This window comes from Salvia splendens, chromosome 20 (genome assembly GCF_004379255.2).
Source record: "Salvia splendens isolate huo1 chromosome 20, SspV2, whole genome shotgun sequence".
Classification (NCBI taxonomy): Eukaryota; Viridiplantae; Streptophyta; class Magnoliopsida; order Lamiales; family Lamiaceae; genus Salvia; species Salvia splendens.
The window spans coordinates 1,712,497-1,856,675 of NC_056051.1; the positions used below are offsets into that span (position 1 = coordinate 1,712,497).

At 37.7% G+C, this 144,179-nt stretch overlaps 11 protein-coding genes and 1 pseudogene across 18 annotated transcripts; 2 read left to right on the forward strand and 10 right to left on the reverse strand.

Annotated features, from left to right (window-relative positions):
- Nucleotides 1-2,930: 2,930 nt before the first annotated feature.
- LOC121782173 lies at nt 2,931-5,640 on the reverse strand. The gene is made up of 5 exons (XM_042179907.1): nt 4,994-5,640; nt 4,306-4,761; nt 3,699-4,076; nt 3,556-3,623; nt 2,931-3,346 (listed from the first exon to the last, which is right to left on the reverse strand). The coding sequence occupies exons 1-5, from the start codon at nt 5,393-5,395 to the stop codon at nt 3,133-3,135; spliced, it is 1,518 nt and encodes a 505-aa protein (XP_042035841.1). The 5' UTR covers nt 5,396-5,640; the 3' UTR covers nt 2,931-3,132.
- A 526-nt stretch (nt 5,641-6,166) lies between these two features.
- On the reverse strand, nt 6,167-14,054 carry LOC121782177 (probable 1-acylglycerol-3-phosphate O-acyltransferase). 2 transcript variants are annotated; one of them, XR_006046260.1, is made up of 9 exons: nt 13,658-14,054; nt 13,348-13,584; nt 13,092-13,138; nt 12,845-12,963; nt 12,575-12,735; nt 11,385-11,494; nt 11,208-11,307; nt 8,259-8,365; nt 6,167-8,152 (listed from the first exon to the last, which is right to left on the reverse strand). XR_006046260.1 is itself a non-coding variant. In XM_042179912.1 (9 exons), the coding sequence occupies exons 1-9, from the start codon at nt 13,849-13,851 to the stop codon at nt 8,696-8,698; spliced, it is 1,218 nt and encodes a 405-aa protein (XP_042035846.1). In that variant the 5' UTR covers nt 13,852-14,052; the 3' UTR covers nt 8,560-8,695. The 2 variants fall into 2 exon arrangements, 1 of the variants encoding a protein (XP_042035846.1); XM_042179912.1 differs by lacking the exons at nt 6,167-8,152; nt 8,259-8,365 and adding exons at nt 8,560-8,821; nt 8,954-9,077 and having other exon boundaries at nt 13,658-14,052.
- A 3,002-nt stretch (nt 14,055-17,056) lies between these two features.
- On the reverse strand, nt 17,057-27,004 carry LOC121782762 (lysine-specific histone demethylase 1 homolog 3-like). Of its 3 annotated transcripts, none has more exons than XM_042180710.1 (10): nt 26,743-27,004; nt 24,563-26,550; nt 23,827-23,968; nt 20,862-23,144; nt 20,645-20,738; nt 19,722-20,149; nt 19,219-19,437; nt 18,422-19,132; nt 18,268-18,342; nt 17,057-17,646 (listed from the first exon to the last, which is right to left on the reverse strand). In XM_042180710.1, the coding sequence occupies exons 2-10, from the start codon at nt 26,479-26,481 to the stop codon at nt 17,581-17,583; spliced, it is 5,937 nt and encodes a 1,978-aa protein (XP_042036644.1). In that variant the 5' UTR covers nt 26,482-26,550; nt 26,743-27,004; the 3' UTR covers nt 17,057-17,580. The 3 variants fall into 3 exon arrangements, with proteins under 3 accessions (XP_042036644.1, XP_042036643.1, XP_042036645.1); XM_042180709.1 differs by having other exon boundaries at nt 24,563-26,559; XM_042180711.1 differs by lacking the exon at nt 19,219-19,437 and having other exon boundaries at nt 24,563-26,559.
- A 3,358-nt stretch (nt 27,005-30,362) lies between these two features.
- LOC121782041 (aldehyde oxidase GLOX1-like) lies at nt 30,363-31,937 on the reverse strand. The gene has a single exon (XM_042179747.1). The coding sequence runs from the start codon at nt 31,884-31,886 to the stop codon at nt 30,363-30,365; it is 1,524 nt and encodes a 507-aa protein (XP_042035681.1). The 5' UTR covers nt 31,887-31,937.
- Nucleotides 31,938-37,153: 5,216 nt separating this feature from the next.
- Nucleotides 37,154-38,744, reverse strand: LOC121782011 (aldehyde oxidase GLOX1-like). The gene has a single exon (XM_042179716.1). It carries the CDS (start codon nt 38,727-38,729, stop codon nt 37,221-37,223), a length of 1,509 nt encoding a protein of 502 aa, XP_042035650.1. The 5' UTR covers nt 38,730-38,744; the 3' UTR covers nt 37,154-37,220.
- Nucleotides 38,745-51,006: 12,262 nt separating this feature from the next.
- On the forward strand, nt 51,007-56,421 carry LOC121782464 (zinc finger CCCH domain-containing protein 6-like). Of its 3 annotated transcripts, XM_042180322.1 has the most exons (6): nt 51,007-51,446; nt 53,920-54,129; nt 54,373-54,497; nt 54,632-55,653; nt 55,983-56,057; nt 56,308-56,421. In XM_042180322.1, exons 1-5 carry the CDS (start codon nt 51,387-51,389, stop codon nt 56,021-56,023), a joined length of 1,458 nt encoding a protein of 485 aa, XP_042036256.1. In that variant the 5' UTR covers nt 51,007-51,386; the 3' UTR covers nt 56,024-56,057; nt 56,308-56,421. The 3 variants fall into 3 exon arrangements, with proteins under 3 accessions (XP_042036256.1, XP_042036255.1, XP_042036254.1); XM_042180321.1 differs by lacking the exon at nt 56,308-56,421 and having other exon boundaries at nt 55,983-56,120; XM_042180320.1 differs by lacking the exons at nt 55,983-56,057; nt 56,308-56,421 and having other exon boundaries at nt 54,632-55,874.
- Nucleotides 56,262-58,241, reverse strand: LOC121782465. Its single transcript, XM_042180324.1, has one exon. It carries the CDS (start codon nt 56,904-56,906, stop codon nt 56,262-56,264), a length of 645 nt encoding a protein of 214 aa, XP_042036258.1. The 5' UTR covers nt 56,907-58,241.
- A 172-nt stretch (nt 58,242-58,413) lies between these two features.
- Nucleotides 58,414-58,728, reverse strand: LOC121782723. The gene has a single exon (XM_042180672.1). It carries the CDS (start codon nt 58,726-58,728, stop codon nt 58,414-58,416), a length of 315 nt encoding a protein of 104 aa, XP_042036606.1.
- A 15,958-nt stretch (nt 58,729-74,686) lies between these two features.
- On the reverse strand, nt 74,687-76,594 carry LOC121782399 (thaumatin-like protein 1b). The gene is made up of 3 exons (XM_042180218.1): nt 76,448-76,594; nt 75,663-76,356; nt 74,687-75,208 (listed from the first exon to the last, which is right to left on the reverse strand). The coding sequence occupies exons 1-3, from the start codon at nt 76,503-76,505 to the stop codon at nt 75,013-75,015; spliced, it is 948 nt and encodes a 315-aa protein (XP_042036152.1). The 5' UTR covers nt 76,506-76,594; the 3' UTR covers nt 74,687-75,012.
- A 2,588-nt stretch (nt 76,595-79,182) lies between these two features.
- LOC121782398 (kinesin-like protein KIN-6) lies at nt 79,183-88,299 on the reverse strand. Of its 3 annotated transcripts, XM_042180214.1 has the most exons (21): nt 87,769-88,297; nt 87,482-87,681; nt 87,268-87,391; nt 87,048-87,142; nt 86,394-86,529; nt 85,216-85,281; nt 85,009-85,071; nt 84,622-84,672; nt 84,451-84,533; nt 84,259-84,370; nt 84,064-84,112; nt 83,704-83,936; nt 83,257-83,493; nt 82,622-82,696; nt 82,480-82,542; nt 81,715-82,348; nt 81,232-81,494; nt 79,860-79,969; nt 79,700-79,778; nt 79,486-79,537; nt 79,183-79,402 (listed from the first exon to the last, which is right to left on the reverse strand). In XM_042180214.1, exons 1-21 carry the CDS (start codon nt 88,252-88,254, stop codon nt 79,323-79,325), a joined length of 3,291 nt encoding a protein of 1,096 aa, XP_042036148.1. In that variant the 5' UTR covers nt 88,255-88,297; the 3' UTR covers nt 79,183-79,322. The 3 variants fall into 3 exon arrangements, with proteins under 3 accessions (XP_042036148.1, XP_042036149.1, XP_042036151.1); XM_042180215.1 differs by having other exon boundaries at nt 79,183-79,537; XM_042180217.1 differs by lacking the exons at nt 79,183-79,402; nt 79,486-79,537; nt 79,700-79,778 and adding an exon at nt 81,006-81,078 and having other exon boundaries at nt 79,925-79,969; nt 87,769-88,299.
- Nucleotides 88,300-92,568: 4,269 nt separating this feature from the next.
- Nucleotides 92,569-96,050, reverse strand: LOC121782558 (receptor protein kinase CLAVATA1-like). The gene is made up of 3 exons (XM_042180442.1): nt 95,099-96,050; nt 93,249-95,004; nt 92,569-93,150 (listed from the first exon to the last, which is right to left on the reverse strand). Exons 1-3 carry the CDS (start codon nt 95,906-95,908, stop codon nt 92,798-92,800), a joined length of 2,919 nt encoding a protein of 972 aa, XP_042036376.1. The 5' UTR covers nt 95,909-96,050; the 3' UTR covers nt 92,569-92,797.
- Nucleotides 96,051-141,965: 45,915 nt separating this feature from the next.
- The window catches only part of LOC121781870, a 3,227-nt pseudogene continuing 1,013 nt past the window's right edge, over nt 141,966-144,179 (forward strand).

Consider the following 144,179-nt stretch of genomic DNA (forward strand, 5'->3'; position numbering starts at 1 on the left):
CGACCCTTATCCATATAAAAACATTTATTTATATTTAAGAATTTACTTCCTTAGGAAAGCTGAGTGTATTTATATGGATGGATTGATTTAAGTACACAATCTCCAATCTCCAATCTCTCAACCTAAATCGGCTGCATCATTGACTTTAATATTAATACTATTTTGTTTAGGAAGTGTACATAAATTTCAAAATTTTAAATACTCCAATGATGCTAAAATTTTTAATTTTTCATTCTAACTTCAATCACGATTTTAAAAAAAATTAATCTAATATAATGAATTTAAACTTTATTTAAATAATATATTATACAATTAAATTTTTAAATTCTAAACTTATAGGTACTTAATAGATTTAATACTCAATCTTAATTTTATTATTATAAAACATTATTGAATCTAGAATTCATATTTATAAAATTAATAAATCAATTTAATTGGTTGTGTTCTTAGAGCATCAAAATGAAGATTTGAAATTTATTTATTTTATTAATGGACAAAATGTTAGGGAACAACAATTTAAATTTGTATACTAGAATTAAATTGTTACATGGTGTCAAAATAATGTGTTTTAGCTATAGAAATTTAATAGTCATGTTTCACAATTAAGAAATTTCATTTTTTATATACAACCCTTCCTTTCATTAGATTATAACAAGTACAATGAAGTATATATATATACATCTATATACTACTAGTGTTTTAAAATTTTAAACATTATTAATAAAAAAAATTGGATGTGAATGACTATTACTATTTCATTGGATGATAACACTAAGAAATTAAGTATATATGTGCATTATGCATGTAGTCATTTTTATGACTTCGAATTTTAATAATTATTAAATACTACTAATAAAATAATTTGATGCGAATACTATTACTGTTTCGTTGGATAGTAACACTTATATATATATATATATATACACGCGGTGTCACAGTGTCACTTTAAAAGGTGTTGTCATTTTAACACAAACCCCTCTCTCTATATGAATACATCCATATTATATATATATATATATATATATATATATATATATATATATATATATATATAGGGATGTATATATGCATGTATATATACTAGTCTTTTACAATTTAGAACTTCAACGATGATTTAATAAAAAAATACTTGGATGCAAATGAATATTACTATTTCGCTGGGTGATAACACTAACAAATTAAGTATATATACACATGTAGTCGTTTTTATGACTTCAAAATTTAATAATTACTAATAAAACAATTTGATGCGAATGACTATTATCCTTTCATTAGATGATAACAAGTAGTAGAAATTAAGTATATAACATATGTATACCACTACTATTTTACAATTTAGGATTTTAAACATTATTTATAGAAAAAACTAATTGATGTGAATGACTATTACTATTTCGTTGAACGATAACACTAAGAAATTAAGTAGGAGTACATATATGCATGTAATCATTTTTATGATTCGGAATTTTAATAATTATTTAATATTAATAAAATAATTTGATGAGAATGACTATTACTATTTCGTTGGATGATAACAATTAGAAATTAAGTGCATATACACATGTAGTCATTTTCATGACTTGCAATTTTAATAATTATTTAATACTAATAAAATAATTTGATGCGAATGACTATTACTATTTCGTTGGACGATAACACTAAGAAATTGAGTATGTATATGCATGTAGTCATTTTTATAACTTCAAATTTTAATAATTATTAAATACTACTAATAAAATAATTTGATGTGAATACTATTACTATTTCGTTGGATGATAACAATTAGAAATGAAGTGCATATATACATGTAGTCATTTTTATGACTTATAATTTTATAATTTTTTTAATACCACTAATAAAATTATATGATGCTAACAATTTAAAATTAAATACTATATATACGTTACAATGTAGAACTTTAATAATTATTTAATAATAAAATAATTAGGTGCGAATGAATATTTCATTGTATTAAGAAATTAAGTACTCCTACATGACTATTAGATGATTGAATTTAAATGTTTTTATGTAATGCAAATCTGTAGAAAGTCAATTTATAATATGGAGTATCTTACTAAATTATTGGCAAGAGCTTAGAATCAGAAAATATTTACAATTGCAAAATTAGTGCATTGATTTGAAAAGTTCATATCTTTACAATACTAGTGAATTAATTTGACAACAAAAATTAGTCCATTGATTTGAAAAGTTCACGTGTTTAGAATAATAGTGAACTAATTTGACAAGATGAGTGAATTAATTTAAAATAAGGGTATATTAGTCAATATTATAATTTAGCTTATGGCAAAGTGACGTAGGGGTATTATGGTTTGGAGACATTATGTCTCTAAATCACTACTCTTTTTTGTATTGTATTGATACGACGGTATGATCTTGTGCCTATTTAATGATCCAAAACCTATCATTTAGTTGTAATTAGTAATTTAAGAGTGAGTTAGCAATATAATAGTCATATCGTCAAATAAAAAAGGTTCAACCGCATGTAAGCTATTGAGACTGTTTTAAAATATGTGAAGCATACACAAATATACTGATGGAAGTCGATAAATTGCTCTAACTTCTAGAAGCTTGATTTGGGCCTTAAACCCGGCCCAGAAGCTTGTTTGTAAACATCTAATTTAACATAAGCAAATACAAAAATGTTCTAAAGATTTTGGTTTGCATACTATACAAGTCTTTGGAATTTGAACTTTACATATTCGAAATCCTATTCAACATTTTTAGTAAATTTGTGTTTGCTAAATTCGGCTGTGGGTCTTTTAATAAATAAAATGTAAAAAGATCTCAAACGTGCAAAGTCCAAACTCCCAAGAATTCTCTTGATTCCGAATTTGCAATCCTTGATGTCAAGAAACCATTTATTTTATGTTATGTTATGCTATGCTATGCTATGCGCAATTAAGTACATATTTTATAAAGAAGAAGATTGCTGCATTCAGATTCTGCTGACCAACTTGAAAAATGACAGCAAAAATGTTTTTTCCAGAGCAGAAATAACAATTAACACTATCTACCAAATCTACAACCCTACAGAGGTAGAACAAGTGAGCTCTGCCTCTTTACAAGACAAAGAAACCAACAATTTTCAAAAGAGAGAAATTACTTACACTACTACTGAGGCATAATCGACATGGACCGTGTAAGACCAAGCGACTTGAGTGCAGATTCCGGGAAGGGCTGTGTACCCGGCATCCACAAATTTCCGTTATGGGGCATCAATAACTCATGTTGGCTGCCCTTTGCTGCATCTTCCCCGTCGTTAGAAGCAGAAACTTCTTTCTTCGTCTTCACATATTCGAAGAACTCAGCAACTTGACTAGCATACCTTCACCAGTAACAATTTTACGCAACAAAATGAGATGGTATAGATTTTCGCCATTAAAAACGAATATAACATTATAACAATGCAGCCAGTGAATGTCAACGGAAAATTTATTCAGAGTCGGGCACTTAATCTAATTGCAACATTCAACCAGAAGCAATGACCAGTAACAAATCCAGAGCAGAGAAGAGGGAAAGGGAAAGATAACATACTCTCGCTTTGCCTCAATGTCTTTGCTGAAATCAATATCTGGCTCACAGTCGAGAACCAAAGCAGGGATCTGTTATTTGCAAAAGTAATGTAAGTAGAAAGATTAGGGATGTTAAAACTAACAGATGAGGATGAAGCGCGATACCTTTTGGATGCTCGGGTGCATATGACCACCGTCCAAATAGAACACCTGATCCTTTATCTTTGGATGCAAGGACCAATCAATGTCATCAGGTACATCGCTTACCGACAGTACTCCATGATTTCCAGTTTGGAGAGGGAAAAGCCAGCTTTCGTGCTTTTCGTGCAGGTCTTGCAGATATTTAAGAGAGACTCCACCTTCCTCTGCTCTCTTGCGCATCATCATACGCTTATGGCAAGTACCGGGACTTGCTCTAAGGTAGATAAAGCCATCAGGAATAAGACCGGGCAAACTTGAAACAACAGGATCAAACCACGAGTCGTAGATACTGATCTCCATCTCATTCATCCACTTGGCCTCATGAACAGCTCTCACAAAGACCTTTGCATGACGAGAGTTGAGAAATGTACGTCAGCAAAGAAGAAACTACTCATCGTATTAGTAATAAATAAGCATGACCCTTCTCCCATTCTTTTTTATGATAAGCTTGTGATGCTAAACCACTGTGGTAGGAATGCTTCAACCTAAAAAGCTAGTAAAAAAAGACCATCCACGGTCGTCTCATACTTTATAATCTGCATATAACGAATAAAACAGAGTGAAATCTTACCATTCTATCAGTGAAAACACTCCTTTCCATGAGCCTGAGGGGCTTAACACTGCCTGATGACTCCCTCTCCTGCATAACTCGCGTGACAAACACGTAGTTCTGGAACGTATACGCATATCTCTCCGGCTCAGCATAAAAGGCATCCAATATGTTGAAGCGGTCCGCCCCAATATTCTGCCACTTGTCAATTGGCTCAGGAACAACCTCCACAATGTCCCTAAGCTCGAGTGTTTCATTAGCTATTCTCTGCAAGAAAGTAGTTTTCCCGACACTAATATTTCCTTCGACACAGAGAGTGATCCGCTTCTTTTGAGAAGGCCTCACGCCACCATCCTTCAGCTCTTCATCCACACATTCCTTGATAAACGTTGTTATACTTTCGGCATGGTTCTTGTGTATGATACCCACCGAACTTCGCAGAAACTCCACCATTTTCTCACTCGATTTCCCAGAAAACTGCACCACACGTTCAAGCACGAATCCAACCAATTTTGTTAGCTTAATTCATTTCTCCACAAAATTATTTTTAAACCAGTAACATACTAATTTCAGGAAACGCTAAACAGAAACAAAATTTGAAACATTTATACTAACCCTAAGCAAATTACAGAACTGAAAAGTGAAAACAAATCAATCTCAGGAAAAAAATAGAAATTCGACGGTAATAATCGGTGAGAAATTTGGATACCTTATCTTTATAGAGCTGTTTAAGCTGTGCGACGCCATCAAAGCCCTTGTCCACGAGTTTCCTCAGATTCCTCGGCCCAACTCCAGGTATTGTGAGCAAATCCGGATTCCCAGCCACGGAGGTTCTCTGCAAATTCGAGTTGGCGGCGCAAGTACTTAGCAATGCCTTGTACGGCGCGGCATAATAATTCTCTTTAGAAACCACCCAAGCCCTATGCGGCGCTGTTTTCCAGCAACTGGAGGGGTCTGTTCGAAAGGAGGAGGCGGCGGCGGAAGAGAAGTTGTGAGGGCAGCGGAGAGCGGCGGTGAAAGGAGACATGAGGTTGAGTTGTTTGGCGGCGGAGGAGAGAGGAGGAGCGTTAGCGGATAAAAAGGAGGGGCTTCGGCGCAGCAGCTTCTGCATAACTGTGGTGCATCTCACGTGCAATATCTGTATGTATTTCTGAGAGAATTCAGGAATTGTACGGAAATTGGCGGGAGATAGTTGTTGTGGAGAAGGGTTTTGTGAGAGAGGGTTTTTGGGAGAGAAAATGATGTCTCGACCCCCAATTACTATTAGGCCATCCACTCCACGGATATTATACGCATTTAATGGTCCAATTAATTTTTGATATATTGGTTAAATTTTCTGTGTTATCCGTTCAATGGATAAGGACTATTGAATTAAGATTAAAAAATGTTATTTTATTATCATGGAAAATTGAGTGATAATAATATGTGCAACATTATATCAATTTTAAATTACGTGAAATTTATTAATATAGCCTCCGGCCTTGGAAATATAGAAAAAAATGATAGTTTTAGAATTTTCTAATATAGTGTGACTTTATATAACAAACCAAACATGTGATATTAATGACTATAAATAACATACCATCAATTTAAACAGCACAAATAGAAATAGAAAACAAAGAAAAGCATTTCTACAAAATGATTTTGTTCTTATTTAAATGAAAGATAAACTTCGATTCAAACACACCCTTAAGATGTCCACAATAAGAAGACCCTGCCCAAACCCAAGCCACAAAAACTTGTCCAGTGGAAAACTTGTCCAGGGCCACAAAAAAACTTGTCCACCCTAATAGTGGACAAGTCCAAGCCACAAACCTAATTATTTTTTCAATTCTTGGAGTATTTTAGTTTAATTAGAATAAAAATTATCGGACTATAATAATTAAGGAAAAAAGCATAATTTAATTAAAAAAAATATTAAATTTTCGTTGTATTATACAACGAAAATTATCGACACACAAACACATCGCAAACGCATATCACGATGTACCCCCTACCCTATGTGCCTAGAGCTCTTCAACCAAATCAGCATGCAGTGTCGTATATATTATTTCCCTTCGCATATCGGTGAACCGTTGGATCAAGTATTGATTAGTACGTAGTACACCCATCTACAGGGGGGCGGTGACAATACTATGACTTGTACTAGCACCCTCTTCCGGTGCTCAGCGCTCTGCAGCAAATCCTTCATCATATGTTATCATATTGTGCAATATGATACATGCATACATGATGTCGGCGACATCAATTTCGTGCCAAATTTGTGTCAAGCACCGTAGAATGGCCCATAGCGATTGGAGGACACCAAAAGCTTGCTCAACATCCTTCCTAGCACCCTCTTATTTTCGCGCGAAATAGGATTGCCTCGGCCCAACCGGTTGCCGGATCGTCTTGACAAACACGGGCCAACGAGGGTATATCTCATCGGCCAAAGAGTATGCCTTGTTGTACTGCGTGCCGTTGGCCACGAATCTGACCTCCGGACCCTCACCCCGACACTCGTCATTGAAGAGATGAGACGACTGTATAACGTTGATGTCGTTGTTCGACCCTGCGACACCAAAATACGCATGCTAGATTTGCAACTGGTAGTCAGCAACGGCTTCTAGGATCATCGAGGGGTGTTTCCCTTTGAATCCAGAAGTGAACTGTCCCTTCCAAGCCACCGGGCAGTTCCTCCACTCCCAGTGCATGCAATCGATGCTGCCCAACATCCCTAGAAAATTATGCACCCTCCCGTTCATATCTATCAATCTCTAGCATTCATCGGCAGTTGGCTTCCGTAGATACTCCGAACCAAAGATGTCCTAAATGCCCCTACAAAACTGCCTCAGCACCTGTAGGGAAGTCGTTTCACCCATCTGTAGGTATTCGTCGAACATATCAGCGGGCCCGGCATAAGCAAGATGTCTAATTGCAGCGGTACACTTCTGATACGTCGACAATCCGAGCCGGCCGCTGGCATCACGTCAGAGGGTGAAGCACATGTACCGCCCCGCCAGTGACGTCGCTATATGGATGAATAGCTGTTGCGACATTCTGAATCACCGACGGAAAATCTCTGGCGGATAACGGGGGTTATTTAACAAGTGTGGACTTGCCAATGCCTCCCATTCCGACAATAGGGAGGATTTGTAGGCAAGATGAATAGTTAGTTATTCGGTCCATCATCTGTACTATATCTTCATCAAAACAAACCACATCATCTCTGCTCGTTGGTGGATATATTGATGGTGAATTCCTCGGATCTTCAGCAAAGTCGGCCACAAAATATTTGCTTGTAGATGTGGGTCTAGATGATGATGTAGCAACAGTAGATTCACTTAGACCGTCATCAAAACCAACCGCAACATCTTTGCTCTTGGGTGATGGTGAATCACTCGGATCTTCATCTGCTAATTCTCTCTGCCACTTGACTTTATTTTCTCCGCTAATCTCCTAAACATGTTTGTATTTATTGCAACCGCGAGATCTTCAACTTGATTGTTCAGAGCAGATCTTGATGATGGACTAACAGCTGGAGAATCACTCACGCCGTTGATCTTGCAGTAGTCAACCACATTTCCAACAGTTGAATCAAGGTCCTCAGCCAATTCCCCCAACTGATCTGAAAGTCTGGTCCGCTGATCCAAGATCTGATATATTTTGTGGAGAGAAGAGATACTCAATAATCTCTTCAGTTGCATTTGATACCTCCCTTATTGTTTCTTTATGAGGAAATCGTTTGAGATTGAACTGCAGGACAACAGCTTTGTCGTGGGTGGATATAACTGGTTGTTTAACAGGAGTGATGAGACCATCGTCGCGGAGATGGATTATGTGTAAGGTCTGTTGCAGGGATTCCACAGCTTCATAAGCCATACCAGTCCTGCAATTTATCAAACAAAATGCTTATCGTTGTGTATTTAAAAAGGGCAAAATGAAAAAGTCGAGTCTAAGCTGCAAAAAATACTATAGTAGTCAAGAAATATCACCAGTGGCTCTCTGGATAAGAGTGGTTTGGGAGTCGAGACGGGTCCGGGTGGGGGTGGTTAAGTGTTCATTGTCGAACCCTTTCCATAAGTTGGAATTCTACCAAGTGCTACAAACATGAAAAGTGCATTGTTGAGTGGCTAAAATTTAAAAATTATCATCCACCAATCATCCATAACCAGTGACTATAACACAACCAAAGGGACATATCACAATTGTGAACTTCGATGCAAACTAATACTCCACAACTTCCCTACAATCTTTTAGCACTAATCGTTCCATGAGTATTTAACCAACACCAGATATTCAAATCATATTTTTATAAATTACGTTAGTACATGATAGTTACAACTGAATGATTCATGAATGTGATGGAACGGTCACTTATTTCGTATTACAACAAAAATTACAAGTGAAAAGAAACCCTACGCTCCTTCCTCTAAACAGATTCCAGGCCTTCTGGGAGACTGTTACTACCCGGTGCGTATGGGAAAAACATGCGGCATCCATAAAACACAGCTGAAAGAAATGCATTGGGGTTGTCGATAAATACAAAGTGTCCGGCCTGCAAGGAAGTCCGAATCGTTTATGCAATCAGATGAAAAGTCACCCCATATTAAATCTGGGAGCAGCAGAAAAGAGGACGAGTATAAACGAAGAAATTCTACTCGTCTGAGTAACAAGGATAGAAAGCAACCTGAGGAACCCTTATGATCTCACACGGAACCTTCATTTGCTTCCGTGCTTCATGTGCTCCTTGGTAGTTCATCCAATCTTGATGGCCATATATAAATGTTGTCGGGACCTTCCATTCAGAAGCACTGTAGCCAAAAGTGGGGTTCTTGAACACGAGATTGGAAAGAGGATAACAAAATACTGAACAAGCGTTGTAGCATGTAAATGCTGTAATAATTGCAAATTAGTCAGTATTTGATACGGTCAGCGGCTGGAAGGTATACAGCCGCCGAGGAAGTGGGAAGGCAGTTGGTGGAAACGAGAAAATCAAGGAAGCAGGCGCGGTGAAGGAGTAGATCGAGGAGCAAGTCATGCAGTTCCTATTTTTATGCATTCTAGTTATTTACTTTACAGTATAAATAAGTGTAAGCTAGGGAGTTCAGAATATCTTGGAGAGATCAATTGTTTTGGACGACTTGGTCGTAGGCCCCTGCGGAGGATTGTTATTTCATTATATTCTCTTCAATAAAAGTGATCGCTTCTCTCTTTCTCTGCATTTACAATTTGTTGGTTCGATTAGTGAGAGCATAACTCGTGCTCCCTGACTTCCATCAGCCTTTCACTCCTAACAATTGGTGCGGTGAACATTCACCCAGTGTTCCACGTTTCGCTCCTCAAACGTGCCATTGGAGAGGCACCGGTGGAGGCCACGCTTCCTGACGGCCTCATCAACGCGGACCCGCTTTTCCTCCCCGACAGGGTGCTGGCAAGGCGAACTGAGCTGCGGGAGGGCGAGGCCGTCGAGCAGGTCCTCATTAGATGGGTCGGGCTGGAGGATGATGAAGCCGCTAGGATGGATGAGGCGGATGTAAGAGGACAGTTTCCATTTTTCAGCCTTGCGGACAATGCTGTTTCGACGACCGGGGCAGTTGATACGGTCAGCGGCTGGAAGATATACAGCCGCCGAGGAAGTGGGAAGGCAGTTGGTGGAAGTGAGAAAATCAAGGAAGCAGGCGCGGTGAAGGAGTAGATCGAGGAGCAAGTCATGCAGTTCCTATTTTTATGCATTCTAGTTATTTACTTTACAGTATAAATAAGTGTAAGCTAGGGAGTTCAGAATATCTTAAAGAGATCAATTGTTTTGGACGACTTGGTCGTAGGCCTCTGCGGAGGATTGTTATTTCATTATATTCTCTTCAATAAAAGTGATCGTTTCTCTCTTTCTCTGCATTTACAATTTGTTGGTTCGATTAGTGAGAGCATAACTCGTGCTCCCTGACTTCCATCAGCCTTTCACTCCTAACAGTATTGTTTTTCTCTAGACCCAAATATTCTGACCAATTTCAATCTCTCATTTCCTTCCTCCCTCCCTAATGTTGTTTCTCATCTGCTGGGACAATATTTCTCCTATTCTCTCCCTCCTGTTTATCCTTCAATTTTGGGCCACACAGAGCACAGCCACAGCTCATTGCATAGAAGCTAGTGGATCGGCAGGATTGAGGTTATGAATCAACAGCTAAGGGAAGATACTGTGCAGAGATCATAGACACTTGAAGATTACATGTATGTGGTACGCTACCTTCGACTCAGAGGAGAGACTGTGCAGTGTGCTCTTACCCCCTGCCATCGACCCAGCATTATGTACAACTATTTATACCCCAAGGATCTATTTAGGTATTACCTAAGTTCCCCAGAACCAAAATATAACGGTGCTGCTATGGTGAAGGTGATGTTCTCAACATGAAGTTATCCTATCAGTAGCGATGGGTGGGGGGTATTAACTAGCAAGGACTTATCCTATCCGAGTACAAATATTAGCGAACTTCAGATATATGCAAATTGAATTACATTTTTCTTTAGAAAGTTCTATTATTCTATAACTAGGATAGTAGTGGGGAAGTTTTTGGAATTGACTGCATCTACGGCTGTGTGTGTGTGTGTGTGTGAGAGAGAGAGAGAGAGAGAGAGAGAGAGAGAGAGAGAGAGAGAGAGAGAGAGTTTTTCCTTACGGGAGGAGAGGTGAAAGTAGACTAAGAGGAGGGTAGGCAGTTCAGATGTATAGGTGGCAGGTGGATAAATTTAAATGTGAACAATAAAACAACCATGATCTGAAGGTAGTGCAACTTAGCAAGTAAATTGCAATCTGTATATGCAAGACCACATGCTACATTAGATGGTAACCATTTTTATGAATGGCAACAAGATTCAAACATGAATACATGAGTGGCTGCTCCAAAATTTTTTCCAATTTAAGAAATAAGAAATAATCAACTCACCACTGCAATAGAGGTTTTCGGGCAAAGGCTCCAAAGGAGAATATATACTTTAAGCACAACTCTCCACTAGCTTTAGCTGCCAACGTGTGATATATATAATCTTCCAATAGAAGAAACATCTTGAGATTAGATTATAATCCATAATTTTTTATATTACTCGAGACACATAAAAAATACCTGTAAGTAGTCTTGATTCATCCTCAGTCAATACACTTCCATCTGAATATGACCCAAATCTAGCACTGGTATACTTGCGAACCAGGTCCGGACCCCAAGGACCTAAACCTCTTCATTAGGACAGAATGCTAGTTAGCAGTCATTTAAGATCAAAATTCTAATCGAAATAGGAAGTAAGCATAATAGCATTAGGCAGCCAAAACATCCTTTTAAAGCATCCTTCACATGACTGGGGTTATACTCGAACACTTAAAATAAACCTTGGAAAGATTAGCAAGGATGCCAAGAAACAAGCGTTTAGGCAAGCAAAAGAATCTACTCTTCACAGCCAGCCAGATGAATATTCTTATATTATTTGGATCATGACACCCCAAATAAAGCCAGAAAATTAATTAAACCCTAACCAATACATGACCTACATTGCTATGATACCCCATGTTCCTGCTTTCATTCTCTCCAAAAAAATGGTAGCCATAATTCAGAGCTAGTATCTAAAAACATCACGGCTGATCCCTTCCCCTTCCTTGTGTATCCAGATTGGCACCACCAAGCCAAGTTGAATTGTACATTAAGGTCTAAGCATGACAAAAGAAAGAGTAAGACTTGGAGGCTTCTCTCTGGTGTCGACAGTTCCAACTGTTCAACATATATGTATTTTAAGGTGATTTGTAATAAGAAAACCTTGCCAGTCCAAATAAATTAATTTACTCGGACAGAAGTTCTCATGCTCTTCAATAGTCCTGGATAAAAAAATTATCAATTTCACCAGTCAGAAGTGGACTTGGTGTTTCTGGTAATCATGTGATACTGAACCACATTGAACCTGGCATGCTACACATTTCACCTATCAATATTTAAGCCTTTGTGTTTGTGGTTTCCAAGTGTACAAATAATCAAAGTGAGACATGACATGTGCTGTAATCTCAGTTTGCAAAGTATAACCACTAACTAAGCACACATTCACACACATATGGAGTAGCTAGGTTCCATTACATTTTATTGCAGTCCACAACACTAGATATAAGGTGGCTTCTAGGGGTAGATGTTGTGATTGTTAATCATGGTTCAAAAGAAGTTTAAGGAGCTCAACAAAGGCGTAACAAACAAAACAAGCCAATAGGTAGAGAAGTATAGTGCTTATCATAGTTCTAGCATCAGTTTTACATGTTTATGACAAAAATATCAAATACCTTACAATCTTCTGAGGTGTAAAATTAGACTCCCAGAGATGATTTAAAATGGCACCTTTCCATGTTGCTCTAAATCGAGTAAGCCACTCAGACCTATGTTCTGTTTCAGATGAGAAGCCAGCAGGCCCTACTAAAATTAAATGCTGAACGTGCTCAGGATGCTGCATTTAACATGTAAATGGTATCAATGACGAAAGCAAATGACTAGGGTTGTAGTTGGATAGTTGTTAAAGATGTATATACTAGAAAAAAAAATTGACACTGATCTACCTTAAGCGCATATTTAGCAGCAACATACCCTCCAAAGGAATGCCCAAGCAAAACAAAGTTGCTAAGATTTTTTGATTTACGCCATTCCTCAAACGAGTCAATGAACCATGCCTCAGTTTCTACAACATACATAATATCCATGTAAAAGATCTTGTAAAGTAATAAAACTCCTTCGATAAATTATCCTCGGCAATAATAACAGAACTGGAAATCATTTCGACACCACTTCAGAAACCAGAAAACAGACCTTCAGTGCTTTTACATGTGAAATCAGGCCGACTGGATCCTCCCCAACTGCACGAAAATGAAGATAAAAGCATGAGTACATTGCTAACATGTATGTATCTTCCTGAAGCTATATACTCCAAATATAGTACTCCATTTGAGCAATCGCATGCCAAAATTGAGAAATTAACTGAGAAAACAAGTTGATTTCAAGGACTGTTAAACCAGCAATGAAACGACCACCAATAAATGTCATAAAATGGCGACTATTTACTAACCCAAGCTGATCGATTGCAACTACTCTGAAACGCGCTGCAAGCGCATCAAAATTACGGAAAAAGAAGCCTTGAGAAGCTCCATATCCATGAACCATGACTAGAGTCGGCGCCCCCTCTTTGGCATCAAACGTCACCGTATTGATAAACCTAGGCTCGTCGCTAGCCGAGCGGAACCAGCGGATTCTAGAACCGGGCGGACCGGAGCCAATATTGACCTGCTCTTGAACATAAGGCGTTCTGGAGAAGCGAAATGATCCAATGATTGAGACATGAATTAGCATAAATTGATCCGAATTGCAGTTATGCTTACTTGAGGAGAGAAAGAAGGCGTTTCTCGGCGGCGATGATGTGGTCGGTGGAGGTCGGTATCCAGCGCAGAACGGAGGGCCAGAGCGAGCGGCTCTTGGCGGTGGCGGTGACGGCGGCGGATGAGTTGATTTCGTCGGCCATTTGAGTAGCTAAATCTCGCGGCAATTTGTACCACCGGCGAAGGGCAGTTCTCATACGATTGAAAAAATTGTAAATGAAAAAAACTGAAAAGAATAAATGAATTGAAGATATTCTACAATTATTGGAGCGCAGAATGAAGATTTTATAGTACTGTTGCTATGTGTGAAATTCAGAGGTTGACTGTGAAGAAAGAAGGATGGAATTGCAATTGCTCTGGGAATCGAAGGTCAGTGGTTCCTTCTGTTGGCATACATACTTGTCGCCCAAGTTTTTTTAATAGTATAAAAACATATTTAGAAAGAGGTTAATGTGAAATAAAATATATTCCTACTTTCTTCTTCTCACAAAAGAGATTAAAAGAGATTAAAAAATTCACTAATTAAAGTAACAAAAAATGGAATAATTTTTTTTGGAATATTCTAAAATAGTACTCCATCCGTCCCTTGTAATTTGTCATATGTTGACCTGACACTCATTTTTTTTAAATGTAATAGAAAATAAGTTGAAAAAGTTAATGAAATATTTATTGATCCTACTTTTATTCTTTTATAGTATATTATAATACTCCCTCCTATTAGTTTTATAATATAATAAAATGTGAGTAAGAATGAATTAGTGAAATATAAAGTCTACTACTAAAATGGTTAAAGTGAAATGTAACAAATTATATAAGAAATATAAAAATAAAAATAAATGACAAGTTTTCAAAATCGGAGGGAGAAGTACTGGACTATTTTATGGGAGAGGGAAATATTGTGTAGGTCTGTTGGAGGTGTATGTCCGACAAATTTATTTAAGCAAAAATACAAATTTATTTAAGCAAAAATACAAATTTATTTAAGCAAAAATATAAGACAACCCCTTAAATCTAGAAAATTTAACATGATAAAGGATATGTACCAGAGTTAAATCTAGGATACATATCTGATCAAGTTTAAAGTAGTATTTAATTTGTTATAAAATTGTAATATTTGAATATAAGACTTGGGTGGCGTTCGGTTGCCATGACTAATATCATGAGACTATTTATTTAGGATTAAGTTGTGAGATTATTTTAGTTGGAGGAGGAGACTATGACTAATTATCATGAGACTATCCATCTGAGATTAAATTGAAGGATTCAATCTTATAAACTAAACATGATACATATTTAATCATGAGATTTAATCTTGTCAACCAATCACCCAGTATTGATATTGTACCAGATAACCGGAATGCTGACTGGATTTCCATATTGCAAAATCACTTTTAAAAATAAAAAATTAAGACAGCTTTTAGTCGAAATCAACAATGAGCACTATAATGATGAATTGAGATTCTACAAAAAATAAACCAAAAAAACCCATTAAATATGAGACAATCTTGCAAAGCCAAAGTAAAATCAAACACTGCAAGAGCAGATTAAATTCTTTAGTCCTCGAAAGCCAAAGTAATACTACAACACATGCTTAACCAAGCTGCAAGAATTGCGCCATACAACCTTCCAATATAATCAATCTTTCCCTGCACCAACTAAAACCACAGGGAGATGGAGATGAGCTATTTCTCCCAAGCATGGGACATGAAACAAATTTACATCATTATTATCCTTACCCAATCAAAGTTAAAAATAAATGGAAAATTATGAGAGAAAGCTTCAACTGCTGCATCCTGACTGTATAGTATGATCTACCTGCAAATGAAAGCATGGATCCTCTTCTAGCAGATAACAGTGTCTCACAAGCCTTCAAATGACAATAAGAAATACGAGGCATCCTCAAATATGCTCTACAAGTAAGAGCAATTTACCAACCTCTTCAGCTCATTATATCTCCTGCACGAACATACAAGAGAACCACGAACAAGAATACTCCCTCCGTTCCATAGTAATAGAGTCATTTTGCTATTTTGGTACGTTCCATAGTAATAGAGTCATTTCTCTTTTTAGTAAAAGTCCACACATTTCTCCACACCTACTTTACTCTCTCTTACTTTATTCTCTCTTCATTTCTCTACCTTTTTCATTTTCCACTTTATTCTCCCTTTACTTAACTCACCTAACACAATTTTCTTAATCTCTGTGCCGAAAAGAAACGCCTCCATTACTATGGAGCGTAGGGAGTACAACTTTACTCCATAACAGAATTGAGCAGATTATGCAAATTGTCAGTTACCATTGGGAGGTGATCCAGCAAAGCAACCATGGCTTCAGTGAAACATCTTGCGAATAAAATAAGGTAGATGTATAACAGCTTTCTACAATAGGATATGAAAGTATGCTGGCGAGCTAGATGTCAGAGGGAAAGTATGCATTATAGTTAGTTACCTGATTGAAGGAGTCACGAGATGTTTCAAACAATCCCAGCTCTTAAAAATTTAAATGCCATAAAAGAGTCCAATGACTACCACTTATGATCACCATACCTGCAAGTAAAATGTCTAAACTGCATCAGATTACGTTCAGAAAAACATCAAGCATGACCACTGAAATTCATGCACTTAGAATTTTTCTTTATCCTATCCTTTCTTTTACCTGGGTGGGTGCTTGCTTGGAGAACTTGGAGAAAAGAATAGGTTCTTGTGCTAATACTAATACAACAAACAGAATTTTATAAAAATGTCAGCAATAGCCACCTAATATGTTCTCTGATTCAGAAAATATACATTCAGAGACGAGGATTATTTATTGAAAAATACAAGGTAGCAATAAACACAAATACATTAATAAATATTTAACAGGATCCACACATATTTGCTCTATATACTTATAAAATGCATGTGAAAGGAATTACACAAGGCATGATGGCATCATCATCCAGGAAACAGAGGGTGAAGATAATAAACTTATAAAAGCACAAGAGATCAACATAAAGAAACTTAGTGCAAGGGAGCAGGATATATTTAATGAAAGTACAGGGAGCCAACACTGTAAAAATTGAAGTACAGGGAGGAAATGACATAAAAGTAAAGTATAGGGGATAAAATATGCCTTTTCCAGTTAACTATCATGGAAGTAACAACTGAAGTTACATAGACAAACATGCAATCTTACCCTTTACAAGTAACATAATTAATAATTAAATCAACAAAAACATTACCTTTTACACATTTGACCTTTTGAAAAGAAGGGGAGAAAGCTATATTTCCAAGCACTGAGTCTTGAACTCCAAAATATAAAGACAAAAGAGCAACATAAACAGTATCATTATTAGAGATGGTTTATCTTTTGTATGAGCAATGAAAAGAGCATAATTTAACCTTGAAAGCGTACACATTTGAATATATAATTGGTAACAAATTAAACTAAGAATAGCCAAGAGATAAGCAGGTTATGTGACAGAATTCTGTATATTTGTTTCCATAAAAATTTTCTAAGCTGTACACATCTTACAAGTCACAAAACAATTCATTTCTCTTCTAAGCCGGAAGAAAAAGGTTAGGGGTCTCCAGCTTCTACCTTTAAAATACAAGTTAACATAATGAGTTCCAAAAAAGTATTCCACATCAATCGACCAACTTTTATATTGGAAGATGAAAAATTGTGTATAAGATCTGATTACACCCATCCAATGTTTGAGGGCTTTGCTATGTCATCATGATTTGGCCGTATTTGGACAAACAATAATAGCTATTTCCCAATCTTTGTATGCATTCAGTACAGATGCAAGCACAAGTACCATCTACCAGTAGAGCTTCAGTTTGGGGATAGCCACAAGCTGTAAGAAACTGCTTGAACTATGACTAAATAGCCACACAGCTTCTCAATCCTGTGTTCGGGTGCACCAATTAATCTTTGTCAAAAGATCACAACTTTGCACCTGGCTTCATTCTCATGTGCCTTTCAATCAGCATGTCCACAAATGCACGAATCTGCCCACAATATAAAGTGAGATTGTGAAAAATCAACACAAAAATAAACAACCAACGAAATAGATAAGAGAGCATAAAACAACTGAAGAAAATGGTAAACATTTCAGTAAAACATAACAAAGATCACCTAAGTAGCCTTTACCAAAAATTGACCACAGAAGTAACCTTTACATAGAAAATTGTGGTTAAAAATGTCAGCATCTAAGTTAAGTTTGTCAATGTACATACTCTAGAATCCACATAAAAGGACTAATGTAAAACAAAATCAGCAGAGCCAGCAGACCACAAAAATCTTCCTGTAGAACAAAACATTTCTTATGTATACATGTGCTAATCATAGCCAAAAAGCCTATAAGGTAGCTTAAACATAATGAAGATTTTGTTTTTTGCATTCTTTTGAGAGGACATAATTTGAAGAGTTGATTACATGTTATCGTGCAATCATGGCACAAGGTTGCCAAAACAGTTTATGGAAAAGTAACCCTTTGGGAAGGATCCCAGGCTGCTAGAGTGTGAAAGAGGACTTTCTGCAGTCCCCTATCAGAGTGGTTATACTACATAAAGCATACTATACCGTTTAAGGGTTATATGGCCTTATAAGTGAGAATATATGATACCCACCTTATTTTTACGTTTGAAATCAAGAAATTCAAAAACAGCCATTGCTTTTTCAGAATCAGTAGTCTGTTCCATGACCTGAAACATAGTAAAAAGTAAGAAACATAAAACATGTTTCACAGGGAGGGAGACCAGTAAAAATGGTATAAGAAATAACCTTGGTTGCCGTTTTCTTCATTATTGACTTGTAACCTTCCCTATCAATTTTCCTTGCTTTATAAAGGGGCATGAGCAAGGAAGCCACATAATCCACAACTGACTGCTTTATACGCTCTGATCCTCTAGGTTGGTTCCCTTTGGATTCTTTGCTAATTGTAACTTGAGAGGCAGAGCTCTCATTTGCTGGTCCATCATGTTTCCAGTTATGCAACTTTGAACTCATGTTTGAATCCTCCTCATCTGTTATGTGCATCGTCCCATGAGAGGAACTAGCTGCTGCTGCCTGGCATTGCCATCTTTCAATAGCACTGTAATCTTTAATCCCGATGCTACCAGCATTATCCACCCATGCTTTTGTCAATATGCTGCTATCTACAGCTACACTTTCCCCAGAGAGCTCTCCAATGATCAGCTGATTAGGAATTTCATTAGAGTGGCTCCGATGTGAACGATTGTCAACCGACATTTTTGAACTCTCGAGGTTGACACCAGTAGCGGAGAAATCAACTGACCAATCTCTAACCCTGCAGTTCCTAGAATCTATGTCAGATAAGCAATCTTGTCTTCCTATGGCAGCCCCAGACCAATTCTTTCTACTGTCACACTCATCCATATTACCATGCTGCTCACGCATGGCAAATTTGTGAAACGAGAGAATCTTGGGGGCCTGTTTCAATGCATTATGCTTTGCACCAGAAGCAGCAAATGCCTGCAGAACGCATCCCAAAAAACATTAAATTGGTCAGAGGCATAACAGAAGAAAATCTACAAAAAAAAACCCAGCGGAAGCAGTACATAGGGTTTCCTTGTGCAAAAGGAGCAGTTGGAAACTGGAGTACATGCAGTGCAGCAGCTAAAGGAATGAGAGCTTAAAAAGATGTTGTCTTCATCTGAACACCCATGAGAATACGAAAGAGGCAACAGAGGACAGCATGTACGAACGGGCATATTTAATGTCAAGAACAGAACAACGTCCAGTGATGTCAAAGTCAAAATATTGTGAATCCAGAGGAACTGCAAAATGTCTCTTTTTACATAATCAAAATGACCTTAAAGCATGTATAGAATCTTGGAGAAATGACTCTACGCAGTGAAAACCAAAACAAGTGAAGCAAGCTTCAATATTTCAATTTGACGCCTTTGGATTGATAGGAAGTCCGCTTTTACCTCATAATATGGACAGCAGGAGTTATAAGGAGCGATCAGTTTACCAAATCCAGCATATATAAAAAATTCATATTACAAAATAAAGCTGCGATTAGAAAATATGAATGATGAAAAAAGAACAAGAAGCAAACCTTGGCAGCAGCAATTGCTGCAGCACGAGCAGCTTCTGCTGCAGCAAAGGCAACCTTTTCTTCTTCAGACATTATAGCATCACCATTTCTGCTTGAACCATTAGAGTTGGAGAGCTGAGTTTCTGACTTTGGGTTAATTCTTGTTCCTGGTTGAACAGATTCATCAATCAGTGTCTTAGTGTTTATGGTGGATGGGAACTGGAATCCGGCACTCTTGCTCTCCATATGATGTATGCGGAGTGGTGGCTTCCCAAAAACAGGAGATTTGCTTTTTGAATCCAGTGTCGACTGCCTGAGTAATTTCAGCCTATTAGAAGCCTTTTCCTTACGAAAAAGTTCAACCCACACGCTCACAAGCTGGCTAGCTATTGCGCGTATATCACGGCTGGTATGAACACACACTTTCTCTTTCACGGTTTTTCCAATACCTAAGGGAAGTAGTAAGAAATAAACAATTACTATGATGCTTGATGTATTGAGTTGTATAGAAAATAAATTAAAGGGACAATCATGCAAACAAGATTTTTCACCTGTCCTAAAGTACTAGGGCAATAAACTTCAGAAGAGAAACAAAATTCAAAAAGATTATATGAAAAAACATTTAGTCAACCTTAATAACATTCACAATAGGAACACACAAGAAATTTAATGCCAAATGATTCTGCATACTCCCTCCGTCCCACAAGAGTATGCACTTTCTAATTTTGGGAAGTCTTTTCTCTCTAATTAGGTGAGACCCATTCTCCACTAACAATACTTCAATTACTTTTTCTTTTTATCTCTCTTACTTTACCAATTGTGCATTAAAACTTGTGCCCAACCAAGAGTGCATACTCTTGTGGGACGGAGGGAGTATGAGTTTATACAGTACTATGATGAGAACAGGAAGGCTGGTTAGCAATCAGAGAAAATAGTGCACTCACCTGAGAAACGAACAGCAAGCAAATCATTTGAAACAAGTACAAGTAGACGGACACAATGGCGCAAGAGCTGGGTTCCATCCTTTCCCATTGAATCCTGAAACCACAAATCAAATTTGAATACTGACAGTTTTTGTATCAAGAAAAGTTTAGTGGAAAGCGGAAACTATGGAATAACCTAGCTTGGAAGGCAAAACAGAATATCAAGTGGAGCACTTACCAGAATCCATGAGTTAAGGGTACTGAGCCCTTCTTTAGTGCTAGCGAAGGTCTTTAAAAACCCAACAGGAAGTTTTAACAACTCTTTGGCTAGATGTAATCTCCCAGCTGTAGTTCTTGCAGTGAAAAACATATCCTTCAATATTGAGCCCCAAGTTGATAACTGGGACTCATCCAAAGAATTCTTATACAATGAGCTAGACAAATCTAAAGTCTCTAGCCGCCTGACAATGTCCTTTATTTCACTCCTTCCAACATCCGAGTGTCTTCTCGCAGCCTCCATGGCCTCCACTTCTGCAGTGTAATCAATTCCTGTATTCAATATATCTATTATTCGTACAGCCTCTCGAAGCCCACTCATCATTGCACCACCAACAGTGTCAGGATGCTCCTTGCATGTTGCTTCACCAGCAAAAAACAAACAATTATCCACTGGCCTTCCCAAAATATCATAGTCTTCTCCAGATGAACCCACAGCAACATAGGAATAAGCCCCATAGCTGTAAGGGTCTCTTCCCCAGTCAGTTACTACGGATGCAACTGGGTCGGGAACTTTATCTTCCCCAAATAATTTCCGGAGAACACTCAAGGCATGACAAACATGATCAGAAGAATTTATATTTTGGCCGTCAACAGCAGCCTTACCAGCAAGCAAGGCTATAAGAACAGGTGCTCCAACTGTTTTCTTGACATTCCAGAACATAAAGCATCTGCCACGTTGGTCTGTAAATTCAGCAGTGGCACCAAAGTAGTCAATACTTTCATCCCAAAATACTTCAGGAAATTCCATGACCACCTTATTGAGGACACCGAATCCAAGTCTCTTTATAGAAATATATTTCCAATGAGGCAGAGGTGGTGAGAATTTAACTGTTTCTGCTTTAAGACATCCAAGTGGTACAGTGACCAGAACTGCATCTCCTGAAAATTCATTCCCATTTGATGTAGTAACTTTAACTATTCTGCATAGTTCATTATTTGTCTGACAGTCCTTTGGGATATATGATATATCTGTAACAACATGGTCCAAGTGAATGCAAATTCCTTCTGCGAGAGATTCAACAACAGTGCTGTAACCTCCTTTTATCATACAATGAGCTCCACCAAACCCTCCATACACATCATCTTGGTTCCAGTTTGGAAGTGAGACTTCTTTGAGCAAAGCAGCACAACCATACTCTAAGTGAGCGAAATGCCAGTCCATGACTCTTCTTTCAAGAGGATTGACACCATCTAGTTTAGAAATCTGAGAATTGGGATTTCCATCATCTGTGGAAAACCGTTCAGCAGCCACAGAGTTATCTTGAGATCTAATGGGCATAGGTTCTGTGTGATCTAGTCCATGATGAGAGACATGACGACTCTTGAGTCCATATTCTAAGCCATCCTCGAGAGACATCTTCATGGCACATTCCCCCTTTTCAGCAGCGAGCAGCTCCATGTCATCCAGTAGGCTATTATACTCAGCTTCTAAAGCTTCATCCAGATCTGCGGGAACTTTCTCACCAGTCACAGTATCATATAGGGGACAATCACTGTTCAATACCGTCAATTCAAGTCCTAACTGAGCACAAATCAAGGAAGAAGGATCGGGTCTTCTTTCTGAGGTCACATCTGCTTCTACACCTGTAATAATGCTAGCTCCAAGATCTACGGGAACACTTAAAGATGCATGATCAGTAAAAACACGACCCCCTAACCTGCTCCTAGCCTCAAGGACTGTAACAATGAAACCTTGGCGCTGCAAGTGGCGTGCTGCAGTTAAGCCAGCAGGGCCAGCTCCTACAACTATTACATTTTTTTTCCCTCCGTTTATGGGGGGCATAGGTATAGCAGATCCTGTCTCACTAGCCAAAAGTAAATCAGGATGGACAGCAGGAACTTTTCCCCCATTCTCCTGTTTGCATGGTAGAGCCATATATTCTGAAGTAGCAGCTTCATTGGAAGGTTTAGGATCAAACGCATTAGTTCCTCGACTATCATCTTGCGGACTTTGTTCAAGAATACATGGGGAAGATGTTTCAAAGGCCTCAATATGTGCTGGCCCATATTCTGATACGACTCTGCCTGTCAGGTTTCCATTCGCAGATGCATCATCATCATTTCCCTCAATGCAGGTCTCCTGATTTTTTCCTTTCCCAAGAATAAAAGAAACTCCTCCATCTGAATCAGGCAGATGGAGCTTGGCATTTTCTCCAAACTCCTCGGCCAAAACTTTCAAGTCATGCTTGATGCAGTTTGCTGATTTCTCCTTTTCAGAAGTCACTCCAAAATTTATATAACCCTGTAACATCAAATTGTCCAATGAACAAAGGAAGCTGAAGATGTGAAAGTACATATACACATCTAGAAAACTGCAAGAAGCAAAACAGTCTGAACGGATAGAAAGGTACCACAAAGCTAAATCACAAGATAAATTGACGGAAACCCATAGAATATCCACCCAATTTTTTCTTTCTACATGAGTTCATTTTATTTCAAGTTTCAACCCACTTCAAAAGAGCCAAAAATGGTACCGCGCGTGACTACATCTCTTGAATTTTTCTATTAGATATAATGATATATACACTTTTTCCAGCATCATCCTCTCTCTCAGCAAGATACTCGGTGGTCCTCATATTTCCATTTCACTCGATGTTCAATACAATAGTAGAAAGAGGGCTTTAGTTATGATCACTATCATAAAGGAATTGGTTCCCTCTGTTTGATTCAAACATTTATAATTTATTTTAGACGTAATTTTGAGTTCTAGGCAAACATATTCCTTATCTAGAATCTAGTTTCATTTACTACCAATTAAACTGCACCAACATTCTTGTTAGGATTGATTTGATTGAACACGAACACGGTACATGATACGAGTTGTTTACAAATTAGCATGTTCAGATTAGAGAGGCAGATGAATACTTCAGGTGAAGGTGAGGAAGCAAGGCATTTCTTTCTGATGTGATGGACTGAAAACTTACCCGTTGATCAAGAAAGATAAAAACGTCTCTAATTAGCAAAGCATGTGGGCTTTTAGCAACCAAAGGAGCATCAGACACCCCAAAGTCTGCTAGCGGCAAAACCCGGCTGACATCTTTGTTCCAAGCACTTAATACGTGGTTCCTGCAAAGACTCAAAGAATTGAGACCCTAAAAGGTGTTGTATCAGAAACACCATGAAAAAACCGCAAAGTGATTCTTAAATAAAGAAAGCCTGTTAAGCCTGTGATTCAGAAGTAAGACGTCAAATGTTAAGCTTAATTAGCCTTGAAAACAGAACAAGACTACATGAGAACGAAAAAACCGCAGCACATAAGCATTTCCTATGAGAGAACAGTGACCCAGTCACCCAAACAAACACACATCAAGTGGGAAGTTTTGATTGCGTTACCTTAGTGACCAATATAGACTATCTTCACATGTTCTTAAACATTACAAGAGAAATAAATCAAAATGGATCAAGACAGATAAAAGTTCTAGACAAACAGATAAAGTACAATCCTTAGTTTGAGCACCAGAAACTAGCTTATAAAAAACTATTCTAGGAACCCAATTAATATAAAACTATAGTAGCTTCAGGTTTGACAGTCAAATGAACTTGACCAATGGAAACTAACATATGCTACTATGCTAGAGGTGCTGGTTTAAACAACCAACTAAATCATGCTGTCAGCGTTCAGGAAAAGTAGGCAGGCAAGCAGTAACAGGGTACACTGACCTGCAATCCAAGTACTCCTGAAGTCCACCTTTACGTTTCAATATTTCCTTGAATTTGATTTTCTCAAGGGGACCCACTGCACGAGCTTTAAGCCCCATGGCAACAGCTGCTGCTTTTCCACTTTCAGCATCCATAGCAGTTGATGATGGATTGAGCTTTTCTCTTGTTTTATCCGCACGATGGCTTCCAAACAAATCTTGACTATGAATCAAAATATCCCAATTGATATCACCCTCATAAGCCACGTCCCCGTGCCTTTGTTTTTTAGCATTCCGAGCAGCTCGCTGACCAACAGATAAAGTACTATCCTGAGTTTGGGGATCAGCTTGGCATGCATTATCTTTGGCACAATTTCCTTGATGATCAAGCATAATAGATGAGTAAGAGGTTTCATTGATCTCTTCACTTGCAGAAGGATCATCACGGTTTGGGCCACATTCATTTTCAAGCAGAACATGAGTAGGTCCTAAAGTACGTTCTGATTCATTAATTTCCTCGCTGTCACCATTATGCTTCAGGAAAACCACTTCAAAATTTTTATTTTCACTAGCTGATACCGGCGATGACTTATATTCTGAATGATGTTCCCTCCAAGGTTTGTCAAACATAAATGGTGATGAGTGAATCTGCACTTGCCCAGAATATGATGGAAACAAACCATTATCAAGCACTCTATCATGTTTAACATCCCCATTAGTTCTAGCTTTGCCTTCATACAACGATGTCGACGTACCCAAATCCTCGGCTTCCACACAGCAAACTACATCAATTTTTGTATCAAGGAAATTGATTGAATCAGGAGGCCCATTCCCCAGCACAGGCTGCTCCTCGGTGGATTCAGATTTTATCATATCACCCCCGAATTCAGTCCTCAAGCTTGAAGCAGATGTTAGGGCACTGGTTTTGAAAGCCGACTTCTTTGGGATAACATTAGTAGATGAATCATCCATAAAGTCAGTGGATCTCGATGCATGATTGGAATCTGGTGTACTAGAAATAATTCCTTGCTTTGAATCAGATGGATTACCCAGGATGCAGTTCAAGTCTTTTGGTGGAGAATCATATACACTCTTTTCAACCATGTTTGGTATTAAGGAACCTTGAACAGTTGTCGCACAACATTTGTCATCAGGGATAAGGATTTCCCTCTGACGTTTGTCAACAAGAGCCTCTGAGCCAACACTGGAGTACGCCCCATCATCGGACACCTTTAACAGCTTCAATCTAGAAGGATTACGAGACTTTGCAGCCATCCCCGACTGCACCTTCTGTAAGAAGGCAGACAGAGAATCCTCTGAAGCTTCTCCCTCTGGCTCTGAAGCAACCTCTTTCACGTGCTGCAGTGCATCATTCCTACATATATCGTAACCCAAATCATTAGATTCAGAGTTTTCCAATATCTTTGCATCTAAATTGACCTTAGATCTCTTATTTTTCATTTTAGCCTTCCCCTTTGTACTCTCCATAACCATTGCAGCCTCAGAAGATTCGCCTTCATTGGTTCCCAGACATCTTCTCTTTGACTCGGAAGTCAAATTCGAATCTGATCCGCAGCCCTTCACAGACTCATCGAGAAGAGACTGGCACAGCGGCTCGGACGCATTGCTGCTCCAGTCTTTCACAGCCGCTATTGCAGACACACCCTTCTTTTTTGGACCCCTCAACTTTTTCCGGAAGTTCGCCAATGTGTCATCCATACCACCTAATTCGTCATCCTCAGCCACCATCTTTTCAACCTCTCCACTTTTTTGTCCACCACCATCTGCCGCTATCCTATTTCTCTTGGATTTCCTTTTGGTTTTGAGCTTTAACAGTGTCCCAATAGGCTCATCATCCCCCGAATCAACCGGGGTTCCAAAATGTTTAGACTTTCTTTTCGGAACAATTTTGTTATCCTCCTCATCCATCGCCTGAACCATAGGGTTTCAAATTCCAGCCGTTTTCCGCATCAAATCCTAACTTTTCAGCCTTCACTCCGATACCACCCACTGGAATTCCTTGTATACATTAACAAAGTAAATTCAACAAGTCAAGAGAGTAAAATTAACCTTGCCAAAATCAGGTTTTCCCCATTTTCCGAAGAAACGATCAATTTCTTCAGGCTAGAATCGCAAACACGAATTTTATATGAAAACATGTAACAAAACGAAATAAGGGTGAGCTATGCTACGGGATCAAACCTGAGTTGCGCCAAATTCCGGAGGATTAGGTGAGAGCAGAACAGCTAGCAACCGCTGAATTGAATTTTGTTACGCACTTGGTAATCAAATTCTGCTCCAACACTTCACATATAGCGTCGAAGTTGCATTGCGAAGCAGGTGTAATAATGACTGCTGGATTTTGTGAGCTTGACTGATTACAATTGTTAGGGATTCGAATTTTATTCGAATTTGCCTTCAAATATTTAGGGGGAAGATGACAAGTAGACCTTTGTTGGTGGTGTCTAATTTCATTAATTAAAATACTATTCATTTATTTTGTAAGAATATCTTCCTCCAAATATAACGATGCAAGATGGTGTACTTAGTTCGACCGTCGTAACAAAATCTATCATCATTTTAAGGATAAATTGCTTCTAAAATCATGAACTTTTACAATAGTTTGATTTTTTCGTAAAGAATAAAAGTTGCATCAAAAATCATGAACTTTACCGGGTTGTGCAAATTTCCCAAACGACCAGACTGGATAGTTTTCCGACATAAACTTATCCTATGTGGCAGCCGAAAGCGTGATTAGGTAGTCGGAACACAAAACAACATCGTTTTGTGTTTGTTGAAAAAAAAAATTTAAAAATTTGCTGACTATCACCGCTGGTGGTGCGTCGGAGCGGCGGCAGACGGTGGCGCTGGGTAGAACATCACCTAAAACTCCTCCGGCGCCGTTGGGGAGAACATCATCATCCGAACAGCCACGATTTCATATCCTTTTCTGACTTGGGGATCTTGCCTTTGAATATTTGGAGTGAGAGGTAAGGGAGGGGCGGTCGACGGTGGTCTCTGGAGGAGAGGGAGGAGTGGTGATGATGGGGGCGGAGGGCGACGGAGCTCTGCCGCTCCCACAGCGGCAGTGCGAAGAGGCCGAGAGTGGGAGAGATAGAGGAGGGGGAAAGAGGGAGAAAGGAGGGAAAGAAAGAGAAGAAGGGGAGGAGCAGGTGGTGCGCCAGAGCGGTGGTAGGCGGCGGCGGCAGCGGCGCTGGATTGAGGAAGGAGAAGATCTTATTTTCTTTTTTTTTTAATTAGGGTTAGGGTAAATGAAGTGGAAGAAGAATGAGAATAAACACACTCAACATCCAAATCATCTTCCATGCCAGCATAAATGCACACATCATCACACTGCTTAGCCGTAATACCCGACTCGGGAAATCGGCACACGAAGGTAAAGTTCAGGATTTTTTACGTAACTTTTAAAGTTTACAGGAAAAACCAAACTATTGTGAAAGTTCATGATTTTAGAAGCAATTTACCCTAATTTTAAAATAGATTTAATTTTTTAAAAATAATTCACACTATTTATCCATTCACTATTTATCCATTTAATTAGATTCACTTTCATAGTATTAAATTATGGTGGGTTTTGTTATATTGACACAGCATATTTGACATTGTTATACGACTTAATATACATGGGAAGAATATCGTAAGAATCGTTAGATAGTTTTTTCCCTCCGTTCCATGAAGAATATTGTAAGAACACGTCATTGCCATTGTCATTGTCGTACCGTACATATCATTGTCTTAAATTTGGCCAGAGTATAAATTTAAATTTAAAGGTCGCATGAACCTAAGGCCAAATGGCCTCATGCATTAACCTTTCTACCGTTTGACCAACTCACACACAAAAGACTACGATAAAATTGATAGAAGAGAAATATGTCGCCGAAGGGAGGGGTTTATATATTCTTGTTCGCATCTATAATGGTCTATGTGTTGTCCTTCTATTTAGGGCATGTTTGAAGCAATGGATGAGGTAGGTTTTCCAAATCTGAACCTCTATTACTCTGAGAATTGTGGTTCTGATTCAACTATATTGATGAGGTTTTTCATTCTTTGTCAAGATTCTTTGACCACGTCGTTTGTCGTCTATCGTCTATCATTTTTGTTGGGGTTTGCATTTTGGTGCATTCAAGGTGGCGTTATGGCAATGGGGATGTAATTGTTTAGATCTGAGACCTGATTTGTTCGAATTCGGTGAATATAAGAATTTTTTATGATAGTGAATTTCAAATTGGCGATTAATTTTATTGTTTAGCCATGTAGTTAGCTTAGGTCTTTGGTTATGCATAAGAATTGAGTTGTTTTTTTTATCACAAACACATGCAGCACGAAAACAAAACTACTTCCTCCGCCCTGAAAGTTTGTCTCATTTTTTCATTTTTATCTGTCCCACAAAATTTATCTCACTTCACTTTTTATTATTTTTGGTAGTAAGCCTCATATTCCACCAACTTATTCCTATTTATAAAACTAATATATAAAAGTATGACTCACATTCCACTAACTTTTTCAAATCACTTTTCATTAGATTTCTTAAAAACCGTGTTGGGTCAAAGTGGAACAATATTTGGGGAATAGAGGGATTGTGAAGCATGCTTCAAAATACCCATTAAATGAATTATGAATTCGTTCAACATGCAATGATTGTGATATCACTTGTTTGAATCATAACTATCTATAATACTTTCTCTATTCCATAATAAGAGTTATACTTTATTTTTTCCGTCTGTTCAACAATAAGAGTCATATTTCACTTTTACTAAATAGGTCTCCCAATCCACCAACTTATTGTACTCACATTTTATTACTATGTCCGTCATACAATAGGAGTCACTCTTATTATGAGCACGAGTTTTAAGAAATGTAAAGAATAGTGGGTTGGAAAAGTTAGTGGAATATGAGACCCATTTTTTTATATTGAATTTATAATAAAATGTGAATGAAGTGAGTTAGTGGAATGTGAGACATACTTACCATTTATCATAAAAATGAAGTATGACTTTTATTATGGGACGGACCAAAATGACAAAGTGTGACTCTTATTGTGGGACGGAGGAAGTAGAAAACTAATAAAATTTTATATCTACATAGATATATAAGTGGGACACACATTCCACTAACTTATTCAACTCACTTTTCTTTACATTTCTTAAAACTTATGCTCAAACCAAATATGACTCTTATTGTACGACGGAGGGAATACATGTTAAAATAAAAAATTTTAAAAATATTGAGTAAAGTCAGCCATCAATGTTAATCATTTTGCTTATGGAATGTTACGGTCCTGCATTTTCACGAAATAAACCACTTAAAAATAAAAAATTGAAAACTGAACATACTAAAAGAAATAGTAGAAAAATATAAAACAAACACATATTATTAACACTATATACTCACGAGTCACGAATGACGTTACTATGTAGAAGTATCAAAACAAGCTAGAAAAATAATTTAATTAGCATCGGAGGCACACTAAAATGATGATAAGCATCGACACAACGCGACCATAACTAAGCAACAATAAAAGCATTTGAATTATTAAAAAATAATTTATTTTGTTTAGTTTGTGAGTTTAAACATTACAGATTAAATTCTTCTCAACTTTTGTATATATACTAGTAGTCTCTCTAGTTTAGTTAGGGTCGTAGTATTTTTAATTAGTAGCATTAGGAAACCAACCATACAAAAACAATTTCACGCCTATATATATATGCCATGAAAGTTTGTTGACATAAAAGCATTTATTTTATATATAATTTTGAAGAATAATATGCATAGAATAGAAATGAGTCAGCCCGAATAAATCATCAATTGATATGGATCCAGATTCCCTCACTCGGAATATCTTTATGAACCACAAACATAAGGTAGTACCCAGCCGGTGCAAGATTGCCCGAACCCGGCGTTGTAGCCATAATTTGGTACGCGGATCCCCCGACCGGCATCACATCCCCACGCTCGAGGACCAACAGTCTTTGATTCATCGAAAACGAATGAGTCGCAAAAGCCGGAGCAATCATTGTTACCATGATTGTGCTTTGCACCAGTTGACCCGGGTCAACGCTGAACCGGACCGGAATCTGCTGCCCGTACCCGATTTTGGATCCGGATACGGGCGAAAGGATCTTCGGCTGCAGATTGTCAAACCGCGGATCCAAATACGGCGGTGAAAATGACTGAAGAGTTAAATCAGTTGGAAATAGCACGTTAGTGAAGTTGTAAAACTCGTGAGGATTGCTTCCGCCAACGAGAACCCGACCGTCACGAAGTAATACAGCGGCGGAGTGGTACATTCTGGGCGTGGCAGTCGGGTTCTGCACCTCGAATCTCGACCCGGGCTGGTTGTCTGGGTAGTAGAGAACCGGTGACAAAACCGGGCTCCGCCCCAGTTCCCAGGCGGCGGTGCCCGTACCAGCACCGTTGATGATCAAGACATTACCGTTCGGAAGCAACAGCATATCACCCATGACCCGAGCCAAGGGCATGGTCTCCATAACCCACTGAGGATTCGGGTCGTTTATCCGGATCCTCCCACACGTGTCGAGAGCTCTCACGAAATCGCCTTTTCGTGCCCTGTCGCAAGCTCCCTTGATCGCACCGCCACATAGTAAAACCTCAGCTGCTGCAGCATTGCTCTTTAACGGGAGCAATACTGCAGAGCCTGTGCTCGGGTAGTTCCTCGGGTCACCACCCGGGAGGGCCGGGTAGGTCCGGATGAGCTTTGAGTTCTTGTAGTCGAATAAAATAGCTCGATTGTTGGCGAAAATGAATAGATTTCCGTCTGTGTTTAAGAACACGAACGGGTAGAGGTTGTTGTCAGTGTCGGCGTGGTCGAATGTCTGTTGGAGAAACGGCAGGTTGTAGGACCCATCTGTGGGGGAGTGTTTGGGGTAGAACTCGTAGTTGAACTGGCTCCGGCCGCCGATGATGATCTGGCGGCCGTCTGGGAGGATTTGGCTGGTGGCGTACCATCTTGTCTGAGTGAGTCCGTTTATGATCTCTTGCCAGTCGCAGGAGGAGGAATAATTGTCGGTGCAGGCTTTGTAGAGACGGACGGCGTGATCGCCCTTCCCGTTGCCGCCGGTCTGGGCGAGGGTGCCGTCGGGGAGGACGGCGCCGGAGGAGCACCAGATGTTGGAGAGGACGGTGAGGGGGCGGACGGAGTTGGAGGCGACGTCGTATTCAACGGAGTGGGCGGTGCAGTCGAGGCGCGAGGCGGGGTCGTCGGGGTCGTGGAGGCATTTGGCGTTGGGGAGGGATATGTTGGAGTTGCCGAAGGCGGTGCGGTCGAACATGACCACGCGGTCCGTGTGGAGGAGCTGCATGTGCATGGCGGAGATGCCCGCGTTGGAAAGGAGTAGGTCCCACTTGCCGCCGCCCGCGGCGGCGCAGAGGAGGAAGGAGAGGAAGAAGCAAAGAGCAAGAGGTGGTGGAGTCATGTTAATTTTAATTTCAGAGGAATGCATGAGATGAGAGAATTGTGGATAAGGGGTCATTTAAATAGAGGAGGAGACGAGGGTGGTATCTCATTAACATGTCAAAATCTAATTACACGTGGAAATAATTTAATTATATCCAAATTCTGAATCCAATTCATGCATATGATTATATTACGTGTGATTAATATCCGTGTGGACAAAAATTGGCAAGTATTGCTTGAATAGAATCGGGTTTATTAAACAAGAATTTGAACGAGCTCATTTAAAATGACACGATTAAATTAAAGTTCAAATATTGTGATACAAAGTGTGAGCCATTTTAGATAAGGGGGGGGGGGCATGGTTTGAGATATTTTTTTTATTTTTCTTCCAATATGTATGGAAGGAGAGATTTATAAATGACCAAAATTAGATTTGATATAATTATGGTACAGTAGATCTTCTAGGATATTTAGTTCGTCCAAGATGTCGAAATTAGTAGGATCATATCAAGAGCCATGGTGGTCGACGACAAGATATTTGATAAGAATTCCACTCTAGTTTTATGGTCGAAGGACTCATACACATAGCCACATAACTTGTCCAACATCTGTTTCTGTTGCTAAAATACGACCTAGTACTTAAATTAAACTAGAGAAAGTGATTTAATTGGCATTTGAGCGCACTAAAATGATTATATGTAGTGGCATATATAATCAAATCATTTACACTAGAGATTAAATTCTTCTCAATTTTTTTTGTCTATATGGGATGTTCGATTTGCAATATTATATCTCATGATTGAATATGTATCGGTTAATAAGATTAAATTTTACAATTTAATCATAGATGGATAATCTTATGATAATTAGTTATAGCCATTTCATCCAACTAAATTAATCCCACAATTTAATCTTAGATAGATAATCATATGATAATGAGTCATGACAACCGGACGACACATGTGTATACATTCAAATACTATTCCATTGGAATGAGTGATAATTTGTTAATCTCTAACTAGGGTTCAATATTCCCTAATTAGAAGCTATTATTTCGCTCACAATTTATTAATTAATTTAACTAAATTGTTTAATTAATTATATATAGGATGTATGGACCAACCACACGATGCAATGAGATGCACCTAAACCTCATATGTTATTGGGTTTAAATTTACTAAGTGTCTAAGTCGATGTTGATAATTAAGAGGTGCACTTTGGGTGCACTTTCATGCACATTGTGTGAATGGCACCGACGGAACTACACGGGGACAAGCCCCCGCGCCAGCGGGGGCTTGACCGGCACCAAACCCCGGCCCCTCCTTATACTGCCCAACTCCGACTAGTCTCCGCCCCAGAGCGAGCCCTGAACTCCAACCGTAGTCTCCAGATTCCAGCGTTGCCGCCGCAACGCTGCTCACTGAAATCGAAATTGAATTAGGAAGGAGAAGATAAAGAATAGGGCTTATTTGTTTTGGGCCATTTATATTATTGTTGGGCTGCTATTTATTTTTGGCATTTTGGGTTATAAGAAACTAAACTAACTAATGATGCCATTGGCTTAATTAGCCCAATTCCCCAAACCAATAATCACGCCTGGAGTTCCAAAATCGACTAAGCCCTTCACGAGTTCACGCCTGATCATGAGACTTATGCACAATGCACGCTTGCCGTCTGCCGGAGATTGTAGCCGCTCCTCGTCGCTGTTTGACTAAGTTGACACTGATCCTCCCGGTTGCAACAACTTCTGTCGAGAGAATATATTTTTCAATGAAACTTATTAAAACAGATATGCTGCAAAATAATTAAGCCAACTTATATTTTTCAATGAAATTTTCAAAAAAATTAAAAACGAGACTATTCTTTGCCGATTTCAAAAAATCGCTACTTGTTGAAATCAGTTACTCCTATCATCTAGTGAGTCATAAAAGTTGTATATATATTACATGTAAAATTATATTTTAATATCTTTTTGAAAAAAATTTCAGCCCCGGCTTAACATAAATCCGGGTTCCGTCACTGGTGAATGGCCACTCGGTTTGGCCTAGTTTGATTTTTGGAATAGTTTTCAATTTTCGACACAATGATTTTTATATACTCCTAAAAGACAATTATAATTACATTTTCTTTAATTGGATATAAAAATTACTTATTGGGTTTACACTTACTAAGGGTGTCCACTATGGTGCGGGTTGGGGCGGAGGGCGGGCGGGCTATAGTGGAGAGGCGCGGGCGGACACCGAAATGAGGGCGGTAGGGGGCGGACGGGCTTCAGCCGACTCCGGGGCGAGGACGCGGCAAAATGGGGGCGGACGCGGCTATAGGCGCGGCGCCTATAGTGGCGGCACCGACCGCCGAGGCTATAGCTGATTTTAATTTTTTTTTTCATTTCAATTCACCTATAAATACACCCCACTCCATTCATTATTTTCACACCATTCCAACTCTACATCTATAAAAAGTTCTCTCACTACAATTTGGGGTCGGAAATGAACAATTTGTGGAGAGCCAGCTGGAATGCTCTGATTAATTAATTTTAATTTTAATTTAATTTTAATTTTAATTTTAATTTTAATTTTAATTTTAATTTTAATTTTAATTTTAATTTTAATTTTAATTTTAATTTAATTTTAATTTTAATTTTAATTTTAATTTTAATTTTACTTCTACTTCGTATAGTCGTGTTCTTCTAATTACGTATAGCCCGATAAATTTGTTCATAATTACTTGAAACATTATAAAATGAAAGTTGATTATAGAATTTGGGGGTTATTGGAGGTGTCCACTATAGTGGCGGACACAAAATTTTGGGGCTATGAACAACAAAACTGGGGCTATGGACAAAAATTGGGGCGGGGCTATTGGGCATGTCCGCTTATAGTGGACACTCTAATTCGATCCTGATAAGAGGTATAGTTTAGATCATTTAAATAGCGGAGGAGACGAGGCCACAGCCAACACAAACGTGTGGGAATTATCTAATTAACATATCAAAATATATTTAAACATGGTAATAATTAATTATATTCATATATATTCGCATTCCAATTCATGTCTATGATTATATTACGTGTGATAAATATCTGTATGGATAAATATTGGCAAGTGCTGCTCTAATACAAAATCGGCTTTGATCAAACAATAATTTCACCGAGCTCAAATAAGAATAAAGATTTAAAGAATTAAAAGTTGAAATATTGTGATACATATAGTGTGAGCCATTATTTAGAAAAAGGGGCATGGTTTGAGGGTTTGAGCCATATGGTGCAGCTGTTGTTTTGACGCATATTATAAAAGTAGTCTTGGTATTTATTTTCTACTATTTCAATTCAATAAAATACCGCAAAATTGAAAAATAATATATTTAAAGAAATAGAAAAATATAAATCCAACACATATTAATAGCAATATACCCATAATTAATGACCTACTTAAACTGTAATTCCTCAATCTCTACCGAACAAGCGACACTACTAAATAGACTAAAACTACTAATTTCATTTATTTTTAAAATTTTCGAAAACTAAATGGGAATAAAAGAAAAGCAAAAATGGTTTAAAATATTCTGCATGTTCCGGTCACATCCTCTACATGGGCGGACACACATCGGAGGGTCTAGGGGCTTAAGCCCTTATAAACATGATTTTTTTTCTTTGTAATTTTATTTAATTTATACTAATTTTATGCAAATTCTTATACAAAAGCCCTTATACATGAGCTAAATAATAGTACATGAATATAGTTTAAATATTTTTTTTAAAATAGCCCCTATAAGTGATAATTTCTGCGTCCGCCCATGATTATACAGATGATGTTATAAATAGACATACTCCATCTGTTCCTTATTATTAGAGGAACTTCTTTCCGGCACGGAGATTAAGAATAATGTGTTAAATGAATAGTTAATAATGTAAGAGAGATGAATAGAAAATAAAGTAAAAGAGAGGGTTGTCTTTAGCCAAAAATAGAAATGACTCAATTATCTTAAAACTTCCGAAAATAGAAAAATGACTCAATTAACATGGAACAGAGTGAGTACATCTTTGGGTTGCAGGCCCACTGCCCACACAAAATCACCATTATCGGCCACATAATTTCAAAATACAATAGTGCAATTGTCCAAATAAAGTTAAGATAGTTATGGAAGAAATTGCCAATAATTGGTATTGTATCTGAAAAAAATTGATATTGTGGTGTGACCGAGATTGCTACATACTTTCTCCGTCCACGATTGAAAAATTCATTTTGACTCGACAAGGATTTTAAGAAAATTTCACATTTTAAGTTCAATGAAACACACTGAAATCTGAACATACTTAAAAGAAATAAAATATATAAATCCAACGATATATCAATAGCAGCATACCCATGAATGACATTACTGTCATCAGTCTCGATTACTAAACTAAGGCCTACCTAAACCAAAGAAGATGATGTAATTGGCATTTGATGCCCACTAAAATGATGATAAGCGGTAACATAATTAAATCATAAGCAACATTAAATGCATGCAAATAACCAAACAAATTCGTCTTCTTTACCTTCTAAGTTTAAACACTACAATTAAGTTCTTCTCATTTTATATGCTCTATCTACAATATTCAAGTATTCCATTGGAATGAGTAGCTTGCTTTTTGGAAAAAAATTTTAAAATTGCAAGACAAAGATTTTTATATAAAATACAATTATATAATTCATTCACTTTAATTCGATAGTACAATAATTACGTTCATCCCAAAAAATTACTTATACTAACCATACAAGATTGTTTGTCAAAAATTATAACACTGCTATAATTTGTAAAACAACTAAAGAAGTCACACTTTGACATATTTTTACGAAATGAATTATACACTTCGACTTAAATTTTACCACTTAATTACAGCAACCCCATCCTTACCCAAATAGTCTCCACTAGCTCTCTTTTTATACATTAGTGTATAACCTAGAATAGAAATTATAGCCACTTAATCCCACCATTAATATTCAGAATTTAAGTTTGAAACGTCATGAATTCCACTTAGTGGAAGTAGGAAGCCAACCACATACATGCAATTTCACGCCTATATACCATGAATTTTTATTGATATATAAGCATTTGTTTAATACGTACACGTTCATTTCTATAATTTTGATAAGAAAGTATACATATATTTCCCCTATAAACAAGTCATTTTGTACACAAGTAATGTGTATCTATCATCATTCATCCAAATTCCAAACCAACCGGGTTAGCCCGAATAACTCAATTGATATGGATCCAAATTCCCTTACTCGGAATATCTTTGTGAACCACAAACAGAAGGTAGTACCCAGCCGGTGCAAGATTACCCGAACTCGGCATTCTAGCCCCGAGCTGGTACACGGATCCCCCAACAGGCATCACATCGCCACGGTCGAGGACCAACAATCTTTGATTCATAGAAAACGAGTGAGTCGCAAATGACGGCGCAATAATTGTTACCATGATTGTACTCTTAACCAATTGACCCGGCCCAACACTGAACCGGACCGGAACCTGCTGCCCGTACCCGGTTCTGGATTCGGATACGGGCGAAAGAATCTTCGGCCGTATATTCTCAAACTGCGGATCCAAATACGACGGAGAAAATGACTGAAGAGTTAAATCAGTTGGAAATATTATCTTAGTGAAATTGTAATACGCATGTGGATTGCTTCCACCAATTAAAACTCGACCGTCACGAAGCAACACCGCAGCAGAGTGGTACATTCTAGGAGTCGAGGTCGGGTTCAGCACCTCGAATCTCGACCCGGGTTGTTTATTCGGGTAGTAGACAACAGGCGACAAAACGGGGCTCCGGCCCATTTCCCACCCGGCCGTGCCCGCGCCAGCGCCGTTGATGAGCAAGACATTGCCATTAGGCAGCAAGAGCATATCACCCATGACCCGACCCGAGGGCATGGTCTCCATAGCCCATTGCGGATTCGGGTCGTTTATTCGGATCCTCCCGCACGTGTTGAGAGCGTTCACAAAATCACGATTGTTCGCTCTGACAAAAGCTCCTTTTGGCGCGCCGCCGCACACCAAGACCTCAGCTCCGGCATTGCTCTTTAACGGGAGCAATGCTGCGGAGCCAGTGCTCGGGTAGCTCCTCGGGTCCCCACCCGGGAGGGCCGGGTAGGTCCGGATGATTTTTGAATTCTTGTAATTAAACAATATAGCTCGATTGTTGGCGAAAATGAATAGATTTCCGTCTGCGTTTAACAGGACGAACGGGTAGAGGTTGTTCTCGATGCGAGGGTCGTGTGTCTGGGAGAGAAAGGGGAGACTGTAGGGGCCCTCGGAGGCGGATTTTTTGGGGTGGAACTCGTAGTTGAACTGCCCCCGGCCGCCGACGATGATCTGGCGGGCGCCGGGGAGGATTTGGCTGGTGGCGTACCACCTTCGCTGGGTGAGTCCGTTTGGGATTTCCCGCCAGTCGCAGGAGTGGTCGGAGCAGGGTATGTAGGTTCGGACGGCGTGGTCGCCGTCGTTGAATCCACCGGCCTGGACGAGGGTGCCGTCGGGGGAGACGGCGCCGGAGGAGCACCAGACGTCGGTGAGGACGGTGAGGGGGCGGATGGAGTTGGAAACGACGTCGTACTCGACAGAATGGGCGGTGCAGTCGACGCGGAGGGTGTTGTCGTTGGGGTCGCGGCGGCATTGGCCGTTGGGGAGGGAGATGTTGGAGGGGCCGAAGTCGGTGCGGTCAAACATGACCACGCGGTCGGTGTGGAGGAGCTGCATGTGCATGGCGGAGACGCCGATGTTGGGGAGGAGCAGGTCCCACTTGCCGCCGCCCGCGGCGGCAAGTGGCGGCAGCCAAAGGAGGAAAAAAGAGAGAATAAGAAGTGGAGTAGTCATTGCTTGGAGAGTGGTTGTGAGAAATGTGGTCACGGGGGGTTTAAATTGCGAGCTCAAAGGCTCGAATAAAAGACTCCCACACTCAAGCAAAAAAAAAACGAGTGGATATTATTAATGAGAAAATGTTTACAGTTTTAGACGCTGCGGCGCACATGGTCTCCCTCTGCGGTCGCCGTTGCACCGAATCCAAAATGTTTACGGTTTCAGATGCTGCGGCGCACAAAAATTTGGGAAATAAGATGATTATAATTGGGCTTCTAGTATTATTAGTTCTGTTGAGCCTTAACTTTTATTGTGTTTGCTGGACTAGTGTTAAATTTTAAACAAGCCCAAGTGTAAACAATTACACTGTTGTCGAGCCGAGAAATTCTTTTTCACCAATTTTGCTCTATTCTTTTAATTTACATACTACTTTTTTTCATTTTTTCCATGAAGAGTGGGACATTTATCACCAAATCGTCCAAATTATAATTCCTAAAAGAATATAAAGTTTGCAAGCACAATAATTCCAATCTCTTCACCTTAAAATTAATATTTCATGCATAAAATATTTCAAGTACAATACTATAGTTAGTTTGCACACAATCTTCATCTATTCATCGATTTCATAGATTTCATTATTTAAAATTATTTTTCATTATTTTAAAAGACAGAATCAATTAAAAGATAAATAACTAATTTACAACGGTTATATTAGTATTAAATTTTAAACAAGCCCAAGTGTAAACAATAGTTGTATTTTGATTTTGATACATCATTTAACTTGATTTATTTCTCTATATACATGCTCACTTGTTTTCAAATTTTAAATATAATATTAGTTCTTCTAAATTTGATTGATATATTTTAATTTTTGGTTCGGTTCGACTTTAAATAATTGAATGAAACAACAAATCGAATTATATATGTATTAATTAATTTTAAATAATTTAATAATATTATTTTATTACATTTCAGCACCGGCTAATTTGTATTTCTGATTCCGTCCTGGGAAGTACTGCTTGCATACAAAATCGGGTTTCATTTTGTCTTTGTTATATTTGAATCTTCTCACTCTTAATGCATATATTATATAACGTGTGACTATATATATAGTCCTATTTGGGCAGTTGATTTTAAAGTATAGTATTCTATTGGTTATAATGTAATACAGTTAACATTCAGTTATAAAGAGAGTAACGAGTTTTTAGGGTACTAATGAGGGCTTAATGAATTTGTTTTCCATGTTTCAAATATAATGTACAAATTTCGGGTCAAACTATGAGGAATTTTCAGCACAATGAGTGGCCCTACTAATACTATTAATGCACTATGTGGTCATCACAATTATAGCTCGCCCCTAAACATGTGTGTATTTATTACTCTTTTTGTCCTAAAATATATACACTTTCTGTTTCCTAAAAGTGGAATCTTTTGAAATGGTACTAGTTTTAAAGTAAAATAGATAAAATAAGAGAGATAAGAAAAAGAAAGGTTTGTTAATGGAAAATGAGACTCATCCTATCATAGAGAGAATTTTCCTAAAATGGAAAGTTTCTGTTTTAAGAAACCAACCAAAAAAAAAGTTTATATTTTAAGAAAACAGAGGGAGTATAGTTTTGATACTGCATGTTAATGCAAAATTAGGTAAGTAGGAAAGATAAAGAATGGAAAAAATATTAGAGGATTGGTAATGAAGAACAAGGCTCATCTCATTAGAGAGAAACATGTCGAAAATGGAAATTGACTAATTTTTTTATGAAACAGATAAAAACAGTAAAAGGTGACTATTGTTTTGAGGACGAAGGAAATACATTTTTTATACTGTATTATAGAAAATATTTAGAAAAATTATGCATTTTCACTTTTTCCCTAGCTAATACATTGTTTGTACTCTATTATAGAAAAAATTTAGAACAATTATGCATTTTCACTTTTTCCCTATTTATTAATTTGGTCTCTAATCTTTCAGTTCTTTTCCTAACATTTAACTCATCTATTGGTTCAATGATTACGTATGAATTGGTTTTATGAGTTTTTAACGTAGAAAATAAAATAAATTTAAGGAAACATCTCTATTAGTTTATGTGTTTTGTCAATATTTCTTATACTTCCCAAGGAACATGTCTTACTTCAATTTTAGTGTATGTGTTTTGTCAATATTTCTGTATGATTGTTATTTAACATGCGATTGTAGATCATACGAAGAAAAAAACAAACTTATATACAGACAAAATTTATGGAAATTAACGTACGTATCACAATTGCCCTTTTATTATAAAAAATTCAGGATTGCATTTTATTTCTACGTGAATACAACATACTGTGATACATTTACTAAAATATTTTTAGTTCTCAAAACAATTATAGTTTTCCAAGGAAAAGTTTCAAATAAAATATATGACGAATGTAGTGTTTTATAGTATCATACAATGTCAAAAGAACTAAATAATAGTAATAAGATAATTTAACATAATTTATTTTGGTCAATGATAAAAAAAAAGTCCACATTAAAACATGAAAATAACTAAACAATAAAAGTGGGAGTAGAAGGGTGGCTGAAAATAGAGTCACTAAATGAAATCCAAATCGCCAGCCGGTTGACAGCCCGGCCCGGCCCGTCCATTTTTATGAATATTTGAATAACGAATTGCGAAAATGTGTTTTTATTGACAATAAACAGCACATCAAATTCGTGTATATGAGAATGACTTCTTGAATGGTCCCTTTACTTTGGATCATTACAATATGTCTTTGTTTATCAAATTTAATGCCACATGCTCACAAAACCAATCAGATCATAGATCATGTTACCAAATATTCAAGTTTATGTTTAATCAGATGTCTTCGAAATAAACATATATCCATTCGATTGGAAAGTGTCAAAAAACATACCAAACTTGAGGAATTACCAAAGCAAAGGCATAATTGAAGGAGGAAGATTTGTAATTGATATGAATTTAATTTGTAGTACATTGCCTTAGAATAGGCTGATTCTTTTCCTAAAATACAGTGTACTCTTCCCTACTAAAGGGAGAGAAATCGATGTAATTCAGACACAAGAAATAATACAAACTCTTCACTCCAGATTCTGCACTTTCAATATGCATAGCCATTCCGATTCTCTCGATTACCATCAATAAGATGGTATCAAAGCGGGACGATTCGGGCTTGAGACTCAGAGCAATATCATCACCGTCTCAAGTACCTTTCCCGACCATTTGAACCTGCAAACACCAACCAAAAAAAGAACCATGTCAGAATCCAATAACCCACCAATTACACTCTCAGCCGAACAATTCGCTGAGTTTATGAGATTGAGCATGTCTCAAAAAACCCAAAATCCACAGCCTTCATCAAACGAATCACTAGGCGAAGTACGTCTAGCCGAGAAGCTCAACGGAGATAATTATCCGTTATGGGCTAAACTGATGAGTCGGGGGATCCGAGGGAAGGGTCTGGCATCTCACATTACTGGAGTTACAGACCCTCCCTCTCCGACAGATCCAGACTACAACCGATGGCAGCAGAGAGACGATTGTTGCTTCAATTGGATCATAAGCAATATCGACGCCAGCCTCGTGAATGAGGTTTCCCAATACGAGACGGCTTACGACTTGTGGGATAGTCTAGCCACAACGTATGGAAGCGGCGCCGATCAATTCCAGATATCAGACCTGCACAGACAGGCATACAGTATCAAACAAGGGGACTTAACCCTAGAACAACTATGGCAGAAACTCCAGGATCTCTGGATATCAATCGATACCAGAGACCCAAACCCGATGGATACTCCGGCGAGCATAGAGAAGTACAATCAACACACTCAAAGACACCGATTGTACCAGTTTATGTGGGCACTGGATGATCACAAATACAGCAAAATCAAGAGGGAAATCCTTAACATGGATCCCATTCCAACCGCAAGGAAGGCATACGGATTGGTCAGGAGGGAATCCGTCAATGAAAAACTACTCAATCCAGATACACAGGAGCCTGGAATAGGAGCGGGTCTTGCGGTATTCGATCGGAACAGAGCACAAACATCACAACAATATCAATCACCGAGGAACCCTAGCTACCACAAGGAGGATGATAAAAGTAAACTAACATGCAGCCATTGTGGAGGAAGAAAACACACCAGAGATACGTGTTTCCACATCCACGGGTTCCCCGAGTGGTGGGAAGAAATGAAAAGGGCGAGGCAGGCCCGAAATGGAGGACGAACCGGAGGAGGCAGAGGAGGCGGCAGGGCATCAGCCGCCGTCGCTCATAACCGCGCCACCAACGTCGAGGGCCCGACGGGCGGCAGCGGAGGCACCAGCACCAGCAGTAGCGGTGGCGAGGTCAAAACCGAGGAGAAACCACCCAAAATCGGCTCCGTGTCCGTCGCAAGGACTTGGTTCGAAGGTAAATCGGCAACCAATGGTGACTTCGCCGGGGTTACCGGCGGAGAAAGAGGAGGAGAAGGAGCTAGGGTTCCCACAGGCGACGAAGGGGGAGCGGCTAGGGTTTCCGAAATAAGCCATTTATCTACCCAATTTCCCCAAATCTCAAACCAGCCCCAAAACCCTTCCTTATCCCGGGAAAAACCCCACCCGGAAATTACCTCTCACAACCCACCCCTAAAATCTCCTATATTCCGTAATCTACCCCACCAAAATAATTCACTTCAATTTCAGCCCCACAGAAAACCACAATTCAGAATTAACCACCACAAAACACGAAAATTACACACAGACCCCTCCTTTGCAAAAACTTTGCAGATTACACCCCAGCCTTTGAAACACCTCGAAAACAACCCCACAATACCCTGCCAGAACTCTTTTGATGCCTTAGCCTGTTCCTCCACATCCACTTCCGACCAAAAAGACCCTCACTGGATTTTTGACTGCGGGGCAACCGATACAATTTCATTCGAAGCCTCAGATTTTGTATCCATTGCCAAATCAAAAAAATCGTATGTACAAACCGCCAGTGGGGACCTAGCAAAAGTCATGGGGGCCGGCACCATCAATATTTCGCCGACTCTGTGCCTCTCAAATTGCCTTTTTGTCCCATCTCTGTCACATAAACTGTTATCAATTAGTCACGTGACTAAAGAACTGAACTGCAAGTTACTAATGCAACCTCGCTTTTGCATGTTACAGGATATCAAGACGGGGACGATAGTTGGGCGTGGCACTGAGCGAAACGGACTGTATTATGTGGACGAGATAGCCCAACAGAGTGCTGCATTGATGTTGACTCCCGGACCAACTGACAGACAGGCTTGGCTGTGGCATCGTCGGTTAGGACACCCATCTTTAGGATATTTTCGTCTTCTTTTTCCTAATTTAGCTAGATCTTTAAACTCTTTTCATTGTGATACTTGTGTGCTAGCTAAAAACCATAGACATTCATTCAAGCTAAACAATACAAGAATGAAATCACCTTTTGCTTTAATCCATTCTGATGTTTGGGGTCCGGCACCCATTGCTGGGGGCCAAGGTTTCCGTTATTTTGTTCTCTTTATTGATGACTACTCCCGCATGACCTGGATTTATTTTCTAAAAAATAAACATGACGTGTTTGATAAGTTCGTAGATTTCTATACCCTTATTCAAACTCAATATAAACACACTATCCAGATCCTTAGGTCCGATAATGGGGGGGAATTCATAAATCAGAAAATGCAAGAATTTTTTAGGAGTAAAGGCCTAGTTCACCAAACCTCATGCACCTATAATCCGGAACAGAATGGGGTAGCTGAACGAAAAAACCGTTATATCCTCGAAATTACACGCGCCCTTTTGATTGAGTCCAAAATACCAAAATCCTTCTGGCCCGAAGCTGTCGCCACTGCCGTATACCTCATAAACCGTCTCCCAACTGGCATACTCCAGTTTAAAACTCCCCTAGATATTTTTTCCCAACATTTTGAAATCCCTTCATCCCTCTCTCTCGAACCTAGAGTCTTCGGCTGCTCGGTCTTTGTTCATATTCCTAAACAAGATCGCTCCAAATTCGACCCATGTGCCCTCAAATGTGTATTCCTAGGCTACGGAAAAAATCAGAAAGGTTATCGATGCTATGACCCAAAAACCCGTAGGATACACACCACCATGAATTGCGATTTTGTGGAGGGGGAATATTTTTACACCCAATCTAGTAGTCAGGGGGAGACACAAACCTCGGACAATAGCCCTCACAGTGACTTCCTAGATTGGCTGCCTAGTATTCAAAACCATCACTTAGGGGGAGAGCCTCAGACTGGGGATCCACAGACAGGGGGAGATCCACAGACAAGCCATGTCATAGACGTTGGTCCACCTGAGGCAGCTAGCAACACCGCCGGGCCGTCAAGTCCTGTAATACAAGACGAAGAACAAAGTGACATTGCCCGGCCGTCAACCCCGCCTTCGAATCCCGAGGTAATTAGTTCAGATATTGAGACTAACCTTGATAGGAACAATGAGGACGGTGGAACTAGTGGAGATACACGAGATCCATACGAGCTGCCCCCAAGAAGAACCAGAGGAATACCTCCCAGACGCTACTCACCAGACTGGAAAGGGAGAAAGGCAAAATACGCAGTATCCAATATTGCGCAAGGCCACCTATCAGAGATGGCTCGAGCCTTTGAAGCTGCGTTATATGAAGAAGAAGATATCCCACAGACATTTGAGGAGGCAAATAAACATAAGCACTGGAGAGAAGCCATGAAAAAAGAGATAGATGCCCTTGTGAAGAATGGCACTTGGGAGAAATGCACATTACCAACAGGAAAGAAACCAGTTGGATGCCGATGGATATTCACAATAAAAAGAAGAGCAGATGGTTCAATCGAGAGATACAAAGCAAGACTCGTGGCAAAAGGATACACACAGGTATATGGAGTGGACTATGAAGAGACATTCTCCCCAGTAGCTAAGATGGAGACTGTGCGGGCACTGTTATCTGTGGCAGCTTGCAAAGACTGGACGCTACACCAGTTTGATGTAACTAACGCCTTCCTTCATGGGGAACTAGAAGAAAACAAGGAAGTGTACATGGAAGTTCCACCGGGTTTTTCCGAGGAATTTAGCAAAGGAGAGGGATGCCGACTACGGAGAACTTTGTACGGGTTGAAGCAGTCACCTCGGATCTGGTTCGGAAGATTCTGCCAAGCCATGCTCAAACACGGGTTCCACCAAAGTCACTCCGATCACACACTCTTCACAAAAAGGAGGGATAACAAGGTGACGTGTCTGATTATATACGTTGATGATATGATTATCACCGGAGATGACGTAGAGGAAATCCAGAGATTAAAGGATAACCTATTCAAAGAATTTGAGATGAAAGACCTAGGGGCATTGAAATACTTCTTAGGAATAGAAGTGTTGAGATCCAAACACGGAATATTCCTAAGGCAGAAAAAGTACGTCTTAGACCTATTGACAGAGACCGGACTCCTCGAGTGCAAGCCGGCTAACACTCCAATGATTCCCAACCATGGTTTAAAGATCGAGGAAGGAGCAGAACTCGCAGACAGAGAAAGATACCAACGACTTGTCGGGAAACTCATATACCTTTCACATACGAGACCTGACATTGCATACGCCGTAGGTATTGTGAGTCAGTTCATGCACCAACCCCAAACAACTCATATGGAGGCAGCATTGAGGATCGTGCGGTACTTGAAAGGCACTATAGGATACGGAGTGTTCCTAGCAAAGAGAGAAGACTTGGAGATTGATGGGTACACCGATGCCGACTGGGCAAGCAATCCCGTAGACAGAAAATCTACGGGAGGTTACTTTACCTTCATCGGAGGAAATTTGGTTACGTGGAGGAGCAAGAAACAAAAGGTGGTAGCTCTATCTAGCGCCGAGGCAGAGTTCCGAGGAATGAAAAGTGGACTCATGGAAATCCTTTGGCTAAGAAGGCTACTCACGGAGATTGGTTTCCCACCTACTCGGAAGAGTCAGTTGTTTTGCGACAACAAGGCTGCCATCAGCATCTCGGAAAACCCAGTACAACACGACAGAACCAAGCATGTAGAAGTGGATCGGCACTTTATCAAAGAAAAACTGGAAGGAGGTATTGTTGAATTTCCATTTGTCCGGTCTGAAGAACAACTTGCAGATATACTAACCAAAGCAGTCCATCCGAAGGTCTTCAAGGAAGTCTTGGACAAGTTAAGCATTGGGGATACCATTGCTCAACTTGAGGGGGAGTGTCAAACAGTTAAACATACCAAACTTGAGGAATTACCAAAGCAAAGGCATAATTGAAGGAGGAAGATTTGTAATTGATATGAATTTAATTTGTAGTACATTGCCTTAGAATAGGCTGATTCTTTTCCTAAAATACAGTGTACTCTTCCCTACTAAAGGGAGAGAAATCGATGTAATTCAGACACAAGAAATAATACAAACTCTTCACTCCAGATTCTGCACTTTCAATATGCATAGCCATTCCGATTCTCTCGATTACCATCAATAAGAGAAAGACTATATCTTATATATCATATGTACTTATGTGTCTCAACTAAGATGATATATTGTCTTTTTAAGTTTATTCCAACTAATAGGATAAGTTGTGGATGACATTAACATTTTCACAAGACTGAGTAATGTTAAGATAGACCCCTTATCTTCGAAAACGGAATAAAGGTAAAATTTTTATTTAAAGAATCCTTCTATGGCTAATTAAGTAGGAATCGGGATCAAGTATTGTATTCCCTTTATTCTAAGATAGTTGGATTATATTCTCCTTTTTTCGAACGTTTTAAGATAGTTGAATCTATTCATCTTTTGTTAAAAATATTTATTTAGTTCTATTTTACTCTTTTTTTTTCCATTCCCTTTTATCCAGTTGTTAAATAGTGACTTGTACTGCATTGCAATTTGCAAGCCAGGCTGATCATTTAACATTTGTTCAAATTTTTCAGGCATAAAATTGAAGGCTGGGGCAGGTAGGAGTCATTTTGTGGTAGTGACTGAAGATGGCCTGTCATTTGCATTTGGTTGGAATAAACATGGACAGCTTGGTTCAGGATCCATGAAAATTGGTGAGCATCATTTAGGTCAAAGATGAAGGCTTCCTAAGTTTATTATCCTTCTATATATTTGCTAGTTTCGTTTTTATAATCATGATCTTTTGAGTCTCCGGAGTTTTTGTTTTTTGTTATGCATTGATTTTTATGTTATACTCCATCCGTTTCCTAATAATAGGAACGTTGGAAACGTCACAGGTTTTAATGCAAAGTTGGTAAAGTAAAAAAGGAAGAGAAAAAGGGTCAAGTAAGGGAAGGAAAGAGAAAAAGTAGTGAAATTAGTGTTAGTGGATTGTGGGGTCTATTCCCTAAAATGGAGAGTTTCTATTTTCAAGAAACGGACTCGGAAATAATTTCTATTTTTAGGAAACGAAGGGTGTAGTTCCTAAGTACTAGTCAAAAAACAGTTCAAATGTGTTGGAAGTATTTATCTTGCAAATCTATGTTTAATGTTTTTGTTTCATATTGGTGTTAACTGTGATCATCCACTGCATAATTGTAAAACAACTGTGTGCAACTGTCGATAAATTTTTAATTTGTGATATGATTTCCATTAATACTTGTGTTTTTCTTTAGTCGGTAGTCAATACCATGACCGATAACTTTCATGTGATTTGACCTCCTATTTGAAGTGTGATTAAAATATTATTGATTTATACTAGTAATTTATCTGATAGGATAGTTGTGTTTGATTGTCTCTACTGCTTATCGTTATATGCACCCTAGATCCAACAATATTTAATTGAAGAAATCTGGGTCAGGCCCTTTGGAAATTATTTCCTCCGTTCCATTCAAGTGAATCATTTTTTTTTAGGATGTCGCACTTTAAATAACACATTTATGAAAAATAGAAACAACACTCTCTCTATTTTATTCCTCTCACTTTACTCTTTTCACTTAACCAACAAAACAATAATACATGAAATAGAATTGCTCTACTTAGAGCATCCACAATAGCACGGACTAGCCAATAGGCTAGCACTAGGACTAGCCAAAAACACCTCATGTCACATCATCAAGGACTTCCCACAACCCACTAATAGGCCAGCACTAGGACTAGCCGACGCCCTAGCCATCCCGAGAAAAAAACACCAAAAACAACAACAAAATGAATTGGAGAAAAAACAAAAAAAAAATGAAATGGAAATATGATATTTTAGAAAAAAAAAATCGGCTAGCTGCTCTTGTCCGCGCCCTAGCTCTAAGGCGTTGGTTTTTCGTCCGTCCTTCTAGCCTAACTCAATAGTGGACTAGCCGAACCTAGCCGCACTCCGGTGGCTAGGGCGTCGACTAGTCCGCTATTGTGGATGCTCTTAGAGTGGAACAGATGGATTATTAAATATAAACCCTCACATTAGATGCAAGAAAATTCATTAATACTAGGGCTGGCAAATCGTGCGGATTGGGTCGTTATCAGGTCAACCTGATAATGACCCAACCCAATAAGGCCTAACCCGAACCCGACCTGTTAAGGAAACTGTAAATCTGAACACGAACACGACCTGCTACCTTCAAATCCGAACACGACCCGCACCCGACACGAACCCGTTATCGACACGATATAATATGGGTTGACACGGTAACAACCCGAACCTGATATTACACGATTAAAACCTAATATTACATGATGAAATCTTAATTTTTAACCTAATTTACACAATTAAAATTCGTTTTATACTATTTAAACCTAATTTATAAGAAATTAAAAAATTAAAGTAATATACATTTTTTAAAATAATAATAAAAATAATAATATTATTTCTTAATGGGTTACCCGTATCCGACCCGCATCCGACCCTAACCCAACCCGAAATTTTCGGGTTCTTAATGGGTCAACCCAATAAGGACACGGATCCAATAAGACTTGACCCCAACCCAATAATTTCGTGCGAATTCATGTCAGATTATCGTGTCGTGTCGAAAATTGCCAACCCTAATTAATACTTTATCCATCCCACAATATGAGTCATATTTTGTTATTTACATTCGTCCCTTAATAAGAGTTTTATTATAAAACTAATATATAATATAAATTAGACTCACATCCTACTCACTTGTTCAATCCACTTTACTTTACATTTCTTAAAATCCGTGTCCAAATCAGATAGGACTCCGAGGAAGTATAAACCAACATAATAGTATTTGTTTGAGATAAAATATAGTACTATCAAACATATACTGCTAAAATTCACAATACTATTATACCAATTATTAACCTCGTGGAAAATATCAGAATTTGACAAAAGTTCATATCTTATGATAGGGCTGTCAAATCGGGTATCCGCGGATACCCGATCCGAAAATTTCAGGTACTCGATCCCGGATTTCCCAAAAACTAATACCCGATATCCGATTTGAATTTTATTTTGGGTACCCGGATACCCGACTCGGGTATCCAGTCCCGATTTTGATTTTGTTAAAATAAATTTTTTGTTTCTCTAAAGTCAATGGGTTAGAAAAATTAAATTGCACATAACAATATGGATATGATATTATTCATTTCTGATACGCATCATATATTCTCCAGTTAAAGATGAAAACATTGTAGGTTGGATTAATTAAATTTTATCAAAATTTTAGGTGATTAAAATTTTCTTCTTGCGCTGAGTTAAATAAATTCTTATAACTTATCCATTCTCCTTAATTTATTAATCGACGTAAGCCATATTAAATGAGCAATGTGAATATTTACTATTTGTTGACGCATACAGATTTAAAAAATTTAAAATATAAGCGAATTGGCTTTTAGAAAAATATGCACATTGACTTTTTAAAAAATACAACCCCAAAAAAAATTGGATTTTAAAAAAATATAATTTATTATGAAACACATGCAATCACTATTTTAATTTTTAATTTCTTAAATATTTAAAAATATTTAAAAATCAGAATAAATACATGTTCATAATTTTTTTAAAAAAAATCGGATAATTCGGGTATACCCGATCGGGTATCAGGTAACCCGATATCCGATAATCCAAAAATCCCCTACCCGATCCCGATCTGAAATCGGTTTTTGGGTTTGGAAATTGGGTATTCAATACCCGGTATCCATTTTGACGGGCCTACTTTTTTGAGACCGATATCTCTTAAATTTATTATTACTCGATATACAATTTTTTTATTAATGGTCTGAAAAAATGAAAATAGTTCGCACGTGGATGGCCTAAACTCAAAACAGTCGACTCAGCTCGCAGCGAAGCAATCAAACGTAGAAATTAGAATAGCGCTGCAAATGAGCACAGCATTATCTCTTCTCTTCTCTTCTCTTCTGTTGTTCTGCAACAATAATTAGTAACGAATAAACTAAAATTGAAAATGAGAGGTGGATCTAGGGCTCCAATTTAGGGTTTTCTTCCTCATTCTCCCTCCATCGTTTCGGCTTCCGCTTTCTATTTTTTTCCTCACGCTTATGAAGGGACAATCGACTAAAACTTATTCGCAAATTAGGGGTTTTGTCTGCGCGGCAAAGGAAATTGAGCGATTGCAGTTATAAGATATATCTATGATCTAACCATACGAAACGGCTTATTTGATTTGTTAATATGGGAGGATCGCAGAAATCAAAGAGGGTTTCATGGGCTACTGAAGTTAATCTATGTCAGGTAAAAATTTCATTTCTTATTGTTGACTTTTGCTTGACTTACAATTGATTTACAAAAGCATCGAGTCCTTTAGCTTCTTGGTGTGTGTGAGACAAGGGTAGGCTTTAATTCGTTGACTCAGCAATGGTGCTAAGTTGATACAGCAGAGAATCTAGGCCTGTATCAGTTGGGAAACAATGATAGGCTTTAATTCGTTGAATTCACTGATGGTATTTGTAATATTGGGAATATCCTCTCTTGTTAGTATTACTAAGAATATTTTATTAAGAGGGCACCATAAATTAAACCAGCCGATAAATGATGCTACTATATAAAAGACACATTTGTTGAGTATAAACCTTATTTGTATATTATAGATTGATATTGTTGTGAAATAACAACATTGTACTGAGTAAAATAAAACTCTTGCTGGTTAAATTTGAAGCAGTTATCCTGGGTAGATGTAGGTTATGATGTTGTGTAGCTAATGTAATTACCAAAGTGAACCTTTGGCACTTGCTTCATGCTTTATGTTTTTAAGTGAAGCACAATATTGTCAATCCATTAAACTACAGCCATCTTTCCAGATCAGTAGATCTAGATCACCGCTTTCCTATTGAAGTTCTTCCAATTTTTTGCCCATTCACTTAATTGAGTGAAAATATGCCACCTTCCGATACCCATGATTAAGTGTTGAGAGTGTATTATACTATTATTAGCGATGAATCAGGCCATACATTTACGATTTGCTCGCCTTATTAGCCACTGCCCACTGGTCAGTTCTTGATGCATTGGATTCTGGTAAATGCTATATGGATTCAAGACTCTGTATTGGCATTGCTTTTGCAGCAGTAGTTAGGATACGCTAACTTACCACACTGAGTAGAGTGTGTACTGTAGGAGATGCCAGCCTTGTTATTTTGGGATCAACTGAGTTGGTACATGGAGGATGAGACATTCATATTACTCTCTATGAGTTTGTTTGCCTCATCAATTACAATAACTTTGCGCATTCCACGGATAAAGTGATAAACTAATTATCTTCGCTAATGGAGTGTTCGCTTTTGTTGACGATGGCTTCTTTTGTAATAGTTGTTGGTAAACCACTTATTTTCTGTTTTCTAGTTGAGTTTAATATGGCAGCATTTCTGCCACAATATATTGAATTAATGCCTTAGTATGGAAAAAAATATCTTCAAAGACGATGTATGTTATTCTTAAACCAAGTTATGTTTTTTCGCTAATGTAAATGCTTTTGGTAGTAGTTGGTAATATTGGGTGACTGTTACCTGGCGTGCGTACTGCGCATGCAGGGGGGTGTTATTAAGATGGAAAAAGTTAATGAATAAAGAACAGCAGGACAAAGAGTTAAGGGGAAGAGGAGAGAAATGGTGACAAATTACAATCGATAATGTGAACCTGAACCACCTGGACCTTTTATAATGTCAACTTATATAGGAAGGGTACAAAAAATTATGGTGGTTTGATCGTTCCAAACTCTTTAAATAAAAATTTGTATTGCAGTTTAAGGTAATCTATCTTTACTGTTAAGCACTCACTTCAGTTACCATTTAGCATCCCATTTTAAATATATAAACATAGTATGGTATGTACTTCCAGATTTACAGACCTGAGAAAAACTGTGTATGGCTTTTTCATTTTCTTGATGATACTGTTTTAAATTGTTTTGGATGAATTGGCCAGACATTGTCGATGCAACTAATGCATGTCTGCCGTTCACTTAAGATCAGTACTCTGATAGTAGATGTTAAAAGCACGGTAAGCACCAGACAAACATTACTATAGGCTCACCTTATTAATTACTACTAGTACTAGTTTGCAACCGTGAAGGTTTGTGGATGTAAATGTGATAGCATAATCATATCACTCTCCACCTTCCGTCTGGCACTGGTGGAAGGATGTTGCCTCAATGCTCTAAAGATGGTGATTTGTTTGCTCCATATTAATTACAAACTTGATCTTATCATGTCAGTCTTGACATTTAACTTCGCATTGTGAATGTAGTGACGCGTATTTCTTGTACCCTTACCTACAGGATATGTAAATGATTTACAATCAAATGGGTCTGTTGGAGCTGAATTCAGAATCTTTACATCTTTTTTATGTTTCACAAGAAATAATGAAAGAGAAATTATCTGTCTGACTGATCACATCTGTGACAGACCATCTTGTTACATTCTCTTTAAGTAAAAAATGAATGGACATCACTTATAAATGGACCTTGGCGGGCTGACATTTACCCTTCAGTGGATTAATGTTAAGTGCAACTGCCCTTATCTATTTTAGCCATCTTCAGTTATGAAGTCTGTTTTGACTATTCTCTTTGTTTATGACTTTATGTATCTTTTTTGTTGCTACTTCTTGTGCTCATCAGAAGCCATCATTCGGTTGCTTTGATGAATATATGACCGAGTTGTGATGAAAAGAGTCAGCCTGAATTGCTTCCCTCATACTAATATGTTTGTGTCAACAGGTAAGGCTGTTTTTGTCAGAAGAATGTCCTTCACAGGTTGGAATGGGAACCCAAGATCATCTCCTCCAGGCAAAGGCATTGTCGTTACGGGCAGGTGGCATGGCTTATGAAGATAACTTGCCTCCAGGATTTGAGTTAAGCCAACCTGCAAATCCTTGGGCAGCGAAGCTATCTCATATATCTCTAGTGAAATGGAAGTGTCCTCCTAGGGTATGTCTGATTAAATATAATGTGCCTTTCTCATATAGGTTATCCAAGTTATAGACTAGATGCATATCCTTGTCAGAGTTAAAAGTTTCATGAGGGGGTTGCAAAAGAGTGGGAATCTTTTCATTTTTATTTTATCTATTTTTTTCTGGTATATTATTGGGAGAGGATGGAAGGAATAAGGGGCACTATGATGTGGAGGGCTTGTTCTAATACTCACGCATTAAACATATTCTTGTGTTGCAGATTGAAGTAGATAGCTCTTGGCGAGTCGTTGCTGGGGAAGAAAGCAGAGAAACAGAAACCCAGGATCAACGAGAAATGAGAGTGCTAGAAGCAATATATCCACGCCCGTCAGCCATTCCTTTAAAGTGCGATGCATACCTCACTCTTGATGTTTCCTCTTTTCTGTGCATCTTTGATGGTGATTATGCTCTATGTTGGCCTTGCTTGATTCTGTTTGATGTCCCATCTCTATTGAACTTTCTGCTTTGTGCTTGTGCAGCCCTTCTGCATTAGTTGGTGCAGAAGACTCGACTAACAATGATCAATGCACTCCAGTGGTTCCTATCACATCAATCGAAGATGAAGATGCTTCAGTGGATACATTTTATGCCTCCATGGGACCAAACATAACTCCAATGATTTCCCAGCAACAGTACTCACCTCATGGGGAACTTTTATCTCAGGTCAACACTACTTTAACACCTTCTGTCGGTTCAGCAACAGGCATGGAACCTGATATTATAGCAGCTGCACAAGCTGCCTTGTCATCTGTCATGCCGAATAGTGATCAGAGGAACCTGATAGATCGTGAGCTGCTCATGAAAATTCTCAATGACCCAAAAATGATCGAGCAACTGATTGCAAACCATGCTGCATCTGCTAGTGGGCAAAATGTAGCATCATCTAGCATGGCATCTTCATCCACTTTCCATGGCATGCCGGCTATTGGAACCAAAAATGTTGCATCGTATAGTTTGCCTGGAATACCGTCAACTAGTGCACAGTATGTCCCCAATTTGGCCTCGACTCCTAAGAGTTCTTATGATTCAGACATTATGGCTGTCCATCGAAGAGAGCCACTCCCTGGTCGTTTTACAAGACCTGAAATGGTTGTTCCATCACCTATTTTTGCAGCATCTGGACCTTATCATTCACCAAGTAGGACAGGTTCCATCCCCCATGTACGACCATCGGTACCTGATGTCATATCCGTGCCCTCTCCATCAATAGCAGCTCCTGTAGCAAAGGATATAAACTATTATAAGAGCCTCATTCAGCAACATGGGGGAGAGAGAAGAGAGACTATGCCGCCCCAGTTTGCTCATCAAAGTAACCAAGCCCCGGCTATGGGTCAAGAACCTCTGAATACCGCGATGATGAGACCAAGGCACACGAAGCCAAGGATAATGAAGCCTTGCATCTATTTCAATAGTTCGAGGGGTTGCAGGAATGGCCCGAACTGCACCTTTCAGCACGATGTATCACCGCAGCAGAAAGTCAATAGTATTCCGGATGTTCAAGGTACTAAGCGAATGAAAATGGATAGAGAAATTACCGGTGCATAATTTTGCTATCGATGCGTTTCTTTTGTGTAAATCTTTGTTACCGTGATGATTCGTTTCCCACCTCTCTATGTTCTTTTCCCTGAGGGCCAATTAATATTTCTTATTCCATGCTATATTGCTATTATATTTTGTCCTCAATTTTGAAGTTCTGGATAAAGAATCTGCATTTCTTTTCTTTGTTATTGTTTTTAATTTGATACGAATAGTTAGATGTGGCTTCTAATGGTTTTTGTGTTGATTGAAGCTCTTTTGATGATTCAGTATGAATGCCTTTTGTTATTGCAGCAAGCAAACAACCTTATCTGTTATCTTCAATTCCCACTTGAAGATATTATCACACACAGAGCATGAAGGAATGAGGTACAAAATGAAGTCTGGATCTTTCTAGAAATGCTTCAATGTGAAAATTTTAATTTGCCTTAGTTTTGAAACCTAATTTAAAATAATTGCTTGGAAGCCGGTGGGCCGAATAACGCGAGAACACTTGCATTGATCGAACGTACAAAGTAACTGCATTTTAGTTTAAATTAACTACACCTGAATATTCCAGCCAACGATAAGCATCTACCATAAGTCTACACTATCTAACAAGTAAAACGCCTTGTGCCAGCCCGGCTGCTTCCTTAGTCTCGTGGATCGTCTCATGGAAGATCCAACCTCACCGCTATCTTCTTCTTCTCTTGCTCCAACCTGCTCCTCCTCAAGATCAATCACATTAGCAGCAGCAACCTCTTGCTTCATCACTAATAATTCTGCTTTGATTGATGAGATTTCCTTCAGTAAAGAGCAAAATTGTGTTTCATAAGCCCCCAACTCCTTGTCCATCAACTCAATAAGTTTATACTCCACCCTCTCAAGAATCCATCCCACATTCAGTTTATGCATCTTGCAAAGGCGGAGCTCGGAGATCATGCCTTGAAGCTCTACACGCGAGAGATCAAGGCGCTCGGCCTGCTCAAGCCTTTGGTAGACATGGCAGATTCTCTCCAGGAAGATGGACAGAAGATCGGATGATTTGACATCGTTGCCACTAGTTATGTCGCCGTATTTCTTGAAGATAGCTCTGAGCAGAGGGGCAGATTCAGTTTTCACCCTGTGCTCATCCACATATTCAAAACCATGCTTGTAACAAGATTCCACTTCCTCATAATGAGTTCCTTCTGCAGCTTCTCCATATTCACATTCTGCTCTTCTCTTTCTTTCTGCCATTCATATGATATTTTCAGTATATCTTACTCTGAAATTTGTTGTTTTTTTGGTACTCTGTAATATATAAGTTATATGCATGCCTTCTAGAAGATTTTGTAATACACCACAACACAGAATGCATGAAGGGACACTTCTGTACAAATCTGATTTGGATGTACTTTTACATTTTATGTTTGTCCAAAATAATTATCAAGTGCTAATACTATTTTCACTATTCCCTACGTCTCACAATAAGAGTCATATTTTGCTAATTTGGTCCGTCCCACAATAAGTGTCATATTTAATGTTTACCATAAATGGTAAGTAGGCCCCACATTTCACCAACTTATTTCACTCATATTTTATTATAAAACTAATACATATAAGTATGACTCATATTTCATTAACTTATTCAATCCAATTTTATTTACATCACCCTTTAAACACACTATTAGAAATGAGTCACTTACCTCTTAAAAAATATTAAATGGGGAAGAATTATTCATACTTATATAGATGAGCTAGGATCATCACCAAGTCGATGTGGGACAAGATTCAAGAGTTTTAACATGCTCCCTCGATTCAAGAGTTTTAACACACTCCCTCACGTGTGGGTCAGTTTCATAACAAGGGTAGGCAAGAGAAGAGATAAAAAGATAAAATCTTCATCAACTTGGTCTCGCTCTGATACCATATTTGAAATGAGTCACTCAATCCTTAAAAGGCCATATAAGGGAGATGGTTATCCATAATTATATAGATGAGCTAGGATCATCACCAAATCGATATGGGACAAAATTTAAGAGTTTTAACACACTCACCATCTAGAGTTGGAGGACACCATGGAATTCATGGTTCTTTAGATATAATTCATTTTAGTATGTTTTGCTAGATCACGTTGCTCCAAATATATAATAGGGTGAATTATTTAATACTTTGACTTTTATGGTTTAATTAATGCGTGATTCTTATTTATGAATTGTTCAATTATTCTTCTAATCTTGAGACGTAAATCTTTAGCCATTATTCTATTGTCTCTTTAGCATAAAAAACTCATAGGCAAGAAATTTGAGATTTGATTCTGGCTTAGAGAGAGAGTCTTAAGTGGATCGATAGTTTATATCTATTAAAATTGGTTTGGTGTCTACTGAGCGTGGGTTAAGTTAATGTATGATTTAATTATCGTGTTTGACCTAATAGTGGTGATAGTTAGAGCTTATCTTAACTCTTGAAGTGTTCAACGGATAAAACAAACTTAATTCTCTTAAGCATAGTTTTGATTGGAGTAGTCCATCAGAGACAAATAGGAGCAATGCTTTCTTCTTGTTTAATCTCTAAATTTTGGGTCTAGCCGTTTAGTGTATCTTTAGAGCTAAAACCAAAGGTTCGTAATTTTAGAGCTATTATAAAATTAAGTAGTAGTAGTAGTCGTAGTAGTGGTGTTTTTATTTCCACCAATATGTACACATATATTAACAATTATCTATGCAAAAATTAAAATCTGGAGAAATTCTGGTGCAAAATGATCTCAGAGATTATGGTGGTGAGGGAGGCGGAACCGGACCTCAGACGCCGGCGATTTGGCGGCGACGCCGTGCCAGCAGATGCCGCCGCGGCACATTTCATGATGGTTTTCGCGCGCCATAAGTGCCTGCGTCGCCTTCCGCGAGACGTCCCAAGCGAGGCTGCCGATGAGGATTGCGGCCACCACCGCCGACGAGAAGGCGAGGACGTAGCCGCCGCCGAAGCTCCGCCCCGCGGCGAGGCTGTAGGCCTTCATCGCGGCGAAGAGAAAGAGGTAAATCGAGGTCAAATTCCCGAGCACCGCGTTGGAGATGGTCATAGCTGGTAGAGCATTGGATAGGGATTTGGGGGTGAGATATTTTGTGAGTGAAATCGCAAATCCGTTAGGAGTTTGTTGATTGATTGGTATTTGGTGGGTGGAATTTAATGGTTGTGTTGTGGCGCCTCACCTCTTTCTTCTTCTTTCTTCTTCTTTCTTCTTCTTTTTCCCTTTCCTTTTTTTATAGGAGTGCAAATATTTTGCACAACCAGAACAAGAAAATACTTTTATTTTTATTCTCTCTTATTTCCACCGTCCATCCTAAGCGAGACTGTTTTATTTTTTTCTTTATTTAGTTTTTAAAAAGATTACATAAAATCTTGTACTACTTAATTAGAAATGATTCACTTGAAATAGAAATTAGAAAAGTAGAGTATATTTTAGTATCTGATATTAATTTGGGATATAGAAATACATTAAAATATCCTTTGGTAACTGAGGACATTTTTAAATAGAAGCATCTTAAACGTGAAAGTGCAAATATAGAGCTTTTCTATGAATCTTTTTAGAAAACCACAAATATAGGGCATCATTATACAGTTTACTCTTAATATAAAGGAGTTAAAGAGAATTTGAAATTAAAAAAAATATAAATAAAAGGGCTATTGCCCTTGGAGTGAAGTGCACTTCATTATCATGCCATTAAAATCATTGAATACATGGCGGATTCAGATTGCTTGGCGTTGTTACCACACAATAAGTAGTCATTATTGTTATATGATATTTAATTTAAGTATTCATTAGTATTAATCAATTAAATACTTCAGATGAAGCTATAAAGTACAAAGTAGTTATTCTCGATGTAAAATCACATATTCTCCATAGTTTGAATGGATCACAGTGTCATTCTAGTTTTTAGCTTTCGGCAATTAACAAAATAATATACTACATTCCCTTTCGGTTGCTCCCAAAATTAGTGTATAATGTTAAAATTCTTAATATCTTGTCCCACATCGACTTGGTAACGATTTTAGCCCAGCTATAAAAATATGGATAACCCTCCCCCTTATAAGGCCTTTTAAGGGGTGAGTGGCTCATTTCTAATATGATATTGAGTGTCCCATTTCTAATATGGTATCAGAGCGGGCCCAAGTCGATGATGAATTTTATCTCTTTATCTCTTCTCGATGAATTTTATCTCTTTATCTCTTCTCTTGCCTACCCACGCGATGGAAGTCCGATGTGTCATTCCGGCCCACACGTGAGAGGGTCTCTTTATCTCTTCTCTTGCCTACCCACGTGATGGAAGTCCGATGTGTCATTCCAGCCCACACGTGAGAGGGCGTGTTAAAATTCTTAATATCTTATCCCACATCGACTTGCTAACGATCCTAGCTCACCTATAAAAGTATGGATAACCCTCCCCCTTATAACCCCTTTTAAGGGGTGAGTGGCTCATTTCTAATATATAATTCTTTTTCTTAATATTCTCTTACTAATTTTTATCTATACTTTTCACTAATTTATATTTTTGGCTAGTTGTATGATATGTAATGAATGCTTATTGTGTGTATTGTATTGTTTGTTATAAAAATTTGATAAAAATTTGATACCACTTGCTGTAAATTGTGGAATGTAAATAACACAAAAAAATTAATGTGCTTCGGAGTAAATTCTTCTATGTTCACAATTTGGCAACACTACATAATCCCCTAATTGGGACCTCTAGGTTATGGGTGCACGGAACCTACTTCTTATTTGATGCAATGTCGCTGTCGTAAGAACATACTCCCTCCGTCCCATAATAAGGGTCATGTTTTTCCATTTCGATCCGTCCTATAATAAGAGTCTTATTTCACATTTACCATAAAAGGATAGGTTTCACATTCCACCAATTTATTTCAATCACAAATTGTATCCTATATCATTTTCAGGGCAGTGAGTTTTCAGTTTGACTAGAGAGGGAGCACACAAAATAACTACCAATTTTGTAACTCGAGCAATGTAACAAAACATTGCTTAAATTAATCCTGAAACGAAAAATAAATAACAAAAGTAATGAAATCCTCCTATTCACATGTCAAGCAAAATTAAGCTTTACAATGTTGACCTATATCGTGAGTGTCTAAAAATGGAGAAATGAGAGTGACATAAATATTGTGGGTGCACAAATTATGATGAATATAAAGAAATCTATCCAAAGTAGTTCGAGTGCACTACAAAAAAAAGACCAATTAGTCTTCTACTTAATCAATCTTAAGATTCCGCCTCTAAAAGAAAAATCGGCGGACTAGTGGCGGAATGAATCGCGGCTATTTTTTTGCCACTAAATATTTAGTGGCGGATTACTATCAGTAATAGTTCCCCAAAAAAATTTGGCCACTAATTGATCCTACTAATACAAAGTTATTTAAGCACAATAGAAAGGAACTAATTGAACACAAGAAAACTCAATTATTCAGTTAATGGAAAATCATGTTCTAATAAGACCTACTACAAGCTAGGAGTACTCTAGAAAAATAGCTACATATTGACTGATAACGATATTCTAAATACAAATACTAGGTGGATGGATCTTTAGCTGGATGAGATAAATACCGTCTTTAGTCCTCTCTTGTGTGGATCCCTAATATTTTTGAGCCCAACGGATCCGTTTTTACAGGTGTGGAGAAGGTTGAGATATGATAAGGTTTGAATTATGTAAGTATGTCTGAAGTGGGGAAGGAATCGGTCTTAGGGCTAAAAATCACGTCGAGGGTCACTCGGTTGAGCCAGTGGGTCGCTAGGTGCAGTCTGGGCGCGCTTCTTTTAGCCAATGGGTCACTAGTTAAGCGGATTGCAAACTCAGCGACTCGCTGGTTTGTCACTACCATGCACAGTCTTCGTAAATTGTCATAACTTTCTCTACCGAACTTGGATTGAGATGTGCGAGATATATATTCATGCAAAGATCTGTCGAACTAGGTATAGTATGACCTTCTTCCTTTGTCCACTATATAGTAGTAGGGTTTAGGTCATTATAGAAATACAATTGATTGTTTAACAGCATATAAAAATAGATCGCATACTAAATTCCTACTAAAGTGGGCAATAAAACTAACTTCAGAACTCAAGAGGCTTTAATTGGAAGCTTATGAAAATAGTTTGAGATGCCATAAAAGCCTAATACCGTTCATTAAGTCGAATGGATCCATATCTTTGAAATTTCTCTTGCGAATAAAGCTATATCAGCTTTAAAAAGGTATTAGATTCTATGGTTACTTATTTATGTAATTGGCATGTCTGACATTGAATTTTGGATGGTAGAGTACACAATATAGGACCACGATTAAGACATCTATAATATTATTATGAGAAGATATGCCTTTTGCAATGATCAAAGAAAATTATTAGTGTCACCTAGTGTATGGAGGTAAAAGAAAGCAAAACAGAAAATTCATACACAAAACAAATGGATTGCAGATAATTGGTGCATGTGCATGCATGATCACTTCAATTATATACGACACATCTAAATATCTGTATTTACAAGATTTTACTTACGCTTACTTTTGTAGATATCAATATGATGATTTGTTACTTTTATGACATAAAAATATTTCTCATGTTTAGGACTACATTATGTGTCTATGTCTATATATATGCCTTTTTAGGACAACACAGTCAGTTGTACACATTGTATCGCCTCCTTGTATTCACTTAGCATCGTATAACCTTCTCTTCAAGTTTCAAGGTCATTTGAAACCATGCATAACTTCAATTTCTCTTAAGTCACGACCTTAGTAAACATGTCTGCTGGATTCTCACTTCCAAATATATTCTCAGGTTGCAGGACTTCCGTCTCCAATAAATGCCGAATGTAATGATACTTCAACTACACATGCTTTGTTTTAGAATAAAACGTTGAATTCTTTGCCACAAAATAGTTTTCTCATTGTCATTGTGAAGTATGGTATTCTTTTTCCCCTTTCCAAGCTGATCAAAGAAACTATGCAAACATATCATCTTCTTGCCTGCCTTCGTCACAGCTACATATAACCTTTATTGTGGTACCTCCAACAACCATGTACCACTTGTTGTTGGGGTATGTATACTAAAAGTTGTTTCGAGCATACATGTACTTCTAAAGTTAGTCAAACGTATATATACAAAAACTCCAGATCCACTTCTAACCCAATGAAATTAAAGAAATTCAATAATGGTTTATATTTTAGTAATAAATATACATGAAAACATATTATAAAATAGAAGGAACATCGTTTATGGTCTATGAACTTTGTCAAACTATCATTTTAGGACCGTGAACTTTAAAAATATCATTTGAGGTCCGTAAACTACGAGTTAATAGCAATCGAAGTACATTTTTACTATTTTCAAGTTTTTCTAAATGAAAATACCCTCAATACCTTGAAGGGTGTATATTTTTACTAAACTTATCACATACTCATATTTTTAATAAATATCTTTATATATTTTTGATGAATTTTCTAATTATAATTTGTCCATCAATATCATCACTTAATTTTGTGACATGCAAGAAAAGTCCATTCTTCAACCTTTTATAATTAAATAATTTAAAAATATTTTTGAGGTATGAGTACTCATAAAAAATTAATGTCACAATCATTAAACGATACTTGAATATTGATATATTGAAGATGTAACTTTTCTTACATGTCAGAAAATTAAGTGATAATATTGAAGGTAAAATTATATTTAAAAAACATTCAAAAATATATATAGTAAAGATATTTATAAAAAATATGAGTATGTGATAAAAAAATATACACCCTTCAAGGTATTGAGGGTATTTTCATCCGAAAAAACTTGGAAATAGTAAAAAAAGTACTTCGATTGATATTACCTCGTAGTTGACGGACCTCAAATGATATTTTCAAAGTTCACGGACCTAAAATGATAGTTTGACAAAGTTCATGGACCAAAAAAGATGTTCCCTCTATAAAATAAACAAGTCTAAGGCTTTTGCATTGTAGGCCGAGTAGTGGAGCAAGTGATCACAATATGTGATTCGGCCAATTCCATTGTAGAAGAACAACTTTTTTCTCAAGCGAGATATATCTTGACTACTTATCGTGAACGGTTGCAGTGTTAGTCTGAAAGCTTTTCTTACCTAAAAAAACTAAAGATATTAGTGTGGTATAACACTAAATAAGATCTAATTGAGATATACCTTTATTGAAATCTGCTGAAAATATAATATTATAAGTTTAGTATAGTATTTATTAATCTTTGTATATAACATATGGCATATTGTTACACCCCAACTACTACGACGCATACTCTTATAATAAATAAATCCAACAAATTTAAAATAATTAAGCCACATGTCAAATAATTATCAATTTCAAATAACACATAAAAACATTATTGGAATTCACTTTATTTAAATACAATACATAACAAAGATGCACAAGCGACATGTAAAATTAAAAGTGTGATTTATACACGTCTGATTAAGACGTATAATCTAATTGAACCTGTGACTCCTCTTCCCGTTCAAACCTTGATCCTACATGATTTTATACTAAATTTAAAATACGAATATATCACAACCATCTCTATACTATAACATGTGTATAACTTTCTAAAAGGGAAGATTAACTTTCTTAAAGGGACGATAGCAAAAGAATATCATTGGCGAATTTGACATCAACCGAATTCAATTGCGCGCCGTCACGTTGAACTCGTCAAGATGTTGTTGCACCAGTTTTTTCTGACATTTCGTACATAAACAATCGTCTTATCTAATGTACATTATTCATCGTGGATGGTTTCTGAAATATCTCTTCCAAGGTCTACATCGTTGAAGTAGTCGTGTGATACGTCATATCCTTCGACAACGACAGCCAAATAGCGCTCATCATTTTATTTTTCTGTCCATCAACTCCCACTCTTTATTTTAAATCTTTTCGAATTTAGATTTAGGACTGATACAAATCTTTATCATACATGTAATCCTAGTTGTCATACATGTTTCCCATGCAGATATTATGGAACTACCGATAAGAATAATCCATGAAAAAGGTAGTACTATAAATAAGCAGGGAGGATAAAGGTATAACAAAGCATGTGCTATTTTTACATGGGAGTTGATTAATGATTCGTAAAGCAAGCTCGCTGATATGGACACACAAACAGAGAGTTGAATATCCAATTAATAATTTTCTTGACCACTTTTTTGTTGCTAACGAATTCATGTTTCTTTATGATGCAGCAATCTCCTATCAAATTCAGCAAATATGAAAAAGGTCAAAAAAAGGTAGGTTCATTAGAAAGAGAGATGACTGACACCAGAGAAACACACACACATGTGATCATATTGTAAGTGATCAAAAGTGATTGTGATTGATTAAGAATGTTGGAAAGATCTCTCATCTTTTACAAGAACTTCTAGAGAGCAATATTATTCAAAAATAGGATAACAGTGCTTTTTATCCATGCAATTGTATAAAAGAAAAGATTATGTATGCATGAGTAGAATTTTTTCTCAGTTAAGTAATTAATACTCCCTTCGTCCTAAAAAAAATAGACAAACTTATAAATTACACGATTTTAATGTGCAACTGGTAAAGTAAGAGAGATAAGAGGAAAATGTAGTATAGACAAAGTATTAATGGATTATGAGATCGATTCACATTATAAATGATATGTAAGATTATTATTTGTTAAAAACTTTCTATATTTAAACTTGGTATAATTTCGAAGGACGATCTAAAATGGTAAAATTAGTCTACTTTTAAGACGAAGGGAGTATATTGAGAAAACATAGGAACGCCCTTTGGATCAATTAATATTGGGTATAAGTTTATTTCGTCGTTACATATTAATCATCACGATTATTTCTGAACGACAGCATTAGTACTGTCGAAAAATTAAAGACTACATGCACATCACAAGTATAATTGAGTAAAAAAATTTGAAGTTTTATTCATGAATCAAATTAGTGTAGAGAGCGTATCGTGAATTTATAATAGTTATCCAAATTCACTTCCTTAGTTAAGAATGAAATAAGTTTGATTAGAGTCAAACTTAATACAAGCTTAAGGTTAGTACTTAGTAGAGTCAAACTAGAGTTTGAGTAGTTTCCTTTATTACGAATAATTTATTCTCTTATACTTTACTCTTTTTTCCCACTCATATTTATTTTCTCTACTTTAACCTTTAAACATCAGTTTCTCAAATTTCGCATTCAAACGAAACTTCTCAACTTATAAACATGTAATTAAAATAAAGCATGTCAAAGGCAGGAATAGAACAAGCAGAATCGAAAATTCTAGGTTACTAATTTCACCAATTCTAGTTCGATCAACTAATATTTCAAATATCTTCTGGACAACTGGGATTATAAAAACGATCACTAATGTATTTTAAACTTACTCTCGGACAATCTAGATCATCGACTACATGCACACTCAATGTCTAATTCAAATATCATATGTTATAACTCCAAAACAATCTTAGAATCTCCTACGTCGATATTAATTAATTAGTCTCAAACCTGTCAATTATATTGATTTGCTTTTTATAGAAACGTGACGCTACTGCCGAGCCGCCTCCATCCATCCGAGGCCATGATTTTATCCCACGGGTGGCTCGTAGTCGGGCTTCTCGATCATTTCATGGCACTTCTACGAGTGTCATTTTTTTCTTTTTAAATTTCTTTTTAAGTTCATGGTATTATTACCTTGTTTTTGCCTATTGGTTCGATTTTTCTTTTTTTTTAATAAATTTTTTTGCTTTTTGTCTTCTATAAATACTTCGTGCACCACAAATGTCATTTTCTCACTCCAAATACGATTTACGAGGACGCGACAACGAAGGGTAATTTAGAGTAATTTAAGATTTTTTCTTATATAAATTAGGAAGTTAAGTGATTTGCTATAGAAATATGGTAATTTAGGAATTTAAATTATTTTATTATGAATTTATAATTATCAAAACTTTAATAAATACTCCATCCGTCCCATAAAAATATGAGCGGATGAAATGACACGAGAATTAAGAAAAATTGATAAAGTAAGATAAATGAGGAGAATGATATGGTAAAGTAGGAGATATGAGAATGGTAGTTAGAACATACACATCCATGCTCTTTGGCAAGAGCATGAATGTAGACCCAGACCCAATTTTATTAATTTTTTACTCCATGCTCTTCCCCAAGAGCACACCACTCACATCCATGCTTTTCCGCAAGGACATGCTCAAGGGTCCCACCATTCTATTATTCAATTTAAATAAAAACATGTCCACAATATTAAAATGCATTAAAAATACCCGGAATACTATTACAAATTACAAAAAAATAAAACTTACATAATTAAAATCCTAAAAATTAAAAATTACATAATTAAAATCCTAAAAATTTAAAATTACAAAATTAAATTCATAAAATTAAAAAACCCACTACTCGTGGCCGAATTTTTTAGAGAGGGTTTGAGTGAGAGAGGAAGATGTAGATGAGTTGTATGAAAAAATATGAATGAGAGATAATTTGATGTGAAAAATGGATGATGAATGTGTATATTTATAGATGATTTAAGGATTTAAAAAAATTATAAAAAAATCAAAAAAATTAAAAAAAACGATAATAAAACGGCTATATTTTTGGAAATCTGAAAATATTTTTTTAAAATTTTTAGTATTATTTTCAATTTTTTTTAAAAATTCAACGGATAATCCGTTGGCGAATAGAAACGCGTCACGTCGCCTGTTCAGCGGCACGGACGTGCTCGAGGCATCGAGCAGCGCCGTGCCAGCGGCGAGAGCGCAGCGGCGGACAGCGCGTTGCCGCGCCAACGGCACGGATGGCGTCCGTCCCAGCGAGCACTGGTGCGGGTGCTCTTAAAATAGAGTTATATTATTGAATTGATATAACTTTCCAAAAATGGAATGCACATATTTTTGTGGGACGGACGAAAATAGAAAGTGCACATATTTTTATGGAATGGATATAATCAGTGGCGGAGGGAGGGTGGGGCCGGGGGGCCCATGGTCCCCCCACTAATTCTTAAAAAACTTAGGGGTATTTTAGTAATTTCACAATAATTATAATTTATAATAAATATAATATTAGAGATAGGTTTCAGCAAAATATATATGAATCGTGCCTCTTAATTTAGCGTATTCATTCTGCCGTTCCAATCCAAGTCTGAATTTAGCGTATTCATTATGTCGTTCCAAGTCTGAAATCTGGTAAACTAGAACTAGGTATATTCAAAACTCAAATATAATTCAATTAATTCTACATAGGTTATTTTTTGTTTGGCTGCAATAATAATTCAAAGGGGGAGAAAGAAGATAGCTTATGTAATTTAATGGCTACGGACTACGGTGGTTCTGTAGTTGGAATTTTATAACTCCAATTCTTTATTTGATGTGTGTGTTAATAGTTTTGCATACAGAAAATATCAAATATTTTGAACTTAATCAGTGTTGACTATTTTTGTAGGTATATGGATCGTTATTTCAAGAAACTTTCTTCCGTTGATTCTTCATCAGTTGAACCTTCACTTCTTCAACCTCAAGAATTATCGAATGAAGATAAAAGTAAGGTTGATTTAGAGAATCTTCCAAGTGATCAAGGAGAACGACCTGATATAATGAGTTATCCACCAAATTTAATAGAACAAGTTCGCAGAGCTTACTTACTTAAAGGTCCGTGTCAACCACGTAATCATGATGTTTCTAAGTTTTGTAGCAAATATGAACCGGATGTGCTTGACATGGAAGATGAGTTTGTAGCTCGAAAAAAAGGAAGACGTAGAGCTGAGAAAATGAAGAATCTCCACTATTATCGAGTTGAGCTCTTTTGTTCTGTTATTGACTTGCAAGCTCAAGAGTTGAATCAACGTTTTGATGAAGTCAACACAGACTTAGTTTTATGCATGTCATGTTTTGATCCTAGGGATTTATTTTCTGCATTTGATTTGGAGAAGCTGCTTCGTCTTGCACGGTATTATCCTTCTGAATTTTCTGAAGTTGCTTTGTCCGAGCTTAAAAGTCAACTTGAGAACTTTATTTTCGATGTGCGCATAGATGAAAAGTTTTCACAAATATCAGGAATCAGTGGTCTTGCTCAAAAGATGGTTTCTACAAGGAAACATGAAGTTTTTCCAATGGTTTATTCATTAGTTAAGTTGTCATTGATCTTACCAGTTGCCACTATCAGTAGAAAGAGCCTTTTCAGCAATGAAGATCATCAAGACTTCTCTACGTAATAGCATGGGAGACCAACTATTGAATGATTGCTTAGTTCCTTACATCGAAAAGGATGTGTTTGTTAAAGTTACCAATGAAACTATTATGCAGCGGTTTCAGAAGATGAAGAATAGAAGACAAATGTTATGATGTGATTGCATTTGACTTTTACATTTTGAACTTTATAATTTAATTTATGTAATTTTTTTTGAAGTTTAATTTTGGACCCCCCATTATGAAATCTCTGGCTCCGCCACTGGATAAAATACAAACTAAAATGAACTGAAAAGAGACTGTTATTATTGCAGAAACTAAGGCTTGTGATTAGATAATATAACTACTAACAAATTGAATTGTAGTAACTCATTTTGTACTGAAATGAATCTCATTTTAAATGCCCTGAAATATTACCATCTTTAGAGTAAAAATTTAAATCACATAAAAGAGAATAATGATCATACTAATACTATATACGTTTGCCTAGAAAAAATTGTCTTTTACCAAATTGTGATAGTTCGTCACCTTTAAATTCATCCATAATTAATATTCCCTCCGTCCGCGAATAGGAGTCCCGTTTTTCCATTTTAGTTCGTCTCCGAATAGGAGTCTCGATTCACTTTTACCATAAGTGGTATTAGGGTTCCACCTTCAACTAACTCATTTCACTCACATTTCATTTAAAACTAATATATACAAGTGAGACCCTTATTCCACTAACTTTTTTCCATCAATTTTTCTTAAAATCCGTGCTGCCAAGGAATGAGACTTCTAATGGCGGACGGAGGAGTAATATCCAAAACTGTTATCATTTGTGTTGTGAAGCATGTACTGTGCTATAAACAAAATGGGTACGTCACAAGGTGACACGTTACTCATCCTTCCAATTATTTTTCTTTGTTTTCTTGGATCCAGTCATCCAACCATATTCTTAAAATATGATTGGCGATGTCATTGATGTGTAAAACCATGATTGGTCATTTTTAATTAGGAGAAACAAAAATGAATTATGTGAACTAAATTCATTTTCAATTAGATATCACGACAAATTAATTAGCACCACTTTATCATAGAGAATGCAATATTATAATATATTTCACCTTCAATCAATATACGTCCAACTATCCAAGTTTTAGTCTGTTATAAATTAAATAAAATTATAATTTTAGTATAAACAATCACCTGCAATTAAAGTAACATTTTGTCACACTGTTATGATTTCCATCAGTGAACCTGATAATTATTAATTAGGTTTACGACCAAAGGTGGGTGATAATACTAACTTTTTATAGTAATAACTAAATATCAATTTTGTATGTTAAAAATATCAATACAAAGACAAAAATTTATCCATCTTTCTTGTGTTGATAAATTATGTCTTTGTGTTGATATTTAAATTTACATGTTGTATTGATATAATTATGTCTTTGTGTTGATAATTTTAATACCCAATATTGAAAGTTATTAGTTATTACTGTAAATTAGTTAGCACACTAACGCAACTCTACGACCAAATTATCATTGTAGCTAGTATTTAGACCATCAGCAGTGGGGCGCCCTAAGGCGCGCCCTATGGCGCGCCACGTCAGCATTTTTATCCCCCTTCTTCTCCACCTGCAGTGGGCGCCCTAAAGCGCGCCACATCATCAATTTTGTAATATTTACAAAATACATACGAATTTAAAAAAAAAACTAAAATACATTTAAAATACGAATTTTAAAAACTTCATTCATTTAATAAAAATTAATACATTACAATGCGAAATAATAAAAAACGCAAACTCAGCGACGGCGGTTATGAGCCCACACTTCTTCAATCATGTCGCTCATGAGCTGCGCATGCTCCTGTTGGTTGCGCATTGAGGCCTGCCTAGATAAAACCTCATCGAAACCTAACGGTAACTCTCTATCGGGTGTCTCGGTCGATGTGCCGGCAGAGCTAGATGCACGGTCGTCGTCATTCCAATCGGTGATGCTTCCGCCTTCACTCTCGACTATCATATTGTGCATGATTATGCACGCATATATGACATCGGCGATGACTTCCTTGTACCAGAAACGAGCCGACCCTTTCACAATTGCCCACCGTGATTGGATCCAGGGACGGAACCAGGAATTCTATATAGGTGGGGCAAAAATACATATAAAGATATTTTAAGAATTAGAGAAGGGGCATATATAGAGGATATTTCGAAAAATTTAAAAATTAATAATCAAAATAGTATAAATAATTTTTTTCAGCTGGGGCAATTGCCCCTTGTGATGCTCATATGGATCCGTCCCTGATTGGATCACCCCAAATGCCCGCTCTACATCCTTCCGCGCCGACTCTTGCTTTTGCGCAAATAAAACCCTCTTCTCACCAATCGGGTAGATGCCGTCGGCCAAGTAGTACCCCATATGGTATTGGCGTCTGTTGGCAGTAAACTCTATGGCCGGGCCTTTGCCGTTACATTGGTCGGTGAAGAGAGTGGACGAGTTGAGGACGTTGATGTCGTTGTTAGACCCGGCTACGCCGAAGTAAGCATGCCAGATCCAAAGCCGATAGTCAGCGACGGCTTCGAGTATCATCGTCGGGTGGCTGCCCTTGTATCCACTTGTGAATTGGCCTCTCCACGCCCTAGGACAGTTCTTCCACTGCCAGTGCATACAGTCGATGCTCCCGAGCATCCCAGGAAACCCGTGCACCGTCTCGTGCATCTGCATCAAACCCTGGCAATCAGTGGCAGTCGGCTTGCGCAAATATGTGTCGCCATCGGCCTCTACTATCCCCCGACAAAAGTACTTCAGACACTCGCGAGCTGTAGTCTCCCCACAGTGGAGGTACTCGTCAAAAAGGTCCGCCGTGGTGCCGTATGCCAACTGACGAATAGCAGTCGTGCACTTTTGCAATGGTGTAAGGCCGGGTTTCCCGATGGCGTCCTCCCGAAACGTGAAGTATTCTTCACGTGAAGACAATGTATGAACAATGCTGAGAAAAAGGTACCTCGACATTCGAAACCGGCGGCGGAAAACAGTCGGGCCCCAACGTGGTTGATCGGCAAAATAGTCTTCAACCAGACGCCTGTGAGCTTCCTCGTGGTTGCGTCGGACATACGTCCTAGGTCGAATAGGACGATGGACTTGCTCACCCGCCGCTGCAGCCGCCGCCTTCTCGCGCTGCATTTGCGAATAGCATGCCGCCATGGCCTCTTCAACGGCTGCATCTAATGCTTCGTCAATCGAACGACCGGAATCAGACGAACTAGAACTATTGGTGTCTTCGTCGGGATTCATTTTCGTTGGATGTTGAGAGAGAATATGTTGAGAGATAGTCGATATGTTCGTATGCACAACTGAATGAGAAACGAGATTTATATAAAAAAATGAAACCGCGTGCCATCGTCCGCGACCATCGTCCGCTGCGTCCGCAATGAGGCGGACGATGGCCATCGTCCGCGATTTAAGTCGCGCCCGAAGCATAGGCTGCGACTATCGTCCGCGGCCTATGCCACACACCCACAGTGGGGGCGGACGATGCGCGTCATTGGGCGTGCCATCGTCCGCCCATTGCGGATGGTCTTATTGTGATAATTCTTTACTAATATATGGAAAAACTTATGTAGTGTAGAAACGGGACTTTGTCTACATTCGAATTAAACGAACATAATTGAATGAAAAAAAATTACGTTAAAAGTAATAAATAAACCAATTGTAAATCAAGTATCTTGGGTACGTACTTATTGTCGTATTGATATGATTCAAGCTTCTTGTATTGTAAAAATCTTATTTTTTTTCAGTTTTACTATAGAAGAATTTGTTTGTTACATAGGTTAATTGAGGATAACACAGGTTTTAATGTGTAATTGGTAAAGTACGAGAGAAGGGGAAAATATTTCTATAAATGGATATGGATTATTTATATGGGACCAACGAAAAAAAAATCGATCTATTTCTATATAAAAAAAAAGAGGGAGTATATCTTTTTTTATTATGTTATTCAAATAAACACTTATAAATTAAAATGAGTCCATGTATTATGCATTGTAACTTGATGGTGAAAAAGTGTCTAGGTTATGTTTTGCTAGTACCTTGCAAACATAAATAAGCTTCATAACTAAAATAGACTTGGACCATTGCAGTAAGAATAAAAAACCTAAGTTCAACAGTTTGCAGTTTGAACCAAATCTTATCCCAAAATGAACATACCTAAGAAATATTTTACTACTAGTTTGTCAACTTTAATAGTCTATTGATTAGTAAACTTATTAGTTAAAATTTGAGTGTTTACTCATCTTATCTTAGCAGCAGTCACAACCACGATAGTGTTGATATAGGAATTCGAATATCATAGTAAGTGGCGACCTATTAAGGAAGGGTCTTGGCTCTTGGGGATCCATAAACCCCCAACTCCCCCCCCCCCCCAATAATTTCAATTAACTCTACATATTCTACTCCCCTATTTCATAGTAATTGAGTCATTTTGTCATTTTGGTACGTTCCACAGTAGTAGAGTTATTTCCTTTTTAGTAAAAGTCAACATGTTTCTTCTCACTTATTTTTCTCTCTCTTACTTTAATATCTCTTCATTTTTCTACATTTTTCATTGCCTACTTTATTCTTCCTTTACTTAACCCACTTAACACTATGTTTCTTAATCTCCGTGCCAAAAAGAAATGTCTCCACTATTATGGAACTGGGGGAGTATATTCGTTCTAATTATGTTTTCATTTAATTGCACAAGTGGTAAGCGGCAAGGCTAGCAACTTCACTATTCTTAAAAGCATTTTATGATATTTTTATAATTGATAATTTTATTTTATTTTTTTTCTATTTTTTTGATGTTTTTTTTTTACTTTTCTACAACTATTATACACAAAAAAAATTTATGGTGGGGCGGATGGAGTACTTCATTATTTACTTATTTCAAAATTTATGCATAATTAATAATATTAAATATATACATATCTCGAGTTTTCATATCATTAAATTATTTTTATCTCATTACTCATGTGCATCTTAGTTGCAACTTTTGGCTACACCATTATTTAAAAAAAAACAACAATTGTTGCCAATATATTGGAACCCCCAATATCAAAATCATGTGTTCATCAATGATCACAGTACTTAGCATAATATATGCATAAATCATTATTTGTAAAAAATTAAAAAGTATTGCAACAGTACTTAGCATAATATATGCATAAATCATAATTGGTAAAAAATTTAAAAGTATTGCAACTGACTATTTAAGCCAATTTATGTTTAGCATCTACCACCACCCCACCGCCACCAGTCCAACATAAATATTTGATTAATTGAATCATTTTATCCGACGATTTAATACTACTCACTATCATTTCGCATTCCAACAATAAGAGCATCCACAACCGTGCTCTTGCCAGCGGCACGGTTGTGGGCCCGACCCCACTTTTTCTGTCTGCTCTCTGGCAAGAGCACAACACCCACAGCTGTGCTCTTCCGCAAGGACGAGCACAATTAATTTAAAATTCAATTACACAAAAACATTTCCATAATACTAAATTTCATTAAAAACCACAATAAATACCAATTTTTTTTTTGGGAAGTGAATTTTTTTTTTATTTTTTATCGATTTTTTTAATTAAAAACTGATTTTTTAATTAAAAAAAAATTTAAACACAACGGCTATGCCGTTGACGAATCCCAGCGGCGCGAGCGCAGCGGCGGCGGGTAGCGTCCGTGCCAGCAGCGCGGACGGCCGTGGCGACAGATGCCACCGTTGTGGATGCTCTAATGCACACAACCATGAACGAATAAAGAAAGAATTAGTAGTATAAAAATCTGAACACTAAAAATATCTTTATATATAATATCTCGATTTTATAAACTATTTTTCCAATCTGCCCAAATGAATACCAATCACTATCCCCCCAATTTCAATAATAAATTCCTAAAAAAAATCGCCCCAACGACCAAATCGTGTGGAAACAATCCCTCTGTGGTGAGCTCTTCTACGATTAATTAACACTAAACTAATTGTTTTCAATTTAATTTCCATTTACGAATTTTCAACATCGAATCGGGTGACTCAGCGCCTCGTCAAATGGGCCACACGCATGATCACGACTCCCCCGCCCCGGCCCATACCCGTATTCGGAAAGAAAGGATTTAGTATAGTTGGCTCAACCGCCACATTGCCGCCACGACGGCGACGCCTCCGCCCACCACGTGCGCACACGTGGACGCTGCAGAGCTCACGTCCAGCGCACCTTCGTACACCATGTTGCCGTCGAATGGTGTATTGCTGCCGCCCGCCGCCGATACCGGGTTCTGCCCGCCGCCCGACCCGGATGTAGATTTTTGACTGCCACAATAAGTAAATAAATATATTAATGAAAAAAACAACCCATAGTGCAGTGAGTAAAAATGTTAAAACGGATACTTATTTTGCAGGTAATTTACTTTTAGTGCAGTGACAGGTTAGCCACGTGCTTGCCTGCTATTGGCTGAATACCGTAACGGTAACAAAACGCAAAGCCAAAATTTGCAATTCCAAGACACGAATCAAAATAGCTGAATTTACTCTTATTTAATTTAATTATGAATACATAATAATCGTTGTCCCATTTATGAAAAGGTCGGGATCCGATATGATTATTAAATCAATCGAATTATTCTCACGTACACTCATTAATATTCATTATTCTCTAATTAATTATTGCCATTTACTATTTCTAAAGAAGGAAAACAGGCTGGCCTTAATTAATCACCCAAATAATTCCTTATTGAAGAAAGAAGGGGTATTTTGGTAAATAAACCTGGTGTTGGGGGAGGGGCAGAAGGTGATGATGTAGTCGGCGCCGATGCAGGTGAAGGTGCTGGTGAGATCGTCATACGCGTAGCTGTACGCCTGCGGGCACGCGCGCTTGAACGTCTCCGCGTACTGCGACGGCTTGCACGCGGCCGGTGTGCCGTACTCGCCGCTGCAGCAGTACTCCTCGCTCCGGAACGCGTCGCACGCGCTCCTGCACGCGACCCCCTCCCCGCCGGCGCTCGTCACGCGCAGCTCCGGCGCGCAATCGCCGTTCAGATCCGCCACGCACTCCGCCCTGCTGCAGTTCGCGCCGGAGCCTCCCTGCGGCGCCACCAGCATCGGCAGGTTGAAGCCGTCGACGAGGCTGAGATCGTAGAAATCCTTCCCGGCGTCGCCGTCGAGAGTGAATTCGGCGAGGGTAACCGGCGTGGCGGCGCCGCCGCCGGCGCATTCGAGCTTGCCGGAGCCGCAATCGCCGGTGGCGCAGGAGAATTTTCCGGTCGGATCTTCGGAGCAGTGCGTGCGCCCCCAAAATCGGCCGCCCCAGGCGGTCGGCGCGTTGATGATCCTGGATTCGCCGGTGTTTAGCGCGAAGCCGGTGGTGGAGAGCGGCGAGATTCCGGCGTTGGACAAAATGCCAGGCCACACAGTGAACTTGCATTTGTTTACGAATGTGAATGTTGCTGTTGAATACACCTCTGATACAAAAAAAAATAAAAAATAGAGTAATCGTTAGAAATTGAATTGATAAGAGTTTTGGTATGATTCAATCTAGTCAAGTATAATTACCTGCTATTAATGAATTAGAAAGAATTAGGAAGAAAATATGGAAGTAGAGCTTTCCCATTAGTTGTGATGTAGAAGATGAAGTTTGAGAATGAGAAGAAACAGAGGAGGAGGAGTTTGTAGGGGTTGAGAATTTGGGATAGGGTGGTGGGCGTATATATAGGGAAGGAATGCAAATTAAAGTTAATTTATTCCAACCATGCATGCAACATTAATTTGAATCATATTTTTTGAGTTTTGTCTATTTTGAATATCTTCTTGAATTTTTAAATTATGAAGAATTTTATCTAACTTATCAAATGACATTTCACACTCATATATTGCGTTATTCGCTCCATGTCACGACTTATAAGCGGCTCATATATCTCGTTTGTGATTCGTCCACTCATATTAAGACTTATGTCGCATCCAAAGTTGATATGTCGTCAATTCTCAAGTCAAGAATAAGGATTATAGCAATTGACATCCATATATGATTTTTTACGGCTGCTATATTATAATTTCAGCCAAAAAAATTGACATAGATAATTGCAAAAAAAAAAATATCATGATTTTTCGGACAATTCTTAAAGTTGCAGGACGAGCTATAAATTAATTGTGAATCATGGTTATTTATCAATTTGGCTTTTTATAATAAATCTTGTGCACTTATTGCACAATTTTCACAATATTTAGAGTCATTTTCATGTTTAATTTTGGATTTTGGGTAGCATTAAAAATGTTATTATTCTATTTAAGAATTTGAAGGGTCCTACCAGAATTATTCTAGCATTAGAAATGGGTCATTCACGTGGGTAGGCAAGATAAGAGAACCATCATCGATGTGAGCCGGAAAGGACATTGGTCTTCCAGTCGTGAGGTAGATAAGAGATAAAGAGAAAACAATCATCAACTTGGGCCCGATCTGATACATATTAGAAATGGACAACTCACCCCTTAAAAGACCTTATAAAGGGAGGGTTATCCACACTTATATAGATTAGATAGGATCTTCATCAAGTCGACATGAGACAGAATTTAGAGTTTTAACAGTTTGTTAATCAAGTATTTTAAAGATTTATCTGTGTAGAGAAAGAGAATGTGCAACAATAGTTCACACTAAATTAGAGAATTTCAAAACTTACTATTATGTTTGAGTCAATATTGGGGGAATAAAAACCTTGTGGCTAAGATAGTGATATTGCGGCTGCGCTTTTTTCTTCTCATTCTATTACAAGTCATAATTGTCGACGGTTAATGTAAATCCCACTTGTAAATAATTAAGTACACATAAAAAATGCACGTTTTTATTGGATATTGTCATTTTTATTTAATATTAAAACCATAGGATAATGTTTTTGCTTTATTGTTATAACCACTTACCAGAAAACCTGGACAAAAGAGGCTTGCATACTTGAGATTATTCAAATTAAATATCAGTAATTTGTAAAATGTTGTATATGACACCACACGTCACACTTTTATTTTATTTTAATGGTAGTATAAAAAATCAAGCAATAATAGTATAAAGTACTAACATATACCATGCCATTCATTCAAATATATATCAAAAAACCATATAAACATTATCCATGGGCACAAACATGTTCTAGAAAAATACATGAGATGAGATCAGGGCTAGCTTGCCTCCTCATCTTATCCAATTGTTTTCACTTGCCCCTCAAAAATCATTTTTATGCGTTCATATATATAAATATATACTTCTACAACACACAAAAGCACATATAATTTATTCCCGTTTCATTGAACCATATAGTCAAAATAGTTACAAAAATAAAGAAATTCAAATGTACGTGTTTGGATTAAAATTAATACTAGTATAGTAAATTTGGACAAAGAACTTTAAAAGAAGACGATATATATCCGACAGATTCATGGCCCCTTAAAGTTGGAGTTAAATGTTGACATTTACCAAATTTGATTAAAATTCAAAGAGATTTTATGTTACAAATATACCCTACATAATGAATGGAATGGTATATTAAACATCATAATATACAAAATCCTATCGCCTTGCCTCATGATTGGAAGGAGCCGCAAAAAATAGATATCTATATCACAAACTCTAGTTAAATTCTAGCAACACAAATAAGGTATGAAAATGGAATATTAAATGACAAAATTTCAAATTTTCAAATATTTTGCTAATATACAAATGATGTTTATTTTGTTATACTCAACTCTATAACATTTCAATAAATGAAGTATTTTTCTTGAACTTTTCATTCTTTTTTTTTTAATTTTAATGAAACAAAGCCATGTACATGCCACTAGAAGACATCGTTTTGAACATGAAGGAGACAATTAAGATAAATTAAACTTCATAATTTATCAGATTTAATGATTTTATCATTCCTTCAAAAAAATGACAAATGAGTTGATTTTATTAGTTGTTTCTTTTCTTACTCTAAGTTTGAAAAGATCTCAATAAAAAGGGATAAGTTTATAAGACTACTTCACATGGAGTATGTGAACACTCTTCATAGCAGATTTTATACATTTCGAATTCATCATCCACAAGCCTTTCTCAGCCACCACATCTTTTGACAATTGAAAACATCACCAAATAATATCTTGTTAATCATGTTGATATTTCTATTGATGTCTAATCTTGATAGAATCAATATCAATTTCAAACACGAAAAGGAAGAATTACAGCTCATTCGATATTGAGTCACTCTACCTGAAGATTAGCAATCAAACATCTAAAACAATAAACTAAAACAACAGAAAATCACTATCAGAATTCCTCATGCATTCTAAAACAGCATGTCAGAAAATTTGTCATAATATATGAAGCTGAGTTCTTAGAGCACAAGAACCATTATATGACAAAACAATAAAGGCAAATAAATAGATGTAAAGATGACTATTTTTTTTATGTAACAAAATGATGATCTGTAAGAAGGTGAAGAGTGACTTTTGTGGCTTCAAAGAACAGATGTTTCCAAAATATGCCTGTACATACAAGAAAAGTTAGAGAATGAGACTATATCTCACTGATCAAGTTTTCGTAAGCAAATTAAGGAGAGATAAGCTGCCTTGTGTTCTGCTCTTTTCATCCGTTGTCACTTTCTTCCCTGCCTTGGCTCCCTGAAGTGATATATCGCAGTTATATAGTTGCCATTGTCGATACAAAGAAAGAAACAAGTATCTTATGTATGCTGAATAATAATGTGCACAATATCTAAAAAGAACCATGGGCCATTGATGTGCTTTACTGTTAAGAGATGTGTACAAACAGTGTGAATTCACCTTTGGTTTGTCATTTTCATCGTTGATGTCCAACATGCTCAGATCCTTTAGCAACAGAGACGAAGCTGGTTGCAGTCTCCTGAATAAGTTGAGAAAAGTGATTGATATGAGTTATTACTATGTGAAGCGACAGGACTTCCAACAAATCAACCATCAATACCTTCTTGGTTTCTTAGTAAGCTGATTGTTGCAAGAAGCAACTTTATGAGATTTGGGCTTGTTTTGGGCATCCATTCCTTCCTTTGGCAGTATACTATCCAGTAGCTTCGGCTGCCACCATATAGTTCAAGATTACCAGTTATTTTTTTTCGAAAGCCAAAAACACTGAAAATTTCATAATTTTAGCTCTAGAAATGCATAAATACATCCTTTAACACATTCCAGAATCAAAAGTGTGTATATTAGGTTTTTTCATGCACAAAGCTCAATTTTAGAGTGTCAAAAGTAAGAATTAGAAGCAACGGACTCTAAAGTTTATCCATTTAACAGACATGCACCTCAATCACGACTTCATGAGGGCAAGCTGAAGTATAAGTATACAGAAATATGGACATCAGAGTATGCAGGCAAGCTACAGAATATAAGTATCCCACATCAGTTATATGACATAGTCTAGCTTAGTCTATTGTACTATATTTATGGGCTTTGTTGAGTAATGAATACACCTACTTTTCTCTACTATGTCTCTATACTTTTCCACATATCTCTATATTTGATTGTTCTAATTAGGCAGTAAAGCACCGGTTGGCTATTGATTTGCATGCTACATTACCACGCTGCAAGTGTACGTGCAAGTGAGAGGTGAAGAGTATATTGAGCTTACAATAAATATCTCTGAGAGCAATGGTTGCCGTGTTGCAAGTTGCGATAATGAACACAAACATTTAGCAAGGAGATTCACATAAAGGAATAGACACAATCCAGGTAACCTTTAATAATGATACTAGTGGTTACTAAATGGAGTAACCGAGTAAGATGGAACTACAGCAGATTTCTTGGGAAGGTATAGTCAAGTAGTTCAGGAATGGTGGAGATACATGCATTGACACGTCTGTTCCATTTCATTTTTTCCATTATGCTTGATGCTAGTAGTAACATAATGCATTTGTTGATGGAGAATATAAGGTTTAATCCCTTTTGCTCCCCCAATGGCCCCCTCCTAAAATAGAACCCATAAAAGTTAACTTCCTCTAGCATGAATGTGGAGTAACATTCTATAACAATACTTTAGAGTTATCCTTCATGACTGAGTAGGAACGACTAAGATGAAGCGTGGTGAAATTAATATATTGTCATTGCTATACACCTTTATTTTGACTAATGGAGCGGAAGAAAATTCTCGTAAATGTCTCCCATGGTAAGCAAAGGCTAAGCATTGTCTGTTGGAAAAGACACAAATCCAAAATATTAACCTCGTAAATTCTTGTAACTGAATAGCATTTTCCAAAGACAGGCATATATAATAAAATAGATTGTGAAGAAAGAAGAATGCAATTTTGATAACTTTCGAAGACTTGAAGCATCAAACTTACTGTATCCTCTTTTTCCTTCACATGATAACACTTGCCACCGTTTTGAGGAGATCTCGATGACTTAAGGTCAGCATGCAAATTCTCTGAATGCAAATTCTCTGACGTGGAAACATTTTGTTCTTCAACCAATGATGTGTCATTATCTGCAAAATTAGCATGATTATCTGTGTCACCAATCTGGCAAGATTCAGAAGACTTCAGGTCAGCATGTGAATGGGCTGCCATGGGAAGATTTTGTTGCACAACCAATGATGTCCCGTTATCTGCAAAATTGGCATCACTGAGAAGGGTGCAGAATATGAAAGGAATAAGCTAGAAGCTTCCAAAGATATTTTCCAAGTAATCAAACATAAGAGATGAAAGGGAAATTTAGTGTTTCGCAATCAAAGAGATTAAGAATCAGGTCCGGATCAAGGAAGAAAGTATTACTCCATATCTAGCATGCGTAAGAAAGAAATTGTATAACACCTGAACTTGTCATACCATTTTGCAACTGAGTTAGCTCTTCTTCTGTTTTTGCATCTTTCATATCCTCATGATCATGGGAGTTTCTATTGCTTTCATTTTCAAGATAATCCACAAGGCAAGATCCATTCAGTGCAGATTCACTCTCTAATTCCAAGCTCTTTACACCTCCCACAATATTCAAAGCATCTTGTTCAGACTTGTGACTGGTATAGCTGGACCCACTTGTCGACTGAGTAGCTGCTTCCATACAATTTTGCAACTGAGTTGGCTCCTGTTTTGCTTTTGCATCTTTTAGATCTCCAAGGTCATAGGAGTTTCCATTGCTTTCATATTCAAAAACATTCACAAGACAAGATCCGTCCAGCGCACGGTCACTCTCTGATTCCAAATTCTTCACATCTGCCACAATATTTAAGGCATCTTGTTCAAACTTCTGATTAATGCAGACAGACCCAAATGTCGACTGAATGGCTGTGCAAGGGATATCCATTGTGCCCATATCCTCACAGCAAACCAATTCTGGGGAGCTGTTAGTACTAGGTAGAAGTAGAAGTGCCTTATTTGTGAAGCATGTATCTGGTGTGGTTGTATCTCTCGAGCCCTTTTTATTTTCAGTGTCAACACTACATTCTTTGAGATCTTCAAGTTGCTGATAAATATGCAATTGCAGATAAGTGTGACACATTATAAACAATATGAACTAGAATGTTGTAGGAAAATCTTGCCCAAGAAAGTTCAACGGGAAAAACAAATGATTGAGAACTTGCTTAAAATGTGTACCTGTGGGTGTTGCTCATTGCTTTCATCTGAACAAGAAGCAAAACTTCCAACCAAATCTCTAGCCTGATCATTAATAAACTAGTTTCAATATCTAATAAAGAGAAATATAAGGTGGTATTAAATAGAAATGTTAATAGCTTACTGAGGGATTGGTTGTATTCTCATTTTCAGTCTTTTCCAAACCTCTCATGGAAGGAGATAAAATGTCTGACTTCACCTGCAAGAAATTTAAGAATGAACAAGAAGATAATATGTGAAATAGAAAAGGATATCTCTTATCAAGAAATTTCAAACGAGTTTAACGGGTACATTCGACAAGGCATATTCGAGCACGTTCAAAGACTAATAGTATCTGCATTGCAGATTCTGCAATAAAGATGTATTCAAGTAATATTTCACATCAAGGGTTGAGGCAAAAGATTGAACCAACTACAAAGCAATTTAGATCACAAAATTTAAAAGTTCACATAGTTATTTGGATATAGGATAATAAATTAGTTTGGTGGAGAGTGAAGCATTAGGTAAAAAAAAATGCTTCCAAATGACTTGGATATGCATGCTTTTTCTAAGAATTGGAAACAAACCATACAATCATTAATTAAGAATAGAATACAGCCCAAATCCCCAATCTCAAAGGCAGAAAAGAACACGACGTCAAGTATAACCTAGTTATTTACAGTAATCTGTTCCCGAGTCTTTTGAAATCTTTCACGTGAACTTTAAAAAAAGGAAGAGATACAAATATAAAAACAAGGTAGGTATGAGATCTTGCAGTACCTCCGGAGTTTTAGCCATTTGATAGTTTGAAAGATCAAAATCAGATCCATGTGTTGACACTTGCAAGACATTAGTTGAAGGTTTACGACAAATACATCGAGTCTTCAACTCCTTTACTTCATTTTCCAGGTCCAAGATCCTCGTCTTTTCATTGGTAAGTTCATTCTTGAGGTCCAGACTTCTTGCCTTTTCATTGGCTAAGCTGTCCCTGAGATGACCGTTTTCTATTTCCACTGCCTGTTGAGAAATATTGTAAAAAATTAATGAATTACATTGCATCTGGAAAGGTAAGTATTGGATGAAGAATAATCCAAACATAAGAATATTAGTAATTCATTTACAAAATTATTTCTCTTTCAAGGATTTAACTACCTCAAAGAATAATCCAAACATAAGAATATCAATTCGCTTCCAAAATAACTTCTCTTTCAAGGATATAACTATTACCTCAAGTTTTTCCTTGTACTGTTTCAGAACATTCCACAATGCTTTTGAAAATCCTTGCATGATTCTGTACTCCCTGTCCTTTTTTACCTTAAGATTGTTGACATTTCCCTTTAACATATTTTCATGAATCCCCAATCCAGAAATACCATTGGATAGAGCAAGAACATTTATGTTCTCATCGTTGTCTTGAATGCCTTGATCAACAGAACCCTCAATTGCTTTAACAGGAATCTCTGTCCACAAGACAATACCATATAAGGATTTAACATAAAACGAGACGTAATAAAAGGGTTAGTATAATAAGTTGCAGTGGGATTTAAATTTAGGCTACATTGGACAAAGCTAAAATACTAATACAACCTTTGAGCAAATTTTCTGGGAAACATCTGTCAGTTTTTCCTTCAGTAATCTGAAAGATAACAATAAGTCAACTACATAGACATGATAAACTTGAAATAGAGGAAGACATTTGCTGGAATGTTTGAGTTAATCAAATAACAGCTGTAATATAAACTTATAGTAAAAGACAATTGGCTTCTTGTGAATGCTATATACCAAAGAATTTTCATTGCTGCCAAACTTCATTTTCTTTAGTTGCCCTGCTTGAGGCAATGCTTGGTTGAGCCTCTTGTTGGTCAAATTTACAGTCTCCTCCACAGTTTTAAACCTACATTAGTTCCAATAAACAATAACTATTTCAAGGAAAGTCCAAGATCCTATAAAGTAATGATACATGAAGATGCTTACTTTATTTTTGAAAATGGTGAAGCCTGCCTCAACAGGAATGATGTATCAAGATAGTCTTCTACTCCAGGTTTGACGGTTAAAATCTGCAGGACATCATATTTAAGATAAACAGCACTAACAATAAATGTTGCAAAAATGAAACAGCAAGCCCACAAAAACAGGATAACTTACCAACGTCATCCTCTTTTTGCCTTCTAAATAGTCTCGCAAATATCTGGTTAGCTGATCAAAGTAAAACAATGTACATGCTCTTAAATATGATGGTTCCAAATAAAACTGTCACTAAATTACTCCCTCCGTTCCATAGTAACAGAGTCATTTTGTCATTTTGGTACGTTCCATAGTAATAGAGTCATTTCCCTTTTTAGTAAAAGTCAACACATTTCTCCACACCTACTTTACTCTCTCTTACTTTATTCTCTCTTCATCTCTCTACCTTTTTCATTTTTCACTTTATTCTCCCTTTACTTAACTCACCTAAAACAATTTTCTTAATCTCCGTGTAGAAAAGAAACGCCTCTATTACTATGGAACGGAGGGAGTAGTAGCTAAGAGTACCAAGGAATTTTTGTAATGCTTCTGCAGTGTTTTATTACGGTTCTTCTGGTGCTCCAACAGTGACTGCAAATAAAATATAAAATTTAATGAATAGAGGATGAGATGCTTAACAGCTGAAAAAGTGTGAATCCAATGTGTGAGAATAGGGGCTAAGGGATAGTATAACAAAACAATAAGATATACTAGGGATGCAAATTTATTTCATACCCTCAAGCATTGTCCGAACACCATTGATGTATTGTTGATGAAATTACTTTCGAGCAATCTAGCCCCCTGAGAAACAATATGGGAACCATACCATTAGCAAAAAATCAGTTTGAGTTGTACACAGCATTGGAAGATACCGTCATGATACAGCTAGAGTAGTATATAGCTCGGTGTGCAATTTAATGATTTGGGTGCTATTGATAAGACCTGAGTTTCTTTGCATAATTATTTCAAAATGCCTATCGTTATTCTAGCCCAAAGCTTTCAGAAAACTACTACTCCTCAGTGGAATTTTATAAATCATGCATAAAAGAAGGATAAATGAGTTTAATTGTATCATATTTAGTGAGAGATAATAAAAATATAGTAGAGCAGGAGGATATTATCAAACTGTGCAATTTATCCAAAAAAATAAATTAAATCATAGTGAGTCTGATGAACTTTTGAAAATAAGAAAATACCATCTTATTATTTAACATCACACTCCAAGTTATCCACATAATTCAATGGTAGATAGCTAATTTCCACTTACGGTGTAAGCAAGACAAGCCTGATCTACTCAGGATTGACTCGAGATAATTGAAATATACTCGAAGTTAGTCGAGTCAAATCAAGCTCTGCAAATAGTTGTGGTGCTCTTCGAAATCTAACTCAACGATAACAGGCTCAAAGGCTCGCAAGCCTAATCATGCTTAAACTTATTTCACAAGTTCAATCCATGATTTTTTTGCTGAGTATTGTTAATTGAATATTTATTGGCAACTATTATCCCAGAACACCAGTGATGAGGTCTTAATTAGGTTATTTGTTCTGGTAGTACTCAACTCTGCCATGTAAGATGAATCTTATTTAGGTTGTGATATTTTTGTTATGAACGAATAAAAATTATTTAGGTTTGATCAATTTAATTGTAACTTGCTTTGTATTTTGGCTTGATTTTGAATACAACATGCTTTAGCACAATGTGTAAATTATCAAGTTGAGCTGAAGCTTAACGAGTTTGCCATCAAGTCAAACTCGAGCTTGAAAAACTGGGCTTGCAAGTTGAGCACTTGAGCTTGAATTCAAGCATTAAATTTTTTAACGAGCTCTTAAGCTTGAAACTATCAGACACACTCACAGCCTAGTTGTTTACAGTGATACAACATTTGCATGAAATTTATCAATTAAACTAATACCTGATTTCCCGTCTTCTTTTCCCTCTCTGCTCCAGCAAGATCTACAATTGTCAATGTTGTGTTGTTCGCATTGCCATCAACTTCTTCACCACCTTGCTTGGAACCCCACCGTATGTTAATGATGCATTGTGAACGGCTACAAAAATTACAGCACCATTCAAACCAAAGAGAAGCATCATTAGCACAACTACTTAAGTATAAGTTGGAACAGACAATGAAAAAAGACATAAGAAACTAACAGAAGTGAAATACAGAAGAATACAACACACAGCCAATATACCAAGATTCAACTAAGTGGGAATAGTTGTTATCCAGTTCAGTTCACATTTACGATTTACCACTAATAAATTGAACTTGATCTTATCATTAACTTATCTTTGAATTGCTCGATAAAAATAGAAAAGATATTAAGACTAATCATGTTATTCCTCCTGACTAATCCTACTTTGCCACAAAGCAAATTGAGGGGAACAAGAAGTTAAGTTTTCACATTCAATCAGTCATGCAAATTGCAAACTAATCATATTAAGAGTAACTTATTTGATTTGTCACTTTAACCCCACTTAAATATTTGATATGCCTAAGCAATTTTAAGACTAAAGACAGTTTTGCCTTAAAAAGTAATAAGAAGAAAGTTACGTGTGAAATACAGACCTTGACTGACTATTTGAATTTGTTGTAGCAGTTGCTCGTTTCAGCATTCCATGTGCAATCAGAGACTCAGCTTGCTGAGCATCATTAACAACAGCCTATACAATACAAGCCAACCCAAAATGATCACATGATTGTCAATTTCTTGGCTTTTCATTTCAAGACAAGATGAACAAAAGCAACTACTCAATAAAAGTGAGAAACAATTCTCTACAGAAGTAACCTCTCGAAGTCCTTTGAGAACTGAATGTTGCAAGCTGACATCACCGCCATCATGTAGCAAATCAATCATTTTTTCACCCTTTCCTCTCTCCGAAGATATCTCAAACATTGAGAGATAGACGACCCTGCGCACATAATAAGTCAGAAATTAATGAGCAATAACTGGTGTTTTTTATTCTCCCCAACATTTATAAGAAACTGAAATAAAAGTCCACCTAGATGATTGAGCTGCGCTGCTCTCATCTTGACTGAAAATGCGACGAAGGGCAAGTGGTACCATACCAGGTTCTCGGGCACTCCCGAAAACAGTGTGAGTTTTCCCCGAACCACTAGGTCCCAAGGCGGCGAGCATCCCACTTTTCCCCTTAGAAAAATCGTCAACTAGAGGCTTCACCATTTCCTCATAAACATCATTCTAACAAACCACAAAAAGGAGATCAATTCAGCTATCATTAATTTAAACACGAAAACAATATGTATAAAACCTAAGTAATTTATGAACCTGAGATGATTCAGCAGGAAACACTCGCGAAAACCCTTCATACACTTCCGATTTGATCCTCTTCATCTCTTGCAACGGCTGCGGAGTCGAGACTGTGACAGTGCGCAGATCGTCGTTCGGTTGTAAGCAGATTTCAGTGACTTTCTTCGTCTTCGGCCTTGAATTGATCTTAGGATTTTTCGGCCAAGCGTTTTTTGATTCTGCGATAGTTCTGCTGGTTTTCTGAATAACGGGGGGGCGAATTCGTAAGAATACCTTGAGGTTTTCGGGGATGGTTGGGGTTGAAGAATCATCGGGTTTGATATGTTGGGCATTGTTAGGGTTGTGGTTTGCGGCATCAGTGGCGAAAATGTCACGCAAAAGAGAGGGTGAGGAGAGCGGTTCACGGAAGGGGATGGCGGAAGAGGGGGTTGGGCGTGCTCTCCGAGGTGGATTGCGGCGGACGGTGACGGTGGCGGGACACGGCGAAAGCAGTGGAGATTTCATCTCTACTTTTGTCAGCCGTTAGCTATCTGGATTTGAATAAATTGGGGGGAGGGGCTAATTCAAATATCAAATCAAATAGCCATTACAAATTTTTTTATCATACTACAAATTCTTGATCAGGAAAAAATCATTTGGTCGTTTAAGAAATGATTTTTTACTATTGAAAATAATTAGTGGCAAATAATATATTAATATTGTGTATGGTTAGTGGGTAACCATTCAAATGATTGTTTTTATTGTGTTGGGGGCATCCGTAATGGGGCGGACGATAGGCCGCTCGATGTCTCGGGCGCGCCATCGTCCGCCACTGTGGGTATGCGGACGATGCCCGATGCATCGTCCGCCCACTGTGGGCGACGCGGACGATGTAACGCGTTTTAGTTTTTTTTTCAAATTTTTATCTATTTAAACCTCGTTTCTCATTCCATTTTTCATACGAACATTTCTCTCATCTCTCACTTTCCATACGAATATTTCGATCATCTCTCACAAACAAAAATAAACCACGACGACGACTGGAGTACCTCAGATGGCGTTGGTAGAACCTTGACTCGAGCCTTATTCGGTGCCGTTAATGACGCAAGGGCGGACTGCTTAGCCGAAATGCAACGCGAGGAGGATTACCGACGGGCTTCAATGAGGTTCTATCTAGATAGACCTCAATGCGCAACCAACAAGATCATGCTCAGCTCATGAACGACATGATTGAAGAAGTTTGGGACCGTAATCGCCGTCGTTGAGAGTGCGTATTTTTTTTATTCGTATTGTAATGTATTAATTTTAAATGAAATGAAAGTTTTTTCCAATTTTTGTAGTTATTTAAATATTCAAATAAAGAAAATGCTTAGGGCGGCCTTAAGAGCGGCTTATAGGGCGCCCCACTGCAGGTGGAAGGGTGAGAGAATAAAATGATGATGTGGCGGTGCATAGGGCGTCCTATAGGGCGCCCCATTACTAATGCCCTTAATGGACGTTTGCTAAAAAAGTTAGAAAAACTCATTTTTCATAAATAACAAAAGAATTTTGAATATTATGAATGGCAACTTTTACAAAAATTTTTTATAAAAAAATAACATATTCAATTCTCTATCATTTAAAGCATCTACAATTCTTAGGGCTGACAATTTTTTACACGACACGAACATGCACGAAAATAATGGGTATGGGTAAAGTTTATTGGGTTCGTGTCCTTATCGTGTCGACACGATGACAACACGAAAATTTCGTGTCATGTTCGTGTTACACGTTAAGAAATAATATTAATATATTATAATATTATTATTTTTTATTTATTTTAAAATTTAAATTAGGTTCGTGGTCGTGTCGTGTCGTGTTTGTGGAATGATCGATTTTTTCTATGTTGTTTGCTGGATTTTAAATCAGATTGTGTACTTAGATTTAAAGGTTCTTATCGTATTATCAGGTCGTATTATTATAGTGTCGTTATTGTGTCGTGTCATATATGTGTTGTTATCATGTCGTGTTTACTCGAAGTGGTTCGTGTCGTGTTCGTGTCTGAGAGTAGCGGGTCGTGTTCGTGTTTGGAGTTTTCTTAACGGATCGTGTTCGTGTCGTGTCATTATCGTGTCGACACGATAACAACACAACACGCACGATTTGCCCCCCTAAACAATTCTAGCATCTCCCCAAGTCAAGGCTCTTATTCATTATTTTCCTTCTAAAATTAAAAAATGAGACAATTTATAACACGAAAGTACTTATAACAAAATAAAATTATAATAAATCCTAAAATTATAAAAATTACTAATCCTAAAAATTAGAATATTAAAATGACTAAAAATGGAAAAATTACTAAGTCTTAAAATTTTAAAACAAATACTAAGAAAAATCTACTAAGCAGATTTATTTAGCGAGTACTTTCACCATCAGTTCGTGAATCCGGAGCTACTCCGCATGCATATCCAGCGTAGCCTTGGCAAGCAAATGTTCCATAAGTTACTTACATGCTCACATTCTGCCAAAGCTGAAGAAACCCCATCAAGAAGAGTTCGTCTTTCATTTACTCTTCGTCGCTCTACTCCCCATCGGAAGGCTGGGCGACGACCCGAAGTTATTGGGCTCTTCCTCCTCCTGGTTGGGGTCGATGGAAGCAGCTCCACCGCTCGAAGAGTAGTCACCACTGGCCGAAGTTTTTGTTCTCTTCGGCACACCACTTCCAGCTCCAGCCTCCGACCACCGCTATAATTAGGGCTCCTCTCTTCTAAGTACTTGAATGTCTTCTTCCCCCCCGGAAAAGAAGACATCACTTACCTCTCGGGCGTTGGAGTAAAGAGTCACGCCACTTCTGCACCTCCTTCCCAACCCGACCCCAGTGCTTCTGTAGCAATTTGTACCCACGCTTTGGAGTGCCTCTCGATCGGTCTCAGACTTCTTAGTAAATCGGTCTCAGAATATTTTGAACTTCTGATTGTTTCCGGCGATCAGACTCTCGGAAACATCGATGAAGCTCCTCGCCAGGGGAATAATCTTTAGCCCCGCCGCAGCCCCCCTTCCACGACATATTTTCATCTCCATTTGACTGATTTAGTAGTCATCCCCCTCCGGCTCGAAAGGACTGTAGTTGGCCCTTGCCAACGGATGAGGGGAGACAGTATATGGGGTGTCAGTTTCCCACTCCAGCTTGTACCCAGTTCCTATGGGCATTGAACTCGCTCATCTCTTGGCGGGAGTGTTGATAGGAAGACAAGTTCAGGAATAAGGAAAAAGTAGAGATGGAGGTATATTTATAGGATATTTTGTGGGGGGAAAGTTGCAGTGCCCCTCCCTCGGCCTCACCCCTCCCATGCACCTCCAATAGGGGAGCCACACGCCAAATCTCACGGCAATATCTCAGCTCCTTTCCAACTCCCCATTGCACATGCTCTTAGATTATAGAGGAAGGGACCATAACATGATTGTTTCGATATAAATACCTATATAGGGGTGTGTTATATTGTTAACTATTTCCTAAATTACTAATTACAACTAAATAATAGACGTTGGATTATAAAATAAATGTACAAGATCATTCATTCAATAGTATTAAAACAATACAATACACATAAAATACCAATCAGGAGTATTAATGTCAATTGAACAAAAGTTAGTTATAACTAACTCAATTTAAATTATTTTTTACATAATTTATATCAAATTAAAGATAATTTTATAAGGATTCTAACGAGATCTCACTTGTCTATGTTCTGATGTCAAAATTTGAATTTTTTTTAGAATTTTCGTATTTTTGAAGAAACAGCTTAATGTCAATGTAGCTATCATGATATAAAAAAAATGTAGCTATCATGATATGCCAATATAATACATACACAATGTCAATGCTAAATTGTGTGGACATATTCAATGAGTCATATTGATATGTTTAATACACTATATTGACATTTTGATCTAAAACCCTAATTTTGATAGTTTTATTATCTTTTTAAACTTAAATAATAATAAAATGAAATTACACATGTCAATTTATAGACCACTATATTTCTACAAATCTTATGATTTTAAATTAGTTGTTGTTAGCAATTAAAAATTGAGTTAACAATTGATTACTCCCCTACCCATATATAAGTAATTATTTAGATATTATGTGCATCAGGGATGTGATCAATTGCCAACTCATCCCTTAATTGCTAACTACAACTAATTTAAGACCATATGATTTTAGAGATTTAATGGTCTTTAAATTGCCATGTGTAATTTCATTTTTTATTTTTTAATATTAAAAAGATAATAACAACTATCAATTTAGAGTTTAAGAACACAACTATCAATATAGGGTTTAAATATATCAACACAAAGCCATGACAATGTCAATACAATTTCATATTGACATTGTAAAAGCATTGTATTGACATATTATGTAATGTTTGTTGATATAAAGCTATTCACATAAATTATAAATATTTACGAAAATTTTATCAATTTTTGACACTGAAACATACGCATGTTGGATCTCGTTGGAATTCTTATAAAATTATCTTTAATTTGATATATGTTGTGCGGAAAATAATTTAAATTGAAATAGTTATATGCATTTAAAGTTTTGAGATATTTTTCAAAGTTAGTTATAAATAATTTGTTGTAAATTGACATTAATATCTTAATTGATATTTTTTATGCATGATATTGATACTTGATGCTAAATGATCTTGGCCTTTAATTTGAAAATATAATGGCTATCATTTAGTTGTAATTAGCAAATTAAAGATGAGTTAGCAATATAACTTATGCCCCATGTGCATCAATTATTGAGAATAGCATTGGATTGTTGAAGTTGCTAGACATTATAGAACAAAAAGAAAAGCAAATTTTTGATGGAGCTTCAATTCAACAAGTAAATTAAATCTACCTACTAGTACACTGACATAGTTAAAACTAAAAACTATACAAAATATCTTGCACACTCTCACAATTCATGAAACCAGTCCAGCAGTAATGAAATCTTATTAACACATACCAGATAGCATTAGAGCTATATATAAGCAGCTGCAACCAAGCTTATTTCCTGAACAATACAAGGCCGGAGGGATCAGAGAGTGATAAGTTTAGGGGCAGCCTCCGGTGGATTGGTGAGCATTTGCACGACTTGGCGCATCGTAGGCCGATCGGAGCTCTCGTCCTCAACACACATCATCGCAATCTTGAACAAGTTGACCACCCCAATCAGAGGGTACCCGGTGAGCCTCGTGTCCACCACCGCCAGAACCACCGCTGCATCAGACGGCTGTGACAGCTCCGCTCTCGTCTGAAACACCCATCGCACGATGTCCACACCTTCCCCAAACTCCCCCACCGGCCTCCGCCCCGTTATCAGCTCCAGCAGCACTACCCCAAAGCTGTACACGTCGCTCTTCTGGTCCACTTTCAATGTGTAGGCATACTCTGTTTATACACACAAATAGATCATGATTTGATGATGTAGATTGTCTACATAATTTTCAAATTGGAAACTATAACTATTATGAAATGAATGAATTTACCAGGGGCAATGTAGCCATAGGAGCCAGCAACAGAGGACATGCACTCGGATGCACCAGGATCATGCAAGAACTTAGCCAAACCAAAATCAGCAACATGAGCCTCGTAATCAGAATCGAGCAAAATGTTGTTCGACTTCACATCCCGATGAATGATCGAAGGCGAGCAATCATGGTGCAGGTAGCACAGCCCCTTGGCCGCCTCCACCGCGATCCGGTACCTCGACTCCCACTGCAGATGAGCCCCTTTCGAGCCATGAAGCAGCTCCCCCAAGCTCCCGTGCGACATGTACTCATACAACAAGAAGTTACTATCCTTGTTCGACACGTATCCCAGGAGGCGGACGATATTCCTGTGCCTGATCCCTCCCAGCGTCTCTATCTCCGCCTTGAATCCGTGATCATTGCAGCTGTTGGCGCGGCCACTCAGGCGCTTAATGGCCACGTCGATCCCATTAGGCATCGATCCTCTGTAGACGACTCCAGCTCCGCCTCTGCCAATGATGTTCTCCTCTTTCAGGCACTCCAGCACGTCCTCGGCTCTCAGCTCCAGCCTCTGGAACGTGGTGAGCTTCGGCTTCTCCAGACGACGCTGCCTCAGCATGAACAGGGCAGCCGACGCCACGAACAGAGCAGTCACCAGCACTACGATCACGATGGCCGTGCTCGATGGATGCTTCTTTTGGGAGGAGGATTGCGTTGGGGTCGAAGCCGAGGCGCAGCGGGTGCTGCGAGGCGGGCATAGATTCGGATTGCCGGCGAAGAAACGGTCGTCGAGGTCGCTCAAGAGTCCGGTGGTCGGGCGTTGGCCGGAGAAGTCGTTGAAGGAAAGGTCTAGAACGGTTAAGTGTTTCACCAGTCCGATTTCACCCGGAATGGGACCCTGCAGCCGATTTCGAGATAAATTGAGGAGATTCAGATTCTGGAGCCAGGAAACACTCTCCGGAATTTCGCCGCGCAGATCGTTGAGGCTGAAATCAATGAATGTTAGATCGGAGCATTCAGCGACGGACGGGGAGATCTCGCCGGTTAAGGCGTTGGAGCTCAAGTTCAGCTTCGCGAGTTTCTTTAGTTTGAAAATTTCCACCGGGATTTCACCGTAGAGTTTGTTCATATCGAGAGATAAGGTCACGAGATTCGTCAATTTACCGATTGCCGGAGGAATTTCCCCGTTGATCCAGTTGTTGGAGAGCGTGAGGCTACTCAATTTATCGGCGAGAATCTCCTCCGGAAGCTCGCCGGTGAAGAAATTGTCGTTCAGCTCGAGCATATCGAGCAACGGAAGCCGGAAAAATCCCGCCGGAATCGTACCGTTGAGGAAGTTCTTCCGCATGCGTATCTTCGTTAGTGATTTGCATTGCCCTAACTCCTGAGGCAGAGCACCGTAGAAATAGTTCTCCATTAATATCATCATCTGTAACCGTCCGCCTTTGCACAAGTCTTTGGGAATCGGCCCCGTGAGATGATTCTTCGTGACGTCGAGCAGCTTGAGCCTGCCGTTCCGGCCGAGATTCTCCGGCAATCCGAGCGTGAAATTGTTGTTCCAAATCTGTAAAACCTCAAGATTGGGGAGATCGCCGATGAAGGCCGGGAGAGGCCCCTCGAATCTGTTCTGAAACAAGCTGATCAGCGTCAAGTTTCTCAGCTCTGCGAAGCTCTCGGGGATTCTGCCGTAGAGATTGTTGATGGAAAGATCCAGCGACATCAGGCTCGTCATCGCCGACAGCTCCACCGGAATTTGACCGGTGAGATTGTTGATCTATCATACAACATAGATATATACATACATATATAAAACAATATCATGATTCAATTAAGAAGAATTACAATGCTAAGTATTTAATGTTTGGTACCTGAAGGAACAGAGAGTGCAAATGCTTGAGATTCCCGAGACTCGCCGGAATCACACCGGTGAGATTGCAGGAGGCTAGGTCGAGCAGCTTGAGAGTGGATGTTGAGCCGAACTCCGGCGGAATTCCGCCTTCGTACGCGTTGAAATAACCTAGATACAGCTCTTCGAGATTGGGGATTTTAGCCAATCCCGGTGGAATTCTCCCGCTCAAACTGTTTCCCTGCAATGCCAAATGCGTGAGGCTCACGAAATCGGAGTACATCTCCGGTATATCGCCGTAGAAGTAGTTCCCAGCAAGCGACAAAACTCTCAAATTCTTCAAATTCACAAACTCCGGCGGCAGATTCCCCGTGAAATTGTTGTTGTAGACGTCGAAAACCTCGAGGTCCGCGAAGCTGAGCACCATCTCCGCCGGGAACGTGCCGTTGAACCAGTTCCAGCTGAGGTTGACGTACTTTAACGAGGAGAGATTCGACATCTCAGGCGGCAGGGGACCGGAGAGGTTGACAGCGGCGAGGGTGAGGTTGACGAGGCCGTCCAGCAGCCCTATCTCCGGCGGCAGAGTGCCTAGGAGCGGGACGCCGGTGACGTTGAGTGAGATCACGCGGGAGCCCTCGCACGTGACGCGGGAGAAGGTGCAGTGCGCGGAAGGGGAAGGAGACGGCGGCGCAGCCCAGTCATGGAGGGCGGAGGAGGCGGCGGAGGGGCCGAGGAGGGATGATTTGAGCTTCAGAAGCGTGTGGAGGTCTGATTGTTGTGCATGGATGAAAATCGATGAGAAATTGATGAAGATTAGGAAAACCAGAAACATTTTTCAGGTTCTAGCGTGGTAGAGATAGTTGGATGGATACGAAATGGAATGAAATGCAATTGGGAGTAATAATTTATACTCTATTCTTGTTTATAGATTTTGTTATAATGAATGATGATGGAAATGGAATTGTGGCATTTTGGTTAAGAGGTGGCGCATTTGGAACTGTTTACTCAGATTCTTCTTCTTCTAGATATGTCAACTGTTGTTGTTGTTACTATTAACTACTTGACGCTGTTGAGGGCATCTCCAATCATACTGTATATCCCATTTTTGCAATTAAAATAGGCTACAACCATACTCCAAAATCTATCACAAATTGTACTTTTTTTTACGTTTTTGAACAAGAATACCCCATCTTTGGTGTAAAACTGTAGCAAACGCAAATTGCTTTTTGAATTTCAAAAAATTACAATTAAATTCATCTTGCTTTGTGTATTTTCGGATTGAGCAAGAAGATGTGTACCTGATTTATGGAAAACTTGTTGTCTGTAAAAGTGGAGGAAGAAGATAGAGAAGCAGAATGAGAGAAGACCGAATGCAAGAAATGAACGCGATTTAGTTTAGAATTTCTTTTAATAGTTTAATTTATATTTAAATCAGTTAAATACGGTGCTTTAGATTATTTAATTAAATTTGGAAAATTATTTACTGAGTGTGGTGGGTTAATGTGTAATTAAAATTAATATGTAGGTAAAATTTTAAAAGTAAAAAAGTAGGTGAATATGAAATATTTTTTTGAGTTTTGGGTTCGGTACGTGCTTTAATACAAAATTGGTAAAGTAAGAGAGGTGGAGGGAAAAAATAATTAAAATATTATTAGTAGAGAATGAGTCTCACTTCAATAGAGAGAAAATAGTTTCAAAAATTAAAAAGTGCAAATTCTTAGATATAAGAGCATCGGTAACGCTAGGGGCCGGGCCGCAAATCGCGAGTCCCGGCCCGTCCCATGCGTTACACGGAGGCGAGTCACGGCCCAGGCCGCTCCCGGGGCCGCGTTCCCGGCCTGGTGAGCATCCCGCGGCCCGGCCCGGCCCGGCCTAGGGTTACACGGTGCAGGACGGGCCGCAAACCCCCAAAATGTATTTTTTTTTTATTTTTTTGTCCATTTATACCCATTTCTTCAATATTCTTCCACCAATTTCTCCATTTCTATCCTCTAAATTATTTCAATATTTTTTCTAGGACGTGTAATTTTTATTTTTAGGATTTAATATTTTTTTTTAGGATTTGTAATTTTTTTTCTCTAGGATTTGTATTTTTTTTCTAGGATTTGTAATTTTCTTTTTTCGACTGAACAATGTATTTTCCCGGTTTGAATTGTTCAACGTATTGCATTTACGAATAAAATAGGTTGAAGTTGTGAATAGTGTCATTTATTAGTTGCGGCCCGGGCCGCAACCTGCAGGGTTACAGCAGTTGGGGCCTGGGCCGCAACTGTAGAGGAATGATGACGTGGAGGGGACTTGGGGCGGAAATGGGGACGGGGTTAATGATGCCCTAAGACCGAGGGAATATAATTTTTAGAGTTCACTGGAAATAAAAAAGAGAAGCCATAAATTCAAATCCTAGTGCACTAGACTCTGCAGTGACGGCGGATGGCGTGGCAAGCTAACGGCGTCAATTGGAGGGTTTGAAAGGCCGGGCCGGGCCTGTTTTCACCCGGAAAGACTCTCTGACTCTATTTTGGTTTTAACAACAAAGTCTACTCTCTTATTTTTACTCCTATCCAATCTAATCAATCTATTGGAATGAGGTGAATTTTATTGTGCCTTTTCTAAATACTATGATTTAAACACGTGCTTAATATATCTCACTAGAGTTACTATTAGCTGTAAAAAATGCAATTTCAAAAAATCGATATATTTCAAACAACTCTGCGTTCACTTCTTCAATATAGATCGACTTTATTTTTTGCTATAAAAAAGTAAACATGTTTAAAGAATAATTGAACTAGCTATAACTAGCTAATGGCGCATTTTTCTTTCTCATCATTGGGCTAGCTAACACTCCTTCGGATATGCAGTAAATAACTCGAAATTTTCTCTCGACCATGATAAAAATTCTCAATTTTTTATTACAAAAGTAAGTTGATTTCTTTAACACAGTATTTAATAAAATTATATTTATTGAGTTATATGAGAGAAGAATATGGTCTTTGCGTTGAAAACCAACACTTTAAGGACCCGTTTTATAGGTGATAAACCAAGGTTAAGGTTGGTGGGACCCACCACAATCCAATGTTTGATACAATTTTTCAGCCTGGATAAATGCAATCCAAGGCCCGAAAAAAATTGCGGCGGCCCGCCAGGCCCGCGTGAATAGTGCCCGTTTTCACTATTGGGCTTAGTTAATGTGACCCACAAAATTTGTGGGTTTATTTTATCCTCTTGTGGGTTTATTTTATCCTACATAAATCCTACATTTGGCCCGAAAATTTTATCCTATGTTAATCCTCTTGCTATAACCCACTCACTCTATAAAACGGGTCCTAATCCTATTATATGTATTGTGTAACTGTTTGCGTTTGTCCAATATGTGTATCGTACGCGCAATGTGTATTGTGTGTTTGCTATGCGCATAAGAGCATGCGAAGCGGTGGCGTCCGTCGCCACCGCCGTCCGCGCCGCTGGCACGGACGCCATCCGCCGCCGCTGCGCTCGCGCCGCTGGCACGGCGCTGCTCGATGTATCGAGCACGTCCGTGCCAGCGGACGTACACGTGGCGCGCTCCCATTCGTCAACGGCATAGCCGTTGTGTTTAAACATTTTTTATTTTTATTTTTTAAAAATCGGTATTTAATTATAAATAATGCTAAAAAATAAAAAAAAATATTTTCCAAATCCCAAAAATATGGCCGTTTTTTTCCCGTTTTTCTGAATTTTTTGATTTCTTTTTATTTTTTTTCCCAAAATCATCTATAAATACAGAAATTCATCACTCATTTATCACATCAATTCATCTCTCATTCATAATTCTTATACAAACTATCAACACATTCAACCTTCACTCAAAACATCAAATGGATTTCACTCATCTCATGGCGGAAGCGGAGCGCGAAGAACAAGAATACTACGAACAACATCGTGCCGCTTACGAAGCATATGTCGCGGCGAATACCCCCGCTCATCCTCCTCAACGCACTAGATCAAATCGCCGCTACATCCATCGTGACCGGGAGGGAGCCCACGAAAGGCTCGTTGCCGACTACTTTGCCGACCATCCGCGGTTTCCGGCAGATTACTTCAGGCGCCGTTTTCGCATGTCAAAGCGCTTGTTCATGCGAATTGTCAGCACATTGTCCGCACGTGTTGAATACTTTCAAACAGGTGTAGATGCAGCCGGCCGGCAAAGTATCACGGCGTTGCAGAAGTGTACGTGTGCCATCCGACAACTCGCTACTGGGCAAACGACCGACATCTTCGACGAGTATTTGCATATCGGTGAGTCCACTGGAATCCTTTGTTTAAAGAATTTTTGCGAGGGCGTTCGTTCTGCTTTTGGGGATGAATTCCTTCGGGCACCCACCACCGATGATTGCCAACGGTTGCTTCGTCTTCACGAATCAGTCCATGGCTTTTCCGAAATGCTTGGCAGCATTGACTGCATGCATTGGAGGTGGAAGAATTGCCCGACTGCTTGGAGGGGACAACACTTAAGCGGTCACAAAGGCGGCGGCCCAACACTTATCCTTGAGGCGGTCGCCGACTATCGCCTATGGATTTGGCATGCATATTTCGGCGTTGCCGGATCCAACAACGACTTGAACGTGCTCTATTCTTCACCACTCTTCAATGATGTGATGAATGGTGTAGCACCGGCGATCGACTTCACCATCAACGGAAATACATACCGCATGGGTTACTATCTCGCCGATGGTATCTACCCAAGGTGGTCGACGTTCGTGAAGACGCTCCACAACCCGCATGACCCGAGACGGGTTCTTTTTGAGCAGCGTCAAGAGTCAGCGCGGAAGGACGTCGAAAGAGCCTTCGGGGTCCTTCAAGCTCGATTCAACATTGTGAAGGCCCCGGCTCGGCTGTGATACGTGAATAATATCGCCGACATCATGTTCACGTGTATTATATTACACAACATGATTATAGCCGACGAAGGGCCGAGGGCGGCTAGCTTCTACGACGAGGACGAAGCCGGAAGCTCAACAGCGAGGTCTCCCCCACGCCGAGGCGAGCATATGACGGTTGGCCAGAGGATCGAGACAAGACACACAATGCGCGATACTCGAATCCACAATCAACTACAAGAAGACCTAATCAACCACATGTGGGCGAAATTCGGCAACGAGTAGTGGTTTTTTTAATTTTTAGGATTTTAATTATGTAATTTTTAATTTTTAGGATTTTAATTATGTAATTTTTCATTTTTAGGATTTTAATTATGTAATGTTTAATTTTATTTGTCATTTGTAATATTTATTGTGGTTTTTAAATGAATTTTAATATTATGGAAATGTTATTGTTTAATTGAATTTTAAATTAATTGTGCTCGTCCTTGCGGAAGAGCACAGTTGTGGGTGTTGTGCTCTTGCCAGAGAGCAGGCATGAATAGTACCGCCCGGGCCCACAACCGTGCCGCTGGCAAGAGCACGGTTGTGGATGCTCTAAAGTGTTTAGACGTATTGAATTTAGTTATATCTATTTGAAATTTCTACTTTAGATATAAATTTTAAATTGTAGAAATAAGAAAATTTAGAATCATAAATTAAATATATCCAAATATTAATTTAGAAGTAAAGACTCCAATTTCAAATTTTATTCTATATCTTCATTTCCATGGTACTCAACAAGGACTAATGATAAATAATTCACTTAACATATAACCACGAAATCACAATTAAATATAGTAGCAAAGTATGTACTATACTCCATAAAATTCCACAATTAAACTTTTATTTTTATATAAAGCTTACCCCCCAAAAAATAACCACTATATAGCCAAGCTTTTTTTCGTTTGTTTTTTCCCTTTAGGAGTTTTTTTAATTAATGCCCGGGGATTTTTTACCCAAAAACCCATAAAAATGGATTTACATTAGCACAATAGGGGGGAAATGAGGATTTCTTCTTTTAATTTTTGTGATTTTTATTCAATTAATTGTTTTGTTTTATTGTTTTTTATAATTATATTATTTTATAATTTATAAAATTGATCGATAATTGCAGATTTAATTGAAAATGAACGTGCTGTAATCATTTCTAATTACATTACATTTTGTTACTTATTACTAATTTAATTAATTTTTATAAGAATTCGTTTAATTGTACTATTATTTTATTAAAATCGAATCACAATTAAGAAGATAGGAAATGGCTACCATATTATGGCATAACACCATACTTATTCTCTTTATAAAAATTCTCAAAACTTATGAAGTACTACTGCCACCTCACAATTAAAATAATCCATAACGCAACATATTCACCGTGGATAGACGAGTCCAATTGTCGTATGTCAACACATCAACATTTAAAATAAATGGGATGTGCAATATTCGTTAAAATTCATAAAGGCAGTATGATAAGAAAATATATATAAAAAAATGCTGCACCTTTATAAAAGGAGACTTGAATAATTAAAATAACTAAATTGGATTCAACTGTTGGATAAAGTGACATTAGGAGAGAATTTGTACTCACGAGTAAATAAATAAGCATAATTTGAAAGGCGAACAATTTAATAAAAAAGGCAGCATATATTCCTCAAGTCAACAATTTAATATTTATCCACTATCCAAGCAGAACAGATTCACATTCCAGAACTAAAGGTTTTTGTATTTTTGGTGGAGTGAAATATACTAGAAGAATTATAAGACCATTAGTAGTGGGGCGCCCTATGGCGCGCCACGTCATCAGTTTTATCCTCTTACCCCTCGCCTGCAGTGGGGCGCCTAAAACGCGCCCTACGGCGCGCCCTACGCATTTTCTTTTATTTAAATATTTAAATAACTATAAAAATTGGGAAAAAACTTCATTTCATTTATAAAAATTAATACATTTATAAAAATTAATGTTCATATGCTTATGAGTTAGTCAAGAGTAGAGTCACATTATTAGTAATGTAATTAGATTTAAAATTAGAAAAATTCATGTTATGAAAATTACATACATTTTATAAAAATTAATTTTTATCACATTTTCATCTTAATAAATGTATAAAACAATTTAGTTTTCAAGATATCTCAACTAGTATGTGTAGCCCAATGATTAGGATTATTGCCTTCCATGCAATAGACCCGGGTTTGAACCCCGACAAATGCATTTTTTTAAGTAAAATGCGTGTCATCGTCCACGCCTATCGTCCGCTGCGCCCACAATGGCGCGGACGGACGATGTATCGGGCGTGGGCTTCGGGCGCGCCCGATGGCAGACACCCACAATGGTGCCATCGTCCGCACCCGAGGACGATGGACGCCATCGGGTTTGCCATCGGGCGCGCCCCATTGTGGGTGCTCTAATTATAAAAGAGATTGATGTGAAAAGAGAATAAAGATGTTTGTGTATTTGTTCCAAAGTAACTACTCCAATTTGAATGATGGTCATAGGTGCTTACACTTTGTGGTGAAGCAGATGCCCATTACATTGTGAATATTTGACTCTTTTTTTTGTAAAAATATTAATAATCAAATTCATATTTGCTTATTTGGTGTGTATTGCACATAAGTATTTGGGAATTGAAACTATGCCCATTTACTTGATGTTAAGAGGATGCATCCAGTATATTACTGGTTGATTATCGAATCTTGGTTTCGATAATTGAAGCCAACAATCATTATTGAATTGAATTTTTTCAGAATAAATTGATGCTACCACGTAAAAATCCCACTAAAGGTCAGGTTTTAAATATCCCACTAAAATTATCAAATTTCCAATAAGGTCGGCTTTTAAATTGATGTTTTTAAAGAATTTTATAAATAATTTTAAACTTTAGATAATCTCTCGCTTTCTTTTTTGGTTTATCCTACTCAAAATGACTCATTACAAAAATAGAAACTTCTTTATCTCTACTTTATTTTTTTCGTATTTTATTTTCTCGACTTAACACACAAAATGAAACTACATAAAACCACGTGTTATCCAAAGAATGAATCATTGCAGCAAAAACGACGATTTTGTCGCCTTTGCGGCCCCCACACTCCGGCCCGATATCATGTGAGGTGTTCAATCAGGGTACGCAATAGCCCATTAAGGGGAGGCCTTATCCCACTAGCTGCCAGAAGCACATCTCCCAAGATCTCACACTTGTGCCTAAGAGATGAAAGCAACTACACGACAGCAGTGAAATTCGAACCCAGGCTCATTGCATCAAGATCTGCCCCTCCGTTGTCAACTGTGCTACACTTCTGCGGGCAATTAAAGAATCAATCATCTTCCTTGGGACGGAGGGGTAGTAAATAAAGATTTCCATCTGACAACTATCAAACCAAATAGTAAAAGGGGTACTTTATACACGCATGTTAATAAATAATTTAAATTCAAGATTTTATTACTTGCATTTATATTACAGTTATCAATATAAATACACATAAAATTACTGTAAAATTATGGCATATCATCAGAAAAGGTAATCCATCTATATACGGCCCGACCTAGGGTTATGGGGTGGGGCCGAACCCGAACCCCCTATTCTTCTTCTTCTTTTTTTTAATTTCAAAATTTTGCCTATTTACGTCCCATTTGTTCAACATTTTTCCACAAATTTCTCATTTTATTCTACCTCTATCCTCTCTATTTATTCCTATATTTATTTTCTAGATTTGTAATTTTTATTTTCAAGGATGTGTAATTTTTATTTTCTAGGTTTGTAATTTTTTTTATTTTCGACTGAACAATGAACTTTCCGTGTTTTAATTATTCAACGTTTTCTATTTTACAATTAAAATAGTTTTAGTTGTGAATATTACAATTTAATAGTTGGGGCTTAGATGAGGCCTACAAGATTATAAGAGTTGTGGCCTGACCTTGAAATTGAAGAGAATGGTGACGTGAATGGGACTTGGAGCCAAAATACGGGCTGGGGTTAAGGATGCTCTGACTATTAGGTCTAAAATCCTTCAATTGTTCAACAACACCTTGACGATCAACTTTCACAAGAGCAGAGATCATTATTAATGAAATACTCCTCTGTACATTTCTCTCTTATATTTAACATTTATTTATTTATTTTTAATTTCTGTCTTGTGTGCTTATTATTTCTCTTTTAATTTCAGTTAATTTTTGTATGGATGTCCCTATTATTTTTCACATATTTGTTTTATATTTCTTTAATTTATGTTTTGGGTTCTTTAATTAATTTTGTACGTATTATCAAGAGTGCACAAAATTGGAGTATGTATTTATTCTTCGAAAATTTATTGCCACTTTATTGGATAAAAAATATTATTAAAATTAAAAAAATATAAGTGTATATAGTTTTCAAAAATTAATTTTCAAAGTAAGAATTACCGTCTGTATCAAAGTTCACGAAAAATAGGATAACTATATCATTGGAATCCATTTGATATTTGCAACCTCTTTTGTGTTAGAGCATCCACGACGGGAGCTATATGGCGCGTCCTAGAGGGACGGGTGGCGGACGGGTTACAAGAGATAACAAAAATTGGGCGTAATACAACCCAAAAGAAAGGAAAAGGAGGAACTGAACTTAAAAATTACAACGTAGAATCGAAACTACTAAACCAGTATGATTAGCCGAGTCGAGGAGGCCTCTTCCCGCAAGACGAGATACGCCCCGGTAGTGCTCTTCGGTTTGGCGTGTCGTCCCCAAAGGTAAAACGGCTACGTCTCTATTGATGCAGCACCGCAATCAGTAGAGCTCCGGCGAACGGGATGGAGGAGAGGGCAGAGCTTCGACAAAAAACAATGCAGAGAGAGGGAGAGAGCTTATGATGCAGAATGCTTGTATGTGTATCTTAATGCAATGTGTATCTTAATGCAGTGGTATGGCTAGCCTATTTATAGGCCAAGCCACCATGCAGGGTCAACCAGCCATTGAAGGCTCATCATGGCAATTCGTAACCGACGTCGGTTACAGGCGTGTGGCTGGAGTGTGCCACCCGTGTGTGGAGCGTGTGGATTTCTCACGTGGCATCCGTGACTGTGCCTCGCTTGACGACGTGTCAAGCCACTTGGATTTCTGACTCGGCGGTGGTCCAAAAAGAATAGTTTGGGCCAAGCCCCAAGCCCAAAGACCACCCAAAGACCAATTGCCAAGATCCAAATCCAAGTCCAAGATCAAGATCAAGATCAAGATCGGGATCGGGATCGGGCCCGGGGCCGGCGGCCCGCGAGCGCGAGCACGGGCACGGGCACGGGCTCAGGCTCGGGCGGGCGGGCGGCGGCGGCGGCGCGCGCGTGTGCGCGCGTGTGGGCTCTTTCACCCATCTTGGTTCACTATAATTATTAAGTAACATAAAGTCACTTAATTTATACACATTAAAAGATGTGTTATTCCTCCAATGTGGGATAATTAACACTAGTTAATTATTCCCTAAGCTCCAACTCCAAGCTTTAATTAAAAGCTAATTATGCCCAACTTTAATCCACTATTTCTCACTCACCGGAAATCGGATTTGAGAAAGTGAATATACTACATTTATCTACGTAAAATGTAGATCGACGCTATGTCATTTAATTTCACAAAATTAAATGTCTCGTCACATTTATTATTTGGTCAAAATCTATTGACCGGGCATATTTAATCCATGATTTTTACAATCCCCCACATGAGTGGAAATAGCCAAATGCATATGCATGCAGACACAGGCTCAACCCTCGAGAGGAATATAAGCATAAGGATAGGTAGTTGTTGACTTTGAACCCTCCATAGTCGACACCATCGGATACACAGGCGGCTTAGTAGCGCGATGCTTTGAACTAATCCCCCACGGCGTGCACCGAGACAATGGTGTTAACGCTTAAACACCTCAACCTCATCCGTTCTCACGTTTTGTGTCCATTGCGGTCTTGGACACCACTTTGGATTCATAAGTGTGTTTTATGAAGCGACCACACTTCACACTTACATAGGTGATTCTTAGTCAAGTACCTTGCCATACTTGGTCTCTTTGAGAACTCCATCTCTTTGAGATCCTTAAGAACCATTAAAAGTCATAGACTTAGCCTTTACCACTAGGCAAGTTCTCTAACACTCTATTGCTCTCTAGGGAATAGATATAGTTGAGTGTTTCTCATGAACTCTCATAGCTTAGTTGTCCCCTTGAACCAAGTTCTTGGGATCTCCAGTCATCATGGTTGGGTTACCACTATAATAGTTCTTTAGTTTGTGGATTTCAAACCCATTCCCTCTAGCAACTTGTTCATTTGATCACGGTTTAACCCTTTGGTTAGCGGATCCGCTAGATTATCTATTGACTTCACATAGTCAATTGTAATCACCCCTGTTGTGATCAAATGTCTCACAGTGTTATGTCGTCGACGTATATGTCGAGACTTACCGTTATAGAAACCATTGTTTGCCCTTCCAATAGCCGCTTGGCTATCGCAGTGGATCAGCACTGGTGGCACTGGCTTAGACCAACATGGAATGTCTTCAAGGAAGTTCTTAAGCCACTCGGCTTCCTCACCAGCCTTATCCAAGGCAATGAACTCCGATTCCATTGTTGATCGGGCTATACAGGTCTGTTTTGTGGATTTCCACGATACAGCACCACCCCCAATAGTCAAGACATATCCACTTGTTGAAAGTGAGTCTCTATTATCGGATATCCAATTGGCATCGCAGTACCCTTCAAGTACCGGGGGGTATCTCGAGAAGTGTAGCCCAAGATTTTGAGTATGTTTTAAATATCTCAAAACCCTCACAAGAGCTCTCCAATGCTCTTTGCTTGGATTGCTCGTGTAACGACTCAACTTGTTCACGGCGCAAGCAATGTCAGGTCGAGTGCAATTAGTTAAGTACATAATGCACCCGATGACCCGTGCATACTCTTCTTGTGCAACGGGCTCGCCTTTGTTTTTGCTCAAGTGAACGTCGAGTTCAATTGGAGTCTTAACTGGCGCGCCATCATAGGCTTTGAATTTATTCAATATCTTCTCAACATAATGTGATTGTGTTAAGATGATTCCATCATTCGTTCTTAGAATCTTCATTCCAAGAATTACATCGGCTAGACCCATGTCTTTCATGTCAAAGTTTCTCTTTAACATGGCATTTGTATCGTTAATTACTTGAGTGTTGCTACCCAAGATTAACATATCATCAACGTAGAGACACACTATAACATGACCGTTATTAGTGCTCTTGATGTAGACATATTTGTCGCACTCGTTGATTTTAAACCCATTTGATAACATCACATTATCAAACTTCAAGTGCCACTGCAATGGCGCTTGTTTCAATCCATATAGGGACTTTACGAGCTTGCATACCTTTTTCTCTTGTCCAGGTACTACAAACTCTTCGGGTTGTTCCATATAGATTTCATCTTCTAGTTCACCATTTAGAAACGCGGTCTTTACACCCATTTGATGAATCTCAAGATTGTGCAATGCAGCAATAGCGAGAAGCACTCGTATAGATGTAATCCTTGTTACAGGTGAATAGGTATCGAAGAAGTCATGTCCTTCCTTTTGTTTAAAACCCTTTACTACTAATCGGGCTTTATACTTATCAACTGTTCCATCGGCCTTAAACTTTCTTTTAAGAACCCATTTGCATCCTAAAGGTTTAGCACCTTCGGGCAAATCAACCAACACCCATGTGTGGTTTAGCAAAATTGAATCAATTTCGCTTTGAACAGCTTCTCTCCAATGCAGCCCGTCTGGGCCAGCAAAGGCTACTTTTATCGATGTTGGTTCTTCATCCAACATGAAAGCAATATAGTCAGGACCAAAACTTTTTGGTGTTCTGACTCTATTACCACGTCTTAGTACTGTATCTTTTGGATCGGGCCTAGCACGCTTGCGCGATTCAGGTTCCGCATCCGCTGATTTAGAACTAGTGGCTTCTTCTTCCACTGGTTTAGAACTAGTGGCTTCTTCAATTCTTGTCTCAGAATTGGTTGAGACTTTTTCCTTGTCTTTGCAAGGAAATGTATTTTCGAGAAATACAGCATTCCTCGACTCAATTGTTGTTCCTACTGTGATAGTCGATATTTCAGACTTGTGAACAACAAATCGATATGCACTACTGTTAAGTGCATATCCAATGAAGATGCAATCAACCGTCTTAGGTCCGATTGTAACTTCTTTGGGCGGAGGAACCATCACCTTTGCCAAACACCCCCACACTTTGAGGTATTTGTAGGATGACTTCATTCCCTTCCACAACTCATAAGGAGTGACATCTTTTCCTTTGAGATGGATCTTATTCAAGATATAGTTGGCTTTCAAAACAGCTTCCCCCCACATGTTATGTGGTAATCCTGAAGTCAGAAGCAGTGCATTCATCATCTCTTTTAGAGTTCGATTTTTGCGTTCTGCAACACCATTTGATTGTGGTGAATATGGTGCAGTCGTTTGATGGATTATACCACCTTCGTTGCATAATTCCTCAAACGGGGCTACATATTCGCCTCCTCTATCACTTCGAATCGATTTGATTTTACAACGAAGTTGATTCTCAACTTCGTTCTTATAATTTTTGAACGCTTCTATTGCTTCATCTTTACTTCTTAAAAGATAAATGTAGCAATACCTTGTGCAATCATCTATGAAAGTGATAAAGTACTTTTTACCACCTCTAGTTTGCACCATCTTTAAATCACATACGTCCGTGTGAATTAATTCAAGGGGTTTTGTGCTTCGTTCAACCGAATGAAACGACAACTTAGTCATTTTTGCTTCAAGACAAATTTCACATTTATCTTGGATATCCAATTCATTAGCCTTTAGTAAATCTAAATTTACTAATCTTTTAATGGCTTTTGAATTTACATGTCCCAATCTACAATGCCACAAATTTGAAGACTAGGTCAAATAAGAGGAAGTAGATGTTTTATTATTATTAGCCAATGGCTTTGGAACACGCAGTGTTGCTACACTAAGCTTGAAAAGTCCGTCGGTTACATAACCTTTTCCGAGGGACTTCCCAAACTTATACAATGCAAACCTATCGGATTCAAATACAAGTTTAAAACCCTTATTCACTAGTATTGATCCTGAAACTAGGTTCTTCCGGATGTCCGGAACGTGCAGCGCATCCTTCAAGGTGATTGAGACGCCAGACGTCATCTTGAGGATTACATCACCAACTCCGAGGATTTCAGACGAGGCTTGATTCCCCATGTTTATCTTTCTCCCTTCAACGTTGTTGTAGGTGGAGAACATACTCCTATCTGCGGAAACATGTGCATTAGCGCCGGTATCAATATACCAGCCACCCTTGTTGTTGTTAACAAGGTTGACCTCTTCAGTGACCACAACAATGAGGTCGTTCTCATCCCAGTCTTTGAACTCCTTCTCAACGACGTGGGCAGCCGGCTTCTTCTTTTTGCTGCGGCAGTCTTTAGCAAAGTGGCCTGGTTTGCCACACTTGTAGCAGTCGCCTTCAAACTTCTTTGAAGGCTGCTTTCCCTTCCCTTTGTCGTTTGGACGGTTTGGGCGAGGGCGTTTGTTGGAGGAACCGCCCCGCTCCAACAGGTTGGCTTTGGCTTCATTTGGGGTGAAGCCCTTAGCCTTTTGATCACTTTTGCGCACGTCGGCCTCAATGCGCAACTTCACGATCAAGTCTTCAAGGGTCATCTGCTTTCGCTTGTGCTTGAGATAACTCTTGAAGTCCTTCCAACTTGGAGGGAGTTTGTCAATGATCGTGCACCTTAGGAACTTATCGGGCAAGGTCATCCCTTCAGCCACTAAGGAGTGGATGATCATTTGGAGCTCTTGGACTTGCTCCATGATGGGTCGAGAGTCGACCATCTTGTAGTCCATAAACTTGGATGCTACAACCTGTTCAGTCCCTGCAGCATTGTCTATGCTATATTTCTTCTCTAGGCTCTCCCACATTTGTTTAGATGTGGTTACATTGGAGTATACATTATAGAGGCTATCATCTAATGCACTTAAAATAAAGTTTTTACATAGATAATCCCCTTTTCTCCAAGCCTCATAGTCCGCCATGACTTCGAGCCTAGTCTCTTGGTCGCTTGGCGCGGGCGGCTCGTTCTCCGTGAGGAAGTTGGCGACGCCCAATGTTGTCAAGTAGAACAACATCTTTTGGTACCACCTCTTGAAGTCTGATCCTCCAAACTTGGGTGGTTTCTCGGCCGGTGGCATCATTCTTGGTGCCAAAGGTGCCGCAGTTGGTCCTTGGAAGGAACCAATTCCGTTGCCCCCGAAGGAGCCAACAACGTGGTTGGGCATAGAGCCCCCACCATTCACGTTAGGCATAGAGCCCGCCATGAACGTACTATCCCCGAAGGGACTAGCACTCGCATGAGACCCGAAGGCCCCAGCATTCGTGTGAGGCCCGAAGACCCCAGCACTCGATCCATTAAAGGATCCGAAGGAACCACTAAAAGTGGAACCAACCGATCCACTCGAGGTGGATCCACCAGTGAGCCCAAGGGGGTTAACGAACTCCCAAGGGGTTGTTGATGAAGAGGGATAGCGCCCGGGAGTGGGCATCATCGTTGGAATCGACAACGTGTTGACCGGTCCAGTGGTCGCCATGGTGTAAGGAATGGCGGCGGTGGTGGCGACAGCAGTGGTGTTAGATTCCGTCGACATCACCAGCAAAGGTGTTTAAGTTTCGAAATTATTAAGTTAAGTTTAAAAGGTCCAAATCCCTTCAAAGGCAAGTTATCTCGTCTTGCGATTGTTGGTTTCTGGGATTACAAGAGATAACAAAAACCAGGCGTAATACACCCAAAAGAAAGGAAAAGGAGGAACTGAACTTAAAAATTACAACGTAGAATCGAAACTACTAAACCAGTATGATTAGCCGAGTCGAGGATGCCTCTTCCCGCAAGACGAGATACGCCCCGGTAGTGCTCTTCGGTTTGGCGTGTCGTCCCCAAAGATAAAACGGCTACGTCTCTATTGATACAGCACCGCAATCAGTAGAGCTCCGGCGAACGGGATGGAGGAGAGGGCAGAGCTTCGACAGAAAACAATGCAGAGAGAGGGAGAGAGCTTATGATGCAGAATGCTTGTATGTGTATCTTAATGCAGTGGTATGGGTAGCCTATTTATAGGCCAAGCCACCATGCAGGGTCAACCAGCCATTGAAGGCTCATCATGGCAATTCGTAACCGACGTCGGTTACAGGCGTGTGGCTGGAGTGTGCCACCCGTGTGTGGAGCGTGTGGATTTCTCACGTGGCAGCCGTGACTGTGCCTCGCTTGACGACGTGTCAAGCCACTTGTCCAAGTCCAAGTCCAAGTCCAAGTCCAAGTCCAAGTCCAAGTCCAAGATCAAGATCAAGATCAAGATCGGGATCGGGCACGAGCACGGGCACGGGCACGGGCGGGCGGGCGGCGGCGGCGCGCGCGTGTGGGCTCTTTCACCCATCTTGGTCCACTATAATTATTAAGTAACATAAAGTCACTTAATTTATACACATTAAAAGATGTGTTAATCCTCCAATATGGGATAATTAACACTAGTTCATTATTCCCTAAGCTCCAACTCCAAGCTTTAATTAAAAGCTAATTATGCCCAACTTTAATCCACTATTTCTCACTCACCGAAAATCGGATTTGAGAAAGTGAATATACTACATTTATCTACGTAAAATGTAGATCGACGCTATGTCATTTAATTTCACAAAATTAAATGTCTCGTCACATTTATTATTTGGTCAAAATCCATTGACCGGGCATATTTAATCCATGATTTTTACAGGAAGCAGTGCAGGGAAGGCAGCTCGAGCGGAAGAGAAAGGTCTTATCCGCATTTTTTTCATTTTTTTATTTATACCAAATATAATTGAGTTGATTTTATATGAAAATAATGCATACCTAGTTTGTTTTAAATGGATCTCATTAGAAATGAGCCAATTCACTCCCTTAAAAGGTTTTATAGTGACATAGCATCATCACAAAGTCGATGTAGGACAAGATTCAAGAGATTTTAACAAGCTCCCGCACGTGTGGATCGGAATGACACATCAGACTTCTCTTGAATCGGATTATGCGTTTGTTTCATTTCCGATCTCTAAATATGTTTCAGTTCTTCACCAATTTTATCGGATCTATCTCTTGTTTTGTGTTTTTGCCGATTGATTTTCGGTTTTCTCGCAACTTAGTTCGATCCCTTCTAAAATGTGTTTTTTTTTTGTGTTTTTCATTTTCAGCTCTGATTCCAGGTTATGGAGAATGGAATGCAAAAGAGAGGAAGAAACTGTCATGGTTGAGATAACCGTCGCATATGAAAAGAAGAGGAAAAGGACGGATTTCTTTAATGAAAACATTGCCTTGTTTTAAACTACAACAAAAATCTTATTTATAGACTACATAAAGTGCTAAAGTAACTAATAATAGGAGTAACAACTTTAACTAGCCTAACAATACTGCTAATCTTGATATGACCATGGGTGCTAGACGTCAAGAGTATTCACTTCGGCGTGAGCCATGGATTGATTAGGGTCCAAGGATGAGAGAGAAGGCATGCCAAGGATCCAATAAAGCTAGAGGACCTCCTAAGGATGCGAGGAATAGAGAATGCCCGGATTTGAGGACAAATCATTTCCAATAAGGGGAGGATGATACGATCATGAAAGCCGTGGATCAAAATTTTCACCTACAACAGCCTTGAATCAGCATTTTACCTATCTAGATGACGTCCAAATGCTCTGAAAAGCCACCAATTTCTTCTCCTTCGAAAGAGTTTTGCGTGAGTATCTTACAAGCCCCAATCAGAGTTTGGTGGAGGGAGTTATGACCGATTTACGAAAGTCGCGCATTGAATAGCGGTGAATCCAGAGAGCACGCGGGCGGGTGTTTTGGGCTTTACAATTCACTTGACCGGGCGAATCACGCGGACTTAGATTTTGTGGGCCATTTTCTTGGAATTTGGGCCTAAACTATAAATAGCACATTTTCCCATTTTTCTTGTTGGTTGAACATTGAATTTGTAGCTTGTGAGCTCTGTTGTTCTTCTCCCTTGAGGGTTTGTATCCAATTCCTAGTTTTTTAGGTTGCTTTTCCCATCAATTGCTAGCTCAAGTATGAAATTTCCATCAATTGCTAGTTCAAGCATGAATCAAGTAGAGGTATTACTTTGAGACTTGTGGATTCCTTGAAGGTTTAGCCATGGATGTTTGTTAGCATTGTGTAAGTGCCTTAGCTTATTCCATCAATGACATTTTATCATTTATTCCACCTTATTCAGTGTTGATCTTTCTTCTTTTAGCTTAGATTCAATATATTTTTGTTGGACCTATGTTTTATCTTTGATTGCTTTGAGAAATTGAAAATCATTTCACAAAAAAAATATTAGATCAAACTTAATTTTTCAATTTCAACAACCTCCTCAAAATGGAAGCAAATCAATTGCAACCGTCTTGACAGGAACACAAACTACAATCTCAATCGTATTCTAACTATATTGACAAGAACATAAACTACGATCTCAATCTTATTCTAACTATTCTAATTCCATCTTGAACATATTACTTTCTGGAATTAGAGCTATTGTATTTGAGTTCAACTTTTCAATGCAGCAACTTCCAATATGTTATTTCACATTTCACTTCACAAAACATAGAAGCTTCCAATCTCAACAAAATTAGTCCTTCGAATTAAGACAAACGATGAAGAAGGCATCGCCAATTAAGTCGGCAAGAGACAAAGAGGACAATCAAAAATTGATAGGAAAATAGAGAAATCATCCGATTTAATCAGTGAGAGAACGGAAACAATTTTAGAGAAGAACAGAAACAGACTTAACCGTCAGATGGATGAACAGAAACAGATCAAGATATTTTTCAAAAATAGATTTGAGATTCACATATTTCAAAGACAAACGTAGAGATTCTACTGAGCTTTCAATCGGCAAGGCAGAAGACACGGATTTAGAATACCGAGATACATAAAAAAAGACAAATTCAAGAGATATTGATCGGTGAATAAAACAGAGAATGAGAAACAAAATTTAGATTCAAACAAATACGAATCGATTCAAACACCAGAAATGAAGATTCAGAGAGAATTGAAGAGAGAAAACTGACGAGATCAACTTTTCATCAGTGATATTCGAGCATACCAACACAGAAAGCACAACAAATTTGCACCTTGATACTACCATATTTGAATTGAGCACTCACCCCTTAAAAGGACTCATAAGAGGGGTTATCAACTCTTATACAAATAAAGATATGATCATCACCAAGTCGATTTGGGTCAAGATTCAAGAGATTTTAACACGTTTTTCTAGTATTTTCTCTATCTTCTTTCTATTCGATTTTCAATTTTAACATGACTGTATTCATCTCTCCATGACTAAATTCAGATACCGAATGATCTAACTACAGAAGCAACATCTTGAATTTCCATCTCAAATATGGTAGTAGAGTACTATAAACAAGTGATAGAAATCCATGGATTCCATCCTAAAATAAATTGGTGATAGGAGGAGTGACCTATGGAATTTATATACTAGTTTCAATTGCCAACACTCTCCCTCAAACCCTTCAAGGTGAACCTAGGAGGGGTTGGACTTTTTTATCATTGGATGATTGGCCCAATTTTTTGCTGATCGGTTGGACCATTGGCCCAAATTTTAAGCCCAGATATACTACTGGGTCAGTCATTTTTTTCGATTCCAGTCCAGATATACTGTTGGATCAATTAAATTTGGTCCACGATCAGTGACCCGCTCTGATATCATGATAGAAATCCATGAGTTTCATTCTAAAATCAATTGGTAATAGAATGAATGACCCATGAGATTTATATACTAGTTTCAGTTTTATTTTAACATTGACTAACGTGAGAATGTTATATATTATTTTTTAAATTTCAATCGTGAACAATAAGAATAATTAGGAAATCTAATAAATTGCAAACAAGATATACACTACAGAGAAATCAACTCCAACTTTAGGTCAAGCTCCTACAATTACCTACTATTATTCATATTATTTATATAATCTATAGTGTAACATCAATTGCTGCCTACCGAAGAATATTTCTATGACTTTACATGAACAAATAATGTTCTCTTTGAATAAAATGCGTCACACAATTTCTTTTTCTGAGTGTCCACCAAAAAGTATCATTTTCGATTTGGTTATTTTCCCACTCACATATGAAAAGTCATTTTTTCACTCAAAAATATTTTAATAAAATATTTGTAAAAAAAAATGTATAGACACCACAATGATACACTTTTGATAAAGAAATAAAATGTATTAGTACTTTTTTTTATAAAAAATGAAATATCATTTTTTTCATATATATATATATATAGGGGTGTGTTAAGGTCCTTCGCAGTTTTTCAGTCCAATGTTATTTTTAATCACAGCCCTTGGATCCTTGAATTGGATGGTTGTGATGATCTGCATTATTTGATGAAAAATTTGCATTATTAGTCGGTGTGCATTATTCAACTGAAAATCTGCATTATTACACTATAATGGTGCATTATTAGTCGGTGTGCATTATTCAACTGAAAATCTGCATTATTAAATGACACGTGATATCAATCTAACCGTCGGATGACAAAATCGTGGGGCTGAGATTAAAAAGAACAATAGAACAAAAGATACAAAAAGGAAATGAATACATCCCTATATATATATATATGCGTGTGTGTGTGTGTGCGCATTATAATGATAACCTCAATTTGTGTGATAACCCTATAACTAAATCTCCATCACACATTTTTAAAATATGTGGTCTAGATTTAATCTAACAAAACTATCATTTTATCAAATAAAACTATCATATTTCGGTTATATAAGAGCAAAATTGTCATTTCGGATATATCAAAATTTGACCTATCAAATCGCTCTGCCTCTCTTCCTCTCCCGCTCCCTCCACTATCTTCACGAAAATCCTCCAAACCCAACAACCCGTCCCCGTCCGAGTCCATCAGCGCCACCGCCGCCTCCGCCTCTTCAGTCGCCATGTCGCCATCGTATATTAATGTATGTGTAGAGATAGAGAGTGTATGCGTATACGAGTGAGTAATCTGCTTGGATTTGTGAATGAATCGTGATCACGACGCACCGTTGTTATGTAAATATAGCATAAGCTGGTTTGCCTTTACTCACTCTCACTATGTGATGAGAATATATACTTGTGTGTGAGAAATATTATTGTTTTTTTGGGGGAGGGGGTGGTGTAGGGTGGGGGAAGCAATGCCGCGTTGTATAGAATGCTGCGGAATAATATACAGTGCATATGGATAATTTTGATATGATTAATATACATAAATATTTTTATCTAAAATCCCAAAATTTGGAGAGTACTAAACTTTGCTTGTTGTATTGTGACTATTGTCCACATTATTAATTAGAAATAATGAGTTGTGGAAAACATTTTCGACGAATGAAAATAATAGTACTTTTAAGAAATGAAAGGAATAATACTGATCTTCAAATTTTGATTTGGAGATTTTAGCTTGTTAATAAAATCGCAACAAATTGAAAGTTGTATTGAAAGCTAATATTATCATATAAAATGATAGTTTCAGAAGGTAAAATGATAGTTGCACTTGATAAAATGATAGTTTCAGGGGATAAAATGATAGTTTCAGAAGGTAAAATGATAGTTGCACTTAATAAAATGATGGTTTCAGGGGATAAAATGATAGTTTCAGGGGATAAAATGATAGTTTCAGTGGATAAAATGATAGTTTCAAATGATAAAATGATAGTTTCAAATGATAAAATGATACTTTTGCATAAAATGATAAAATGATAGTTTCAAATGATAGCTTCAGTGGATAAAATGATAGTTTGAAATGATAAAATGATAGTTTCAATTACAAATCGTGTTTTGTCGTGTCCTCTGCTGTGTCCTTTGCAATCGTGTTTCAATCACGCATCTTAGACCTTATTTCAGCTGCAGCAGCTTCATGGATATGAGAAAAAAAATCAATATAGCAAAAAATCAAAGACACATCACTCTTGTTCAGAAAATACTTCACTCTTGTTCACAAAACACATCACTCGTATTCTGATTTTACTTCACTCTTGTTCACAAAACACATCACTCTTGTTCAGAAAACACATCACTCTTATCCTGATTTTACTTCACTCTTGTTCACAAAACACATCACTCTTGTTCAGAAAACACTTCACTCTTTTTCACAAAACACATCACTCTTGTTCAGAAAACACTTCACTCTTGTTCACAAAACACATCACTCTTATTCTGATTTTACTTCACTCTTGTTCACAAAACACGTCACTCTTGTTCAGAAAACACTTCACTCTTATTCTGATTTTACTTCACTCTTGTTCACAAAACACATCACTCTTGTTCGGAAAACACTTCACTCTTGTTCACAAAACACATCACTCTTGTTCAGAAAACACTTCACTCTTTTTCACAAAACACATCACTCTTGTTCAGAAAACACTTCACTCTTGTTCACAAAACACATCACTCTTATTATGATTTCACTTCAATCTTATTTGCAAAACAACTATAAATCTAACCATGTAAACATAAAACAAAGGCCATACGATTTTCATAATCAGTTAACATCAGTGAAACAACTATAAATCTAACTACAGAAACTACGGTTTTCATAATCACTTAACATCAGTGAAACAACTATAAATCTAACTCAGAGTATCATTCTATCAGGCAAAACTATCATTTTATCAACTCAGAATATCATTCTATGATAAACTCGGATTCTAACTGTTTTATTGGACATTAAACATGATCTTTTGTGTGCTTTCATTGCATTATCTTAGAGTTTATGTCCATATTTCACTATAAAGGTGTTTTGATGAGTTTATCTAGTGTTTGAAGTTAAAATAGGTAAAAAATGGTCAAAATGAGCCAAGACGAGGTTGGGATCTGCTTCAAACGTTAATCTTCCTATCAAGATGGGGTCCAAATCCTATTTGGAGACTACCATTGTCTTCATCATCGAAAGAGCTTCGCGTGGGTACCTCACACGCCCCAATCAGAGTTCGGATGAGAGAGATATAGCCGATCTACGAAAGCCGTGCGCGACTGCCGGGAGTGCTACCCGACCGGGTGGAATTTATGTTGAATAATTCCACCCGGCCGGGTCGCCAGTTTTGTTTATGAAGACTCCAGAGAGTTTCACCCGGCCGGGTGAATACTCAGTTCAATCATTCCACCCGGCCGGGCCGCCAGTTATGTACATACCTACAAATCAATCGATCATCCTAATCAATAAAAATAGATAATAAATATAAATGAAAACTATATTCATTTTGTCATAATGCCATATACTGGTAATTAATTTAATTTTCCATCCGAATTGTTGTATTATATAGACCAAAGGAAAAAAAACAATTTTACAACAACGCTATATAAAAAAACATTACTCTAAATAAGATGTGATTTCAAGAAATTATAATGCACGAAAATAAAAAAATTATCAAAGAAATAACAGTAATTATGAAGAAGCTTGAATCCCATCCCACAATATGCAGTAATAAAACATATAGTAGTTGGAAATCTTAAACGATTACCAAAACATGGAGTATTAGTGTTGTGTGAGTTGGGCTAGTGGGTGTGGTGTTGAATTGGTTGTTGAGTTGAGAAAGAGGCAGGCCACTGCACAATCATCAACCTCTGAAGTTGGATACTTATTCATCCATGCAATTCAACTATCATTTCAGGGGATAAAAATGATAGTTTCGGGAGATAAAATGATAGTTTCAGGGGATAAAATGATAGTTTTAGAAGGTAAAATGATAGTTGCACTTGATAAAATGATGGTTTCAGGGGATAAAATGATAGTTTCAGGGGATAAAATGATAGTTTCATAAGGTAAAATGATAGTTGCACTTGATAAAATGATGGTTTTAGGGGATAAAATGATAGTTTCAAGGGCTAAAATGATAGTTTCAGAAGGTAACATGATAGTTGCACTTGATAAAATGATGGTTTCAGGGGATAAAATGATAGTTTCAGGGGATAAAATGATAGTTTCAGAAGGTAAAATGATAGTTGCACTTGATAAAATGATGGTTTCAGGGGATAAAATTATAGTTTCAGGGGATAAAAGTAAAAGTATCATTTTATCAACTCAGAGTATCATTCTATCCGGCAAAACTATCATTTTAGCATCACTAAAATGAAGAACATGTATACAACTATGTATTGGATAGCTCATCAAATATACAAAAAATGATTTTTTATGTTTAAATACTAGGCAAGATTACAGATAAAAAAGACACTAAAACCTCTTTCAAAATTTTTTTTACTGAACAAATAAAGAAGATCTCACCCATTCGAATAAAATCATCATCAAATTAATTATAAAACTGAGTTGATGCTGAGTTTAGTTTTAGCTGATATTACAAAAAAAAAAGAGATATATAGAGTTTTGAGGTGTACCAATCAAATTGTACATGCACCCTCTTTCTCATTTTTTATGGTACAATTATTTTTGGAACGAAATTAAGACTCTCTAGCTTTGTCTAATGACGGTGGCGAGGAGAGTCAACATTTCTCGGCCGGCCTTCTTCCGGGAAGAGACGGTGCGATTCTGTTCCAGATCCGGCGTCGTCTGCCGCTTCAGAAGCTTCATCAACTAGAATTCTTCCCTCAACACCATCAAATCTGGGAACAAAATCGATGAGAAGAGGAATATGGAAACAAAATCGCTGAGAAAGAGGAGAGAATCGAACTGAGAGAGAATGAAAGAATGGAGCGAAATTCAGAAATTAAATGAGAGAAATGACATATTTACCCCCTGCGCCTTTTTTTATGAAGTAAATCTAAGTTTGAATCTCAGCCTCAAGATTAGAAAATATGTGTGGTCCAGATTTGGTTATAGGGTTATCACACAAATTGGGGGTTATCATATGATCACAACTCTCTCTCTCTCTCTCTCTCTCTATATATATATATATATATATATATATATATATATATATATATATATATATATATATGGTCCTGTTAGGTTGACAATTATCTTAAATTGATAACTGACAACTATGTCAACAACCTATTTTATAGGTGTCAACTGATCATATCTGTATGTCAACTAGAATCGACCTAATTTTGGGAAAAAGCCATTTGGCATGGGCCAACTCGATCTATTGGCAAGTCTATTTTAGTAGTAATGGTGTGAAATAATTCATCCGTCTCCCAATAATATGCACTTTTAGTTAGACATGAATTTTAATGCATAATTAATAAAGTAATAAAGAAATAAAAAAGAAAAAGTAATAGAGTACTACATTATAACATATTTCACACGTGCTACTTATACCAAATTTATGTGTTTATCCTTGGACCTTGGATAATTCTATGATGGTTGACTCTTAGAATGTTTCTGAAAAGAGCATGAATACATGCTAGAAAAACTTATAGTCTATGTTGGGAGCCATTGCTAGATTGTTACAATGCATAACAAACACATTCAAAGATCTTAATGCACATCCATATTCCATACAACTTAATACACATCCATATTACATGGAGCATGTAGGAGCTTTGCAATCAATCAAACAAGATAATACACATCCAGTAACGGACGCCGGATTTTAATACTAGGGAGTCCAAATTATTGGTATATCATTTGTCCAAAAAAAATAATTTCATCTTTCCATTTTCGTCATTCCACCAAAATTACTCTCATACCAAAAATGGAAAGTCATTCCTAATTACAAACTTTATTTATCATGCATTAGTCGTGTCATCCACTAATTAGAATATTTCTCACAAACGACGTCAGAAACAGTCTGACAAGAACATTACAGAGCTACGAGATAGAGATGATGATTAGAGAAATAATTTTAAGAATGAACAATATAAATTAAAGATACGTTACTTTGTAATCTAACAATAACAACATTTACATAAATAAAAGTTAAATAAAATTACTAGTGTGAGAAAATTGAAAATGTATAAATAAATTAATTAGCTAATGAATTAATTATGAGAATTATAAAAATTAATTGATTAGTAGAGAAATGAAGATGGATAAGAAAATTTACAAAATAGCGCCAAACCATGAAAAATTGGCACGGGATAAATTTTGTCCCGTGCTCTATTGGAACAGAGGCAGCCATGAATATATATATATAGTAAAATCTCAAATTTTATATATATAGTAAAATCTCAAATTGATGGGGCCTTGGTATATAATAAAATCTCAAATTGATGGGGGCTCCAAGGATCCCATCATCAAACGTAGGTCCACCTCTGTACACATCCATATTACATGTAGCCTGTAGGAGCTTTGCAATCAATCAAACAAGACAAGGCGAAGATTTTAAAAAAAAGAGGAAGAAAACAAATTTCTCTGCATGGATTTATCAAGTTTGTTTTATGTTTTTCTATGTCTTTCTCTATTTTTGTTTTAAGCTATTTATCTCTGAGTGACTAAACTCATAAAATTCAAGGCATGAGAATAATAGATCCGAACGTTTTTATGGTTATTTATCCAACTTCTAAACCCCATTTGATTTTAATAATAATAATTCTTTGCGAATATGCTTTTGATTGTTTGCCCAATAATTGAATGATTTATTATATTTCTACAAAAACACGAGGGATGAGTATTAACATGTTGAATGTTGGAGTATAATCTCACAATCACCGTTGGATGCAGCAAGCTAAAAGTCAATGTCATTCTCAACAGTTGCAGATTTGTTAGAGGTTGAGCTCGTTCAAGATATTATTGAGCTCGGCGTTTTATTGAGCTCGGTGAGCTCGGTGTTTTATTGAGCTCGGTGAGCTCGGTGTTTTATTGAGCTCGGCGGTTTATTGAGCTCGGCATTTCATTGAGCTTCGGCATCATGCAGCACTTCGGCATCATGCAGCACTTCGGCATCATGCAGCACTTCGGCATGTTGATGCAAACCGAGAAACGGGAAGTAGCCGTTGGAACAGTTATAACTGATTTGATAACTAACATCTCAAGAGAGCCGTTGGAGGATGAAGGGACTGATATAAAGCAGACGAAGGCTGCATCTGAAATAGTTAATCAGCTACTTCGATATTCAAGAAAAGAGTCTCCAAACTATCACTTGATTAGTTCTTGGTTTAGAATTAGATTAGAGGTGTTGAGTTCTTGGAGAGAGTTCTTGAGTGATTGTAAATCTCTGCATATTTCTCAATATACTGAATCATATTGCCTTTGGGATCGAACCACGTAAAACTCTAGTGTTCTTTCTTTTTCGCATGGTTGTCATCATCGAACTTTTGCATACTTTCATAACAAGTGGCGCCGTCTGTGGGAAACGCAATCGGAGTTGATATCGATGGCGACGACGAGGTTCGAAGCGGAGAAATTCTCGGGGAAGAATGACTTTGGTCTGTGGCAGATCAAGATGAAGGCTCTGTTGATCCAGCAAGGGCTCGATGAAGCAATCGAGCCAATTGATCCGAAGGGGAAAGAAAAAGAAGATCTCGATGAGAAGAGCGTGAGGAAGAAGGCTGAGATTGCCAAGAAAGCCCATAGCGCCATTATTCTCAATCTCACGGACAAGGTGTTGCGCGAGGTTGCGAAGGAAACCACAGCGCATGGGGTATGGACGAAGCTCGAAGCGCTGTACATGACCAAGTCGCTTGCTAATCGCCTATACATGAAGCAGCGCCTCTTTTCATACAAGATTCTTGAAGCCCGCCCCTTCGCAGAGCAGATTGATGATTTCAGCAAGAATCTGGATGATTTGGAGAATGTAGATGGCCCCATGAAGAATGAAGACAAGGCCATCTTGCTCTTGAACGCTCTTCCCAAAACATTCCAGCATCTTAAAGATGCAATGCTGTTTGGCCGGAATGCAGAATCTGGCATCACATATGAAGAAGTTCAGTGTGCTCTTCGATCAAAGGAGCTGGAAAAGAACTCTTCGACGACAAATGAAGGAAGTGGCAGTCAAGCCTTGAATGTAAAGGCTTTCAAAGGCAAGAAAAAGAAACTCAATCAGAATCAAAAGCCTAAGTATCAGAAGCAGAATGAGGAGAAGCGAAGCTGTCATTACTGCAAGAAACCTGGGCATCTCAAAAGGGATTGCTACTCGTGGAAAAGGAAGCAAAACGAAGAGAAGGCTACCCAAAATCAGGCTGATCTTGCAGAAGACACAGATCCACCCCAGATCATGAATGTGGTGAGTGGTGGGATAGAGAGTTCTTGGATAATGGACTCCGGGTGCAGCTTCCATATTTGTTCCAACAAAGCTTGGTTTGAAAACCTTTCTGAGGCAACCGGGTCAGTAATGTTGGGGAATGATCAGATGTGCTACATCAAAGGCATTGGAGATATCAGATTGAGAGCTCATGATGGATCAACAAAACTGCTTACTCAAGTCAGGTACATTCCTGAGATTAAGAGGAATTTGATTTCACTTGGCATGCTTGAATCTAGAGGTTTCAGGTTTTCTTCTGAGAAAGGCTATATGAATGTCTCACTTAATGGAAAAATCTTGCTGATTGCTGAGAGAAGAAACAGTTTATACTATCTAGTAGCAGAAACTGTTGTTGCTTCAGTGAATCTTGCAGAGGACTCTGATATGAGTCTGTGGCACAAGAGGCTCGGCCATCTTGGAGAAAGTGGGATGAGAGAACTGATCAAGAAAGGGGTCATTCCGGCTGGAAGTGATCAGAGGTTCAAGGAATGTGAACACTGTGCTCTGGGAAAGAGCAAGAAGCTACCATACAAGGCTGGTAAACACACCTCCAAATTACCTCTTGACTATGCGCATTGTGATTTATGGGGTCCAGCTCAGCCTGCTTCTATGGGAGGAGGCAGGTATTTCATGTCGATAATAGATGATTATAGCAGAAAAGTCTGGATATACATCCTAAAGCAGAAGTCACAAGCATTTGAAAAATTCAGAGAATGGTGCACAGAGATGAAGCTGAAGAAATCCACCACTCTCAAGTGCTTGAGGACTGATAACGGGCTGGAGTTCTTATCTGAAGATTTTGAGTCTTTCTGCAAATCAAATGGGATACAAAGGCATAGGACAGTCCCGGCCAATCCGCAACAAAACGGAGTTGCTGAAAGAATGAACCGAACACTCCTCGATAGAGTCAGATGCATGCTTTTGTCATCAGGCTTGCCAAAGATGTTCTGGGGGGAGGCAGTGTGTACTGCTGCAGTGCTAATTAACAATTCTCCATCATCAGCTATAGGAAATGAAATCCCAGATGTCAGATGGTATGGTGGAGATAGAGAGTACAATCAGTTCAAGGTGTTCGGTTGTAGAGCATATGCCCACTGCAAGCAGGGAAAGCTTGATGCAAGGGCTCAGAAATGTGTAATGGTTGGTTACCAACATGGAGTAAAAGGGTACAGGTTGTGGTGCACTGAAGAGGGGAACAAGAAGATAATTGTGAGCCGAGATGTGGTCTTCCATGAGCATCATATGCCATTCTTGAAGACTGAGGATCAGATGGGTGAAAGAATATCTATTGATCAAGAAGTTCAGCATGGCCAGCCACCACCTAGTGATCCAGATGATCAGAATGGAGGTGGAGCTTCAAGCTCCCATAAAGCTTCAAGTCCACAGCAACCCCAGCAACAAGATCAGATTGATGATGATCAGAGATCACATATTATAGCCAGGGACAGAAACAGAAGAGAGATCAGAAAGCCAGCCAGGTTCAGTGATTATGAGATGAGTTTTTTTGCTCTCTGTGTTGCTGAGGTATTGGAGTGCTTAGAGCCATCCACCTTTGCTGAAGCTATGTCGAGTAAGGAAAAGGAGAAATGGCTTGCAGCTATGAGAGAAGAGATCCAGTCACTACTCAAAAACCATACTTGGATTTTGGTGAAGAATCCAGGGACCCAAAAGCTTATTAGCTGCAAATGGATCTTCAAGATGAAGATTGAAGTTGGTGAAGTTGAAAGTGTCAGGTTTAAGGCACGGCTTGTTGCTAGAGGATTCACTCAAGAAGAGGGGATTGATTATAATGATGTGTTCTCTCCGGTTGTAAAACACAGTTCCATCAGGATATTGCTTGCTCTTGTTGCAAAGTATGATTGGGAGTTACACCAACTCGATGTCAAGACAGCCTTCTTGCATGGTGAACTTGAAGAAACAATATATATGCATCAACCCGAGGGGTTCATGGAGGCTGGGAATGAAGACAAAGTGTGTTTGCTCAAGAGAAGTTTGTATGGGTTGAAGCAAAGTAGTAGGCAGTGGTATCTCAAGTTTGATGAGCATATGATGAGTATTGGTTTCAGAAAATCGCAGTATGATAGCTGTGTTTACATCAGAGAAAGGAATGGTGTACCAATTGCTTTTCTACTTTTGTATGTTGATGATATGCTTGTGGCAGGAGCAGATCTGGGAGTGATTGAGAGAATCAAGGCTGAACTGGAATCCAAGTTTGAAATGAAGGATCTTGGAAATGCAAGGAGAATCCTTGGCATGGATATACTGAGGGATAGGCCAAAGAGAGAGCTCAGGTTGTTGCAGAGGAATTACATCCAGAGAGTTTTGAAGAAATTTCAGGCTGATGACTTCAAACCTGTCTCTACACCATTGGCTGCTCACTTTAAGTTGAGCATGGATCAGAAACCAAAGAATGACTCAGAGAGGAGAGAGCTGAGCAAGATACCTTATGCAAACATCATAGGAAGCATAATGTACACAATGCTATGCACAAGACCAGATTTGGCTCAGGCTATAAGTGTTACTAGCCGATTTATGTCAGACCATGGGAGAGAGCATTGGATAGCATTGAAGTGGTTGCTCAGATACTTGAAGGGTGCTTCAGATTATGGTCTGTTGTACAAGGCAGATTGTAAGGATCAAGGTGGAGCACTGGTGGGGTTTTGCGATTCTGATTATGCATCAAATAGAGATAATAGGAGATCTCAAACTGGATATGTGTTCACCCTAAATGGCACTGCTATAAGCTGGAAATCTGGATTACAACATGTGGTTGCTTTATCTACTACGGAAGCTGAGTACATGGCAATGACAGAGGCTGTGAAAGAAGCAATATGGCTGAAGGGAATCCTAGAAGATTTTGGGGAGAAGCAAGACACAGTGGAGATAAACTGTGACAGCAGCAGCGCCTTATGCCTTGCCAAACACCAGGTGTTTCACGAAAGAAGTAAGCACATAGATGTGCGGATGCACTTCATAAGGGATGAAATACAGAGAGGTGAAGTCAAGATGGTGAAAATATCTACTGAGCATAATGCGGCTGATATGTTGACAAAGCCGTTGCCAGCCATGAAGTTTAAATACTGCTTGGGGCTGGTGGGACTTGTGGAGTGATGAGTTTGAGGTTTTGTCAGAGGATTATGATTCATTGTTGATTCTGAGATTAAGGTGGAGTTTGTTGGAGTATAATCTCACAATCACCGTTGGATGCAGCAAGCTAAAAGTCAATGTCATTCTCAACAGCTGCAGATTTGTTAGAGGTTGAGCTCGTTCAAGATATTATTGAGCTCGGCATATTATTGAGCTCGGCGTTTTATTGAGCTCGGTGAGCTCGGTGTTTTATTGAGCTCGGTGAGCTCGGTGTTTTATTGAGCTCGGCGGTTTATTGAGCTCGGCATTTCATTGAGCTTCGGCATCATGCAGCACTTCGGCATCATGCAGCACTTCGGCATCATGCAGCACTTCGGCATCATGCAGCACTTCGGCATCATGCAGCACTTCGGCATGTTGATGCAAACCGAGAAACGGGAAGTAGCCGTTGGAACAGTTATAACTGATTTGATAACTAACATCTCAAGAGAGCCGTTGGAGGATGAAGGGACTGATATAAAGCAGACGAAGGCTGCATCTGAAATAGTTAATCAGCTACTTCGATATTCAAGAAAAGAGTCTCCAAACTATCACTTGATTAGTTCTTGGTTTAGAATTAGATTAGAGGTGTTGAGTTCTTGGAGAGAGTTCTTGAGTGATTGTAAATCTCTGCATATTTCTCAATATACTGAATCATATTGCCTTTGGCCGTGGACGTAGATCTTACGATCGAACCACGTAAAACTCTAGTGTTCTTTCTTTTTCGCATGGTTGTCATCATCGAACTTTTGCATACTTTCATAACATTGAACATAAAAATTGTTAACATCAAGTTTTTTTTTGTGATAAAAAGAAAGGCTCAAACCATTCAAACATGGTGAGCAAAAGAGTACAAAAGTTTGATAAAAAAACTAAAGCTTCCCAAGAGTAAAGAAGCGCCACAAAAACAACGTACCAAGCACAACCTACAACCGCCGCAAACAAAGCAAGCCCAAAAGGAACAGTCCACAAGTTGATAATAACCATAGACATTTGATACTGTACACTATTAGGAGTTACAATACTCATGATTCGTAATAGCGTCAAGTTTGTGATCAACGTTGAGTTTTAAATGACATTAGTGATTATTATTCTTGTAAAAGTTGAGTCATAATGGTTTTATGTTGGATTTATAAATTGAATACCATGATAAAAAAACCTATAATTTCCTTCTTAGCCTGATAAAATCTCATTATTTATTTATTGTCTTTATATTTATTTTATTATGTTATGTTTATTAGTTAAAAGTCAATCTTAACATTTGTAATACTAGCTATACAAAAATGACAATATATGTTCACTTGCAGTTCAGTTCAATTTTCTTTTTATCATTTTGATTAAGTGGTTTACATACTCTAGTATTACAATTATATTTTACTATCAAATTTTATTCCAATAATATTTTTGCATGTGAATATTAGAAATGCGTGTTTATTGGTGTTGAAGAAATGATTAAGCGGCATGTGAGAAACTCATAGGTGGAGGCGCAGGTCATGTATTTATAGGACTGCAGATGGATTGATTTGTTGTCCAGATATTGATGATTTATGTTTAAAATATACTCCTACTCTCTCCCCTTCCAAATAGTAATTTGTTAGTTGGTGCAAATTTTAATGTAATTAATAAAATATTAATAACATAAGAGAGAAGAAAATTGATTAGTAAAACCTATAAATAATAAAATAAAGAAAAGGAGAAATACTATAAATAATTATAAATGATTTCTATAGAACAAATAAAAAAATTAAATATAATCTATTTTTATGAGAAAGAGAAAGAGAAAGAGAAATGTCAATTCAATCAACCAAAATAGTGATAGATGGAAATAAAATGTTGATGAATCTGGCGACTGTGTGCATAAGACAATATTGTGATAAGCTCATTTTTCAATTTCCCTATTATCCAACCAGAATATCCAGTTTGCTCACCTTTTCAAACCCAAATTATGATCGATGATTCAGAAATTTAATCTTCGAAAAGTGAATATTACTATTAGCGAAAGTTAATATTTGAGGAGAAAAGTTTATTAAAGTCATGGTTTAATACTAGAGGGGCCGATAATTCATACGTTTAACAAAAGGAAAATAAAAAATTATCTTTAAATTTTAAAATTATTTTTTAATTTGATGAAATGTACCCCATGCTCCCTCCTTCCACGAAAAATATGACACATTGTGAATGACACGGATTTTAATGTGGAATTGGTAAAGTAAGAGAGAAGGAAAAAAAATAAGAGAAAAGTAGTGTTAGCGGAATGTTAGGTCTATATTATTAGTAAGAGAGATGGAAAAAAGTAATAGAGAAGTAGTGCTAGTTGAATGTGATGTCCATATTATTAGTAAGAGAGAATGAGAAAAAGTAAGAGATAAATTGTTGAAAACTTTCCTTTTTTAAATGTACTCTATTTTTCATGGACAACAAAAAATGACAAATATGTTCTATTTTTCATGGAAGGAGGGAGTATTTAATTTTATTATGGATAATAAACAAAAATATTAAAAGCAACATCATTATGAACTCAACTCAAGATCTTCGACTTTGAAAATCAAATTGCAAGCATAAAATCACCACAATTGTATTTTGTATATTTTTTGGAAATTACCAACGGTATCGACCAGCGAGCTAAGTGACTAATACCCAGGATAATTTGTAGGCACTTCAATATATGGAAAAACTGACTCTAAGATTTAAAACTGATTCATACCCAAAGGCAGAGATCGATCCCCTTAATGATTTGTACTTTATCATTGAAGATAGTAAATGTAAATTATTATGCTTTAAGGTCGTGTTCGGCTATAGCCCAATTGGCCCAAGATTAGCTTGGGCAAATGTAAATTGTACATGGAGGATGGTATTTAGTTTTAGTGCTTTCAAATCTTTAATCCTTCAACAAGTCTGTTTATACAAGAATGAAATTCCATTTAAGAGTATATACTGAAAGACTTAACTAAGATATCAGATCTCAATCCAAATAACACATATTTACAGCAATGCAGCACCTCCGAAAGCTCGAGCCTTACTTTAACTTATCTATAATTACCTTTTAGTGAAGTACTATATGATTCATTTACAAAAATTAGTAAAAAAAAGAGTTATTTAATAGAGAATGTCATAAAATATAAAAAATGGGACACATAGGTACAACAAAAGTACTACTCACTTTACTATAGTTTAATAGTAGTTATCAACATGTACGACACTGTAGTTAAATTTTTAGTTTGCATAATTTTTATATTGGTCAATCAATAGTCCAGTCTCTCTTTAATAAAATGGCGAATAATTTCTCATAGATATATTAGGCCACATGGAAATGGGCCTATTCGCTATTGTGTGTCTCAGTTGAAGTGGGCCTTTCTCCGACGTTAAATTAAAACCATTGAATTCCAATATTCATGGATCTTATAAGAGCATCTACAATGGATGCCCCATCGGGCGCTGATCGTGCGAGATCGGGCATCCATTGCAGGCACCCGATATCGGGCGCCCATTGCAACGCGTCGTCCGATTGAGCCCGAGCCCGATTTTGCGTTTTCATTTTTTTTAATTTCTGTGTATATATACATCTTACTTTCACTCATTTCTCACACAACTCTCACACATCTCTCAACCCTCACACAACATCTCTCCAATCAAACATCTCTCTTTCACTCACTTTTCCAAAATGTTTCCCGGAGAAGATATAAATCGGGCTATGGAACTCGCAATGTTTGTTTTAGGGAACCAGATTCTCGCAGGTATTCATGAAATACAAGAGCAAGAGCAGGCCGAAGAACAGGTCCCGAGGCCCATCCGTCCGTCGAGAGCATGGCCTAGCTCATCAGCGTCTGTTCGAGGACTACTTCGCCGATGAGCCCCGGCGGGGACCAACGATTTAGGATGCGGCGAGAACTGATTCTCCGCATTGTTCACGCGGTGGAGGTGTGCAACGAGTACTTCCAGCAGCGGCAAGATGCGGCCAACAGAATCGGTCTATCCCCGCTTACGAAGTGCACGGTTGCGCTTCGTCAGTTGGCCTACGGCACCACGACGGACATGTTCGACGAGTATCTTCACGTCGGGGATACAACTGGACGGGGGTGTGGCAAAATTTTGTTAGGGCGAGATTGACGCCTTCGGCGCCACATATTTTGCCGAAGATTGCCAGTTCCTGATGGGGATGCACGATAGGGTGCACGACTTTCCTGGAATGTTGGGAACATTGATTGTATGCACTGGTAGTGGAAGAATTATCCGGCAGCGTGGAGAGGCCAATTCATCAGTGGGTATAAGGGTACCCACCCGACGATGATCCTTGAAGCCATCGTTGACCACCGTCTTTGGATCTGGCATCAACGTGCTGAACATGTCGAGTCTCTTCACCGAGCAATGCAATGGCAATGGTCCGGTTATCGAGTCCACTGCCGACGGACGGCAGCATCATATGTGGTACTACTTAGCCGATGGCATATACCCGAGATGGCCAGTTTTCTTGAAGACGATCTCCTGCCCAACGGACGCGAAGAGAGCCCTTTTCGCACAGCGGCAAGAGTCTGCACGGAAGGACGTGGAGCGAGGATTCGGTGTGCTTCAAGCACATTGGACAATAGTGAAAGTCCCGGCTCGTTCCTAGTACAAGCATCATATCACTAATGTCATGTACGCGTGCATCATCTTGCACAACATGATTATTTACGATGAAGGTGCAAGAGCTGGCGATTGGTCCAACTATGAAGCTGAATCGAGCGCAGGTCATGCAACCCCACCGGTCACCCTATGGAGTCAGAGAAAGATTACACACTCAGGAGAACATGCGCAACCGACAAGCTCATGTTCAACTCATGAACGACATGGTTGAAGAAGTTTGGGCATGTAGTGGTCGTTAAAATTGTTCATCTTTAAGTATTTTCGTTGTAATATTTTTTTTTAATTAAGTAATGTATGTTTTTTGCTAGTTCTCTAATTTAGTGTCTAATTTTACTATTTATAGTGTGTAAACATAAAAAAATAATATTAAAATTGAAATGAAAAATGAATAATTGATAGGGTGGACACTAGGGTGAAATCCTTGCAGAAAGAAAGAGCGGACTAAGAAATGCTGATGTGGCAACCACTATTACGCATTCATTGTGAATGCTCTAATGACGAGATATTCGAAAGTCAGATTCAGTAAATTACTACAGTCAATATAAATAAAGAAGAGCACTTTATGAGGGAATTTTTTTTTAATGAGGGAAATTGAAGTGTCTGCCATTGAAAATGCATCGGTGTATGAGTACATACGTTTTTATTTGATTTTTACACCTTAGATTGATTTAGTATAGTACTATTTCCTTTATAAATTTCCTATGAAAAGGTATACTCTTTTTCCATCATATACATAACTTTTGCTTTGGAAATAATGGAACCCAACTTTTACCTTTTCCATTTTTCTAACTTGAGGCTTAGTTAAATTTTTTTTCTCCAAAAAGCATGATTCCGGGCGTGGATTAAGTTGGATTGGATGCAGCCAATAAATGAAATAATGTATAATTGCTGCTAAATCAATTAAATTTCTTCTATTCATTTATTAATAAAAAAATTAGAATGAAATTTTACCAATAAATGAAATAATGTATAATTGCTGCTAAAATATTTTAAAAGTCGAAAAATACTTGTAATGCCAAACAGTGGCGGATCCAGGGGGGGCAGGTGGGGGCGGTCGCCCCCACCGTGCGACTAATTTTCCCTTATCTCGGATGTATATTTTCCATATCCGCCCCCACCGTTGTCTCCGACGTCGCCCCGTTGACCAAAAAAAATAACTATTATCGTCTGATTGAGTTGGTATTGATCTTACCTGTAGCGACTGCATCTGTTGAAAGAGTATTTTCAGCAATGAAATTTGTCAAGACTGACTTGCGGAATAGGATGGGAGATGAGTGGTTGAATGACAGTTTGGTAGTATACAATGAAAGATCCATCTTTGCTAGTGTTTCTAATGAAAGAATCTTGAAACGTTTTCAAGATATGGATACCCGTAGAAATCAGTTGTCTCGGTTAACAGATGCTAGAGCTACTTGAATTGTAATAGACTTTCATTTTGCTAAAAAAACATATTTAAGTGTTATATTTAATATTTTATTATTTTATTATTTTATTCCGCCCCTCCGTTTTTTAATCCTGGATCCGCCACTGATGCCAAATGAACATCATTTTCATTGAAACAATGAAATATGTAAAACGCATCATCTAACAAGACGACTAAACTACGAGTAATGCCAAATTAATATGTATTATTTGGTCATTACTCATTAGATTAATAATTTTTTTTATTAATGCTTATTGATGTGTGACAACTCATCTGCGACAGCGTAAGATTGTATACAATTAATAATACTATTGGACTAGTTAAGCAAAAATCCAATAATATACTACATCATGTCTGCTATTGATCAAACAGGAGACACACATTAATTATGAAGAGTTGACAAGAAGCAAAATATCTTCTCTAATTTCTTAATGTATGATTTGGTTTAATTGGAGAATTAATTATTGGTTTTGTGATTAGTTATTTAATAGGTGGTGATGTAACATTCGCCGACCAAAATTTAATAGTATCGCCTAACTCATGACAAATGCGGTTTCCTATGAAGATCATTGAAATATTACAGCTAATACAAGCTGAGTGATTAATTGATTATCTTGATAATTCCCACTAACTAATCATTGGTTATTACCAATTATTGATTTCAATGTCCGTCTTTTATTTTTATTTTTATTTTTATTTTTCCACTTGCCATATTATTTGAGTGTGCACTTTGAATTAAAATTCATTTGAGTACATTTAAGAAATCAATGAGCGGTAATTAGCTTAATTAAAAATTGGTCGGTTTCAGACTTCTAAGTCTGGCTACGGACATCTACTAAGAATTTGAACTTCCAACCAAATTTCTAATCAAAACATATCAATTGCAATCTAGATTATAAACAAGATACTCTACTCTAGGCCCCTTTTTATTCTTACAATATATATTTATATTAGTGTGATTCAATCTCATAATTTATTCAGACACACAGTACGTAACAGTGGCGGAGCCACATTGGAACAAGGGGTACCACTGTACCCCTAAATTTCATGCTAATTATATGTTTATATGTGCTAATAACTAAACAGTGGTGTTGGTGCAGCGGTAAGTTGCTGTAATTCTCTACATGATCAGGATGCCTGAGTTCGATCCTTTTTGTCAGCGTTATTATTGATTTATTTAATTTTTATACAATATTTAATTGACAACATATACTCCAATAAATAAACATTACACTAGTCTAGTAGGAGTATTTTATATTTCTGTGTTAATTATTCTAAACGAGTGGTTCATATATAATTTTTTCTACAATAAACACTATCTTAGAGTAATAGTATTTCAAATAAATACTTTATTTTAAAAAATATATATAAAAATTAAAGTAAATTAACATAGTATACTTTTCTTCTATACAATAAACGTTACTTTAGTGTTATATATGAAGCATTAAGATAGTATTATGTTAATCTTAATTTATGCTAAAGTCGGAATTTGAAGTTCCGAGTAACTATACAAATTTATTGCACCCCCGAATCGAAAATCCTGGATCCGCCACTGGTACGTAAGTATTTGCGTAATTCGGTATTTAGATCAATTTTAAAATATTAAAATATGTAAAATTCGGCTAGTTTGTTAGTTTCCGTTTCTTTATTATCCAATATGCCATAAATAAAAGTCCACAAAACCGACGGGAAATACTAAATGGAATATCAGAAGCATTGTAATTTGCTCAAAAATTACGTATATCAACCACACATATTATTTTGAATAAAAATGATAAATTGATAATCTAAAATAATCTTTAAAATACAAAAAAGCGTGATTCTCTTTACTTGATTGCTAAGTCTATTATGAAAACACTCATAGCATATCTTAAAAGCGATAAACGATATAGATATAGATTAATTATATTAAATGAGGAAAGAGTTTCACGTGAATGTGGTCTAGTCTAGTAGTAATAGGTAAAGATCTATGCATTAATAAAAATCCCAAACTCCTAAAGCAAAACTTTAGGATCACTTCAAAAGGCTAATCCTTAGCTAGATGAACTAATTAATGAAGAAATCGTTTAAATCATACTATTCTTTTTTATATGTACTGGATATATTCTATCACAAATTTAAAATGATGGTTAATTATCGATTAAAATTCGGCCCCATTTTTTATGTTGGTCGCATTAATTATTTACTTTAAGTAGCCATTCATCGTTAAAGGAATATGTATACACTACCATACATAAAATGTATTCGAAGAGGATAATGAGTTGTTTCATCTCTAACATCATTCATGTTAGTTTTATCTTAGAAAATCCACCTGATTTCTTCATGTTAGATTCAAAACAACGTTGTTTAATTCAATAAAGGATATTACGTAGTATACGATTATCGATTGTGTTTGTTAGTATTTGAAATTCTCCTGATATAAAGCCCTATTATCGATGCACCGCACACTCAATTGAGATAGATATTACAATTAGAGATATTGGCGCTTGATATTATGAAACTTTTCAAAAATTTATATTTTTCCACGAACTTTGACCTTGGCATATAATATAATGAACTTAAATAGTTTTTTAATTTTTCAGGTAATCATATCTTATATGATGTAATAACAAATTAAATGTAGCCGTATTTGTCACTGGTGGAAAATATTAAACAAATTTTTGAAAAGTTTCACGATATTAGGCACCAATATCCATTATAATTAATAAGATGGAACAAAGTATTTATCCCAAGTCCAAAGATTAAAAAAAATAAGAAAAAAATTACTCAAATTCGTCATATTTCTGATACACTATGTCCCTTAGAAGCCCATGACAGAGAGAAGCAATCTTCTTTAAAAGTTGATGTTATTAAAAGTAACAATCTTTAAAATGATGTTGAAAACGAAGATCAATTTAAAGCAAATTATGTTATTGTGGCATCGATCACATACCATAACGTAGTGAAGAGGGCAAGATCAACTTTCGGTAGTCGTATCTCATTTATCCCACCACTCAATGCTACCTTTTCAAATCATTGTCAAAATTCAGACCTTTTTTAAATCTCTAAATTTCTATGTTGTTGCATGCATGCACCATTAACTTTTTACATATTTTTCTTGGATAGTACATGATTCGCCGAATGTGTACAAGTTAATAAATGTAAACAATAGTTGATAGGACACATTGATAAAAATAACTTAAGTTAATCGATATATTGAAGGCCTTAGGCCTTAGGCATCCATTTCAGGAAAGCAGCAGGGAAGGGATGTGGAGGAGGCTAGGTTGCGGCGCGGGCGTTGCTCGCTACCCACTGCGACTCACGCTGTGCCGCCAAGGTTGAATGGTTTCGAGGGGGGCGGGGCAATTTTTTTTTTTCAAATTAAAAACCATGTGTTCGTGAAAATGATCCTGGGTCTAACAACTTTGAAGATGGCATTGTTCTCCCAAAAGCAGGATGCGGTTCAGAAAGACGTAAAGCGTGCGTTCAGAGTTGTTCAATCATGTTGGATGATAGTGCTTGCCAAGTTCATGGTTTCAATAGATAATCTTTGACATTATGGATGCATGTATTATACGCCCTTCGTCTCAAAATATGACTCTTATTTGGTTTGAGCACAAGTTTTAAGAAATATAGAGAAAAGAGAGTTAAATAAGTTAGTGGAACATGGATCTCACTTATGTTTATTAATTTTATAATAAAATGTGGGTGGAATAAGTTGGTAGAATGTTGGGTCTCCTTACCATTTATGGTAAAAGTAAATATGACTCTTATTGAGGGACGGACGGATATGGCAAAGTAGGACACTTGTTATCAGACAAGGGGAATAATGCATAATACTCTCTCTGTCCCATTAAAAATGAAACGTTTTCCTTTTTGAATTGTCCCATTAAAAATGGAACATTTCCTAAAATGGAAGCAACTTTATCTATACTTTTTTTTATCTTACTTTACTCTCTTTTCATTAACTCACAAAATAACACTATATAAAATTTAGTGTCGATTCCCAAATGTTTAATATTTAATGTGACGGATGGAGTATGATAGTTGAAGACGTCAATGCAGTGGTATGATGTTGGGTTACAAACTCATCCAACATCGGATGAGTGAAGGAAGTTGGAAGATGTATATAATTCATGTCCAACCCCAATTATTTTAAGGCCTTTTGGGAGTGACCCAAAAATATAAATCCGTGCGGGCTTGACTCCACCTAAAGCGGACAATATCAAACTAATGTGCAGTCGCCAGTCGACAATCCCAACACATGACAAGTAGTGCGCTTCTACCTCTAGATCGACCATCACCATCGATCCCCCCAACTCAAGGTGCTCCCCCAGATTTCCAAGAGATTGCATATCGATGTGTTTATGTGCGCGAATAACAAATTTATGAGACGACCTCATTGAAGAAATTTGGACACGCACCAATATATTCCAACATTAAATTATTTCGAAAAATCTAATTTGTAGGACTTGTACTTCATTCTAATTTTAATAAAGTCATTTGTTATTTATATTGTTATGAATTTCAAATTTACAATGATTTAAAATTAAAATAAGAGCATTGGCAATGGTGGCTGATTGCCACAGCCGATTGATCGGCCTCCATTGCGGAGGGAGGGCCGATCGGCCTTCTCCAACGCCCCGCCCTTCGGCCGATCAATGGGCTCAGCCGATGCCCCCATCGGCTCCGCATCGGCCCTCGATAGGCCTCCATTGCGGAGGCTCGGGCCGATGGCGGAGCCGATTTTCGTTTTTTATTATTAATTTTTTAATTTTCTTCTCCTATTATAAATACCTCAATCTCGTCTCCTTTATTTCACACACCCACATTCTTCTTTATTTCACATTTTTTCTCACTAGAAATGTTTAATTTCATTTTATGTAATTTTATTTATATTATTTAGACATTTATGCTTTATTTAGTTTTTAAAATGAAATACGTTTTTTGTCGTATATTTTACGTTGTCTTTAATTATTATTACATCCACAAAAATTAAAAGATTGAAATAAAATAGTGATGATGTAAAAATGAGATAGGTTCTGGGATGAGCTTTATTGCAGAGAGATAGGCTCTGGGATAAGCATGCTGATATGGATATGGTATGAAAAATAGAGATGGACTTTGAAATGGACTCCAGAAATAGGCTTTTATCGTGAATGCGCTGCTTAATAGAAAGGACAATTAATGGTGAAAGAAAAAAGAGACGATTTCGGATAATCATCAAACAGCCTAAAAATATTATTGACACGCTAAATCCAAATTTGGCGTACTATTCCATAAACACATCATCCAGCAAAAAAATCAAATTTATCGCTTTTGTTATCTTGATTTATTTAACCAATGTTGAAAATATATCCGACTCAACACCCAATCATTTTTTTATACTCCATATTTTAAAATGGACTAATTTATTTCCCTTCTACTTTTGCATAATTGTATTTGTGCTTTGTGGTGCCATACGCCTAAACCCCACATCCCTCCACGTGTGGCAATTCTGTGGCGTGTATGGTCACGATCTCATCCGAAGATCAACGGTCAGCCTCTTGACAACACTTACATCTCGTAATGCAATAATCCAACGGCTGCATTCATTTCTGCGGCTGCTGCCCTATTTCCCTTAATATTATATTCCTATTAATTAAAATAGTTATCGGAAATTCAGCCACCTCGGAAACTTGCATCGTCTGCCGTTGTCGGGATTAAAAACATTATTTAATAATTAATTCCACGTGGAATTAAATAAATAAAATAAAGTAGCCGTTGTAGTGCTCTGATTTCTATATAATGGCCCTCTGCTTCAGTCTCACGAAAGTCGGTTTGCACTTTGCAGAGAAGCAAATTTCTTCTTCAGCTTTCTATTATCACTTCTATATCTGCAGCTAGTTTTGGTACATATTTAATTTTCTTCTATATTTCCATTATATAAATCGTTTCTTTACTTAATTTGTATTGTATATTCAATCTTAGATACATAGATATTTAATCATAGAACTTTGTAGCAAAATAGGGCTTCCAATCCTCGTTTAATTGGGAATTTGGGATCATAATTGAATGGAGGCAGTAATGATGAACGGATCGTTGGATCAATCGATATCTCCATACAAATCCACCAATTTCAAAAAATTACATCAAAATCCACCTCTCTCCGACGCTTTCCGGCCATCGCAATCCTCACAGCCGCCGCTTCTCCCGCTTCCGGCCTCCGCCCGACGCCTTTCCTGCTCTCCCGCTAGCAGGAAGTCAAAATCCCCAAAAAATGAAGGTAAAAAATCGAAAGGTGTAGCGAAAGTGGTGCCGTTGATCTCGATTGTGGAGAGTGATGCGAGAAAGTGCGAGATCGGAGACGTATTTTCGGGATCGGCGGTGTTCTCTCCGCCACCGAGCAGCCTGCCTCTGCCGACCTTCACGATGAGGCCAAAGCTTAGCTGTCAGGCAGCGGGCGTGGATGCCGGCGCCACCGATGTTCTGCGGCGCCTTCTTCGACTCCGGTGAATTAATTAAGCTAAGCTGGAGTTGCTTTTTGTGATATTTGTTTGTGGTTTGGATGAGTTACAGTGGAGATCCCATGTGTTTTTAAGGAATGGGAGCTTCAGCTTTAGATAATTAGCTTCTTCTTCTCTGTATTTACCTCCATTTCCGTTTATGATGCGTTAATTCGACCAGTAATAATTAATTCCCTTGTATTTTGATTTTTCATGGATGAACTAAATTAATTTTCTCCAGTTTTATTTATACTTTTCAACAATTTATGCCTCTGTATTTGCTTGCCATAATTTTCTATTTTATGAGGATTGACTTTACTTAATCATCTTACCTAAAACTTAGTAGTAGTGTATCCTAATTAATATTTTAATATGAATTAGAAGGGGTTTAGTTATTTTAATTAATCTTAAGCATTAATTTTTATATTAATTTTATAATGGAATGTGATTTTAGTTGAATGTGAAGTTCATTTACGTGAATTATTTTTTTAAATACTCAAAAATAATAATATGAAATATTTTTTCACTGACCGTATGGGTTCAGACTTCAGACCATGTCGAATTATTCTGCATATGAATACACATATTTGGGATTAAAATGGTTTGGATTTACTTTAATTGCTGAAAAACTCTTCGGATTCGGAATTAAAATCATTTGTATTTACTTTAATACTGAAAACTCTTTTGGGAGGTTTCCTGAGCTTTCATATTGGATTTTATAAAATTCAGATTGGGATATGAAATTCGTTTGATCTCCAATTCAAAAAGATATTATACTATATTTTTTTATATTAATTTATCAATTAAAAAAAACATTATACTGCTTCATTTTTATTAACTTATCATAGTAGTATTTTAGTTGCACATAATGTGCTTTGAGACTAGATTGGATCCAGAACCATACAGTTCAAATAATAGTCCACTTGAGTCCAATTGTAAACTGGCAAGATTTATTTAGTAATACATGAATTGTAATAAACACAATAATAAGATGCATAAATGAGAATATTCCTATTATCCAACATCCTACTATAGATTAGAAAGATCATAACATCCTAGACCAGAAGTTGAAATTTTTACAAAGGAAGATATTTCATATGCATATATTGAAGAGGGAAATTATAAAGATGAGGGAAAGACTGTCATGTTAAGCCCAATTTTTAAACTACGTTATTTGGTTTTCTCTCCTCAAGCCACATGAAATACAAGCAAAAAGCCTCCTATGATTATACTATAATTCAAATATCAAAAATAAAGATCACACACATAAAATAAATATAGCATAATAACCCCCAAAACATTATTTCGTTAATTTCAATTTATTTGTAAATACAAAACATTATTTTGTTTGTTTCTTCAATCCTAGTTAAAATTCAGCACTAACCAACTCCATATTATGAAAAGAAGGAATTGATTAACTACTACTAATTTACGTATCACATGTTTATAATATAGCATCATCACAAGTCACAACTACAAGGGTTAAAATTGTCATTGGAGCTCATAACTATACAAATAATCATTTAAAATTATATGGAAACTGGATTGCGGTTTTATAAAGTGTGAATTTTGTTGGAACAGCAGTAGGGGCATATAAGTCATTTCAGATTGTACTGGGACCAACTTTTCTCTCTCTTGGCGCGAATGCCATTTAGCAGATTTCGAGCTCAACCATTTCCATTCTTCTTCTCAAACACATTTTCGAATCCCTAAATAATTTCTCACTCATTTCTTCAAAGCTTTCACCACTTCGATCTCCTTCCGTTTTTACATTTTTTTCACTTCTCTCTCTCCTCGCAAATGCTTGAATTTGCACTTGTTCGATAAATTTTCCGCTACTTTTCACACAACAGGTCCGCTCTCAAACTTTTTTGTCAATGTTTTGTGCTTTTCACTTGAAGAACAACATCTATTTCTTCTGAAGAAATGAGTTAAGGCATTTGCATCTAAGTGTTTGCGTAGAGAAACTAGGGTTTTCTGCATTTAAAGTTTGATCCTAAAAATTTCTTCTCCGCGTTCAAAAACGGCCTCTTGATTTCAGCGTGCAATCGGTCTTTTGTGATTTGCTGCAGTTTTCTTTTTCTCCGTTTAATTTTGGCCGATTTCGTTTTCCCTTTCAACTTTTGAGTTTTTTTATTGTTCATCTTCAATCGAAAAATCACCTTCTTGAAAATCAAAAAATATCTGCCCAGTCATCGTTTGAAAAACACGTTAGTTGATTCAATGTTGTGAGTAGAAAAAACATATCTCTGTTTCAGATTTTCCAGACTTCGCAGCTTTATTGTTTTTTTCTCTCTCTGTTGCTGTATGTATACGTGCTGCATGGAGTGTTGTACGTTCAATTTTCATAGGGAAAATAATTAATTTTCCCCGTATTGTCTGCTGCGATTTCTATATGAGTATTTGCACCTTTCTGATATGTAGCCGTACCATTAATGTTACTACTAATGGAAATTTTGTTCGCAATCTTCATGTTTCCTCATTTTCCAAAAAACCTAAATCGCCAACCCCAGTTTTAATTTGTATCACTCTCTTGATTATTCTTCTGCACCAACAACTTAAGATTACATTATATTTTCGTCAGATTTTAGTTTCTTGATGAACGTGTTTTTGTGCTTAATGTTGACAGACGATGGTGATAGAGACCTACTACAGGAAACGATCAAAGAAAGCCCATCAGCCCTGCATGGTTCCCTCTCTCTCTCTCTCTCTCTCGTGCTTTCTGTCTGTTATTTGTGTCCCACATAATATCTCACGCGCTGCCAAAAATAGTAATCTTTCTAGCTCAAGGCTACGAGAATCATACATTTTGTTTTGCTTTGAATAAGCTTGTGTGCTCTATCTCTATGCATGGGGTGTATATTGTCACGATTACTAAGATACCCAAAATAAAAAATGCCAAATCTTTTTCTTTCATCATTATGCTTGCATAACACGTATAGTAAAATATAGTATTACCATTTTTTTTATAAATTACACGTGGATTTGAAAGTTGCAAAAATGAATTTAAATCCCAATTTTAAGGAGTTTGTTTAAAACCCAGTTTTGAAATTGAAGTCTTGAGTCTATTTTGCATGTGCTGCAAAAACATGTGTATGGTTAATAACTTTAGCAGAAACATTCTATGTTTAATCAATAGGGGGTTTATAATGCTGAAGCACTGCCAAAATTACAAAAGGACTGAACATTAATTACGATGCAGGAAATGGACCAAAATGATGCGGTGCAAGGCAATGTTGCTGCGGCAGAGCCACGTTGTACTCTTCTGCTTCAAGGTAGGTAACAGTACTGTATAATACGTGTTTCTGTTTTACCATTTCTTTACCTTTGCAGCTAAAATAATCGCTGATGATTAACAAACATAAATCTTTATATATGCAGATAGCCAGTTCTTGATTGGTGGTGGTGGAGATAAATCCCCGATAGAAAACTATATGAAAGAGGGTTATCTTTACGAGATTGATCACGCTCAGTTACCTCCAAGAACGCCAGCTCACCTCCGATCCATCCGAGTTGCTATGGCAAGAAATATGATTTTGCTATATTCCCCAAAAAGCAACTAATTAGTACTACTGCATATATTTATTGTTATATGTTATTTAATGTTAATGTGTAATGTTTTGGAACTTAAGGTCTGCGAGAAGACGGAGTTGAATGTGGCAGTGAGGTATCCAAGTATGGAGTCGCTAAAAGCATTCTTCAACTACAGCTTGAGGGAGTCTCACCCTTCTTTGGATGAGAAGTTTGTGATGGGGTCGGCACTGGCAGCGAGAGTGCTTGTTCGGATAGTTCCGGCTGAGGTCTTCATGGAGCAGAAGAGTTGGATTGCTTTCTGGGTGATTGCACAAAGGAAAGGTAGTATCTGTCTGTCTGAGGCTCTAAAGGGGAGTGGGATGGTGACATGGGGGATAAGAAGGCAAGTTAAGTATTTGGGTAGGCATAAGGAGAGTGATGGTAATAATGATGCTTATATTGCTCAGAACTCATCTTCGAGTTTTGTCAATGGAGTTGAGGAATCTCAGATGGGAGTATTAGCTACTGCTGATGATGAAGACCAGAACAATGAAGATGCTGACTGTGGAGAGAAGGGGGAGGATATGGAAAATTGTGATGATCAGGAAAATGCAGAGGATGAAGAAGAGGAGGAAGAGGAAGAAGAAGAGGAGGAAGAGGATGAGGAAGAGGAAGAGGAAGAGGAAGAAGAGGAGGAGAAGATCAAGGTTGAGGAGAGTAACGTGAACATGAATAGAAAGAGGTACTCTTTTAGGAATTTGAGCATAAGGAAAACCAAGAAACCAAGGCTTGATATCAGAAAGCAAATGCCAAATCAGACGCAGAAGAAGAATCAGATCAAGAAAAAAATCAAGGGTAGTAAGAAATTAAGGGGATCACTCATTCAAAGAGATCCAAAAGATCGTTGGTCTACTCAAAGGTATATGTGAATTAGGAGGCATATTCTATTTACATTGTTTGGCTGTTTCTACATCATTAATTTGCTAGATTTATTGATCAAAGCAAGAAAATGTGAAGGTACAAGCTTGCTGAGCAAAATCTTTTGGAGGTGATGAAATCAAAGGGAGCAACAGCTGAGAAACCGATCTTGAGGCCTCAACTGAGAGCAGAAGCAAGAAAGAGGATAGGCGATACAGGACTACTTGACCATCTCCTAAAGCATATGGCTGGAAAGCTTGCTCCAGGAGGGCAGGAGAGGTTCAGGAGGCGGCATAATCCTGACGGAGCAATGGAGTATTGGTTGGAATGCGCTAATCTTGTTAAAATCAGGAAGGATGCTGGAGTGACTGACCCTTATTGGGTGCCACCACCTGGTTGGAAACTTGGTGATTCCCCAACTCAGGACCCTATATGTGCTAGAGAGTTGAAGCTGCTTAGGGGTGATGTTTCAAAAATTAAAAGGTGGGAAATGTTACATTATTGTTTAATGGTGCACATAATCTTAGTATTACTTTTAATAATATATGCTTTCTTGAACAGAAGTTTGGAACTGATGGCAACAAAGATGCAGTTGGAGGAAGAAGTTGGAAAGTTGAGAAGGTGTCGATATACTTACCCTATACTGTAGTAAAAAGAGTAATGCGATTTTGTTTTAAATCACTAACTTCAATTAACATGATTGTAGGGAGATTGGTGAAATTCGATACAAGAAAAAGCAACAAGATCAATCATTCACTGAAGAATCAAACAAGTATGACATAAGTCAAAAGCTGGATCAGCTTACTGCTTCTTTTGAATCCTTAAAACGTGATTTTAGCAGCGTGCACCTTTCAGAGGTATAGTTAACGTATACTGTTCAGCTTCATTTAGTTGATCACCAAGTTCTGTATCTTGAACTAAACATGCTCTCGATTTTTGATTTTTTAGGAAAAGTACAAGGAACAATTGATGAGCATCTCTGATTTTG

Excerpts from the sequence above, each read along its gene's own strand:
- LOC121782173 (XM_042179907.1), bottom strand. The coding sequence starts at position 5,395 with ATGCAGAAGCTGCTGCGCCGAAGCCCCTCCTTTTTATCCGCTAACGCT. Across the intron at positions 4,762-4,993 it reads AACAGCTCTATAAAGATAAG|TTTTCTGGGAAATCGAGTGA; the intron begins GTATCCAAATTT and ends CGTGTGGTGCAG. Across the intron at positions 3,624-3,698 it reads TGCACCCGAGCATCCAAAAG|ATCCCTGCTTTGGTTCTCGA; the intron begins GTATCGCGCTTC and ends TGCAAATAACAG.
- LOC121782177 (XM_042179912.1), bottom strand. The coding sequence starts at position 13,851 with ATGAGAACTGCCCTTCGCCGGTGGTACAAATTGCCGCGAGATTTAGCT. Across the intron at positions 12,736-12,844 it reads CTGCTAAATATGCGCTTAAG|CATCCTGAGCACGTTCAGCA; the intron begins GTAGATCAGTGT and ends TGTTAAATGCAG. Across the intron at positions 11,495-12,574 it reads ACACCTCAGAAGATTGTAAG|AGGTTTAGGTCCTTGGGGTC; the intron begins GTATTTGATATT and ends GTCCTAATGAAG.
- LOC121782762 (XM_042180710.1), bottom strand. The coding sequence starts at position 26,481 with ATGGTTCAGGCGATGGATGAGGAGGATAACAAAATTGTTCCGAAAAGA. Across the intron at positions 20,739-20,861 it reads CCCTTAACTCATGGATTCTG|GATTCAATGGGAAAGGATGG; the intron begins GTAAGTGCTCCA and ends TTGTGGTTTCAG. Across the intron at positions 18,343-18,421 it reads TGAAGAAAACGGCAACCAAG|GTCATGGAACAGACTACTGA; the intron begins GTTATTTCTTAT and ends ACTATGTTTCAG.
- LOC121782041 (XM_042179747.1), bottom strand. The coding sequence starts at position 31,886 with ATGCACATGCAGCTCCTCCACACGGACCGCGTGGTCATGTTCGACCGC.
- LOC121782011 (XM_042179716.1), bottom strand. The coding sequence starts at position 38,729 with ATGCACATGCAGCTCCTCCACACCGACCGCGTGGTCATGTTTGACCGC.
- LOC121782464 (XM_042180320.1), top strand. The coding sequence starts at position 51,387 with ATGGGAGGATCGCAGAAATCAAAGAGGGTTTCATGGGCTACTGAAGTT. Across the intron at positions 51,447-53,919 it reads CTGAAGTTAATCTATGTCAG|GTAAGGCTGTTTTTGTCAGA; the intron begins GTAAAAATTTCA and ends TTGTGTCAACAG. Across the intron at positions 54,498-54,631 it reads CCGTCAGCCATTCCTTTAAA|CCCTTCTGCATTAGTTGGTG; the intron begins GTGCGATGCATA and ends GTGCTTGTGCAG.
- LOC121782465 (XM_042180324.1), bottom strand. The coding sequence starts at position 56,906 with ATGGCAGAAAGAAAGAGAAGAGCAGAATGTGAATATGGAGAAGCTGCA.
- LOC121782723 (XM_042180672.1), bottom strand. The coding sequence starts at position 58,728 with ATGACCATCTCCAACGCGGTGCTCGGGAATTTGACCTCGATTTACCTC.
- LOC121782399 (XM_042180218.1), bottom strand. The coding sequence starts at position 76,505 with ATGGGAAAGCTCTACTTCCATATTTTCTTCCTAATTCTTTCTAATTCA. Across the intron at positions 76,357-76,447 it reads TTCTAATTCATTAATAGCAG|AGGTGTATTCAACAGCAACA; the intron begins GTAATTATACTT and ends TTTTTGTATCAG. Across the intron at positions 75,209-75,662 it reads TGCCCCTCCCCCAACACCAG|TCAAAAATCTACATCCGGGT; the intron begins GTTTATTTACCA and ends TTATTGTGGCAG.
- LOC121782398 (XM_042180214.1), bottom strand. The coding sequence starts at position 88,254 with ATGAAATCTCCACTGCTTTCGCCGTGTCCCGCCACCGTCACCGTCCGC. Across the intron at positions 83,937-84,063 it reads CCCAGAAAATTTGCTCAAAG|AGATTCCTGTTAAAGCAATT; the intron begins GTTGTATTAGTA and ends TCTTGTGGACAG. Across the intron at positions 79,538-79,699 it reads ATGAAAATGACAAACCAAAG|GGAGCCAAGGCAGGGAAGAA; the intron begins GTGAATTCACAC and ends ATATCACTTCAG.
- LOC121782558 (XM_042180442.1), bottom strand. The coding sequence starts at position 95,908 with ATGTTTCTGGTTTTCCTAATCTTCATCAATTTCTCATCGATTTTCATC. Across the intron at positions 95,005-95,098 it reads TGCACTCTCTGTTCCTTCAG|ATCAACAATCTCACCGGTCA; the intron begins GTACCAAACATT and ends GTTGTATGATAG. Across the intron at positions 93,151-93,248 it reads CTATGGCTACATTGCCCCTG|AGTATGCCTACACATTGAAA; the intron begins GTAAATTCATTC and ends GTGTATAAACAG.